At 43.9% G+C, this 144,179-nt stretch overlaps 6 protein-coding genes across 16 annotated transcripts in view; 4 read left to right on the top strand and 2 right to left on the bottom strand.

Moving 5' to 3' along the window:
* Positions 1 to 7,466: 7,466 nt before the first annotated feature.
* Positions 7,467 to 50,393, top strand: LOC106571563 (MAX gene-associated protein-like). Of its 5 annotated transcripts, none has more exons than XM_014144753.2 (15): positions 7,468 to 7,629; positions 9,481 to 10,805; positions 21,591 to 22,383; positions 22,548 to 22,626; positions 24,697 to 25,282; positions 25,492 to 25,717; positions 25,783 to 26,011; positions 26,190 to 26,371; positions 26,627 to 26,788; positions 40,223 to 40,262; positions 48,484 to 48,725; positions 48,935 to 49,168; positions 49,382 to 49,655; positions 49,826 to 50,164; positions 50,278 to 50,393. In XM_014144753.2, the coding sequence occupies exons 2-15, from the start codon at positions 9,556 to 9,558 to the stop codon at positions 50,382 to 50,384; spliced, it is 4,743 nt and encodes a 1,580-aa protein (XP_014000228.2). In that variant the 5' UTR covers positions 7,468 to 7,629; positions 9,481 to 9,555; the 3' UTR covers positions 50,385 to 50,393. The 5 variants fall into 5 exon arrangements, with proteins under 5 accessions (XP_045551823.1, XP_014000228.2, XP_045551822.1 ...); XM_045695866.1 differs by having other exon boundaries at positions 21,615 to 22,383; XM_014144752.2 differs by lacking the exon at positions 7,468 to 7,629 and adding an exon at positions 7,672 to 7,978.
* LOC106571565 (uncharacterized) lies at positions 50,387 to 61,765 on the top strand. Its single transcript, XM_014144757.2, has 8 exons — positions 50,387 to 51,206; positions 51,359 to 51,453; positions 51,610 to 51,649; positions 51,845 to 52,027; positions 54,441 to 54,552; positions 54,780 to 54,923; positions 58,247 to 58,369; positions 58,622 to 61,765. Exons 1-8 carry the CDS (start codon positions 50,562 to 50,564, stop codon positions 60,184 to 60,186), a joined length of 2,907 nt encoding a protein of 968 aa, XP_014000232.2. The 5' UTR covers positions 50,387 to 50,561; the 3' UTR covers positions 60,187 to 61,765.
* A 932-nt stretch (positions 61,766 to 62,697) lies between these two features.
* Positions 62,698 to 110,780, top strand: LOC106571562 (mitogen-activated protein kinase-binding protein 1). 3 transcript variants are annotated; one of them, XM_045695869.1, is made up of 32 exons: positions 62,698 to 63,188; positions 74,262 to 74,353; positions 76,431 to 76,493; positions 76,630 to 76,687; positions 77,553 to 77,723; positions 78,345 to 78,482; positions 78,703 to 78,885; positions 79,439 to 79,599; positions 79,843 to 80,032; positions 80,200 to 80,328; positions 80,486 to 80,670; positions 80,808 to 81,025; positions 81,215 to 81,285; positions 85,141 to 85,338; positions 85,862 to 85,973; positions 86,095 to 86,158; positions 86,238 to 86,348; positions 86,647 to 86,685; positions 88,004 to 88,158; positions 88,253 to 88,287; positions 95,453 to 95,665; positions 98,143 to 98,288; positions 98,440 to 98,579; positions 98,730 to 98,930; positions 99,030 to 99,105; positions 99,570 to 99,716; positions 99,874 to 100,049; positions 100,863 to 101,033; positions 101,228 to 101,336; positions 101,530 to 101,789; positions 102,085 to 102,170; positions 109,645 to 110,780. In XM_045695869.1, exons 1-32 carry the CDS (start codon positions 63,102 to 63,104, stop codon positions 109,900 to 109,902), a joined length of 4,443 nt encoding a protein of 1,480 aa, XP_045551825.1. In that variant the 5' UTR covers positions 62,698 to 63,101; the 3' UTR covers positions 109,903 to 110,780. The 3 variants fall into 3 exon arrangements, with proteins under 3 accessions (XP_045551825.1, XP_014000223.2, XP_045551824.1); XM_014144748.2 differs by having other exon boundaries at positions 62,702 to 63,188; positions 100,353 to 101,033; XM_045695868.1 differs by having other exon boundaries at positions 62,702 to 63,188; positions 100,353 to 101,033; positions 101,530 to 101,615.
* A 1-nt stretch (position 110,781) lies between these two features.
* Positions 110,782 to 115,943, bottom strand: LOC106571560 (galectin-3). 4 transcript variants are annotated; one of them, XM_014144742.2, is made up of 6 exons: positions 115,858 to 115,943; positions 114,272 to 114,282; positions 113,373 to 114,008; positions 113,031 to 113,119; positions 112,565 to 112,736; positions 110,782 to 111,662 (listed from the first exon to the last, which is right to left on the bottom strand). In XM_014144742.2, the coding sequence occupies exons 2-6, from the start codon at positions 114,275 to 114,277 to the stop codon at positions 111,504 to 111,506; spliced, it is 1,062 nt and encodes a 353-aa protein (XP_014000217.1). In that variant the 5' UTR covers positions 114,278 to 114,282; positions 115,858 to 115,943; the 3' UTR covers positions 110,782 to 111,503. The 4 variants fall into 4 exon arrangements, with proteins under 4 accessions (XP_014000217.1, XP_014000216.1, XP_045551826.1 ...); XM_014144741.2 differs by having other exon boundaries at positions 113,373 to 114,056; XM_045695870.1 differs by having other exon boundaries at positions 114,272 to 114,361; positions 115,858 to 115,935.
* An 8,982-nt stretch (positions 115,944 to 124,925) lies between these two features.
* Positions 124,926 to 129,608, bottom strand: LOC106571561 (galectin-3). 2 transcript variants are annotated; one of them, XM_014144745.2, is made up of 6 exons: positions 129,521 to 129,608; positions 127,948 to 127,958; positions 127,001 to 127,567; positions 126,752 to 126,840; positions 126,313 to 126,484; positions 124,926 to 126,167 (listed from the first exon to the last, which is right to left on the bottom strand). In XM_014144745.2, exons 2-6 carry the CDS (start codon positions 127,951 to 127,953, stop codon positions 126,009 to 126,011), a joined length of 993 nt encoding a protein of 330 aa, XP_014000220.1. In that variant the 5' UTR covers positions 127,954 to 127,958; positions 129,521 to 129,608; the 3' UTR covers positions 124,926 to 126,008. The 2 variants fall into 2 exon arrangements, with proteins under 2 accessions (XP_014000220.1, XP_014000221.1); XM_014144746.2 differs by having other exon boundaries at positions 127,001 to 127,519; positions 129,521 to 129,600.
* A 14,552-nt stretch (positions 129,609 to 144,160) lies between these two features.
* The window catches only part of LOC106571559 (serine/threonine-protein kinase PAK 5), a 129,040-nt gene continuing 129,021 nt past the window's right edge, over positions 144,161 to 144,179 (top strand). Inside the window, exon 1 of the mRNA XM_014144737.2 lies at positions 144,161 to 144,179. This exon is cut by the window's right edge and continues 767 nt beyond it. The gene's annotated coding sequence lies outside the window, so the exon portion shown is untranslated.

Below are 144,179 nucleotides of genomic sequence, written 5' to 3' on the forward strand. Positions count from 1 at the left end.
TTTGTGCAATGTCAATTTAAAAGTTGTACTGGTCAGAACATGTTTTATATACGGCAGTTGTAGAGTGGAAAAAATGACTGGCTGCGATTAAAACAGTTTCTACCAGTCATAGGTTCAAACACTCCTGCAAGGCTTGGTTAATGATGAGATAACCTTCTAGTGTTAACAACCCTCAATGTTTTTTAAAAATAAACAATTCTGCGCTAGTGGACTTATTTGCTAGGTGTGTATATTTGCTTTTTTTGATACCGTGTATGTAAATATTTGAACTTTATCTATGGTTGAATGTATGGCACAGATTGCCCATGACACTTGACTTTTCCCTAAAGCCCTTGCCTACCAATAGAGGACCACAATGGAAACAAGTCTCTTGAGTTTTTTGTTTATGTATCCTCAACAACTTTGGTATCTGTTGCCTGGTGTAACATTTTATGTATTTTCGAAATTGTCAAATAAAATCATAATGGGAACTATCAACCATGGTGTGTTGGGAGTGCTGTATGTGTATGGAATAGGAAATATGATATACTTCTCTAAAGCATTTTCAGAAGTATTTGGGAAATGGATCCTTTACATTTATTTTGGAGGAAACAAGGGTAAAGCTGTTTGTAAGAAGATACTACTTAAACATTTTTATAGTTTGAAACAAAATTCAATCAAGAGCACACTAAAAGGAACAACTGACCATAACTGTAGTATATAGACATTTATTTGAAAAAGGATTCACTGAATGAAGGAAATGTAGTACTTGGTATTAATAACATTTATTAAAAGATATATAATTTGACATGCAGGTTGTTACATTCTAAGCAGTTTTCAACTGGTACTGAATTGCAATACTTCAAATAAAGAAAGAAGAATACTTTGGATGAATTTATCTGTCCAAGCAGGAGTTTGGTTCTAAAACAATATGTGCAGAAAGGGGACATTAAGACATAAGCATTTTACCTGACTGGCTTTTCAACGACAACTTGAAATGTGGCATACACGTTTTGTGCTCTTGTAGGAAGCAGTAACTCCCCATTGCTGACATATAGTTATCTATAACTGGGCTTATAACTCGTTAACTAACAAAGAATATCAACAAATGTGCACACACGTGGCTCTGTGCTCTGATCTGAAAAGCGCATTCACTCGCAGGTGATTGAAAGCCCCCGCCAATAGAATTCTAGCTCAACTTGTCCATCCTCTTTGACATCGAGCTGAAGGAACTGTTTGGGGTGGCTGTCGCCGCCATGCAAATTTTGCAAGAAGGAAGGCAAAGCTTCTGCCTGCCCAGTAGAGCTGGGAACCTTGGCAACCCGGTCTACCCCTCCATGAGCCAAGGCTTCTCTGCTGGGAGAGGGCTACACTCTGGCTCCAGGGTTAAAATATAACTTTGTTCTATTTGTGACGCTTGGTGCGCTGGAAGTCCCGCCTTTCCCATCTCCTCATTGGTTTTTAGGAGCATGTACCCACGTGGGTGATTGAAAGATGAACTGATGTCAATACTCCAGTCCAGTTGGTGGTAGTAATGCACCTTAAAGTTGGTTGCCTAAAGTCCAAAGAAGAAGAAGAAGCCTGAAGGAGGAGAGATTACTAGAAACTAAGTCGGTTTATCCTTTAATCTGTGGATTAATTATCGGACTAGAGCACCTTGTGCATTTCAGGTAAAATAATAACCCTATGTTTATATCCCAGGACAAATTAGCTAGCAACAGCAAGCTAGCTAGCTACGTTTCCATAAATGTTGAATGCTTTTCGACCTGTCCCCAAATTAATATAATTAGTTCAGAGTTCGTTTTGATGTTTCAACCTGTGTGTCCTGATCGTGATGGAGCACGCGGACACACACCCGCTCCCAGTCTAGTCAGCATGTAACAGTAACCTAATGTAGCAGGCATAAAAGAAACGCCTGAAATTAGATCTACATACTGGACTTGACAAGAAGAAAAAAAAACTGTCGGGGGAGGTTCTCTTCTGCACTGTTCAACCAGTCCAGTAAATGTAGAGGAGGAGTTAAAATGCAAATTGTCCGAACAGACCTGCAAGGAAGGTGGATCTTTTAATAAATGCTAGTGGACGATAAAAAATGTTTGCTCATTAATCTAAACAGTCTTAATAATGATGATCCACACTTCTTCGAAAATATGCATATATCTATTGCGCTTGCAAGTCACAAATTGTCCTATTAATATGGTGGTAGATTATAACACGTTTTTAAGTGCTTCAATGAACCGTAAAGGATATCAAACTACAAACTATCACCCTCATATACTTAAGGAGACCATGACTATCATGGGCACATTAGAACTAGTGGATATATGGAGGCTTAAAAAGCCTGACCTAGTGAGATATAGTCGTCTTGACTATTTTCTTGTGTCCTTTTTCTGGCACCAAAAGTTTTAAAATGTCAGGTTGGTGGGTGTAGCTGGTGTATAAAGTCAGGCGCAGGAGAGCAGAGATGAGTGAAACAATGCACTTTACTCGACAGCACAAAGTAAACAATTTACAAAGTGCAAAAAGAACGGTTGCCACAAAGCATGGGTGATAAACAGCACCCAATACAAACCAGCCGGAACATACCGACCTGAACAAATAACAATCACACACAAAAACATGGGGGAAACAGAGGGTTAAATACATGACCAGTAATTGGGAAATGAAAACCAGGTGTGTGGGAAAATGAGACAAAACAAATGGAAAATGACAAATGGATCGGCGATGGCTAGAAAACCGGTGACGTCGACCGCCGAACACCACCCAAACAAGGAGAGGCATCAACTTCGGCCGAAGTCTTGACATAAAAAGTGTTGACAGGGGAGAGAACGCGATCGGACCACCATCTAATTGGCATCCACATAACTCTTACAGAATGTCCACGTGGGCGGGGATATTGGAAATTTAATCAAAGCCTACTGGATGACAATCCGTTCTTAACCAAGACAAAATAATTTATAACTGACTTTTCCTGCATAACACTGCAGATCCCCTTATTGTATGGGACAGCTTCAAATGTGCCTTCAGAGGCCATGCAATTCACTACTCATCTTTAAAACATAAACAATTTAGGTCAAAATAGATTAGACTAACAAAGGAAATGGAGGAACTACCATTACAAGAGGATGGCAATAAAAACTGTGCTATAGAGGCACAGAATAAGTGAAGAGGAAAAACATAAAAATGCTACCAAAAATAATTTACAGAAATTGGTTACAAATGATGGAGTCATCCATGATTCACTGATTGATATCTTGAAATAAGAAGCAAAATAAGTTAAGCATATGTTCTCTTTTCAGTTTCCTCCATCTTCAGTGAATGATATTAACTGTAAGGACTTAATAATAGCGTAAAAGTGTACAGAAGGATTTGAGTGAAGGCCAAATTGCAGAGGAGGAACTTATTGATGCTATTCAATCTTTTCAGTCTGGAAAAACTCCAGGGCTTGATGGCATACCAGTAGAGTTATACCAAATATTTTTTTGATGTACTAAACAATCCACTATTAGGATGTTTTAACTACTCCTATACAAATGGTAGACTATCAGATACCAAATAAGAAGATCTGATTTCACTATTACTGAAACAGGAACCCAGTGGCAAGTATAAAGATCCAGTCCACTTAAAAAACTGGAGGCCCCTTACACTTCAATGTTGTGATGCAAAATATCCTGTGAAAATGCATAGCACATAGAATTAAAAAGGTTTTACCAGATATTATTCATCCTGATGAGACAGGTTTTTCACATGGATGATACATTGGAGATAATATAAGACAATTACTTGAAACAATAGAACACTATGAAACATTAAAGAAAACAGGCGTGGTCTTCATAGCAGATTTTGAAAAGGCCTTTGATAAAGTACAACTAGAATGTATATATAAATGCCTGGACTATTTTAATTTTGGTGAATCTCTTATACAATGGGTTGAAGTTATGTTTAGCAATCCCAGTAATGTTTACTTCTCAGAAAGTATTGACTGTCCAGAGGAGTTAAACAAGTTTGTACACTGTCTCCATATCTATTTGTTATGGCCATTGAAATGTTAGCTATTAAAATCAGATCCAACAATAACATCAAGGGGTTAGTAATCCAAGACTTAAAAATAAAAGTGTCAAGGTATGGCAATGTTTTCTCTTAAATCCTCAATCTGGATCCCTTCACAATCTCAATGGAGATCTAGATAATTACTCAAGCCTCTCTGGACTAAAACCTAATTAAGTGTAGCATATAACATATTAGATCATTAAAATACACTTTTACATTTATATTACCCTGTAGTTTACCAATAAAATGGTCTGATGATGAAGTAGACATGCACTACAGGCCAAAAGGTTTGGAACATCAACTCATTCAAGGGTTTTTTCTTTATTTGTACTATTTTCTACATTGCAGAATAATAGTGAAGACATCACAACTATTAAATAACACATATGGAATCATGTAGTAACCAAAAAAGTGTTAAACAAATCCACATTTATTTTATATTTGAGATTCTTCAAATAACCACCCTTTGCTTTGATGACAGCTTTGCACACTCTTGGCATTCTCTCAACCAGCTTCATGAGGTAGTTACCTGGAATGCATTTCAATTAACAGGTGTGCCTTGTTAAAAGTTAATTTGTGGAATTTCTTTCCTTCTTAATGCGTTTGAGCCAATCAGTGTTGTAACAAGGTAGGGGTAAAAGACCAAGTCCATATTATGGCAAGAACAGCTGAAATAAGCAAAGAGAAACAACATTTACATTTTAGTCATTTAGCAGACGCTCTTATCCAGAGCAACTTGCAGTAGAGTGCATACATTTTTACATACTGGACCCCCGTGGGAATCGAACCCACAACCCTGGCGTTGCAAGTGCCATGCTCTACAAACTGAGCTACAGTGGGACGCTACTTTTGGGAGGCGCATAGCGATATGGTACAGAGCTCAATTTGGCCTCTGTGTCCTTCCATAAACTGCGAAATTGCGTCACACCCTCAATACAGAGTCTATTACTACACTTTCAGATCAAGCATAAATGGGCTTTTACGGAAATGCCCAAGAACAGAAAGCCTACCGACACACGAAATGATATAACGAGTAACTATTGGTATTCGGAACATTTGCAAAATATCCCACAATAATCCTAAAAGTGTTTGCTAACTATTTGTTTTATTAGGATAACGGGATGTAAATGATTTGCAGCAGCATTTTGTCTGTAAGTCCATGCGAGGTGTTCTAGACAAAATAAAACTGTTGTTGCGGCCCTCACACACAGCTTGTCGAAGACGGCAATAGGCTGCAATACTCAGCTGGCCCTGGAGTCCTGTATCTGGTCTCCTTGTAGTTCACCCCTCCCTCCCACTGTGGTGGGCTGAGTCAGCAGTCATGTTGTTGATGTTATTCAAGTGCGAAAAATTTGAACAATGGCGCATATAATAGTAGTCTATACAGGCAATTTACAGTTGTCCATTTATGGTATGCAGTAAGTGAGAAATTGAACACGGCCTACTGATATAAAAATACTAGGCCCACGTGCTATTGCTGTTCACAACCAGACACCATAATGTGACATAGAGAATGATAGAGATTTCATCTTTATATATGTTTAACACATATGACTGGGAAAAATACATTTGAACGGCACTCCAACTGGTATTAACTAGTGGGAAATGTTTCTATTATCTTTGAGCTCTGACTTTTCCCATATGGTGAGCTCTGACTTCACCTACTAACGAAATTACTTCCATAACAGCATTTTCGGCAGTTACATGCAACTACAATTTAAAAAAAAAGCAATCTATTCATAATGATTTTCAACACTATAAGTGGTTTACAAGCCTGATAGCTATACTTTTAGTTTGTTGACACAACTTGTTGGCAATTAGCCAACGAGTTCAAAGCACGTGAATATATCCAACTGGTATTTACAAGTTCACAACTGGTAAATTCCCACCTCCCACTTGGAGCGCAAGAATGATAGACTAGTTTACCACCAGTCGGAGGGCCGTTAAAATAGATTTTCCCCAGTCGTATGTGGTAAACAGAGAATGAAAGCGATATCTTTATATATGTTCCATTATGGTGTTTGTTAGCACACGGGCAGCACCATTGAGTGCATCTCCATTTTGAAGTAGTTTTTCCTTCTACTACTTCCATGAGTTGGCAAATAAACTGAAAGGGTGCATATTGCCAACTAGAGTGTGTAGTTTGAACAGGTATGATGCCAAAGATGGCGATTTACTGACACCTACAGTTATGGAATGTTTGCTCAATGGTTTAATTCATTGGCTGATCCCTCCTGATGACCCAGATGGAATCATGTGATCCTTCCCCAATAGGAAGTCCCACCCAGTTGACTACTTTAAAATGGAGAAGACCTCAATGTCTATGCCAAAATAGGTTTTATCCATCTAGAGCACTCTATCTAACTCTATGGCGGCAAATTCCCCCTTTGTTATGAACTCGGCAAAAGTTACAATTTTAGGCTATAATTGTTGCTAACAGTTTGGCTGGTTTATAATGTAACATTTTGCACTCTGAGCTTTTATATTTCTCAACAGTAGCCTGGATGGTCAATATTGACTTTTAAGAATCATTTTTAAAGTGTATAATTTATTTCACACACAGCCTACTGTAACATTGTATTAGGCTACATGTCTTACTTTCTGACTACAATGTAACAACTTGCACACTTTGACATAGGGAAATTATAGGTAGGGCTATAATGTAACAACTTGCACACTTTGACATAGGGAAATTATAGGTAGGGCTATAAGCTCCTGTCCCAGAGGATAAATAAGCTCCTATTATTCAGTGTATTGATGGCATCTGGTTTATGGTAAGGCCTTGCATATTATGCCTAGTAAATATCTAACTTTTCACAACCTTTATTTAACTAGGCAAATCAGTTAAGAACAAATTCTTATTTATAATGACAGCCTAAGGACAGTGGGTTAACTGCCTTGTTCAGGGGCAGAATGCGACATGTTTACCTTGTCAGCTCGGGGATGCGATCTAGCAACCTTTACGTTACTGGCCCAACACTCAAACCACTAGGTTACCTACCAGCCGCCCCATTAATTCTGTTGACAGACAAACAGACCGTCAGCAGACAGACTGACATAAGACAGACAGACTCTCGTCAGACAGACATTCAGAAACATATTATACAGACAGACAGGTAGACCTAAGACAAACCGACTATCGTCATACAGACCAAATATGAGACAGACAGGCAAACAGATGTCCAACAGACACACACACAGCAGTAATATAGGCGAAATATTTCTTTTTCCCCAATGAAGGTGTTCAAAACCGAGCTGCTGCGCGTTTTTTATCTCGCATTATCAGGTGGACTAAAGATTGAGTCGGTAGTCTTTCATGCCTTTGTGTGGCCGTTGCACCTTAGAAACAGCCCGCTAAACCTCTGGAGGGAGCCTGCAAAACACATACAAACCGAACCCAAGTGGTGTGTGTGTGTGTGTGTGCTGTCATGGTGACTCTTACGTCACCCCGAGCACGGATGTGTGTGTGTGCCTCCGTGGAGTGAGCATTTAAATATAATAGATATTCGAAAGGAGTGAGAGGTAGCCAAGAAGTGGAAGGACATGCACACGATTTGAAGAGAGTCACAACACTGTCCGATTCCTACACGATTCACAAAGGTAGAGTCAATTTGTGTATTTGTTGGTTGTTGCACAGACTTGTCCGAGGCCACGAATGGGGCTCGAGGTGGCAGATATCCACGGGATGGACTCCCGCTTTCCCTCGCGCTGGCGTGGTAAATCACGCGCCATTGCGGGTTGATGTTGTGCACGCGCCTTGGTCGACTGTGTGCACGGTCCGATGCTACGTTGCGTGGCTTCGGCGGCCTCCCATTTGTGAATTAATGTGCATACTCGAAGATTATTTCGAGGCGTTTTGTTTCGATGACCGCAGGCAACAGTTGGAGTTTGCGCTGTAATAGTTGCTCTCCAAACAGCGCAACACACACTAACGTTACGGTTGTGAAAGGTAGGCGTCAGTGAAGGGGCAACTTTTTAACTTGCTGGCTAAATACATGGAGGCCTACAACGTGGCTTGGTGAGGACAGGACGAAGGGTGGTGTCAAACTACTTTTAAGGGCTACTCGACTGGCCTGTGTTTTTTAAAGAAATAGTTCATTTAAAGCTCATGGAAAACAATGGTTTGTTTGATAAGTGAGAAGAAATATGATTTGGAATAACCATATTTTATTAACAAACATTAGTGATACAGCCTCCAGTATCCTACGCACATCTATACCTGAACGGACCATTTGCATTGTTTCTGAACTGAAATTGACAAGGACACTCCAGTAGGAAATGTAATTAATGGCATTTTAGCCAATAGCCTACATTTTGATTAATCAAAATGTGAATTTGAATTGTCCTTTTGGCTAGGTTACTAGCAGGGTTGGGTTTGTTACTTTCTAAATGTAATCCGTTGGTAGCTAGTTACCTATCCAAAACTGTAATCTGTAATTTTTGGATTACCCAATCTCAGTAATGTAATCTGATTACTTTCACATTGGAAAAAGGCATTAGAAGACAAAAAGGATCCATCAAATGCATTTGGTGTGTCGTCATAGTGGTCTCTGACATGTGGTCAGACTCTTTAAACGTGTGCCTTTTTTCAATGCTGAATTGAATGTCATTGAGAAAACAAAGGTGTCAGTGTATTGGCAAAATCCTTTCTGAATTTAAAAGTAATCCAAGAAGTAATCTAGTTTTTCAAAAGTATCTGTAATCTGATTACCAACAAAAATATTGTAATGTAACTGGATAATTTTTTTGTAATCAGATTGCATGTAACAGGTTACTCCCCAACCCTGATTACCAGTGCATACAATTATTAAACATTTAGCCTAATAATTTTTATATTGTTTTGTAACTATTTTGTAACTATTTTGTAGACTGATGTAGGCTTAGCCTGTAGGCTTAGCCTGTAGGCTAGTAGACTAATTCATCAATTTAGATTCTCACCAGAGGGTCTTGCATTAATTGTGCAGGTGAGTGGCTAGTCTCTGGTTTAGGAGCTGACGGAGCAAGTTACCAAATGAAGAGGGCATAGTGAGCAAATTCTCCCGCTACACTTGAAGGACACATTGCATGAATACAATGCCCTTGTTCAATCAAATTCCCAAACACTAGAAGCTGATAAACAACAGGAAATGCATGTAAAGTGTGTTGTAAGCCAAATTAGTCTAATCTTTTCGGATAGGCCTACAGTTTTTGGATAACCCTACACTTCTTCACTCTATAGCAGACAGTGGATATGACATGTCCGTCACAAATATGAAAACAATGCATTTTTTTTTATTCAATCTCATCATGTTCCAGCACATTATTTCTTACATACAATTTGGACAGCTAAATGTTATTTTTTGATGCCATAATAATTCATGTAGACATCCTGACATGTTAGTTAGTTCTCTATTATCTGGTCACTGACATGAGCCATTATTCTAACATAACAACATATTTGGATTCTTCCAGGATGTCAACTGAAAATAACCATAGTTCAACTTTATGTGCTTTAAACGAAAATAAGAATATAATACAACATTTACTATGGAGGACCCTACTGTAATGGAGGAGTGGGTAGAGGACTTGGCTATTACCACATCAATTTCATCTGACAGCGTCACCAGTAAGCCAAACCTGGCCAACAAGGATGGGGTGGAGGACCAATCTGTAACCATGACAGGCAAGGATGCGAGCTTAACCAGCGTAACCATGGCTTCATCCACCGATGCCATAACAAACACTGAAGTCAACCTAGCTATGGCATCATCCACACAGAGTGAAGCTAACTTAGGCATAGCTTTATCCACTGACGCCATTACAAACAAAGAAGCGAGTAGAACTATAGCCTTACCCATGTATAGTAAGGCAAACACTGATGCTAAGGCAGCCATCCCACCCATAGCATCAGCATCTCCATCATCAGCTGCCACCATGACAAACAGTGATGCCAAACTAGCCCTCCCCTCACCATTTTCATCACCCGCTGCCAATGGCCCAGCCCCCGGAGGCCTGCAGCCCGAGGAGGGAGGCCCCTCAGCGGTGAGGTCATGTGGCGGTGTGGGGGTCACTCTGGAGAACAGCAATGTCTGGAAGGAGTTCCATCGCTGTGGAACCGAGATGATCCTGACGAAGCAGGGCCAGCGCATGTTCCCCTACTGCCGCTACCACCTGACGGGTCTGGAACCAACACGCCGTTATGCTCTAGTCCTGTCAATCACCCCCATCGACACATACCGCCATCGCTGGAACCTGGAGTGGGAACCCAGTGGTCCTGGAGAACCACACACCCAGGCCTCAAGCAGAGTCTTCCCCCACCAGGACTCGTCAGCCCTGGGGAAGGTCTGGATGGCCAGCCTGGTCTCCTTCTATAAACTCAAACTCACTAACCACTGCCTGGACCAGGAGGGGCATGTGATGTTGCACTCCATGCACCGCTACAGGCCCAGTTTACACGTGATCCCCATCGCAGAGGGAGAAGACCTTGGCTTTGACCCTAAACTGCTCTACCTCCAGCTCTTCAGTCCGAAGGTCATGACCTTCACGTTCCCGCAGACAGAGTTCTATGCTGTGACGTCATACCAGAACACCATGATCACCCAGCTGAAGATAGACTATAATCCCTTTGCTAAGGGCTTCAGGGAGGACAGCGGCAGCCGGCGCCTCACCAAGCCCAGGCCAGAGCAGTCTCAGGCGGGGAAGGAAGATACCTGCTCCCCTGGTCTGAGCTCCGCTAGGCCCGATGGTCGTGAGGGGACTGAGCAGATTGTGACTGTGAGTGGCGTGGCTGATCTCAGGTTAGTGAATCTTTTTGTTATCACGTTGTACTGTAATTCAGCTGTTCCATTTCAGTCGGTCAAGTCGGTACGACACAGCAATGGGGAGTTCGCGCACTAGCGCCCTCTACTGAAGAACATTAGAATCCCATCTGACAAGGCCAGTGAACACCATGCTTCACCGGAAGCCTCGCCATCCACAAGTTATTCTTATGGCTGTTTAGCCTCGGTAACTGGTTGTAAGTAAGATGACTAGCACGAACGAGTCAACTAAGGCTTTTAAGCTGGGTTGGAATTCACAACCTTGCCCACAGTCATGAGGTTTCACCATGTCTTGGAATGATATTCATAAGTGTTGTCGTGTATGTCTCAGCTGGGTGCATGCTCTGGCTGCCCTGGATCGAACCAACTCGTGCGACCAAATCAAACTTTATTTGTCACATGCGCCAAATACAACAAGTGTAGACCTTCCCGTAAAATGCTTACTTACAAGCCCTTAACCAACAGAGCAGTTCAAGAAGAGTTAAGAACATATTTACCAAATAAACTAAAGTAAAAAGTCATAAAAAAGTAATACAATAAAATAACAATAACAAGGCTATAAACAGGGGGTACAAGTACTAAGTCAGTGTGCGGGGGTATAGGTTAGTTGAGGTAATTTGTACATGTCGGTAGGGGTGAAGTGACTATGCATAGATAATAAACAGAGAGTAGCAGCAGTGTACAAAGCAAATAGGGGGGTGTCAATGTAAATAGTCCGGTGAGTGCTACGGGGCGATAATCCTTTAGGCAGGTTACTTTCGCTTCCTTGGGCACAGGGACTATGGTGGTCTGCTTGAAACATGTAGATATTACAGACTCGGTCAGGGAGAGGTTGAAAATGTCAGTGAAGACACTTGCCAGTTGGTCCGCCTATGCTTCGAGTACACGTCCTGCTAATCCATCTGGTTCCACGGTTTTGTGAATGTTGATCTGTTTAAAGGTCTTGCTCACATCGGCTACTGAGAGCATTATCACACAGTCATCTAGAAAAGCTGGTGCTCTCGTGCATGCTTCAGTGTTGCTTGCTTCGAAGTCAGCATAAAAGGCATTTAGCTTGTCTGGTAGGCTCGTGTCACTGGGCAGCTCGTGTCTGGGTTTCCCATTGTAGTCCGTAATAGTTTAAGTGCTGCCACATCTGACGAGCGTCAGAGCCGGTGTAGTAGGATTCAATCTTAATCCTGTATTGATGCTTTGCTTGATTGATGGTTCGTCTGAGGGCATAAGGGGAATTTTTACAAGTGTCCGGATTAGTGTCCCACTCCTTGAAAGCGGCAGCTCTAGCATTTAGCTCGATGCGGATGTTTCCTGTAATCCATGGCTTCTGGTAGAGATATGTACGTACGGTTACTGTGGGGACGACGTTGTCGATGCACTTATTGATGAAGACGATGACTGAGGTGGTATACTCCCCGATGCCGTTGGATGAACCCCGGAACATATTCCAGTCTGTGCTAGCCCACAGACCACTGTCGCTGGCTGTGTACAGGCTCTCAAGAGAATACCCTTCCTTAGAAGGCTTAGTAGAATTGTAGTTGACTTTCCTCCCCTGGGTGCCTGTATCTCGGTGGAGTCTGAGTTGCAGGATACGAGTGTGGATCTGGGCTCTTGGTCGGATCACGTGGAGCCATCATCCCAGCATGGCGATATACACTGAGTATACCTAACATTAGGAACACCTTCCTAATATTTTTGCCCTCAGAACAGCCTCAATTCACAGCATGGACTCTACAAGGTGTCAAACGTTCCACAGGGATATTGGCCCATGTTGACTCCAATGCTTCCCACAGTTGTGTCAAGTTGGATGGATGTCCTTTGGGTGGTGGACCATTCTCACGGGAAACTGCTGAGCGTGAAAAACCTGTCAGCGTTGCAGTTCTTGACACAATCTGTTGTTACTGGCACCTACTATCATACCCCATTCAAAGGCACTTAAATATTTTGTCTTGCCCATTCACCCTCTGAATGGCACACCTACACAATCCATGTCTCAATGGTTTCAAGGCTTGAAAATCCTTCTTTAACCTGTCTCCTCCCTTCATCTACACTGATTGAAGTGGATTTAACAAGTGACATCAATAAGGGATAATAGCTTTCACATGGTCAGTCTATGTCATGGAAAGAGCAGTTGTTCTTAATGTTTTGTATAATCAAAGCGAGCTGATCTCTCGGTCTCCTTCGGTGTTACACAGGACTCACATTCGGGTGACGACATGGTGTCTCTGGACAGTTTTCCAGATTTCTTTCTGAGATCGAGATGGAGGGCTTGGCTTCGGGGCAGCAGGACAATCCCTGGCTTCTAGTGCGCTGTTTATTGATCTATGCCGTCGAGCAGCTGCGCGCTTGTCAGTGGAGTGGGGGCGCAGCTTGACAAGGTGTACCTTCTCTTACGGCAGTGGTCACTATCTGGTAGATCGCGATTGACTGGTCGATCTCCAAGGCATTCCTAGCCATTAGCCAAACATTTCTGTAAAAAGCTCAATGATAAAGGTGTGCGGTCCTATTATTATTCAATATTTTAGTCTCACGCTGTTGGCGGTAGGAGCACACGATTTCAGCTACCCTGATTTCAGCTAACTGTTCCCATTTTCAACCATTTTGTGTGTCTGAAGGTACAAACTCTGCCTTCCCGGCGGGCCCAGAGAGCAGCAGCCCCTGCGCACCTAGCGAGATGAGAGAATTTTGCTGTGACAACAATACCCCCAAGTGGCATGGCCAACCCAGAGTGGACTGGGCTTCAGGCAAATGTCGGCACTTAAACGCATTGTTTCTACACCAAGTTCCACAGTCTTCACAGGTGTCAAGAGTGTTGTGTCCTCTACGTGAGCTTACAGTCAAGACACTCAGTTCTCGAAAGTGGTGGAAATAATAACCAAATTCTCCCAGTCCACCTTCAGATAGCACTTTACGGGAGACTCACTGTCTGTGTCGACCAATGATGCGCATGCGCAGTGTCGCCCTGGATTATGCAAACAGTGACGTTGGGGTAAAGGCTACAATTCGTTGTGCGTCCCCCATGTTTTTACGACATCATTACATCGACTGTTCCGGAGGCCTCAGCGCCCGTTTTGAGAGAGCAGATTTCTTCCCTTCTCCAGAACAAGGCAATATGAGTGGTTCCTATGTCAGAGGCCCAGTATTGTTGGTACAGACGGTATTTCCTGGTTCCAAAACGGGACGGGACTTTGTATCCCATTTTTAGACCTGTGTGCCCTGAACAAGCACCTCAGGGTCTACAAATACAGAATGCTCACAAACAGCTGGTTGTTACAGTCAGTGCGCCAGGGCGATTGGTTCACCTCCATCGACCTGAAGAATGCCTCCGTTAATGTGGCCATATATCCCCCTCACAGAAAGTTCCCAAGGTTCCATTTCGAGGCTGTAGCCTATGAGTTTCGGGCTTTCCATCTGGCCTTGCACTTTCACCAAAGTTGTGGAGGTGGGTTTGGCACGTATGTGGTGTCTGGGGTTCAGGATATTGGACTACTTGGATGATTGGCTAGTGGTAGCAGAGTCGAGGGAGCAGGTGGTGTTACACACCCATGCTGGTTTCCCATTGTCAGTCTCTGGGTTTCATAGTGAGTCAAGAGAACAGCTGTTTCACTCCATTTCAGCGCATTCCGTTTCTGGGTCTCGAGTTCCACTCGGTCGAGATTCGTGCGTTCATGTCCCCGCAGAGGGAGGCTGGTTTCTGGATTTGCTTGGCTCAATTTCATTTTGGTCACACAGTGCGTTTTTGCCAGTGCCTGCGCCTTTTAGGGATAATGGCTTCTATGATAGCTGTGGTTCCCCTCTGGCTGTTGCTGATGCGACCTTTCCAGCCGTGGGTGCACTGAAAAAAAATGGTGCTTTGAATTTACTTAATTTAAATGTATACTTTGGTTCCACATGAATGAAACATGTTAGATAAACACCATTCTTTTCTTTTTCAGTTTACTTATTTTCTTTTTGTCCAGCAAATATAATTTGTTAAAGTAAAAATGCATTGTAATGGAATAGAATCAATCTAACATGATTTGGTATAGCTAATTTTATTTGAGTTAAATGTGTAGCTTCAAATGGATTTGATCATGTTCCCTAAACCTGATCACTACTTAATAATTAACATTCTTTTATCGGTGATATTACTCATAATTATGTAGATCTTTGCCCATAATTTATATTATGGACAAGGTTCTACATAATTATTAATGTAAGCACAAGATGAAATGCTGCTATTTTCTACCTTAGTGTTTTTATTCTCACAAATGAATAGAGAAATATGCTAAAGGTGTACATGCTAAAGATGTGTAACAAAGGAGCAAAAGACCATTTGCATCAGTGACAAAGAAGGCAAAAGGCATGTTTAAAAAATTACTGTATTACTTTGGAATGACAAATGTCCATTTACTGACATTCAGTGTTCAATGAATTGCACAGGTCTAAATCACAGTAATGTAGGATATAGATATATATATCTATATCTATATCTATATCTCTGTATAAAAAAGGAGTTGTCCTAACAATGATTGGTCACACTCTCTAATGCATTTTGTTACAAAATGAGGCAGTTATTTTTCATAAGGAGTAACAGACAAAGAATGAGGTAGGTATGTGTACATATTGGTGCATGTTAATTCTATTGACTAAAAGTCACTACAAAGTGAAACTGAACTTTTTCCATAAGCAGCAAAGAAAATGAAGGGCATCTACTCAAAACACTGTACAAAATCACGATAGCGCCATCTTTGGACATGCTCATTCTGTTTTGAGTTTTTGTGAGCAATCTAACAAGTTCAACATAAGTCAAACATACAATGTGAAACACACCACAAAACGGCTCACTGAAACAGCCTGTTTTTTAAATGCAACAGTTTTGTTAGAAGGTTTTCCACATTCAGTTCCATAAAAACCTTCTGAAAGACTTGTAGCGGAGCTCAGTTTTGTAACTGAGGTTCATGGCATACATGAGGCCGAACAGCATTGCAACAGCAAATTCTGCGTTGGCCAGATTCTGCAGCACTTTGACGCCTTCAAGGATAATCCCAGTGTCCTCTGATTCCTCACTCACATGGTCTTTGATAATGTAGATCCCCACAGTAGTGTCCTCAATGGCTGCCTTGGTGGACTCTTCATCCATGCCCTTAACAAGACAAAGGCAAAACTGGTCAGTCATACAAAATGAATCATTCATCAATGAAGTGTTTATAGTTAGGGACTCTAGATTGCAAAAAGTATAGCTTATGAAGCACAAGAGCATGATACAGACAGAAATAAATCAAGAATGGAGTCCTTTTAAGTGTCAACTAAATCAAGAACTGCTGGCAATATTTGAAACCCGCATTTTACAAGGCTCTGCTATCCAGGGGGCCCCCGCTCTGGGGAGTGGAGTCTGCACCCCTGGGTGGTCTCCCAGATATGGGAAAAGTTGGGCAGGGTCGATGTAGATCTTTTACACATTGTGAGAATGCACATTGTTGGCTGTTGTTTTCGATATGGGACCTGAGTGCTCCATTAGGAACTGATGCTCTCGCGAACCAGTGGGGACCCTTCTTTATGCATTTTCCCCTGTGGACCTCCAGCGTGGGCTGAATCAGGGTGCGATGGGAGGGCTTGTCGTTGATCCTTGTGGCTTGTTGTTGGATGACCTTGGTTTGCAGAGATCATTCATTTAGGTCCAGTCTGATGGCAAGTGGTTTGTTTACCTCTGAACGTTATTTCTACAATACAGTAGGCAAGGGCACCCTCCACAAGAAGGTTGTATGGTTACAAGTGGTGGGCATTCGAGCATTGTTGCCAAAATATAAGGATTGTTCCTTTTCAGAGCTCTCTGGTGGACAGTCTTGCTTTTTGAGCAAGGCTGTTCATTCTTCACCCTTAAGGTGTATATGGCAGCTATTTCAGCGTGTGATGTGGGAAGTGAGCTGTGCGTTTTTTAAAAGGTGTGCACCGTCTCAGGCTGGAGGGTTTACGCATGGTTAGTTTCAATGTCTCTGCATGTTGTCCATACTGTAGGGCTATCTTCTTGGTCTTTGCCATGTAACAGAGTTCTATCAGTAGCCTTGTTTGTATTATCCCTATGTTAGCCTTCTGTCCTCCACACACACACACACACACACACACACACACACACACACACATTCTTAGCCTATTTCGCCCATTTAGGGTTTGGATGTGTTGTGTGAGCCCTCTTTAAATCAATGTAGTGTGTGGATCCAAAAGTCCTGTCCTACAAGTCGCCCTGCTCGTGGCTTTGGCCTCGGCTAAACACATTGGACCTCTCTAAGGGTTATCCGTTCACCCCTCCTGTATGAATTTCACCCTTGGCGACTCTAAGGTCTCTTTGCGTCCTAATGCGGCCTTCGCCCCTAAGGTCATGACTAGGGTTGCACATTTTGGGGTATATTCAGAGGTGGGAATTAACGGGAATATATGGGAATTAACGGGAATATATGGGAATTAACGGGAAGATATGGGAATTAATGAAAATATATGCAAATGAATATTAATACCATTTAAATGTAGATGTTTTTTTGCATTGGATATATTTACCATATCATATGGAGACAAACAAACCTTTTACCTTACCATAAGTAGACATAATTGCAAATGATGAAATCCTTCCAATAGAAAAAAATGTAGTTACGAATTGAACTTTAATGAAATTAGTTGACTATTCACATGGAATGATTTCAGTGAACAACAAAAGAAAAGGAATATTGAATGATACCCAATGATCCATTGCATCTCCCAAAAACGTTTTCAACATACATCTGTAAAATGATAGTCTACAAACTAAAGCTTTGGTTGTCTTCCTCTCAGGCTTCCATGTCTTCTCCCTGGACCTCCTCAATGTCCACCTCTTGAACATCAGACTCTGAGGCCTCATCTTCACTGTCACTTTCCAACCTTGTTGAGGATGGCTCGAATTTGCCCGGATGGCCAGCAGTATTTCAACCCTTGTATTGGTCAGCCTGTTGTGTGGTGTGTGTGTGTGTGTGTGTGTGTTCCCAAACATGGACCAGTTGTGCTCTGAGGTGGCTGATGTTGGTGGGATTTGGAGGATGATGGAGGCAACAGGGGAAAGAGCCTCAGATCCACAAAGTCCCTTCCACCAGGTGGCTGATGAGATATGTTGGCACGACTGCCATATTACATCTCCATCCCAAAGCCCTTGCTTGGAAGTGTACTTCGCCAGACTGCCAAGAACCTTTCCCTCATCCAGGCCAAGGTGACGAGACACAGTAGTGATTACACCATAGGCCTTGTTGATCTCTGAACCAGACAGGATGCTCTTGCCAGCATACTTGGGGTCCAACATGTACGCTGCGGCATGTATGAGCTTCAGACAGAAGTCTTCACGCTTTTTGATGTATTTCAGAACTGCAGTTTCCTCTGCTTGGAGCAACAGTGAAGTGGGCAGAGCAGTACGGATTTCTTCTCTTACATCTGCAAGCAGAGTCTGAACATCAGACAGGATGCCATGGCTACTGCTATCGGTTTCAGGCTGCTTACCACTCTCTCCCAAAATACAGTGGGGGAAAAAAGTATTTGATCCCCTGCTGATTTTGTACGTTTGCCCACTTACAAAGAAATGATCAGTCTATAATTTTAATGGTAGGTTTATATGAACAGTGAGAGACAGAATAACAACAAAAAAATCCAGAAAAACGCATGTCAAAAAAGTATTTGTCCCCTCTGCAAAACATGACTTAGTACTTGGTGGCAAAACCCTTGTTGGCAATCAGAGGTCAGACGTTTCTTGTAGTTAGCCACCAGGTTTGCACACATCTCAGGAGGGATTTTGTCCCACTCCTCTTTGCAGATCTTCTCCAAGTCATTAAGGTTTCGAGGCTGACGTTTGGCAACTCGAACCTTCAGCTCCCTCCACAGATTTTCTATGGGATTAAGGTCTGGAGACTGGCTAGGCCACTCCAGGACCTTAATGTGCTTCTTCTTGAGCTACTCCTTTGTTGCATTGGCCGTCGTATGTTTTGGGTCATTGTCATGCTGGAATACCCATCCACGACCCATTTTCAATGCCCTGGCTGAGGGAAGGAGGTTCTCACCCAAGATTTGACAGTACATGGCGGTGTCAAACGATGTGGTGAAGTTGTCCTGTCCCCTTAGCAGAAAAACACCCCCAAAGCATAATGTTTCCACCTCCATGTTTGACGGTGGAGATGGTGTTCTTGGGGTCATAGGCAGCATTCCTCCTCCTCCAAACACGGCGAGTTGAGTTGATGCCAAAGAGCTCCATTTTGGTCTCATCTGACCACAACACTTTCACCAGTTGTCCTCTGAATCATTCAGATATTCATTGGCAAACTTCAGACGGGCATGTATATGTATTCTTGAGCAGGGGGACCTTCCGGGTGCTGCAGGATTTCAGTCCTTCACGGCGTAGTGTGTTACCAATTGTTTTCTCTGTGACTATGGTCCCAGCTGCCTTGAGATCATTGAAAAGATCCTCCCGTGTAGTTCTGGGCTGATTCCTCACCATTCTCATGATCATTGCAACCCCACGAGGTGAGATCTTGCATGGAGCCCCAGGCCGAAGGATATTGACAGTTCTTTTGTGTTTCTTCCATTTGCGAATAATCACACCAAATGTTGTCACCTTCTCACCAAGATGCTTGGCGATGGTCTTGTAGCCCATTCCAGCCTTGTGTAGGTCTACAATCTTGTCCCTGACATCCTTGGAGAGTGCTTTGGTCTTGGCCATGGTGGAGAGTTTGGAATCTGATTGATTGATTGCTTCTGTGGACAGGTGTCTTTTTTACAGGTAACAAGCTGCGGTTAGGAGCGCTCCCTTTAAGAGTGTGCTCCTAATCTCAGCTCGTTACCTGTATAAAAGACACCTGGGAGCCATACATCATTCTGATTGAGAGGGGGTCAAATACTTATTTCCCTCATAAAAATGCAAATCAATTTATAACATTTTTGACATGTGTTTTTCTGGATATTTTTGTTGTTATTCTGTCTCTCACTGTTCAAATAAACCTACCATTATAATTATAGACTGATCCTTTCTTTATCAGTGGGCAAGCATACAAAATCAGCAGGGGATCAAATACTTTTTCCCCCCACTGTACATCATCCAGGAGGATCCTCTTAATGGGGCTGTCCATATCGGCAGACTGTGATATGGCCATTTCTTGGAGAGACTCCTTCCCCTCCAGGAGACTGTCAAACATGATGACACCACCCCAATGGGTGTTGCTGGGCAGCTTCAATGTGGCGCTCTTATTCTTCTCACTTTGCTTGGTGAGGTAGATTGCTGCTATAACTTGATAATCCTTCACATATCTAACCATTTCCTTGGCTCTCTTGTAGAGTGTATCCATTGTTTTCAATGCCATGATGTCCTTGAGGAGCAGATTTAATGCATGAGCAGCACAGCCAATGGGTGTGATGTGAGGGTAGGACTCCTCCACTTTAGACCAAGCAGCCTTCATGTTTGCAGCATTGTCTGTCACCAGTGTGAATACCTTCTGAATACCTCAGACTACTATTTACTAGTTAACAAAAAAGCATGTATGTCATATAAAATATATTCACCTCACCCAGTATTGCAATCAAAACTTACCAGAAAGCATGTAGTCCTTGGCTCAGACAGTGTAGTAGTGTGGGTTCAATAGCATCTCATTAGCGTGCAAGATCTTGAGAATCAGCTGTACATGTGATGGAAGAATGCACTGTGCATGCAGAGGGTTGCAATTCCATTGAATTGGGGATAGTTTAACCAAAATATGCCACAAGACCTAGAATTGCCTTATGTGTATCCCACATAATGAATTTAAGCTAAATGAATTTAAACAAAATTCCCCAATATTTACAAATAAGTTTCCGCCGCTTTGCAACCATTGTCATGACTATCCTACAGGTCTCTAGCTTACATTCCCTGTGTCTTTGAGCGGACCAGGGGTGTCCGTTTGTGTGACCAACTTTTTGTCTGGTTTGCAAATCTTGCTCGTGGTAGAGTGCTTTCCAAGCAGCATCTTTCCCACTGGATTGTGGAGGCAATTTCTCTGGCATATGACAGCAAAAGGCAGGAATTACCTAATGATCTATGTGCTCACTCCACCAGGGGTCTGGCTGCATCTTGGGCATTGTTTTAAAGGGTTGCCTGTGCTGTGTCGAGTTGGCATCACCACACACTTTTTTTGTGAAGTTTTATCGCTTGGATGTCACTGCCCACAGTGTGCTTATGGCTAGGCCAGGAGAAGGTCATTAGGCAGCGCGCAGATTGCGCAGTACCTGGGACCGCAGGTTTTCCTGTCAGGTTGGTGGTCTGCCATGGGCCATTTTATTTGGTGTCTGCTGGGGTTCGCTTGGGGTGTGATTTCATGTCCCCGTAGCTGTGTTGTACCGAGTTGACCGACTAAAAGGAAACATAAAGTTATGACTATAACTACAGTTCCCTGAAGGAGGAAAATGAGGTACAACACCTGTTTGGCCCGCTCTGCCCAGTTCTGGGCTCGGTGAAGAGCGGTACTGAATTTAAGAAATGAATCCGTGCATGGGGTTTATCACCTGTGGAAGGTGGGGCTTCCGGTGAGGCACTGTGTTCATTGGCCTTGTCAGATGGGATTCTAATGTTCTTCAGTAGAGGGAACTAGCACGCGAACTCCCCACAGCTGTGTTGTACCTCGTTTTCCTCCTTTAGGGAACAGTAGTTATAGTAATAACTGTATGTTTTCCTTGATGTGTGTTCACTGAATGTTATTCATTTTGACATACATTTTTGATACACCGATCCAATTGTATTTATTTGTTCATATTTAGACCAAATCGCTCATTGTGTTGTAGCATGAAGAAAGATTATCTCTCTACTATTCACCCTGTGGAGGCTGAAGTCTCAGGAAAGCTGAGGAGAGTTGCCCCTGGTACAGCCCCTCCAGCAGACTCCAATGCCAGCCAGACTGATGTGTCTGCCAGTGAGGAGGGGATAGATCTTGACGATAGTGATGGTGACCACGTCTTCCACAGACGGTACCTCCAAGCCCAGCTAGCCCTGCCTTCAGGAGCCTCCAGGCCTGGGGAGAGACAGGGGGCTGGGGAGGAGAGACAAGGTGGGGCTGGGACGGACCCCTTCATACAGGCCAGCCTGACTGCTAACCCTCATAATGCTACACAGTATGCTGTGTTACACACCAACAGCTGTTCAAAGCCTTCAGAACCTTCCACTGTAGAACCAATGAAGTCTGAGGTTCCGTCCTCAAAGAAGGTTACGTTTGTAGAACCCACCATGACCTCGCCCATTTTGGTTCCCGAACCTCAAGAGGGCAAGGCTGCCAGCTTAACCCCTAAAACATCCAAATTACAGAAGATCGCTCCCAAACCTTTCCCCCCTACCCCCTCACCTGCAACCCCCACCGCCTCACCCTTTGCCATCCCAAAGCCATGGAAGAAGGGGCGGAAATCAGGGGGCAATCGTTGGGGCAATGCAGGAAGAGTCACTAAGGGGACTAATGTGGCGATGGCGGCTGTCACGTTAACAAGCAGCCCGGTAACTGTCGCTATGCAGCCGCAACTGGACGACGTGGAGGGTCTACTTTTTGTGTCCTTTACTTCCAAGGTAAAACACAACACTCGTGCTCTGAGAGTTATGGGGGGAAAAAAGAGTTTCAGACAACTGTTCATTTAGATCCCCTGAGTCGAAAATATAAGTGGGAAACTTTGTGTATATTTGCTGAAGGTGCAGATGGTATTGAACATGTAATCTCTTCCTCTGTGTCACAGGAAGCTCTTGGTGTCCGTGTGGAGGATATGCCACCCAGTAACACGTCACCAGTCATGCAGGAACACCCAGAGAGAACTGGTGAGGCTGCAAAGAAGTTCTGTTCTACTGTACACACTCTGAAAGGGGCTTGTCATTCTCTAGCAGCGTATTTGGCAACAAGACGCCTGGAGACACACAAAATAGAACATCAACGCCAACTGTCTTTTTCACTGATTGCCATTCACAATGCAGTATGATATGGGATGTCAACACAAGACTTACTTGCTTTCACTGGGTTATTATTCATTCTCATTTGAGTACAGCCACTATTAGCAGGCCCAGGGATTTTGTCATAGTTGCCAACAAGGGAACGTATTAATAGACATAACATTTCTCAATTAGGGAATAATACTAACGCCTAGCCAAGTAGTAAATGAATTACACTTGAAAGTAGGGCTGGGCGATATAGCCAAAATATCATATATGGTGTTTTTCAAATGTTGGACAGTATTTGACGGTATTTTATGTTTTTGATTAATAAAAGTTCTACATGTGCTTTATGACTAGTACGTGACCCTACGGTGGCCACACATACATTCTAAATGATTTCAATGGGTCTTTCTCCATTCTGATTGTTTTATACTGTTCAACTTCAACCTAAAATCATTTCCTGCATTTCCTGCACTCATTTGAGATCATTTCCACACTGCCACGATATGGGCAAAAATACTAGGCCTTATTTTTAACCAAATGTTGCAATTGCGATTTAGATCAAAACACTTGGGTGAACTTTTGGAATCATGGAAAATAGAATGTTTATTCTAATTCTATATTTAAAATATAAATAATAGTGGGCATGTTGAATACAGTGTTTGACATGACAACGAATGAAAATGCCATGGACGAGTTACTGTGACAGGGTCGGAACCAAAGTGATGTTCAGTGTTTCCTAGGGGACCCTATAATCTTTGGCTACATTAAATCTTTATTCATGTAGCCAACATATTCATGCTTCGCCTATTCCTCTTTGATTTAGAAGATACTGTTGCACAAACAACATGCCTCCACCAGCACTGGTATCAGGCTGTATTAGCTAGCTACGTTTGCTCTGACTCAGTTCTTTTATTAGCTAGTTAGCTAGCCAGCTATCTAGCGATTAGAATTAGTGGCTAACACGATTTAGCTTAACTTGCTAAGAAAAAACAAACTAGCTCAAATCAAATGTTATTAGTCACATGCGCCCGAATACAACAGGTGTAGACCTTACAGTGAAATGCTTACTTACAAGCCCCTAACCAACAGTGCAGTTTCAGAAAATACGGATAAGAATAATAAATAAAAGTAACATGTAAACAAAGAGGAACAGTAAAAAATCATAATGTAAACAGGGGGGTGCCGGTACAGAGTCAATGTGTGGGGGCACTGGTTAGTTGAGGTAGTATGTACATGTAGGTAGAGTTAATTAAAGTGACTATGCATAGATAACAACAGAGATTGGCTGTGGTGTGGAGGGGGGGGGGGACAATGCAAATAGTCTGGTTAGCCATTTGACTAGATGTCCAGGAGTCTTATGGCTTGGGGGTAGAAGCTGTTTAGAAGCCTCTGTTTGAGATGTAAGAAACAGAAGCTAATATTGTAGTTATAGAACGCTTGTGGATTTATATTAAAATCAAAGTGGAAACAACATTGTTGTCATCAACATTGTTGCATGTGCTGCATTGACCATGCGGACTGATCGAAAGTATCTCCCTCCACAGCTATTACTGTGGTAGAATGGGGGAGTGTTAATGGCTGAGGTTATTGTTTGGTCCAATAACAACCCCCAAGCCCCAACCTCGTCAGTGCTTGCAGATCTGAAGGGACTGGATAGTTGCAATATACTTAGTCTCCAAACCCTAAAGAGGTAGTGGCTAGGCGAAGGGTCTAGTTGTTGATTTAGAATTGGGCCTGTATCTCTTCTCTAATGGCCTTGTCTCCTCCAAACACTAAGGGGGTAGAGGCTAGGTGAAGGGTCTAGTTGTTGATTTAGAATTGGGCCTGTATCTCTTCTCTAATGGCCTTGTCTCCTCCAAACACTAAGGGGGTAGAGGCTAGGTGAAGGGTCTAGTTGTTGATTTGAAATCGGGCCCATGTCTCTCTCTCTAATGACCTTGTCGCCTCTCTGTGCAGATGGAAGCAGGTCCTTTGTCTCCAGGACAGGGAAGACCAGTGACCTGACCAAAATCAAGGGCTGGAGGGACAAGTTCATCAGGACCAGAGTGTCCTCTCAGAACCACAACCCCAACCGCTCTGCCTTCTGCAGCGACATGCTCGACCAGTACCTGGAGAGAGAGGCCCAGCGAATCAGAGCCTGCACCGACGTCTTCTCCCACAACCCCCTGGGCTCCGTGGCCTATCAGCTACCTGTGACCAGCACCAGCTACGTGCGGACCCAGGACAGCATTTTGAAGATGCGCCACCCTCCGCCTCAGCCACCTGCCTTCTGTAGACCCTGCCCCCTCTCCCGGAAACCTCTTCTGTACTCTGCTCTAAAGAAGCCCCCTCCACCTATCACCGACCACGTGACCCCTCCTAAAGCAGCCAAGCCCAAACCAAAACATGCACCACCACAAGGCAAACAGCACCATATAACACCAGCGCAGGGCAGAGGCAGATTCGCCTCTGTACTACGGCCCGTTCAGGTCTCCAACAGTAACAAAACAACTGCTGCTGAAGCTACAGCTGAGGTGAAAGTCACCAGCCCTAATGCACAAAGGTAAGGGCATGCTACTACAGACACGTTATACCCATGCCAAGTCATACAGTATAGACATCTATATATATTTTATGATGAATATGAACTGAGTCTGACATTTTTCATGTGCTGTAGATATTTGTGTTTGGGATTGAGCATGTCTCCTTTTTTTTTTTTACCCTACAATGGACAATAAAGCTTTTTATTATACATTATCCTTGTATCAATAGGTCACTTCCAGGTAAGGGCGCAGTGAGGAGGGACACCAGCCCAGGAGGAAGCCTCTCCAGCGGGTTGAGTGGCCTTTCTAAGAACCAGCTCAGACTGCTTGGCCTCTCTAAGATCCAGCTGAAAATGATGGAGATGGAGGATGCCACCTTCTACCAGGGACGCGACAGAACACACATCACTACTGAGAGGGTGGAGACGGCCCTGATGGCCCTGCTCACTGCACAGGTAGGTCTGACACACACAAACACACATACACACCGTCTGATGGTCTCTCTGTCTGTACCCTTCAGGGTCTTCCTAAGATTAGAGCCCCCAAGGCCAGCCCAGTGGACGGTCCAGAGTGTGGTTCTGACTTCTGCAGGCTGGGGTGTGTGTGTTCCAGCCTGGCCCGGGTGTCCAGGGGTCCACTCCACTGCTACAGGCCAGACTGTATGTTGGGCTGCACCTGCTTCAAATGCAAGATTACCAAACAGACCACAGCAGCAGATAATCACCAGAACCAGATGCTTCCTGTTTACAGTAAGTTTAAATCCAGGGTGACTGGATTTGGGGACTTGTGAGAGGGCGCCAAAGGCAAATGACTGTCTCAGAATGTACAACAATGTTGCATTCTATTCTCTTATTGACCAAATGAATGAAACATTGCACATCAACTTGAACAAGCTAATGAACGTTTCCTCCTTCTCTCCCTGTCCAGCTATGTCTAAGGTGGACCATGAGGTCCAGCCCAATCAAGGCATCCGCATCTTTACCCTGTGGGACCTCACCTCAGGGGTGGACCCCGAGCCCCTCTTCATCCCCAAAACTGCTGCCAACATACCCATCAAGCCTCTAACCAGGATCTACCACCTTGATTACATCCCTCGTCTCACCCCTAAGGTAAATGCCACTGTCACAGTATGCTCACAAATGGCACCCTTTTCCCTTTATAGTGCACTACTTTTGACCAAAGCCATATGGGCCCTGAACAAAAGTAGTGCACTATATAGGAAACAGGGTAAAATTTGGGATACAGCCAATAGTGTCAAACTACCACCCTGAAAAGTCACAGGACTGGAGCAAATGGTGAAAATGTTGATTTCAGAAAAGATGTATATGAAAAAGATATGACGGATTGTATGTGTCTGTCTGCAGCTGCGAGAGGAGGACAAGGACCCAGTCCACAAGTACGTTGAGAGTGTGATGACGTGTGCCCGCGTCAGAGAGTTCAACACCAAACCCCCTCCCCAGATGCTGCCGCCACAGGTGCACCTATTCAACGACAGTAACGGTTTCATCATCCCCAGCAGCGGAAAGGTAAGTCTGAACACGCATGCACACACTAAATAGTTATTGTCGGAATAGATGCGTCAACTTTTTATAGACCGTTTAACCCACTAAGGTCGACGTCTTCGCCCCCCCCACGGAAATCGAATTAGCATAATAAAACAATCCCCATAAAAATCTGTCAGTTTAAACTATAGATATCTTGTTTTCTTTGCATTGGATGTGTCTTAATCCACTGCATTCGCCTATGTCACACTTCTGCATCTGCAGTGAAAGGTGACAGAGCTAGAGCAGTGTTTATCAGGCCATGAGATATCCCGAAAATCGGTCTTCGAAACAAAAATCTTCTGTTGCGTTTGAAGGATTTGGCCTACAAACTATTATGACCCCTCTACGGAAAGATGAGACTCTCGTGAACACGATGGTGTTCTCCGTTTTGCTCCACACGTGTCTTGGGACTCGTCTGAAGTTGGTACAGCCGATCTGCCAACTTCTGTCTGTAGCGTCCGAACAGTTTGGCCTATACACTAATATGACCTCTCTGTGGAAAAGTGAGACTCTCACGAACATGTACAAGTTTTGCACGAGGACGCCCACAGGCCTCACAACACTCGTCTGAAGTAGAGGTCGGCCGATTATGATTTTTCAACGCCGATACCGATTATTGGAGGACCAAAGACCCGATACCGATTAATCGGCCGATTCTTAATTTTTTTAAATGTTTTATTTATTTGTAATAATGACAATTACAACAATACTGAATGAACACTTATTTTAACTTAATATAATACATCAATAAAATCAATTTAGCCTCAAATAAATAATGAAACATGTTCAATTTGGTTTAAATAATGCAAAACAAGGAGAAGAAAGAGAATTGTTGGAGAAGAAAGTAAAAGTGCAATATGTGCCATGTAAGAAAGCTAACGTTTAAGTTCCTTGCTCAGAACATGGGAACATATGAAAGCTGGTGGTTCCTTTTAACATGAGTCTTCAATATTCCCAGGTAAGAAGTTTTAGGTTGTAGTTATTATAGGAATTATAGGACTATTTCTCTCTATACGATTTGTATTTCATATACCTTTGACTATTGGATGTTCTTATAGGCACTTTAGTATTGCCAGTGTAACAGTATAGCTTCCGTCCCTCTCCTCGCTCCTACCTGGGCTCGAACCAGGAACACATTGACAACAGCCACCCTCGAAGCAGCGTTACCCATGCAGAGCAAGGGGAACAACTACTCCAAGTCTCAGAGCGAGTGACGTTTGAAACGCTATTAGCGCGCACCCCGCTAACTAGCTAGCCATTTGACATCGGTTACACCAGCCTCATCTTGGGTGTTGATAGGCTTGAAGGGGTGCGTATAATTTGTGGAACGTTCCAACAGGAATCTGTTCCAAAAAATGTAAAGTAAAAGGTTGCCAACCAACAACACATACAAAGTAGCAACGCATACAAACCTAGCTAACTAGCTGCCGAATAGGCATCAACTCACCACGTAGCTTATTCTTAATGTTTGTCCATAGGCAAACAGAGTGAGGACAGACATTTTTCGGAATAAACATGAGGAGTGAAAAACACAATGAAATAGACCACTCCCTACCAGGTATCTTATTCTGCCGCTTTACAACTTTGTATGCGTTGTTTTTTGGCAACCTTGTTATTTACGAAGTTTTTGGAATATATTCCTGTTGGAACGTTCCACAAATTATACCCACCCGGGTTGAAGTCATAAACAGCGCAATGCTTGAAGCACAGCGAAGGGCTGCTGGCAAAACGCACGAAAGTGCTGTTTGAATGAATGCTTACGAGCCTGCTGGTGCCTACCACTGCTCGGACTGCTCTATCAAATCATATACTTAATTATAATATAATAAACACAGAAATACGAGCCTTAGGTCATTAATATGGTCGAATCCGGAAACTATCATCTCGAAAACAAAACGTTTTTCCTTTCAGTGAAATACTGAACCGTTCCGTATTTTATCTAACGGGTGGCATCCCTAAGTCTAAATATTCCTGTTACATTGCACAACCTTCAATGTTATGTCATAATTACATAAAACTCTGGCAAATTAGTTCGCAACGAGCCAGGCGGCCCCAAATGTTGCATATACCCTGACTCTGCGTGCAATGAACATTTGAGATGTGACACAATTTCATGTTAGTAGGCAATATTAACTAAATATGCAGGTTTAAAAATATATACTTGTGTATTGATTTTAAAGAAAGGCGTTGATGTTTATGGTTAGGTACATTGGTGCAACGACAGTGCTTTTTTCGCAAATGCGCTTGTTAAATCAACACCCGTTTGTCAAAGTAGGCTGTGATTCAATGAGAAATTAACAGGCACCGCATCGATTATATGCAACGCAGGACACGTTAGATAAACTAGTAATATCATCAACCATGTGTAGTTAACTAGTGATTATGTTAAGATTGATAGTTTTTTAGAAGATAAGTTTAATGCTAGCTAGCAACTTACCTTGGCTTCTTGCTGCCCTCGCGTAACAGGTAGTCAGCCTGCCATGCAGGCTCCTCGTGGAGTGCAATGTAAGGCAGGTGGTTAGAGCGTTGGACTAGTAACCAAAGGTTACAAAAACGAATCCCCCCTGAACAAGGCAGTTAACCCCCGTTCCTAGGCCATCATTGAAAATAAGAATGTGTTCCTAATCTGACTTGCCTAGTTAAATAAAGGTGTAAAAAAAAAAAAAAAATCGGCAAATCGGTGGCCAAAAATACCGATTACCGATTGTTACGAAAACTTCAAATCAACCCTAATTAATCGGCCATTCCGATTAATCGGTCGACCTCTAGTCTGAAGGTCACCCGGTGCCAGCAATTTTTTTTAATGGAAGTACAGTACCAGTCAAAAGTTTGGACACACCTACTCACTCAAGGGTTTTTCTTTATTTTTACTATTTTCTACATTTTAGAGTAATAGGGAAGACATCAAAACTATGAAATAACACATATGGAATTACGTAATAACCAAAGTGTTAAACAAATCAATATTAAATCAGCAAACAAAGAAACATCCCTTTTTCAGGACCCTGTCTTTCAAAGATAATTCGTAAAAATCCAAATAACTTAACAGATCTTCATTGTAAAGGGTTTAAACACTGTTTCCCATGCTTGTTCAATGAACCATAAACAATAATGAACATGCACCTGTGGAACGGTCGTTAAGACACTATCAGCTTACAGACGGTAGTCAATTAAGGTCACAGTTATAAAAACTTCGGACACTAAAGAGGCCTTTCTATTGTTCTTATTTTTCAGCGTAAATAACCAACGGACACTAGAGAAGCTTTAACCAAGTTTAATTCTTCCCATAGGTTCTATACAGCTGTAATCAGACAGCAAAACATTTCTCACATCACAGTTATATACCTCCTACTGAAGACACTCCCTCTCTCCAATCCTTAGTTTATGGTCTAACAGGAAAAGAGTAACAAGATCCCAAACCCTTATTACTCCCTTCAGGTGACCTGTCCTCAGCTCCTGACCTCAACCCCTCCATCTAATCCACAGATGTCCATCTGTCTCCCCTGTATCAACACGGTGCTCTGCTCCCTTCCCCCAGCACATTCCAACACATTCCACAGCTATCTGTCCTTCAACAGAGAACCCTTAACTTTCTCCTTTGATTCTATCTATCATTTATTTAATATCTCAATGTTCAAAATGTCGAACCCAACACTACTGACTGTGAAAAACACAAAAAGAAAGATGCCCAGGGTCCCTACTCATCTGCGTGAACGTGCCTTAGGCATGCTGCAAGGAGGCATGAGGACTGCAGATGTGACCAGGGCAATAAATTGCAATGTCCATACTGTGAGACGCCTAAGGCAGCGCTACAGGGAGACAGGATGGACAGCTGATTGTCCTCGCAATGGCAGAGCACGTGTAACAACAGCTGCACAGGATCGGTACATCCGAAACATCACAAGTGCAGGACAGGTACAGGATGGCAACAAAAACTGCCCGGGTTCCACCAGGAACGCACAATCCCTCCATCAGTGCTCAGACTGTCCGCAATAGGCTGAGAGAGGCTGGACTGAGGGATTGTAGGCCTGTTGTAAGGCAGGTCCTCACCAGACATCACTGGCAACGACGTCGCCTATGGGCACAAACCCACCGTCGCTGGACCAGACAGGACTGGCAAAAAGTGCTCTTCACTGACGAGTCGCGGTTTTGTCTCACCAAGGGTGATGGTCGGATTCACGTTTATCGTCGAAGGAATGAGCGTTACACCGAGGCCTGTACTCTGGAGCGGGTTCGATTTGGAGGTGGAGGTGTCAGGGTCTGGGGCGGTGTCACAGCATCATTGGACTGAGCTTGTTGTCATTGCAGGCAATCTCAACGCTGTGCGTTACAGGGAAGATATCCTCCCCCCTCATGTGGTACCCTTCCTGCAGGCTCATCCTGACATGACCCTCCAGCATGACAATGCCACCAGCCATACTGCTCGTTCTGTGCGTGATTTCCTGCAAGACAGGAATGTCAGTGTTCTGCCATGGCCAGCGAAGAGCCCGGACCTCATGTCTAGGACCTGTTGGATCGGAGGGTGAGGGCTAGGGCCATTCCCCCCAGAAATGTCCGGGAACTTGCAGGTGCCTTGGTGGAAGAGTGGGGTAACATCTCACAGCGAGAACTGGCAAATCTGGTGCAGTCCATGAGGAGGAGATGCACTGCAGTACTTAACCCCTGTGCGGCCTCGGACGGACATCCAGCAAAAAATCATATCGCCATTAGCATAACAACATTTAATTAAAAAAAAATTCAATTTTTTTTTCAAATTATATCATTTTATAGATACAACTCTCCTGAATCGAACCACGTTGTCAGATTTCAAAAAGGCTTTACAGCAAAAGCAAAACATTAGATTATGTTAGGAGTATATCGTAAAAGTAGCCACATAGCCATTTTCCGACCAACCACATGCATCACAAATAACCAAAAAACAGCTAAATGCAGCACTAACCTTTGACAATCTTCATCAGATGACACACCTAGGACATCATGTTACACAATACATGCATTCTTTTGTTCGATAAAGTTCATATTTATATATAAAAACAGCATTTTACATCGGTGCGTAACGTTGACTAACTATTTTCCCTCAAATGCATCCGATGAAACAGAGCTACAATTTACTAAATTACTATTCGAAAACATTTTTAAAATGTAATATTGTCATTCTAAGATTTATAGATGAATATCTCTTGAAAGCACCTGTAATGCCAGATTTAAAATTAACTTTACTGGGTAATCATACTTTGCGATGAAAGGGGATGCGATACTCTGAAAAATAGGCTAACGTTACAGGTCAGCGCCATCTTGGAACAATCGCATATCACATCTAGTCTTGTATACTATTGTCAATAATCCCTTACCTTTGGTTGTCTTCATCAGAAAGCACTTCCAGGGATCCCAGGTCCACAACAAATGTATTTTCGTTCGAAAAAATGACTCCTTTATGTTCCAAGAGCTTGTTCTTGTTAGCGCGTCTGAAGGCTGATCCAAATGCTTCGTCGGCCACGGGACAGCCATTTCGAGAAAATGCATTTTTTTCCCATTTAGGTTCGTTCAAACATGTCAAACATTGTATAACATAAATCTTCAGGGCGTTTTTCAACAAGAGAGCCAATAAGAATCGAGGGGGACGATTGCATTGTGTTTCAAAACGTTTCGAAAGGGGAGGGTAACCAGGGGCGCCGGCGTGATAATGGTGATGGCCCTCTCCGTGTGACCACGTTCCACAGCGTCTCATTCATTCAGTTTTAACAGTAGAAGGCTCAAACCACTTTGTGAAGACTGGGGACATCTAGTGGAAGCAATAGGAAGTGCTCAATGAACCATAGCTCACGGTGTGATTAATAGGCAACGTGATGAAGTTGAGTTCGCAATTCAGAATTCCACTTCCTGTTTCCATCTGTCTCGGGGTTTTGACTGCCATATGAGTTCTGTTATACTCACAGACACCATTCAAACAGTTTTAGAAACTTTAGGGTGTTTTCTATCCACAAGTATTAATTATATGCATATCCTAGCTTCTGAGTTTGAGTAGGAGGCCGTTTAAAATGGGCACGAATTTTTTTTCAAAAATCGCTTTAGCGCCCCCTATCCTAGGGGAACGCCAAGAGGTTAATGCAGCTGGTGGCCTCACCAGATACTGACTGACTTACTTTTGATTTTGACCCCCCCTTTGTTCAGGGACACATTATTCTATTTCTGTTAGTCACATGTCTGTGGAACTTGTTCAGTTTATGTCTCAGTTGTTGAATCTTGTTATGTTCATACAAACATTTACACGTTTTAAGTTTGCTGAAAATAAACGCAGTTGACAGCGAGAGGACGTTTCTTTTTTTGCTGAGTTTATTTTAGATTTTAGGTTCTTCAAAGTAGCCACCTTTTGCCTTGATGACTGCTTTCCACACTCTTTGCATTCTTTCAACCAGCTTCACCTGGAATGCTTTTCCAAAAGTCTTGAAGGAGTTCCCACATATGCTGTGCACTTGTTGGCTGCTTTTCCTTCACTCTGCGGTCCAACTCATCCCAAACCATCTCAATTGGGTTGAGGTCGGATGATTGTGGGGGCCAGGTCATCTAATACAGCACTCCATCACTCTTCTTCTTGGTCTAATAGTCCTTACACAGCCTGGAGGTGTGTTGGGTCATTGTCCTGTTGAAAAACAAATGATAGTCCAACTAAGCGCAAACTAGATGGGATGGTGTATTGCTGCAGAATGCTGTCGTAGCGATGCTGGTTAAGTGTGCCTTGAATTCTAAATAATTCACAGACCGTGTCACCAGCAAAGCACCGCCAAACCATCACACCGCTTTCTTCATGCTTCATGGTGGGAACCACACATGTGGAGATCATCCGTTCACCTACTCTGCGTCTCACAAAAACAGGGCGGTTGGAACCAAAAATCTCAAATTTGGACTCATCAGACCAAAGGACAGATTTCCACCGGTGTAATGTCAATTCTTTCTGTTTCTTGCCCCAAACAAGTCTCTTCTTCTTATTGGTGTCCTTTCAGTAGTGGTTTCTTTGCAGAAATTTTACAATGAAGGCCTGATACACACACAGTCTCCTCTGAACAGTTGATGTTGAGATGTGTCTGTTACTTGAACTCTGAAGCATTTATTTTGGTTGCAATTTCTGAGGCTGGTAACTCTAATGAACTTATACTCTGCAGCAGAGGTAACTCTGGGTCTTCCTTTCCTGTGGCGGTCCTCATGAGAGCCAGTTTCATCATAGCCCTTGATGGTTTTTGCGACTGCACTTGAAGAAACTTGCAAAGTTTTTGAATTTTTTTGGATTGACTGACCTTAATGTCTTAAAGTAATGATGGACTGTTGTTTGTCTTTGCTTATTTGATCTGTTCTTGCCATAATATGGACATGGTCTTTTACCAAATAGGGCTATCTTCTGTATACCACCCCTACCTTGTCACAACACAACTGATTGGCTCAAACGCATTAAGAAGGAAAGAAATTCCAGAAATTAACTTTTCACAATGCACACCTGTTAATTAAAATGCATTCCACGTGATTACCTCATGAAGCTGGTTGAGAAAATTCCAAGAGTGCAAAGCTGTTATCAAGTCAAAGGGTGGCTACTTTGAAGAACCTTAAATATAAAATATATTTTGATTTGTGTAACACTTTTTTGGTTACTACATGATTCCATATGTGTTTTTTCATAGTTTTGATGTCTTCCCTATTATTCTACAATGTACAAAATGGTAAGAATAAAGAAAAATGTTTGACCGGTACTGTATATATTTAGGGTTTAGTGCCAGAAATAAGGGGTTAAATAAATGTTGCCTGATCTTTCTTATACAGTATCTTTCAGATATAGGACAGACACTTAAGAACAAACTCCCCTTTTATGTAAAAAATGATTTTCTGTTCTATATAGTGAATCTGTTATTCAATGCTTTTGTATGGGCTAAAAGCAGTAAGGCCAAATACATTTTTTCATTAGTCGCTCATGGATTAAGGTGTTCATCTAGCCACTGGGGCAGACAAACATTTTACAATGTCTTTTAAAGAGGAGGACAAAGCGAATCTCAAGGTTACTTTCGTAACCACGGTTCTCTTATAATATGAGTGCAATATGTCATGGTGGGATTCGCTCGGAATCGCTAAGTCTCGTATCCCTGTAATGCTTACAGAAGTTCTTATGTCAAGTTTTATTGAAGTGTTGTGATTTCAGGTACACCTGGCACATCTAAAGTTTTTATTTTGGGGTGTTGCTATAGTGGTTCCCAAACTTTTTATAATCCCGTACCCCTTCAAACATTCAACCTCCAGCTGCATACCCCCTCAAGCACCAGGGTCACCGCACTCTGAAATGTGTGTTTTTGCCATCATTGTAAGCCTGCCACACACACTATACAATAGATTTATTAAACATAAGAATGAGTGTGAGTTTTTGTCACAACCTGGCTCATGGGAAGTGACAAATAGCTCTTATAGGACCAGGGCACAAATAATAATAATCAATACTTTTGCTCTTTATTTAACCATCTTACATATAAAACCTTATTTGTTCTTTGAAAATGGTGAATAACTCACCACATGTTAATGAGAAGGGTGTGCTGAAAGGATGCACATAACTCTGCAATGTTGGGTTGTATTGGATAGAGTCTCAGTCTTAAATCATTTTCCACACAAAGTCGGTGCCTGTATTTAGTTTTCATGTTAGTGAGGGCTGAGAATCCACTCTCACATAGGTTGTGGTTGCAAAGGACATCCGTGTCTTAACAGGGCGATTTACCAAGGCAGGATACTCTGAGCGCAGCCCAATCCAGAAATCTGGCAGTGACTTCAGAAGCGCTTCTTGCAATTTCGATGAGGCTTTCTTGTTCAGATAGCATTAAGTGGACTGGAGGCAGGGCGTGAAAGGGATAACGAATCCAGTTGTTTGTGTCATCTATTTCGGGAAAGTACCTGCGTAATTGCGCACCAAACTCACTCAGGTTTTTCGTTATATCACATTTGACATTGTCCGTAAGCTTGAGTTCATTTGTACACAAAAAAATCATACAATGATGGAAAGACCTGCGTGTTGTCCTTTAATGCAGACAGAGAAGAGCTCCAACTTATTAATCATAGCCTCAATTTTGTCCCGCACATTGAATATAGTTGCTGAGAGTCCCTATAATCCTAGATTCAGATCATTCAGGCGAGGGGGAAAAAATCACCTAGATAGGCCAGTCGTGTGAAAACCTTGTCATCATGCAAGCCATCAGACAAGTGAATATTATGGTCAGTAAAGAAAACTTTAAGCTCGTCTCTCAATTCAAAAACAATTGTCAATACTTTGCCCCTTGATAACCAGCGCACTTCGGTATGTTGTAAACGCGTGACATGGTCGCTGCCCATATCGTTGCATAGTGCAGAAAATATACGAGAGTTATGGGACCTTTGTCACGAGACTTTTCAATCCCAATGATAATAACTAACAGTCAATAAGCTTTGACCAATCCCCGAGGTTTGTAAGACCCTGGGTTTAATATAATTAGGCAAATACTCAACTTATGCAAAAGGTCTGTAAAGTTTATTCACGAGAACGTTCTAAAGTCAAAATACAAAGAACATGTCATTTTATAACTCACTCCCTCCCTGCTTACGCACATACCTACACACAAACAGTAGATAGCCTACGCACATACATACACACGAGCAGTAGGGGGGATGTATCCTTCCCCATAGTTCTCACCACAGTTTATCACTACCAAGCTGGCAGTTCAATTCCCCCGAGATTAGAGGGACCTTTGATGGGACTCCCTTTCCTGCCATAAGTTTCTCGGAGTTCTAGCCAGGTCAGGTTATACACAGTTTAATTGTTCTCTGTATTTTCTTAGTCACACACACATTTCTACTTGTCTCGACCAAACCTTATTAGACTGAAGTTTATCATTCTAATTCATTATACATGTTACAGAATCTTATAATTACTAATAGTTACGTTTGTCTAATTATTCATTATATATATATTACATAATGTCATAATTACGTTTCAGGGTGGAATTGTTTAGTCATTACCTTTAAACATATAAATTCCCTTATCAACCTTGCTTTAACAAAGTTAACAATTTTCACTGTAGTGTCCAAAACGTCTTTCAAGCTGTCAGGCAGTCCCTTGGCAGCAAGAGCCTCTCGGTGGATGCTGCAGTGTACCCAAGTGGCGTCGGGAGCAACTGCTTGCACGCGCGTTACCAGTCCACTGTGTCTCCCTGTCATGGCTATTGCGTCATCAGTACAGATACCAACATCAGCAGCAGCTACGTTTGGCTGCATACGGACCGCTAGTGTAATTCCCGAGAGAGAGTAGTAGCAGAGTAATGTGATTGGATGTTAATTATTTGTCTGGGCTACCTTTATTTGACATTGTGTTGTTATTTCGCTGAACACTAGATGGTTTAATTTTATTTTTGGCTACTCAGGCAAGAAAAAAAACTCACCCAAATGTATAGCCCCATTTGGAAAATATAAATGGACTGTTTGATTTTTAAAAATTTTTTTTTTTTTTTATATACATTACCGTTCACAAGTTTGGGGTCACTTAGAAATGTCCTTGTTTTTGAAAGAAAAGCACATTTTTGGTCCATTTTTAAAATAACATCAAATTGATCAGAAATATAGTGTAGACATTGTTAATGTTGTAAATGACTATTGTAGCTGGAAACGGCTGATTTTTAATGGAATATCTACATAGGTGTACAGAGGCTCATTATCAGAAACCATCACCCCAGTGTTCCAATTGCACGTTGTGTTAGCCTTTTAAAATGATAAACTTGGATTAGCTAATTGATCATTAGAAAACCAATTTGCAATTATGTTAGCACAGCTGAAAACTGTTGTTCTGATTAAAGAAGCAATAAAACTGGCCTTCTTTAGACTAGCTGAGTATCTGGAGCATCAGCATTTGTGGGTTCGATTACAGGTTCAAAATGGCCAGAAACAAAGAACTTTCTTCTGAAACTTGTCAGTCTATTCTTGTTCTGAGAAATGACAGCTATTCCATGCGAGAAATTACCAAGAAACTGAAGATCTCGTACAACACTGTGTACTACCCCTTCACAGAACAGCGCAAACTAGCGCTAACCAGAATAGAAAGAGTGGGAGGCCCCGTTTCACAACTGAGCAAGAGGACAAGTACATTAGAGTGTCTAGTTTGAGAAACAGACGCCTCACAAGTCCTCAACTGGCAGCTTCATTAAATAGTACCCGCAAACACCAGTCTCAACGTCAACAGTGAAGAGGCAACTCTGGGATGCTGGCCTTCTAGGCAGAGGTCCAGTGTCTGTGTTCTTTTGCCCATCTTAGTCTTTTCTTTTCATTAGCCAGTCTGAGATATGGCTTTTCTTTGCCAATCTGCCTAGAAGGCCAGCATCCCGGAGTCGCCTCTTCACTGTTGACGTTGAGACTGGTGTTTGAAACTGGTGTTATGACCTACTTGTTGTGTGTATGTACTGACATGTATGTGTAACTGATAGATGCGCGCACACACACCCAAACACACTAAATGTTAATGTTTTTAAATGTATGTTAATCGTAAAGTCTTTTGTCTGTAATGTATTTTTCGTTATCTGTCGGATTCCGATAAAACTAGCAGTCGCCATTGGTGTCGGCTAATGGGGATCCTAATAAATCAAATTCAAATCTCGTAAGAACCAATGACGAGCATCTGTTGGAAGCAGACAATTCAAGTGGTGAATGAGGTGAGCCTCATCACCTTCTAAGGAGGCACTTGCCCGCCCTATGGTCTTTTTCGAGCATGCCTCTCTTTCTTGCGAGCAGGGAAATGCGGCGCAATCTCTCATATTTTCAGAGAACCAGGGTTTTGAAAGTAACCTTGAGTTCTCTTTTTCTAATACCCATTTTCAATATCTAACAGTGGGATATGGCCAATTCCCATATCGCAGACGTGCTCTCTGAAGCCAGAGAAGTGCCAACATAAGCAACCCTCAGAGGCTCCGATACTGAGAAAGTATTCGTCAATGAAGGTGCAGAGATAACCATTTGGGGAAAAACCTCATAACAGAATGAGGGAAGGCCCAATACGTGGTGTCTCAAATCTCTAAGAAGAGATGTCCTTAAACAGTGCCCAAAAGGTAGCCATTCCTCTGGTGGAGTGGGACCTCAGGCCCCTGCGAAGGCTGCCAGCTTTGCTATTCTATTATACACTGAGTGTACAAAAGATTAAGGACACCTTCCAAATATTGAGATGCATTCCCCATTTGCCCTCAGAATAGCCTCAATTCGTCAGGGCATGGACTCTACAAGGTGTTGAAATCGTTCCACAGGGATGCTGGCCAATGTTGACTCCAATGCTTCCCACAGTTGTATTAAGCTGGCTGGATGTCCTTTGGGTAGTGGACCATTCTTGATACACACAGGAAATTGTTGAGTGAAAAACCCAGCAGCGTTGCAGTTCTTGACACAAACCGGGCAGCCTGGCACCTACTACCATACCCCGTTCAAAGGTACTTAAATATTTTGTCTTGCCCATTCACACTCTCTCTGCATGGCACACATGTACAATCCATGTCTCAATTGTCTCAAGGGTTAAACATCCTTTTTAACCTGTCCTTAAATGTTTTGTACACTCCTTGTAATTCAATATAATAGCCTCCACTGACAAGATCATCGTTGAGGAGAGAGGGGCCTAACCTTGCAGGTGGGAGTCCAGGGAGCGAAGAGCTGGTTGCTTTGCCTAAATCTCTCTTTCTATCTAAGTAGTTACTGGACATAAACGGTGGAGATGTTCTTCCTCCGTGGAAGTGAAGGCGACGGGTGAAAAGCCAAAGGCTCTAAGGTGAGACTGCTTATGCTACCGTCTGGGCAAGTAGGGAATTCGTTCCGAGTTAGCTACTGTAGCAATCCTTATGCTACCGTATGTGCAGGTAGAAATGCTAGTGTGTGGTTAGCTTGCTTTTCAGCAAGCTTGCCAAGTTAATTTATGCTTTGCGGCGTGGGTTAACCCAGTCTCGATATCTAGCCGTGAAGCTAGGTAACGCGGGTAGAAAATTAATTCTACTCGAAGCTGAAACTTTCCTTTTGGTCAGTTGGTCAGTACAAAGGACGAGCTGAAAATCCTGCGTTCAATGGCGTAAGCACGGCACACCTGAGAACACTTAAGCAGGAAGACAGGGATCAAGTTGTCCTGAGGAGAGCTTCCAGAGAGTAGTTCTCTTTGCAAAGGAGAGGTGAGAATGACCAGAGGGTGGGCGAGTGGCTCCTTTATAAGGAGGTGAGAGGCTCACCTCGTTCACCACTCAACCCGTTTGTCTCCAACATTGGTTCTTCCGAGACAGTGATTCAGAGCGAATCCCATCGTGAGATATCGAAACAAGTATTTGGAAGATAACTATTCTGGTCATTTATAGGAGTTAGTCCCTCTCATTAATGTATAACTTATTGATTTTCCTGTCTTTGCAGAAAAAGATTGCTGCCATCCTCTCACCTCAAAGTAAACCAGGTAAGCGGGTACCTGAAACCAGAGTGCGAATTACGGGGGAGCCAGGAAGAGCTAAGCTCCCCTGAGTAAGACATGAGCTCCTTTAAAGGCAACAAATGTAAAACTTTGAGATGCGCACTGACATCAAGACACATTCATCTCATCGGAGAAAGCATCTGAGTGCGCAAAACAGAGTCCCTCAGTATGTGCAGCCAATGTATCTGATGATGTCTGGACAAAAATAATATAACATGTCATACTCTTTTCGGACAGACAGCAAATTGAAGGAAAATGGTTAAAGGGTAACTCAACCCCAATTTTAGCCTTTGCCCAACCCCATCAAATAAAAAATAAATACATTCAGGTGAAAAGTCATGGGTGGGGGGGAATTGCTCATAAGTATTCATTTTGGGGTGTGTAAACGTAGTTGTACCTGATCCCAAAATGTTCTCACTAAAGCATACTTACCAGAAATACATTGGCACACTCTGATAACAAAATTATGTGCATTGCGAAACAAATAAGGCTCTGGACAGTTAGCTCAGTGGTAAGGTGTGGAGTTCCTGACATCTATTGCCACTTGTGGTGTAAATTTAAATTGGAATCCCCATGGGGCGCAGAAAAAAATCTTTAATGTGGACTCACATTTATTTCAGTATTGTGTTGGGAAGAAAAGTTCAATCATCACCTTAAATGAAGATTAGGGGCTCAATCCAACCTGCACTGCACGATTTACTAAGTAGCTCTTTTTCCAATGATCAAATAAACTCCGATTGGTCTTCAGTACTGTATAAAAACCATCAACTACTACCAGGGTGACCGCTCTCACAGGTATGCTTTCACTTTTCAGAATTAGAAGGATGAATATTGTAAAGAAAGGATTTGGAGAGAAAAAAAGACATCTGCCCCATGTGGGATTAGAACTAGCAGCTACTGAACTCTAAGCCTGCTGAACTGTTTTAGCGGTTGGGAAGAAAATACATGTTGACATGACCACCATATTCATCCATTTCTTGTTACGATGGATGTAGTTACGAATATAAACCGTATAATTGTTACGATGAGCCAAGTAGGGGAACCCAAGAGCAGACTCGGAAGAGGAAGCTGGGATGAATGCACAACAAGGTTTATTGATCAGAGAAATGGGGAGTGCAGAACCGGGGTAGCTCAGATGACTTGCAATAACCAGGAGTGTAGAGTGAGGTTGGAGTTGGCTGAGGGGAACAGGTCCTGAGGGGAATCCAAGGTAATGGTGGTGAGTGATATCCAGAGCAAGGTGGTTGGTAGTGAGATGTGGAACAGGAGCCAGAGAGAGCGGTAACTGCAAGGAGAGGTGTAAAAATGGTGAAAGGCAGGAAAACGAGCAAAGCAGAGCAACAGGCTCTTGAGAATAGACAAAAGGCTAGACTGATACTGACTGAGCAGAGATTACGATCTGGCAGAGTGGAGGTGGCAGAAAAGAGTATATGTAGAGGTCTTGATTTATGGGACGATTTGCAGCTGGTAGGGATCTGCTCTGACTCCAGCACACCTGTCTCCAACCACACCAAGAGAGAGATAATACAGGAGGAGAACTGCAAGTTAGGACGACACCAGATGGACACAGGGGGCGTAGTGGGAGCAGATGTGACAGTACCCCCCCCCCCTCTACGGACGCCGCCTGGCGCACGACCCGGCTTGTCTGGGTGGGAGGTGTAAAAATCCTGTAAGAGGGAGGGATCCAGAATGTGACGGGCCACCCAGCTACGATCCTCAGGCCCGTTATCCTTCCCAGTCCACCAGATACTGCCACCCGCGGCCCCGACGGTGCACATCCAAGAGTCGCCAGACCGTATAGGCAGGATGGTTGTCGATAAGACGAGGGGGTGGAGGAGCAGCTGCAGGAGGGGACAAGGGACTGGAGCAGACTGGTTTGATTAATGATACATGGAACGTGGGGTGAATTTTGAGAGAGTCAAGGAGTTTTAGATGAACAGCAGAGGGGTTTATGACATGATCAATTTCAAAGGGGCCAATGAATTGGGGAGCTAGTTTTTTCGAAACCACTTTCAGAGGCAAGTCCTTCGAAGAAAGCCATACCCTTTGGCCTGGGGTGTAGAGTGGAGCTGCAGCTCGACGACGGTTAGCCTTGGATTGGGTCCTAGCGGAGGTACGAAGAAGGGCAGCCCGGCCCCTCCTCCAGGTGCGACGACAACGGCGCATGTGGTCCTGAATTGAGGGCACCACTACTTCAACCTCTAGGGCAGGGAACAAGGGAGGTTGATAACCCAGAGCACACTCAAAGGGAGACATACCTGATGAGGCGTTGATGAGGGTTTTGTGGGCATACTCCACCCAGGATAGCTGGGCACTTCAGGAGGAAGTGTTAGCTGAAGTAACACAGCGTATAGCAGTTTCCAACTCCTGGTTAGCCCGCTCGGTCTGACCATTGGTCTGGGGGTGATATCCAGACAAAAGGCTGACCTTAATACCCAGAGCTGTGCAGAAGGCTCTCCATACCTGGGATGTGAACTGGGGTCCTCTGTCAGAAACAATGTCACTGGGGATTCCATGCAGCTGCAAAACATGGGATACCAGCAGGTCCGCAGTCTCCCTGGAGGACAGAAGCTTGGAGAGGGGAATGAAGTGAGCCGCTTTAGAAAATCGGTCAATAATAGTGAGGATGACTGACTTACCATTTGATGGGGGAAGCCCAGTGACAAAGTCCAAAGCTATGTGTGACCAGGGGCGACTAGGTATGGGAAGAGGACGAAGCAGACCAGATGTAGGTTTGGTGGAGTTTTTTTCCCAGGCACAGACTGAGCAGGATGATATGAATTCCCGAGTGTCTCTCTCCATGGTGGGCCACCAAAATCGCTGACTCAGGAAGGCGACTGTCCGGTTCATGCCAGGGTGACAGGTGAGGTGAGTAGAATGGGCCCATTGAAGATCAGAACAAACTGAATCTGGCACAAGAGCCTTACATGGGCCATTTCTAGGTTCAGCTGAGCCTGACGAACACGAAACTCAATTTCCCAGGAGACAGCAGCAACGATGCTGGAGGATGGCCTTATGGTCTCCGGCTCGGAACTCTTGTTGTCTGCGGTGAACTGACGAGAGAGGGCATCAGGCTTGGTATTCTTAGATCCAGGGCGATAAGTGAGTGTGAAGTTGAACCTTCCAAAAAACAATGCCCACCTGGCTTGCCGAGAGTTGAGACGGTTGGCGGTCTGGATGTAGGCTAGAATTTTATGATCCGTCCACACAATGAAGGGAAGTGCTGAACCCTCTAACCAGTGACGCCACTCCTCAAGAGCCAGCTTAACCACCAAGAGTTCCCAGTTGCCTACGTCAATTTCTCTGCAGGTGAGAGCTTGCGGGAGAAGGCACAAGGATGGAGCTTCTGATCCGCAGGAGAACGTTGAGACTGAACTGCACCTACCCCGGTGTCGGAAGCGTCCACCTTCGAGGACAAATTGGAGTTCTGGGTCTGACTGGGTAAGGATTGGAGCAGAAGTGAAGCGGTGCTTGAGTTCCCGGAATGTTGCCTCGGGGAACCAATGGAATGGAGGTTGAGGTGAGAGGAGCTGCCAAACGACTGTAGTCACGGATGAATCGTCTATAAAAATTGGCAAACCCCAGAAAACGTTGTAACTGCTTCAGATTCGCAGGCACAGGCCACTCTGTGACTGCCCTAACCTTGGCAGGGTCCATTCGTAGCTGTCCTTGAGCAATAATGGAACCCAAGAAGGACACAGAGGAAACGTGTCTCACATTTCTCAGCCTTGACAAATAGATTATTCTCCAATAGCCTTTGGAGAACTTGGTGGACATGTTGCTTGTGAGCCTCAATGTCCTTCGAAAGAATAAGAATGTCATCCACATAGACAAAAACAAAACACCCAATGACATCCCTCAGGACATCATTCACCAGGCCCTGAAAAACAGCTCCGGCGTTAGTGAGGCCAAAAGGCATAACTAGGTACTCAAAATGTCCAAGTGGTGTGTAGAACGCCGTTTTCCACTCGTCTCCCTCTCTGCGGGCAAGGTGGTAGGCATTCCGGAGGTCCAGTTTAGTAAATACTGTGGCAGCATGGAGGGGGCAAAAGCAGAACTGATAAGTGGCAAGGGATACTTATTCCTGACGGTGATACTATTCAACCCACGGAAGTCTATGCATGGCCTCAGTGACCCGTCCTTCTTGATAAAGAAGAATCCAGCTCCCACCGGAGAAGAAGGCCTGACGTGTCCAACAGCCAGGGAGTCCTGGATGTATTCCTCCATGGCTTCTTGCTCGGGGCGAGAGAGGTTATACAACCTGCTACTAGGGAGAGGAGCTCCAGGCTGAAGCTCGATAGCACAGTCGTAAGGCCGATGAGGCGGCAGAGATGGGGTGTGGTGCTTGCTGAATACAGGAGCTAGACCGTGATATTCTGGAGGAACAGAAGACAGGTCTGGGGATTCTGGAATGGACTGGGGTGCTGACAAGGCAGGAGGAAGGGCAGAATGTAGACAATTCGAATGGCAAAATGTACTCCAAGTCATGACCCTTCCGGTAGACCAGTCAATCTGTGGGTTGTGTAGCTTTAACCTGTTAGGGCTAGGGGGCAGTATTGACACGGCTGGATAAAAAAAACGTACCCGATTTAATCTGGGTACTACTCCTGCCCAGTAACTAGAATATGCATATAATTATTGGCTTTGGATAGGAAACACTCCAACGTTTCTAAAACTGTTTGAATGGTGTCTGTGAGTATAACAGAACTCAAATGGCAGGTCAAAACCTGAGAGATTCCTTTACAGGAAGTGGCCTGTCTGACCATTTATTGTCTTTCTTTGACATCTCATTCCATTACAAAGGATCTCTGCGGTAACGTGACACTTCCCACGGCTCCAATTGGCTCTCAGAGCCCGGGAAAAACCTGAATGTCGTCATTCCAGCCCCAGGCTGAAACACATTATCGCCTTTCTCAAGTGGCCGATCAAGGGACTGTGGGCTTAGGCGCGTGCACTGGCCGCCCCCGTCTTTGTGATTTTTCCTCTGTTTACCGAAAAGGAGATTCCCGGTCGGAATATTATCGCTATTTTTATTTTGTGAACGTTTATCGTGAGTAATTTAGTAAATTGTTAGTAAATTCCCCGGAAGTTTGCCGGGGGTATGCTAGTTCTGAACGTCACATGCTAATGTAAAAAGCTGTTTTTTGATATAAATATGAACTTGATTGAACAAAACATGCATGTATTGTATAACATAATGTCCTAGGTGTGTCATCTGATGAAGACCATCAAAGGTTAGTGCTGCATTTAGCTGTCTTCTGGGTTTTTGTGACATTATATGCTAGCTTGAAAAATGGGTGTCTGATTATTTCTGGCTGGGTACTCTGCTGACATAATCTAATGTTTTGCTTTCGTTGTAAAGCTTTTTTGAAATCGGACAGTGTGGTTAGATTAACGAGAGTCTTGTCTTTAAATGGCTGTAAAATAGTCATATGTTTGAGAAATTGAAGTAATAGGATTTTTAAGGCATTTGAAAATCGCGCCACAGGATTCAACTGGCTGTTACGTAGGTGGGATGAATTCGTCCCGCCTGCCCTAGAGAGGTTAACCATGGATGGCCCAGAACCAGAGCTGAGTGAGAACAGTCGATGATATGGAAACCGATCTTTTCCTGGTGATTACCAGAGAGACGCAGGATAACAGGAACAGTTCTCTCCAAAACACGGAAGAGTAGCTTTCCATTGAGAGCGTTGGCCTCCAGAGGTGAATCAAGCATGACAGTGTCCAGGCCTAACTGCTTAACAACCCCTCGGTCCAGAAAACTCTCATCTCCGCCTGAATCGATGAGAGCAGACAGAGGAAAAGCCTGCTCTGCCACACAAGGTTGGCCTCAAGCAGGGGTCTGGGAGATGATGGGCAGGCAATTTGGCTCAACAGTATTTCCCCCACTACTGCTGAGCCCACTCTTTTGCTGGACGCAGGGTACAAGTGGAGACCAGGTGACCAACCTGGCCACAATACAGACAGCTCCTAGTACTGATACGCCGCTGCCTCTCCTCTGGAGATAGACGAGTCCGGCCGAGCTGCATGGGTTCAGGATTGGGACCTGCCTGGTGATGTGATGCAGTCGGAGAAATTGAGCAAGGCACAGAAGCAGACATTATGGGACATGCAACCCTACCTCCCCAACGCTCACGGAGACAGTTGTCAATGCGGATAGTGAAAGAAATTAGTTTGTCAAGTCCATCAGGCTCCTCTCTAGATACAAATTCGTCCTTGAGGGTCTCAGTGAGTGAGTTCCGGAATGCTCCCTGAAGGGCCTCGTCATTCCAGCCGCTCTCTGCGGCGAGGGTGTGGAACTCACATGCCATCTCAGCCACACTCTGAGAACCCTGGCGAAGGGACAGAAGTCGTTTAGCAGCATTCTTTCCACAGATTGGGTGGTCAAAGACCTTCCTCATCTCATCTGTGAATCCACTGTAGGAGAAGCAGATAGTTGACTGTCTCTCCAAAACCGCAGTGGCCCAGGAGAGCGCTGCTCCCCGAAGGCAGCCAATCAAAAAAAAACATTTTGGCGCATTCACTAGCATAAGAGTAGGGCTGTTGCTCAAACACTAGTGAACATTGTACAAGAAAGGCTCTGCAAAGCGCAAGATTCGTCCCGTGTGTTATTTATTCAAGGTACTCTTCACTCTTTTGTTTGGGTTTCAACCCTGTGTTTTTGTTACGTGTTCGTTTGGTCTTCGTCCCCTTGCCTTTACACGGCACGCCGTAATTTGGGCTGAATAAAAAACCCTATTAAGCATTCCTGTGTCTGTCTCCCGATCCTTCATGCCAACGTGACACCTACATGTTTTTTTGTCTTTGTAAAAGCACAGATGGGTATGAAATAACCAGTAAAACATTGAATTTGGTCATGTGGAAATGTGCCTTACTGCCTTTTGAATTTTGTGTAACGTCAGTAGTCAGGTCAAGGATGCAAAATATTTTGGCACACTCCACTTACCAAGACCATTGGCTTCTTCCTTGCTGAGCGTCCTTTCAGGTTATGTCGATATAGGACTCGTTTTACTGTGGATATAGTTACTTTTGTACCTGTTACCTCCAGCATCTTCACAAGGTCCTTTGCTGTTCTTTTGGGATTGATTTGCACTTTTCGCACCAAAGTATGTTCAGCTCTAGGAGACCGAATGCATCTCCTTTCTGAGCGGTATGACGGCTGCGTGGTCCCATGGTGTTTATACTTGCGTGCTATTATTTGTACAGATGAACATGGTACCTTCAGGCATTTGGAAATTGCTCCCAAGGATGAACCAGACTTGTGGAGGTGTACAATTCTTTTGCGGAGGTCTTGGCTGATTTTTATTTTTATTTTCCCATGATGTCAAGCAAAGAGGCACTGAGTTTGAAGGTAGGCCTTGAAATACATCCACAGGTACACCTCAAATGATGTCAATTAGCCCATCAAAAGCTTCTAAAGCCATGACATAATTTTCTGGAATTGTCTAAGCTGTTTAAAGGCAGTCAACTTCATGTGTGTAAAGTTCTGACCCACTGGAATTGTGATGCAGTGAATTATAGGTAAAATAATCTGTCTGTAAACAATTGTTTGAAAAATTACTTATGTCATGCACAAAGTAGATGTCCTAACCGACTTGCCAAAACTATAGTTTGTTAACAAGAAATTTGTGGATTGGTTGAAAAACAAGTTTTAACGACGCCAACCTAAGTGTATGTAAACTTCCGACTTCAAATGTATCTTGGTTGTAAAATTGAGAGCTGAGCAAGCCTTCTGGTACAGGGGCGGGCAGACACTTTCATTCATCATTCATTACTGTTTGACCCAACAACAACAAAAAATAGGACGTTTTTGAGTGGGGTGACCATATGGAATGTGCTGCTCGCACTGATGCGACCAATGAAACATTAAACTTGCGCAGCCAAGTCAAAGGGTCACAAAATGTTACAAAATGTTCGCAGTCTGGAGCCCTGGGCTTAATGACAATCACTGAATGATATTACGCTTGTTCTTTACATTCATCAAATGGCACATGCACAGTGCACTGGATGCTGGAATTATTTTGGATTGGACGAACGTGCGCAGCCGCAGGTAGCCTACTTTTTGACCACTTGCATCCAATAGAGGCTCCCCGAGAGGCACAGTATAATTCACACTGCCCGAAACCCTTTCTGCCAGGCGTGCCAGCATACAATGTTACATTCTGGTTGACTCCTAACCCTCAACCTGTGACCTCTGACCCTGTAGTTGTACCAAGGAAGAGTCCTCCCACCCAGGCCAAGAAGCCTAAAGGTCCTCCTGAGCCCACCATAGAGCTGGAGATCCAGTCAGAGTGTAACTGGGACCAGCATCGGAAACTGGTCCTGGGGGTTCTGTGTCGACGCATGACCCAGAACCGTCTGTCCGAACCCTTCAACATCGGCCGCTACCACGTCCACCTCCTCTCCAACACACACACATGCAAGGCCGAGGGCAACATCACATTCAAGGTAGGTGGATAATATCCATTAGAATAAAGTGTTTTAGAAACATGTAGTTTCTGTTTCTGTCTTAAAGAAGCAATTACTTGGACCAACTCATGCTGCCATACAGATAATGTTCAAAAATGCATAACTCCATCACTACATAGAATCTCAATCAGTGACGATTCAATGCTCATAAGTGTTTGATTTATCATCATCCACTTCCTTACTTCAAGGTGTGCATCAGTAAGGCTAAAGACAACAATACTGATTATATTGACGAATCCGATAGTGGAGTCACAGATGACAATGATGAAGATGAGAAGGAGGAAGAGGGCATCCCTAAGCCAGAGCCTGAGAAGCCGGAGATGCAAGTCGCCGTGACTCGCTTTCTAACTGGAGTGTTGCCAGCAGGCAGACTGAGAGCCAGGAAGAAACAACGAGCCTGCCCTGCTGTAGGACTCATCCAGGTGGGCTTATTATGTTCACTTTACCTTGATTTTAGTCTTGTAGCTAGACATAAAAAATAAATAATAATGACCTAGCATAAAGTGTAGTTTGTAGTGGTTTTATTGTCATTGAGGACCTCCAAATTGTAATTTAAACATTTTGGCTATGTTTTGTGAAAAGCTCAATCCTCCACATTTCTTTATGTTTGTTTATCTTTCTTTATTCCTCCCCAGGTGAACGGTAAATCATACTCCCAGGCCCGGCTGCTGCTGGGGCAGATGGGAGCTCTGCACCCAACCAATCGACTGGCTGCGTTCGTCACCGGAAGGTTGCGCTCTGTAGCAAAGGCCCCTCGGAAGGCCCCTCAAATGCCTCTCTCCTGCTCACCCAGGTTGAAGAAAACACCTGTGGGCGCTGGGGGCTTAAAGACAGCAGGCACTGCTGTTACTCCTTTAGGCGGTAGTAGGGTTACATCTATGGCCCAGAAAGTATTCCAGACAGCAGCAGGTAAGAGGGAATAGAGGCTTGAGGTAGACGTTTTAACCTTACTTCAACACTTGTAAATGTTTTATTGTGTTAAATATGATGTAATTAGACAGTTGAGTAACCGAAGCCTGATTGTTCAAGGACGGCTAAAGTTCTTTATGTATTCTCTCATAAAAGTTATCTTTCTTCAGGGAAGAACAAGCTTCCTCCCTACAAACCACCATGGTCCCTAGGTATCACCAAATCTAAAGGAAAAACCTCCACTAGTCAAACCACCACCACCACAGACCCTAAAGACCCAGCCGGCTCTCACCTGCTGCTGATCCCCATGGCCCCTCCTCCTGCCCCAGACACCTCCCCAGGCTCTCGTCCTGGTGTGGTGCCCCCTGCAGGGAAGAAGATGCTACTACAGACAGTCGCTTCCTCCCAGGGCTGTAAAACATATCATCAGACCAACGGACAGCTGATAAAACCGGTACCTCTGAATCAGATATGTCACATAAAGGCCAAGAATAAAAAAAAGACCCCTGGTGAGTTCATGTATTCATGCATGTGTATACACACACACACACACACACACACACACACACACACACGCGCACACAGCCTCAACGCCCTCTGATATCTTGTGTTGTCCCCACAGGTTCTGCTATCAAGCCGTCTACCCCCAAAACACTCCCCCCTCCCCCTCATCTCACCTCCATCCACCCCCATAGCAGCCCCTCTCCCCACTCCCCCCTCATAAAATGAATCACAAACCAATCGGGTGCCTTCACCCCATCCCAGACCTCATCATCTTCTTCCCCCGTCTCTCTGACCATCTCCTCCTCCCTGAAGACCCCCAGCTTCCTGGGCCAGTCCTACTCCTTCAGGATCTGTTCACCTATTGCAGGGGACCAGGGCACAAGGGCCCCAAGCCAGGGCACCATGGAAGGCCCAGACGGAGTGGCCCTGCCTGGGGGCTTCACCCTTATCCAGCTCCCTAAACCTGGAGGTACTGGTGGTTCTCCCCGGCTATCCAAACTAATCAGAACCACAGCCGTGGGTGAAGCGGTAGCAGCCAGAACTTCGCAGCAAGGAGGTTCTCATCTGGAGACCAAATCTTCCTCTGGACCTGCAGGTGGAAAGACCCAGAAGAACCAGAAAGGAACCTCTTCTCCATCACCTCTAGCCTTGATGGAAGTTAAAACAGAGACTGTGCAATCTGAAAAACTCTCTTACACCCCAGAGTTAAATACCAATACACCTGACTCCAGATTAGCTCTATCCCAGAAGAAACAGAGTCTGACTCAGTCAAAGGGCCTTAAATCTGACCTTAGATCAGCCAAAGTCAACTACTCTAGTCCCACAGAGCCCAATGAGCTGACCTGTGATGTGGGGGAGAGGGGTGATGTGGGGGAGGGCTCGCGACCGTGGAGCCCAGAATCATGTCAGAAAGACACAAAGTTCAGTCAGTTTATGACTCTGAGAATGCATGAGAACGGGCATCCTGATTTTAATGTTGAGGACTCTGATACGGATCCGGGCGACTCGTCGGATGACTCGGATTCCGACAGTGATGAATATGCCGAGGTAAGAGAGCATCATTTTTTTATGCTTTGATTGAAGTCATTTTTTTTTATTCTATGTTTATTTTGAAAACTTGTTTGCTGCAGTTGCACTTGAACGAGTTCTGGTGTAGTGTTGTGTAAAGCCAGAGTGTGTTGTGTTCTCTCTCACCCCAGGAAGAAGAGGAGGAAGCGGGTGACATTGAGACAGTGGAGGAGAGGAGACTGGGCGTCACCGTCACTCAGATGAGGACCGCTGTCAAACACACACAGTAAGACTGGAGTGTGTTTGTGTGCGTGCGTGGGCGCGTGTGTGTTTGGCTATTTACATTTAGCAGTATGATTTGCGTGAGACTGTCTCAAGGAAGGTGTGGTTCAAGTTAAGTTTATTACATGTTTGTTTGAAATAAAATAAAAATTCTCCACAGACAAAACAGTCAGGATGGTGAAACGGCACCAAAGGAAATGGTAAGGCTTCTCCCATCTGTCCATTATAACTGCAGAGCCATCTTGTTTTGTAGTAATCTTAGGCCCTCTTTTTCGGAGATGTCTTGTCTACTCATTCATAGCTGTCATGTATGGCAAACAAAATTGCTTTAGAGGTCTCGGAATACCCAATAGAATGCTCAATGGCCCTTAACCTTTGGCCCCTGTGCCATGCAGCGTCAGAGGGAAAAGAGAGAGGAGCAGGGGTCTGGGTCTGGCGAGGGAAGGGGTCGTATGAACCGTACCCTGTCGGAGAGGTTGCGTCGCGGCGAGCATCAGAAACTCTTCACCAGACTCAAACAGGTGCTGTTCATGGAAAAACTGGACCCCAAGGTCTCGAAGCTTCACCTCCTTTCACAAGTAAGGGACAGTCTGTTATGTGGCTGTGTAACTGGCCGTTTGTTTTGGTTCATTTTATCCTATTCTGTACTGTTGTAGACACATACAGTCGGAAGTTTACATACACCTTAGCCAAATACATTTAAACTCAGTTTTTCACAATTCCTGACATTTATTCATTGTAAAAATTCCCTGTCTTAGGTCAGTTAGGATCACCACTTTATTTTAAGAATGTGAAATGTCAGAATAATAGTGGAGAGAATTATTTCTTTCAGCTTTTATTTCTTTCATCACATTCCCAGTGGGTCAGAAGTTTACATACCGTAATTTTCGGACTATAAGCCGCTACTTTTTTCCCACGCTTTGAACCTTGCGGCTTAAACAATGACGCGGCTAATATATGGATTTTTCCCGCTTTCAAAAAAAAATAAACACATTCTGTGACGTGCTCAGTTTTTTGGCGGCATGAAGCTTTCATTAGACCAATGAAATTGCCGAACGGGTTAAGGTCAAACAACTTTTTTGTTTACTGTTTAGATTAAATCGAGCGCGCTCAAACTTCCCATCATTCTGATTACGGTAGTAATTTTGTCACCCTCATGGCAAAGACACGGAGAAATGCATATGATGCAGCTTTCAAGTTGTAGGCGATTGATCTGGCTGTTGGAAAAGGAAATAGAGCTTCTGCACGGGAGCTTGGTCTGGAGCAATGACTTTCTTGGTAGGCTACTGTTTACTGCTAATTTTTTTATTTTTTGTTACAAGCCGTGTTTCGTTAAAGCCTATTTATTTTTGTTACAAGCCGTGTTTCGTTAAAGCCTGTGTAAAGTTCATTTGTTTCAATGTACCGGTTGGCACCTGCGGCTTATAGACATGTGCGGCTTATTTATGTTCAAAATAATATATTTTTTTTTAATTCAGTGGGTGCGGCTTATATTCAGGTGTGCTTAATAGTCCGGAAATTACGGTACACTCAATTAGTATTTGGTAGTATTGCCTTTAAATTGTTTAACTTGCATCAAACGTTTTGGTTAGCCTTCCACAAGCTTCCCACAATAAGTTGGGTTTATTTTGGCTCATTCCTCCTGACAGAGCTGGTGTAACTGAGTCAGGTTTGTAGGCCTCCTTGCTCGCACACGCTTTTTCAGTTCTGTCCACAAATTTTCTATAGGATTGAGGTCAGGGCTTTGTGATGGCCACTCCAGTACCTTGACTTTGTTGTCCTTAAGCCAACTTTGGAAGTATGCTTGGGGTCAATGTCCATTTGGAAGACCCATTTGCCACCAAGATTTAGCTTCCTGACTGATGTCTTGAGATGTTGCTTCAATATGTCCACATCATTTTCCATCCTCATGATGCCATCTATTTTGTGAAGTGCACCAGTCCCTCCTGCAGCAAAGCACCCCCACAACATTATGCTGCCAACCCCGTGCTTCACGGTTGGGATGGTGTTCTTCGGCTTTTTCCTCTAACATAATGATGGTCATTATGGCCAAACAGTTATATTTTTGTTTCATCAGACCAGAGAACATTTCTCCAAAAAGTACAATCTTTGTCCCCATGTGCAGTTGCAAACCGTAGTCTGGCTTTTTTATGGCGGTTTTGGAGCAGTGACTTCTTCCTTGCTGAGCGGCCTTTCAGGTTATGTCGATATAGGACTCGTTTTACTGTGGATATAGATACTTTTGTATCGGTTTCCTCCAGTATCTTCACATGGTCCTTTGCTGTTGTTCTTGGATTGATTTGCACTTTTAGCACCAAAGTACGTTCATCTCTAGGAGACAGAACGTGTCTCCTTTCTGAGCGGTATGACGGCTGTGTCGTTCCATGCGGTTTATACTTGCCTACTATTGTTTGTACAGATGAATGTGGTAACTTCAGGTGTTTGTAAATTGCTCCCAACGATGAACCAGACTTGTGGAGGTCTACACTTGGCTGATTTCTTTTGATTTTCCCATGATGTCAAGCAAAGAGGCACTGAGTTTGAAGGTAGGCCTTGAAATACATCTACAGGTAGAACTCCAATTGACTCAAATGATGTCAATTAGCCTAACGGAAGCTTCTAAAGCCATGACATCATTTTCTGGAATTGTCCAAGCTGTTTAAAGGCACAGTCAACTTAGTGTATGTAAACTTTTGACCCACTGGAATTATGATACAGTGAAATAATCTGTCTGTAAACAATTGTTGGAAAAATTACTTGTGTCATGCACAAAGTAGATGTCCTAATCAACTTGCCAAAACTATAGTTTGTTAACTAGAAATATGTGGAGTGGTTGAAAAACAAGTTTTAATGACTCCAACCTGAGTGTATGTAAACTTCTGACTTCAACTGTACTTTTTCATGGTTGAATTGTGACCTCTGATCTTCCCATTGGTTTGCAGTTTGATAATTATCGAATACACAAGATATTTAAACTCTGTCTTCCATCAGGCTCTGAAGGAGATTCGTACCCTGTCAGTGGACTCTGAGTCTCTGGAGGAGAAGAAAAGGATGCTGACTGAGATCCAGTCTGTCTATGTCAAGGAGATGACATACATTTCTGGTACGTCTGACTGAAATTACTCACTCACTCACGGGATCTACTTGAATATTATGTTGTTTCAGACTCCTTATTTTCAAAGATGGTTTTTAAAGCAAAAACAGTGGTGTGTGTGAACTCTCACAATGGTTAAGAAAAGCCCGAAAAGAGGAGAGAACTAAGATACTAGCGGCATTCCATCCTAAGAACCAAGACATGTTGTTATAAACCCATATCTCCTTCCATCGTAGGGAAGCCAGAGGAGCTGGTCAAGGCCAAGCTGAAGGAGATCTGGGAGAAGAAGAGAGCTCTGGCTGCCCAGAGAAGAGCAGATGTGCCCTCTACCTGCCAGCTCTCATCACCCGCCTCCACCCCTAGTCCCAACACCCTGACAGGTAATAATAACCTGTTTCCTATATGTCTGACAACAGGAGGAATGGCACTAAGCTGGATCAATGTATTAGCCAACATTCAGATAAAGCTACGTTACTGGTCAAAAGTTTGGACACACTTACTCATTACAGGGTTTTTCTTTATTTTTACATTGTAAAATAATAGTGAAGATGTCAAAATTATGAAATAACACATATGGAATTATGTAGTAATCAAAAAAGTGTTAAACAAATCAAAATATATTTTATATTTAAGATTCTTCAAAGAAGCCACCCTTTGTCTTGATGACAGCTTTGCACACTCTTGGCATTCTCTCAACCAGCTTCATGAGGTAGACACCTGGAATGCATTTCAATTAACAGGTGTGCCTTAAAAGTTAATTTGTAGAATTTCTTTCCTTCTTAATGCGTTTGAGCCAATCAGTTGTGTTGTGACAAGGTAGGGGTGGTATATAGAAGATAGCCCTATTTGGTAATTGACCAAGTCCATATCATGGCAAGAACAGCTGAAATAAGCAAAGAGAAATGACAGTCCATCATTACTTTAAGACATGAAGGTAGGTCAATCTGGACAATTTCAAGAACTTTCAAAGTTTCTTCAAGTGCAGTCGCAAAAAGCATCAAGCGCTATGATGAAACTGGCTCTCATGAGGACCGCCACAGGAAAGGAAGACCCAGAGTTACATCTGCTACAGATGATAAGTTCATTAGACTTACCAGCCTCAGAAATTGCAGCCCAAATAAATGCTTCACAGAATTCAAGTAACAGACACATCTCAACATCAACTGTTCAGAGGAGACTGCATGAACCATGCGTTCATGGTCGAATTGCTGCAAAGAAACCACTATTAAAGGACACCAATAAGAAGAAGAGACTTGCTTGGGCCAAGAAACATGAACAATGGACATTAGGCCGGTGGAAATCTGTCCTTTGGTCTGATGAGTCCAAATTTGAGATTTTTGGTTCCAACCGCTGTGTCTTTGTGAGACGCAGAGTAGGTGAACGGATGATCTTCGCATGTGTGGTTCCCACCGTGAAGCACGGAGGAAGAGGTGTGATGGTTTGGGGGTGCTTTGCTGGTGACACTGTCTGGGATTTATTTAGAATTCATGGCACACTTAACCAGCATGGCTACCACAGCATTCTGCAGCAATATGCCATCCCATCTGGTTTGCGCTTCTTGGGACTATCATTTGTTTTTCAACAGGACAATGACTCAACACACCTCCAGGCTGTGTAAGGGCTATTTAACCAAGAAGGAGAGTGATGGAGTGCTGCATCAGATGAATATAAAATCATTTACATTTTTTAACACTTTTTTTTTTAGTTACTACATGATTCCATGTGTTATTTCATAGTTTTGATGACTTCACTGTTATTCTACAATGTAGAAAATAGTAAAAATAAAGGATAACCTTTGAATGAGTAGGTGTGTCCGAACTTTTGACTGGTACTGTAACTTTTTACATATTTTAACACTAATCAGTCATAGCAGTTCACCACTGTCATCTATTTCTTGTTACGATGGATGTAGCTACGAATATAAATGTATAATCCTCATAGCCTACATGTTGTTTGGTCTTCGTAAAAGCACAGATGTGGATGAAAGGGTAAATGAAAACGTTGAGCGGAAATGTGCCTTACTACCTTTTGAATTTTTTGTAACGTCAGTAGTCTAGTCAAGGAAGCATCATGCTAAGTATTTTGGCACACTCCACTTACCAAGACCATTGCCAAATTAGGCCCGCTGTCACCTGCTTTTATGGTAAGCCTTGAGGTGGTACCACCCAGCACATCTAGAAGGGAGTGTATTTCATACTGAACCCTTCCCTTGAGATGACGTAGAGGTGCCTCTACATCACGATTTCAATGGTAGAGTTCAATGACTAGCGGCAAAAAGAGCTAGATTTACTACTAAATTACCAAAATATATCACTTTTTTGCATTCGTCAAAATTAAGAGCAGAATTGACATGTTTCACTTTAACTAAACCTAAAACATATTTTTTTTCATGAAAGTTACTTCTTTGTTCAAATTTTGGGGGAATCATGGCTTCCTTTTGGCATCCATGAATACACCACTGTAGTAGGCCCAGGGCTCCAGAATAACATTTTCCCCTGGTGGCGCTGGTGCAACAACATTTTTAGTTGTTGGCACCAGCCAATGATTTGGTTGCACCCAAAAAAATATGTGCCGACAAGCGATAGGAAAAGAAAGTAATCTTAGTCATTCATAGTGCTTTATGAAAAAGTGTAATCGACTACTGAGATGGTATTGAAGAAATCCCTTGTTTCATCATCTTTTCATGTTGCGATTCAAAATATTTTAATGTCCAACCTAAACCAGTGATTGTCATGCATTTTGGGTTGACAATTAGGCTATTGTTATATTTAACTGTAAAAATCTGGCTCCAGAATGTATGTTTGTTTATTTAATAGAGATGAATTTTCCAGCATCTTAATGTGCACTAATATCATAGGCTAATTCATCACCTGAGTAAGTGGAAATCTCAAAACACATTAGCTAAATGGCTATCTCTTAATATAATACCCACTGCTAGTAGCCATGTATTAATCTAACAGTAAATTGTTTATGTCCCCAAAAAGTTGCAGTTCTAGCCTACCGCCCAATTTTACATTTATATTTTAGTCACTTAGCAGACACTCTTATCCAGAGCCACTTACATTAGTGATTGCATACAGTTTCCATGAAGCCAATGACCAATGCACATTTAACATGCTCCGTATCGCAAAGCCGTATCGGATATCTCGGTTATAAAATAATTGCTATTGAGCTGAAAATTGAGAGCTGAAAAATACAAATTATACCTACAGAAAGCTGATAACCTCCTTTCTTCGACTGTGATAACAGGAAAGCTGTGTTTTACCCGCAATATGATTTTAAAATGTTATACAATCAGAACACTTTCTCCTGGAGCATTATTTTTCCCATGAAAGGAGAGAGAGTGGCTCACTCGACACCGTAGAAGGCCCCCAGTGAAACAGGTGCTGGGGTGGGCAGACACACTTTCATTACAGGAATCATGAGGTTATAACGTACTTTACTGTTTGACTAAATCATGGTTTTAGCCTCCTAAGTTAGGTAACCATGTAGAATGTGCTGCTCGCACTGATGCGACCAATGAAACATTTAACTTGCGGAGCCAAGTCAAAGGGTCGCTAATCACCTGTTTCTCACTTCCTCTTCCAATGTCTGAAGAGAGTATGGGCACTAAGCAGGATCATAGAGTTAGCCAGACAACTTTCATAAACCATTTAAATATAGCTCTTATTTATTCATGTATTTCTATCTGTGTGTATCCCAGTGTCCCAGTTGTCTCGGGCTAGCTCTCTGGATCAGGCAGGGGCAGCTAGGGGCTCTGTGAAACCAGTGGCTGCTGTTCTACGCACCAAAAGCGGCAAGATCATACTTCCTGCTTCCATACCAGGTGAGCGCATACAGGAACAGGATACCCACATTTGGTCTCTCACTCTTGTCTAGAAGGTAATGTAAGTTCTAGATCTAAAAAATGAAATATAAACAATGCTGAATTGGAAGAGCGTGATAACTGTGTTTTAAAGTCCATTGGCACACTATATGTGTAAAATGTGGCAAGGGTTATGATCGTTAGACTGTCACTCTGTCTAGAATATGTTGTAAGTCTGTCATTCTAACTATGGTGTATTTCCTTTATCCACAGCAGGAGGAGCGGTCTACACAATGAAGGTTATGAAGAAACCAACAGTCACCTCCCTCTCCACCACCACCAACGCCACCTCAGCTGCCAAGGAGGCTGTGGAGAAGGAGAGCGCTGAGGAAAAGGAGTGTACACCCCGGATTATCCACCCCTCTCAGCCCCTCTCGCAGACCCCTAGCCCACAGTGCTCTGCGTCTGCCACTGACCCTAAGAAGAAGGACCAGGGTAGAGTGTCTGGGGAGGCTGAGCAGTTCTCAGACAGCCCAGCAGAGGTGAGGCCAGAGGTAGGTAAGGAGGAACCACAGGCCCCTGTCTGTAATGGATCCATGGAAGAAGAGACTTCCATAGAGAAGGACAACATATCAACTCCTACAGAGAAGAAGTCCCTTAACAGAAAACCTACTAATCAAGTTTTTATTGATATGAAGTATCCCCTCGTGGACAGCGCGCCCCTAAACAGTGCCATCTGGAGGCCATTGGAGAAACCGCAGGCGGTGGGTGAGCGTGATCCAGGACGCTGGGGCTTGTCTCTGACCAAGGGAGAGGCAGCCGTACTGGTGAAGGCTCTCTCTGAACACGAGGGCATAGTAGTGGGGCGGAATGGAAAGGATAGTATGGTCACACCGACGCGCAAGGATAACCTGGTCCAACACAATGGAAAGAAGAGCTCTGTGACACTGAAGGGCAAGGATAACCTGGTCCAACACAATGGAAAGAAGAGCTCTGTGACACTGATGGGCAAGGATAACCTGGTCCAACACAATGGAAAGAAGAGCTCTGTGACACTGAAGGGCAAGGATAACCTGGTCCAACACAATGGAAAGAAGAGCTCTGTGACACTGAAGGGCAAGGGTAGCTCAGTCACACAGAAAAGAAAGGATAGCTCAGAACTACAAAAAGAACAGGATAGCACAACGTCTCAGAAAGAAACTAATAGCTTGGTCCCACAAAAGGAAAATTATAGCTTGATCACTCCGACAGCAAAGGACGGCTTGGTGACATCAAAGGAAAATGATTGCTTGCTGACACAGAACGGAGGGGGAGGCTTGGCAGATGGCTTGGAGGCTCCAACTGTGAAGAGAACACGACGACCGCCACGCTTGGACATTAAATCCCCACCAACTGAACATATCACTACTACCCCTGTGGCAACGACTGAGGGTAGCCCAGCCAACGTTACACAAGCCACGGGTAGTACCCGTACCCCAGTGTCTCGACCTGGGGGTATTCTTGTTACTAACACTGGGGATGGTGAAAACCAACTAACCCCACAGGAACCTACGAGGCAGGGTAGGACTCCTAAAGTAGGATGGGTTGGGGTTACTACTAGTCCTGTGGTGATTACTGGGCCTGGAGGTAGCTCTGCCAAAGTGACTCCAGCTGCGGGTAGCCCTGTGAAGAGAGCTGCCAGTAGCCCTGCCACTCGGGGTAGGCCTCCTAAAGTACTGAAAGCTGGAGATAGCCCTAGCCTGGCCCCTGGAACTCGGGCTGGGTTAAGCCCTGTGGTGAAGACTGATGGCAGGGCAGCTGGACAACCCGAGCTACAGTTAATAGCTCTGCAGCAATGACTAAAGGAAGCCCGGGTAAAACACCACAGGCTGTGGGTCGGCCTGGAACACGGCCTGTGACCTGCTCTGTTGGTGGGAAGAGGACGATGAGGTCTGACAAGGCCTAGTGGAGCTGAGACTAAGGCTGCATTTCCACACTACCTCCATTGGTGCATCTCAATACAGTGTGGCTCAGTTGGTAGAGCATGGCGCTTGCAAAGCCAGGGTTGTGGGTTTGATTCCCGCGGGGGACCAGTACGAAAATGTATGCACTCACTACTGTAAGTCGCTTTGGATAAGGGTGTCTGCTAAATGACTAAAATGTAGAAATGTACAGTAGTTGTCTACCTCGTTTCCTCTCCCTTCACTCCAATGATGATGCATTTCAGCCTAGTTCCAACCAGAGGAACAAGGGAATCATACTCAACACGTCACGTCAACAGATGTCATTTACTTACTGTCTTTAAAGGCTGCACTCAGGTCCAGAAATCCCATTGAGACCGCCACATGTGCCTGTTCACAAATCCAAAGGACCCTGGACAGTTATGTTTGTGTGAGTTAACCCTGTCTCAGCTTTAGTACTCATCTGCCTGCCTACTTGTGAAAACACAACAAAGCAGACAATGATTTACACCTACAGGACAGTCAGTTTTCAGAACATCTCTAGTCATTGAGCGAAACGTTAAATGAATGAACTGTATTACATGTATTGAAGGTTTGGCTGCTGTTTGAGTAGTTGTACATGGGACATTAGCCCCATGTTGGGGTGAATGTGGGATGTCCTACTTTTTTGGTGAAGTCAATAGTTATTATGTTGTAGAAAGTTGATTACTTGTGCTATTTAATAATCAAACCCCTGTAATTGTTGAAGATAAGTTCAAGGGAAGGTCTGTACAAAAATAATGAACATGTATGACCACAAAACAGGTCAATTACTTTCTGGTCCATTTTTGAAGTTACCAATAGGCCCTAATCTTTGCAGCTGAAAATCATTGATTTCAGATACAACATTCATGTGTTTGTTCATGTCAAAAAAACACTGTAAATGTTATTTCTATGCCACTGTAAAGACTATGTATTATAGCTGCGATTTGTTGTGTCCAGTCCTTTTAAATACACTCTTAATTTCATTACCAGGCTTTTAGGAGTTCTCATAATTAGTACTTTTAAGTCTTTAGCAAATAGAATCTCTACTATTTATTTTATTATTTCTACACAGTCACAACCATGTTAAATATTTTAATGTGCCTTATGAATTGCTTCCCTGTCTGTTTTACAATAGTACTCCTCGTTCAATGATTCTCATGTCTGATTTTTGACGAACTTATGCATAACATGTCAACATTTTTGTTATGACATTTGACATTTGTTTCAATTTTGTGTGTCAAAAACAATCACGATTAAAGCCTAGTGTGTGTGTGTGTGTGTGTGTGTGTGTGTGTGTGTATATACAAATACTCTTTCTAAATGTTTGTCTGACTTGAGTGTTGAATAATGCTCCTCAATGCATTTTTTTGTAAAGAATTGACTGCTATGTCAGTCACTGAGATGTGCTGGCAAGATACTGTGGCCTTGAAAATGAATTAAACCGTATACATTTCTTTGGTGTGGCAGTTGTAACCTGCACGAAATGCCATGGGGTGGTAGAATAGTATTGAATGTGGAATAATAAAATAGAACAAGAATTAAACAATTTGTAAATATCAGAATTTGACTAGTAATTATAGACATGAATTATTGCAGCGTTCTAATGGTCTACTTATGACCCAGCTTAAATGTATATTTTATCTGGGTTTAACACCTTCACGTCTCTATTACACTGGCGGATACGGGGTAATGATTGCATTTATAGGGCTAGTAGAGTGCAGATGTAGGCTAACTATCTGAGCTACTAATTCCAATATCATGTATTTGATAAATAACAAACTTTTTTTTTCTCTCTGTGCTAATTTAACAAAAGAATGTGCCACGAGAAGTAGGGATGAATGACTGACACACACACACACACACACAGACTGATCTAGGATCTGCATATTCTGCTGCCATCCCCACAGCCCATTGGTAGGCAGGGGAACAAAACTGATCTTAGATCTACGTCTATATGGACGTCCTACTGCACTAGAGCAGGGGTTCCAACCTTTTTCACTCGGCCCCCCTTCCAGCATTGGGGAACCCCCAGGGGGGGTGTTCCCCATCTAGTTCTTTGGGCACAAGCACTGTTCGTGACACAAACTGTTCACACCCCTCTTGTTGGTGTAGAGAATTTATCAGGTTTAAAGCTTATTTCCTGCAATTCTACACATGTCATGGGTTGCAAAGAACATTTTGCTGTTTTAAAGCTAATTTTCTAACGTGTATTCATGTGATATTTGAGTGACCAAAAAATGACTATGGGCTAAAAAAAAAACGAAATAAAGAAACTTTAGCTGACATGGGCTAGTTGATCTGGACATTTCTGACAAGTTATAAATAGCTCTATGCAATTAATACCATGACAAGAGGAACTGATGATACACCAACCAATTTCGAAATTGCACCTTGTGCATTCTACTATTACAACTTTCAAGAGTAAGATTAAAGCCAGACTGAGTTCCTTAAAAACAATGTCAATCGAAACGTTTTTTTTTCGCTGACCCCTTGCGCCCTAGGGTTCGCGCCCCACAGTTTGTGAACCACTGCACTAGAGGAGATGACTAGTTTAGTCGCTAAACATGAGCTAAGCCGACTACAGTACACCCGTCACCGGAGTTTAACGCTGCTCTAACCTACTCAAGAGATTAAAGTTGTACACAAGCCTATGCCCCTAAAGTTTACTCAGCTGCAAAAAAATATTAGTTGGGGATGCAAGCGCGTTTGTATCCTAAAGAAGGATTTCACGGTTCAAACATCGCATAACTTTTAACGTAAGACATTTATCGGGATATTTTACCATCAAGATGACAGTAGACGGGCACGGGTCAACAATAAAAAGTCGGATAAAGAACATGCTGCGGAAGAATCGGAAGGAAAACCTTGCCGACAAGGTGAGTGACTGCCGTTTTGCTTTTCATAGATTTTTTTTTATGCCCGAATGATAGGTTAACTAGAGTAATTTATAGTGTCATTGCATGCAAATTATATTTCTATTTGTGTCAGTTAGGGAAAATAATTAAACATGTTGCTTTATTGTGGGTATATCACTCAAGAAATGCCTTAGATTAAAATGTTCAAATGTAAGACTTCATATTCCCAATAAAATGGTCATAGGTCTGTAAACACCTGAGAAACTGGTAAAAAAAAAAAGTATATTTTGACTTTTCCAATGCATGAGGTTGAGTCAGTGGATCCATCTAATCAGGTTATTGTTGAGAAAATCAAGTACAGAACAGCGTGCAAACTAATCAATCAGCTTCCTCTCACGTTGTATTGATGATAGACACAATTCAGTGTCAGAAAATGCCAGGGAGGTATTTGTTTAGCTCTCTGTCCAGACCAATAGTTCAGTGTCTTTCAGTTTGAGGTCGATATATCCCAACTAGCACATTTGGTTCCTTGGAAGTTGTGGGAACTTGTTTTTAGTTTGACATTGTTTGTGGAAACGAAGCCACACATTTCCTAACCAGTAAAACGGAACTTACATTTTTTGACTTTCTGAGAACATTTATTTTTAGTTTGCAGGGAGGTTCTGAAAATGTTTTACTCTGGTTCCTTAATGGTTTACCTGGAAGGTTGTATTACCGATTGTTTTTATTTTTTGTGACCCAGCATCAATGAGATTTGCGGCTATAATTGTATGTGTTCTGTCCATGGAATTAGTCCACAGCGCCACCAGGATGGAGCTAGCATGCCATGTTTTTTTAACTCATACAAACCTGATCATCTATTCAAACAGACCACATTTCAAAGGAAACGAGCGCCAGAGCTGTTGCCAGAGAATTTAATGTTTATTTCTCTACCAACGTTTTTAAATAATTTTTCAGTACGTCCAATAGGCCTCACAACCGCAGACCACGTGTATGGTGTCGTTTGGAAGAGTGGTTTGCTGATGTCAACGTTGTGAACTGAGTGCCCCATGGTGGCGTTATGGTATGGGCAGGCATAAGCTACGGAAAAGGAACACAATTGTGTATTATCAATGGCAATTTGAATGCACAGAGATACCGTGATGAGATCCTGAGGCCCATTCATCTGCCGCTATCTCCTCATGTTTCAGCATGATAATGCACGGCCCAATGTCGCAAGGATCTGTACACAATTCCTGGAAGTTGAGAATGTCCCAGTTCTCCCATGGCCTGCATACTCACTAGACATGTCACCCGTTGAGCACGTTTGGGATGCTCTGGATTGACGTGTACGACAGCGTGTTCCAGTTCTCGACAATATCCAGCAACTTCACACAGCCATTGAAGAGGAGAGGGACAACGTTACACAGGCCATAATCAACAGTGTGATCAACTCTATGCGAAGGAGATGTCGCGCTGCATGAGGCAAATGGTGGTCACACCAGATACTGACTGGTTTTCTGATCCACACCCCTACCAACAGATGTATATCTGTGAAATCCATAGGTTAGGGCCTAATGAATTTATTTCAATTGACTGATTTCCTTATATGAACTGTAATTCAGTTAAATCTTAAAAATGGTCATGTTGCGTTTTATAATTTTGTTCAGTATACATATTCTATCCATATACTGTCCATATTGCCTATACATCCCATCACATTAACACTATATATACAAAAGTATGTGGACACGCCTTGAAAATAGTGGATTCAGCCATTTCAGCTACACCCCTTGCTGACAGGTGTATAAAATTGAGCACACAGCCATGAAAACTCCATAGATTAACATTGGCAGTATAATGGCCTTACTGAAGAGCTCAGTGACTTTCAACGTGGCACCGTCATAGAATGCCACCTTTCCAACAAGTCAGTTCATCAAATTTCTTCCCTGCTAGAGCTGCCCCAGAAATCTCTAAGTGATGTTATTGTGAAGTGGAAATGTCTAGGAACAAACAATGGCTCAGCCGCAAAGTGGTAGGCCACACAAGCTCACAGAATGGGACCACTGAGTGCTGAAAAAATTATTTGTCCTCGGTTGCAGAACTCACTACCGAGTTCCAAACTGCCTCAGGAAGCAATGTCAGCACAATAACTGTTCTGCGGGAGCTTCATGAAATGGGTTTCCATAGTGGAGCAGCCGCACACAAGTCTAAGATCACCATGCGCAATCCAAAGCATCAGCTGGAGTGGTGTAAAGCTCGCCGATATTGGACTCTGGAGCAGTGAAACGCGTTCTCTGGAGTGATGAATCACGCTTCACCATCTGGCAGTCCGATGGATGAATCTGGGTTTAGCAGATGCCAGGAGAACGCTACCTGCCCCAATGCATAGTGCCAACTGTAAAGTTTGGTGGGAGAGGAATAATGGTCTGGTGCTGTTTTTCATGGCTCGGCTAGGCCCCTTAGTTCCATTGAAGGGAAATCTTAACGCTACAGCATACAATGACATTCTGAACGATTCTGTGCTTCCAACTTTGTGGCAACAGTTTGGGAAAGGCCCTTTCCTGTTTCAGCATGACAATGCCCCCGTGCGCAAAGCGAGGTCCAAACAGAAATGGTTTGTCGATATCAGTGTGAAAGAACGTGACTGGCCTGCACAGAGCCCGGACCTCCACCCCATTGAAAACCGTTGGGATGAATTGGAACACCAACTGCAAGCCAGGCCTATTTGCCTAACATCAGTGCCCAACCTCATTAATGCTCTTGTGGCTGAATGGAAGCAAGTCCCCGCAACAATGTTCCAACATTTAGTGGAAAGCCTTCCCAGAAGAGTGGAGGCTGTTATAGGAGCAAAGGGGACCAACTCCATATTACTGCCCATGTTTTTGGACTGAGATGTTTCATGAGAAGGTGTCCACATACCTTTGGTCATGTAGTGTGTGTGTGTGTGTGTGTGTGTGTATGTGTATATATATATATATATATATAGTACCAGTCAAAAGTTTGGACACACCTACTCATTCAAGGGTTTTTCTTTATTTTGACTATTTTCTACATTGTAGAATAATAGTGAACACATCAAAACTATGAAATAACACATGGAATCATGTGGTAACCAAAAAAGTGTTAAACAAATCAAAATATATTTTAGATTCTTCATAGTAGCCACCCTTTGACTTGATTACAGCTTTGCACACTCTTGGAATTCTCTCAACCAGCTCCATGATGTAGTCACCTGAATGCATTTCAATTAACAGGTGTGTCTTGTGAAAAGTTAATTTGTAGAATTTCTTTCCTTCTTAATGCGTTTGAGCCAATCAGTTGTGTTGTGACAAGGTAGGGGTGGCATACAGAAGATAGCCCTATTTGGTAATTGACCAAGTCCATATTGCTGCAAGAACAGCTCAAATAAGCAAAGAGAAACGACAGTCCATTACTTTAAGACATGAAGGTCAGTCAATCCAGACAATTTCGAAACTTTGTTAGTTTCTTCAAGTGCAGTCGCAAAAACCATCAAGGGCTATGATGAAACTGGCTCTCATGAGGACTGCCACAGGAAAGGAAGACCCAGAGTTACCTCTGCTGCAGAGGAGAAGTTTATAAGAGTTACCAGCCTCAGAAATTGCAATCCAAATAAATGCTTCAGAGTTCAAGTAACAGACACATCTCAACTTCAACTCTTCAGAGGAGACTGCATGAATCTTGACTGCGTGAATGGTCAGATTGCTGCAAAGAAACCAATACTAAAGGACAACAATAATAAGAAGAGACTTCCTTGGGCCAAGAAACATGAGCAATGGACATTAGACCGGTGGAAATCTGTCCTTTGGTCTGATGAGTCCAAATTTGAGATTTTTGGTACAACCACCTTGTCTTTGAGACGCAGAGTAGGTGAACGGATGTTCTCCGCATGTGTGGTTCCCACCGTGAAGCATGGAGGAGGAGGTGTGATGGTGTGATTTGCTGGTGACACGTTAAAGCCTTATTCCAAAATTGACCCCAAAAAATCCCCTCAATCTACACACAATACCCCATAATGACAAAGCAAAAACATTTTTTTTAGACATTTTTGCTAATTTATATAAAGAAAAAATTTAAAACTTTGCACATTTACATCATTACAGCCTTGTGTCTTCTTGGGTATGACGCTACAAGCTTGGCACACCTGTATTTGGGGAGTTTCTCCCATTCTTCTCTGCCGATCCTCTCAAGCTCTGTCAGGTTGGATGGGGAGCATCGCTGTACAGCTATTTTCAGGTCTCTCCAGAGATGTTCGATCGGGTTCAAGTCCGTGCTCTGGCTGAGCCACTCAAGAACATTCAGAGACTTGTCCCGAAACCACTCCTGCATTGTCTTGGCTGTGTGCTTAGGGCCATTGTCTTGTTGGAAGGTAAACCTTTGCCCCAGTCTGAGGTCCTGAGCGTTCTGGAGAAGGTTTTCATCAGGATCTCTCTGTACTTTGCCTAGTTTCTTTCCCTCGATCCTGACTAGTCTCCCAGTCTTTGCCGCTGACAAACATCCCCACAGCATGATGCTGCCACCACCATGCTTCACCGTAGGACGGTGCCAGGTTTCCTCCAGATGTGATGCGTGGCATTCAGGCCAAAGAGTTTAATCTTGGTTTCATCAGACCAGAGAATCTTGTTTCTCATGGTCTGAGAGTCCTTTAGGTGCCTTTTGGCAAACTCCAAGTGGGCTGCCATATGCATTTTAGTGAGGAGTGGCTTCCATCTCGCCACTCTACCATAAAGGCCTGATTGGTCAAGTGCTGCAGAGATGATTTTCCTTCTTGATAGGTTCTCCCATCTCCACAGAGGAAGTCTGGAGCTCTGTCAGAGTGAACATTGGATTCTTCCCTGACCAAGACCGTTCTATACCGATTGCTCAGTTTGGCCCGGCGGCCAGCTCTAGGAAGAGTTTTGGTGTTTCTAAACTTCTTCAATTTAGGAATGAGCGAGGCCACTGTGTTCTTGGGAACTTTCAATGCTGCAGAAATGTTTTGGTACCCTTCCTCAGATCTGTGCCTCGACACAATCCTGTCTTGGAGCTCTACGGACAATTCCTTCGACCTCATGGCTTGGTTTTTGCTCTGACATCCACTGTCAACTGGGGGACCTCATATAGACAGGTGTGTGCCTTTCCAAATCATTTCAAATCAATTGAATTGACCACAGGTGGACTCCAATCAAGTTGTAGAAACATCCCAAGGATGGTCAATGGAAACAGGATTCACCTGAGCTCAATTTTGAGTGTCATAGCAAAGGGTCTGAATACTTACGTAAATAAAGTATTTCTGTTTTTTATTTTTAATAAATTAGCAAAAAAATCAAAACCTGTTTTCGCTTTGTCATTATGGGGTCTTGTGTGTAGATTGAGGGAAAAAATGTAATGTAGAAAGAAACACCAGGGGGAGACTCGTCGAGTTCTGGTGACAGACGTAGTCAAATGAAATGTTATTAGTCACATACACATGGTTAGCAGATGTTATTGTGAGTGTAGCGAAATGCTTGTGCTTCTATTTCTGACAGTGCAGCAATATCAACAAGTCATCTAATGTCATAAAGTTGACTATTCATTAATGTGAAGACTGTTATATTATCAAATCAATTCTCTGTGTAATTATTCCATGATTTAAACTAATCATGGAATTGTAATTAACTTGATGTCGGGGCAACACAGGAAAATGTTGTTTAAAGAGTTACAATTTCCCGAATTTAACTCTCTTCAGATATTTTCAATATCTTATCGATTACAGTCACTTATTAATGTATTACCTCAGTCATATTCTGAATGTCGTGAACCCTTGCATAAATGATGAATCAGTGATATACAAATTGGCTTAATTATTTATTTACTAACTCACTAAATAATAATCACACAGAATTACATAAACACACACAGGATAGGTAACACATTGGTTACTCACATGATACACTGAAAAGTCCCTAGTGGACTAAACCGATATCACGGCTTGGTTGACAAAGGAAATGGGTGGGGACACATAAGAAAGAGCGGAAGAACAGAATGGGCCCACTACAGTACATACATACAGTTGAATACGTTCATCGTAAATATGGATATTTAGCAACCTAACAACCACTCCTTTGGATTTTAGAAATGCAATGTACATATTTACGCTTGTTTGTCGTTGCTGTCTCTCCATTGAAAACACTCGATCAGTCAGAGTCTCTGGTTGTTTAAGTCTAGTCGCCATGTCCTTTGAGCTCTGTTATATATGGATACGTCAGGCGTACTAATGGTCATTGCATAGGGAAATGTTCTTGAGATGGATCTTTCAGAGTACCATTGTTCTTAGTTGATCTGTTAGAATAGATGCTTCCGCAGTTGTCGGTATCCTCGTCCTAGACTTACACACATTTCCAGCTGCAGACTGGTAAAGTGGCGTCTAGGATTTGCTCCTTCTGTAGCAATCTATTGGTCTCTCTTGTTGATTATTCAGGTCACAGCTAGAACCACTTCACACACCGGCAGCAACCCGGCATGTTTTGGTCTAAATGTACATTTCGGCAGAAGTTGGTTTTATACTGGAGTAGAGAAGAGGCTGACTGATCATAAATTACTATGAAAAACTATTCTCATTTAGAAGACTAAAATCACATTGTCTTCCCAAAAGTATTCTTATAATTAATCATTTATTTTACACAACATTTGGATGCAAACCCCATAATTGAGAAGTGTCTACAATCAAATGATAATGTGGTCACCAAATGAAACAAATTTGACATGGTCATTCCTTGATTTCCCACTGACCATTCGAACTGTCCAGATTTACAGAGATACTGTTTCATCATTCAACCTTTTGATGTTAAAGTTTGGCCAAGTCTCTCTCTGTGTCCCAAAGTCACACATTCCAATCCCAATACTACAGACCCAGAAGCAGAGTATTTATGACCGTCATAAAACTGTGTAGAGAGAGAGCGAGACATAGGGCCACTTCAAGACACTAACAATTCCACAACAACTACCTAATACACACAAATCTAAGTAAAGGGATGGAATGAGAATATGTACATTATAAATATATGGATGAGCAATGACCGAGCGGCATAGGCAAGATACAATAGATGGTATAAAATAAAGTATATACTTATGGGATGAGTAATGCAAGATATGTAAACTTCATTAATAAAGTGACTAGTGATCCATTTGTTTGTGGCCAATGATTTGAAGTCTGTATGTAGGTGTATGTGTTAGTGATGGCTGTTTAACAGTCTGATGGCCTTGAGAGAGAAACAATTTTTCAGTGTCTCTGTCCCAGCTTTGATGCACCTGTACTGAACTTGCCTTCTGGATGGTAGTGGGGTGAACAGGCAATGGCTTGGGTGGTTGTTGTCTTTGATTATCTTTTTGGCCTTCCTGTGACATCAGATGCTGTAGGTGTCCTGGAGGGCAGGTAGTTTGCCCCAGGTGATGCTTTGTGCAGACCGCACCACCCTCTGGAGAGCCCTGCTGTTGTGGGCGGTGCAGTTGCCTTACCAGGCAATGATACAGCCCGACAAATGCTCTCAATTGTGCATCTGTAAAAGTTTGAGGGTTTTAGGTGACAAGCCAACAGGCGCTGTTGTGCCTTCTTTACCACACTGTCTGTGTGGGTGGACCATTTCAGCTTGTCCGTGATGTGTACGCCGAGGAACTTCAAGCTTTCCAGCTTCTCCACTGCTGTCCCGTCGATGTGGAGAGGGGAGTGAGTCATGATGGAGAATGCGGGCAATCTGACAACGTGGTCAGACCAGGGTTGACGTTTACGCAGTATCAGCATCGACAAGTTGATAGCTCAGTTCGTATGGGCCCAACAAGACATTCAGGAATGAACGCTGGAAGAACAGCATGTACAGAATGTCCGCCTGCTTGAGGAAGTCAAGAAGCTGCGAGGAGAAACGCAGACCGACTCGCATCCAAATCCGTTTTTACTCAAGCTAACGGAGGATGACGACATTGAGACCTACAGTTGAAGTCGGAAGTTTACATACACTTAGGTTGGAGTCATTAAAACTCGTTTTTCAACCACTCCACAAATTTCTTGTTGGCAAACTATAATTTCGGCAAGTCGGTTAGGACATCTACTTTGTGCATGACAGAAGTAATTTTTCCAACAATTGTTTACAGACAGATTATTTCACTTATAATTCACTGTATCACAATTCCAGTGGGTCAGAAGTTTACATACTAAGTTGACTGTGCCTTTTAAACAGCTTGGAAAATTCCAGAAAATGGTGTCATGGCTTTAGAAGCTTCTGATAGGCTAATTGACATCATTTGAGTCAATTGGAGGTCTACCTGTGGATGTATTTCAAGGCCTACCTTCAAACTCAGTGCCTCTTTGCTTGACATCATGGGGAAATCAAAAGAATCAGCCAAGACCTCAGAAAATAAATTGTAGACCTCCACAAGTCTGGTTCATCCTTGGGAGCAATTTCCAAACGCCTGAAGGTACCACGTTCATCTGTACAAATGGTATGCAAGCATAAACACCATGGGACCACGCAGCCGTCATACCGCTCAGGAAGGAGATGCGTTCTGTCTCCTAGAGATGAACGTACTTTGGTGCGAAAAGTGCAAATCAATCCCAGAACAACAGCAAAGGACCTTGTGAAGATTGAAAAAATAAAAGTTGTGGCAAAATGGCTTAAGGACAACAGTCAAGGTATTGGAGTGGCCATCACAAAGCCCTGACATCAATCCTATAGAAAATGTGTGGGCAGAGCTGAAAAAGTGTGTGCGAGCAAGTAGGCCTACAAACCTGACTCAGTTACATCAGCTCTGTCAGGAGGATTGGGCCAAAATTCACCCAACTTATTGTGGGAAGCTTGTGGAAGGCTACCCTAAACGTTTGACCCAAGTTAAACAATTTGAAGGCAATGCTACCAAATACTAATTGAGTGCATGTAAACTTCTGACGCACTGGGAGTGTGATGAAAGAAATAAAAGCTGAAATCAATCATTCTCTCTACTGTTATCCTGACATTTCACATTCTTAAAATAAAGTGGTGATCCTAACTGACCTAAAACAGGGAATTTTTACTAGGATTAAATGTCAGGAATTGTGAAAAACTGAGTTTAAATGTATGTAAACTTCGGACTTCAACTGTAGAACAAGATGGAAGCCTGTAGGAACATTATGCTGAAGTACTGAAATTCCCACAGAAGAACGTTGTTTCTTAATGTTCTCTAAACTACACTGCTCAAAAAAATAAAGGGAACACTAAAATAACACAACCTAGATCTGAATGAATGAAATAATCTTATTAAATACTTTTTTTCTTTACATAGTTGAATGTGCTGACAACAAAATCGCACAAAAATAATCAATGGAAATCCAATTTATCAACCCATGGAGGTCTGGATTTGGAGTCACACTCAAAATTAAAGTGGAAAACCACACTACAGGCTGATCCAACTTTGATGTAATGTCCTTAAAACAAGTCAAAATGAGGCTCAGTAGTGTGTGTGGCCTCCACGTGCCTGTATGACCTCCCTACAACGCCTGGGCATGCTCCTGATGAGGTGGCGGATGGTCTCCTGAGGGATCTCCTCACAGACCAGGACTAAAGCATCCGCCAACTCCTGGACAGTCTGTGGTGCAACGTGGCGTTGGTGGATGGAGCGAGACATGATGTCCCAGATGTGCTCAATTGGATTCAGGTCTGGGGAACGGGCGGGCCAGTCCATAGCATCAATGCCTTCCTCTTGCAGGAACTGCTGACACACTCCAGCCACATGAGGTCTAGCATTGTCTTACATTAGGAGGAACCCAGGGCCAACCGCACCAGCATATGGTCTCACAAGGGGTCTGAGGATCTCATCTCGGTACCTAATGGCAGTCAGGCTACCTCTGGCGAGCACATGGAGGGCTGTGCGGCCCCCCAAAGAAATGCCACCCCACACCATGACTAACCCACCGCCAAACCGGTCATGCTGGAGGATGTTGCAGGCAGCAGAACGTTCTCCACGGCGTCTCCAGACTCTGTCACGTCTGTCACATGTGCTCAGTGTGAACCTGCTTTCATCTGTGAAGCGCACAGGGCGCCAGTGGCGAATTTGCCAATCTTGGTGTTCTCTGGCAAATGCCAAACGTCCTGCACGGTGTTGGGCTGTAAGCACAACCCCCATCTGTGGACGTCGAGCCCTCATACCACCCTCATGGAGTCTGTTTCTGACCGTTTGAGCAGACACATGCACATTTGTGGCCTGCTGGAGGTCATTTTGCAGGGCTCTGGCAGTGCTCCTCCTGCTCCTCCTTGCACAAAGGTGGAGGTAGCGGTCCTGCTGCTGGGTTGTTGCCCTCCTACGGCCTCTTCCACGTCTCCTGATGTACTGGCCTGTCTCCTGGTAGCGCCTCCATGCTCTGGACACTACGCTGACAGACACAGCAAACCTTCTTGCCACAGCTCGCATTGATGTGCCATCCTGGATGAGCTGCACTACCTGAGCCACTTGTGTGGGTTGTAGACTCCGTCTCATGCTACCACTAGAGTGAAAGCACCGCCAGCATTCAAAAGTGACCAAAACATCAGCCAGGAAGCATAGGAACTGAGAAGTGGTCTGTGGTCCCCACCTGCAGAACCACTCCTTTATTGGGGGTGTCTTGCTAATTGCCTATAATTTCCACCTGTTGTCTATTCCATTTGCACAACAGCATGTGAAATTTATTGTCAATCAGTGTTGCTTCCTAAGTGGACAGTTTGATTTCACAGAAGTGTGATTGACTTGGAGTTACATTGTGTTGTTTAAGTGTTCCCTTTATTTTTTTGAGCAGTATATTTCAGAACATCCCCAATGTCAAACCAAGTTGGTGAACGTTTCTAGAACATTACAAAAATTGAAATTAAATGTAAACATGTTTGAACTTTTAGGAAATGTTATGTTAAAGTAATGAAATACCAAGAAAATGTCAACGAGGGGCTATGCGTTCTATGGAAAATAATGAACAACGTTGCATTATTTTCCAGAGAACGCATAGAGCCCCAAGTTGATTATCCCTTCTATAAAATCCTCTCAGATCTCCACTAATGCATAGTGATTGCGGGCTAGGGACTAGGGCAGGATTTGGGATTGGCTTGTTAAAACTCTAGAATTGTCTGTCTCCCTCTGTAGGTGACTTTGGAGAGGGTCCTGGGAATCACAGCCTCTGGCAACAGTGGTCTGGCCTGTGACCCCCACTCTGGTCTTGTGGCCTATCCTGCTGGGTGAGTCTAGGGGGAGAGAAAGAGAGGTGTGTGTGTGTGTGTGTGTGTGTGTGCATGCCATACCTGGGTTCAAATACTATTTCAAATGTCTCAATTATTTTCACATACAATATATCTGAATACTTAATTCGAATGTATTTGAAAAGACAAGTAGTAATGTATTTGAAAATACTAAAATACACTGCCATTAATTTAACTCAGGTATTTTTACTGAACAAAAATATAAATGCAACATGTATAGTTTTGGTCCCATGTTTCATGAGCTGAAATAAAAGATCCCAGAAATGTTCCATATGCACAAAAAGCTTATTTCGCTCAAATTTTGGGCACAAATTTGTTTACATCTCTGGTAGTGAGCATTTCTCCTTTGCCAAGATGATCCATCCACCTGACAGGTTGGCATATCAAGAAGCTGATTTAAACAGCATGATCATTACACAGGTGCACCTTGTGCTGGGGACAATAAAATTACACTAAAATGTGCAGTTTTGTTACACAACACAATGCCACAGATGTCTCAAGTTTTGAGGGAGCGTGCAATTGGCATGCCGACTGCAGGACTGTCCACCAGAGCTGGACAGTCTGCACACACAACCCTGATTGGCGAATAGGATCATCTAGACTCTATGCAAATAAAATATCATTGGTCAGAATAATCAGAACAGATTGTGATGTCATGCTGTGGGCCAAAAACAGGCTGAAATTACAGGTTTTTTAAAAAGCTCTTACACCTAAAGGGCATTATCATAATTTTCACAACTTCAGTGTGTTATTTCAACCTCATTGTGTCAAAATATAATTACAAAATAATTAAAATCACTTTTTGGACTACACTGCCCCTTTTAAAGCTCATCAAGATTGCTCTGTACTACTCTACTCTCATCCCAGGACTCATTCCCTATGTGGTGCTTTAACTGTGCTGTACGCAGAGTTGCTGTTCCATCATGCAGACTATGTAAGGTCCTTGTTCAACATTAGCAGTGCTGAATACGTCCAAGCTAAGATGGGATGGGGCTAGAGGGATGAACGAATGGAGTATTTAGTGGACGATCAGCATTTCTCAGAGTTGCTGCTGACTCTGTCTGCCTGTAAGCAGAAACAGTAAACAGAAGCAGAAATGCCGTAAGTAGGCCATGCTTCCTAAAAGCCTCTGTCATAACCTTATTAATCAGGCCAATGTCTGGAACAACAAGAGAATTAGGTCCTTGGACTAGCTCTGCGCCAAGGACTGTGTGTGTGTGCCATTGTTCATACCTTTTGCCAATCCTCCTCAGCTCCTCTATTTTAAACTCCTGGCACACTTAATAGGCCAGGGACGTGGTTCACACATAGCTGTTTCACAAAGCTGCCAGGGTGTCCTGTCATAATTTACACCCCCACATTCTCTGTGACCAGGAAGTGATGATAGCAGGAAGTGATAGGCACACATTATGACAGGGACTCGGGTATCTGATTTGAATGGCAGGCAGGTAGAAGCTCAGAGGTTCACACGATTATCAGGCAGGCTTAGAGATTCTGTTTAGGATCAGTGGAAGCTTTACAGTAGTAACACTGCTTTACATATTATATATTCAGGATTAAGAGAAGCGTTGTTGCTGAACACAGAACAAACAGCCCTCCGAAAGCCTGTTAGGTAACTAACACCCCTGTTGGGTTGCTACTGTTACATACGGTGCCTTCAGAAAGTGTTCATACACCTTGACTTGTTCCACATTTTGTTGTGTTGCAGCCTGAATAAAAAATGTATGAAATAGATTTTTTTCCCACATCTATCTTCTCACAATACCCCATAATGACAAAGTGAAAACATATTTTTAGAAATGGTTGCAAATTTCTTGGAAAATGAAATACAGAAATATGTTATTTACATAAGTATTCACGGTGAATGCCATATTCCTCTCTGCCTTATTGGAAATGCAAATTGCCCTTATATCATGTAATTATTATTCTGCAGCCACATATTACTCAGCTGCCGACAAAGTGCATAAGACGATGGTCGACTTTAATGAGAGGATACAGTGTAATTACAGTAGTAATTCCTGATGTGTAACCCTGGTGTGTTTCTCCTGCTCTGTAGCTGTGTGGTGGTCCTGCTGAACCCCAAGAAGAACAGACAGCACCACATCCTGAATACATCCAGGTGAGACATTACTCACTCACACTACCAACCCCTAATCGCCATCCTCCTCATGACCTGATCATCCTCTACCCATCTCCTGAACACCCACTGATACATGCATGACTGTACCCACAGAATACTCCTCTCTTTTTAACAGGAAAACTATCACAGCTCTGTCCTTCTCTCCAGATGGCAAATACTTGGTCACAGGAGAGGTGAGTGAGTTTTCTTTCTTTGATTTTAATCCTCAAAAGCTGGTTAGTGGGTTTGATTGAATATCTGTGTTGTTGTGCCGTAGGTGTGGTAATGTTCGAGCTCCAGATTAGCTCATGTGGCTCGACGTTGATGTGACGCCTAATCCCAGCTAGCCAATCAGAGCCAAAATAAATCCCTCTCGCTGTAAATAGGTGATCACTTCAGAGTTGCCATAGCAGCAGGGGTCAAAGTACCAAGTACCATGCTCATAGGACTGCTGTTGGTTACACACACAACCACACACCCACCCCTCTCTGGGTAGAAGTTACCCTTATGTAGAGATCTAGGATCAGTTTAGCCTTCCCAATGCTAACCTTAACCATTAGGGTGGGGGAATAGATTATTATTGGTTATTGAGGAAGGTATCTCAATTGAATCCTTCCTACATTTCCTTTTCTTTTGGGTCATGGTTAAAGACTATAATATCACTGATAGACTCTGTCATTATATTGATTTGAGTTCCTTGCTATGGAAGCAATGATGACTCTGTTACAGAAGCAGAACAATCAGTAGTATAAAAACTAGCGGTAAAAATGTGGATATCTCTGAGAGGACGATCTGATAACACACAAACACACAGAGGAGCTGATCCACAGACAGTGTTTTTCATAGAGTCCCTGTATCCTCAGCTGACCATGTCCTGAACTCTGACCTGGGCACAGTCACATTCAAGTAACAACCTTTTGACCTTTTTGATAGTGTGTGAAATGGTTCAGACTGAGTGGATTGTGGCTGACACAGTATGTGTAATCTCACTGTGACTATCTCTCTCTCCCCCTTCTCTCCATCTATCTTCCCTTCTCTCGTTCTCGCACTCCCTCCCAGTCGGGTCACCTGCCTGCGGTGCGTGTTTGGGAGGTGTGTGAGTTTCGGCAGGTGGCAGAGCTGCAGGAACATAAGTATGGCGTATCCTGTGTGGCCTTCTCTCCCAACAGTAAATACATCGTCAGCGTGGGTTACCAGCATGACATGATGGTCCACGTCTGGGCATGGAAGGTACGCCAGCAGCCTCTGGCCAATAGGCATCTTACTTAAGTTGCCCAATGCACCTTTCTGTCAACAAATGAAATTCTCATCTGCCCTCTGTGACCTTTCTATGAGCAAATATTGTCTGCCCTTCTGCTATAGCCACTGCCCCAGAGACAGCAACATCAATATTATCTGCCCTTCAGCTATAGCCACTGCTCCAGAGACGGCAACATCAATATTATCTGCCCTTCAGCTATAGCCACTGCTCCAGAGACGGCAACATCAATATTATCTGCCCTTCAGCTATAGCCACTGCTCCAGAGACAGCAACATCAATATTATCTGCCCTTCAGCTATAGCCACTGCTCCAGAGACAGCAACATCAATATTATCTGCCCTTCAGCTATAGCCACTGCTCCAGAGACAGCAACATCAATATTATCTGCCCTTCAGCTATAGCCACTGCTCCAGAGACAGCAACATCAATATTATCTGCCCTTCAGCTATAGCCACTGCTCCAGAGACAGCAACATCCATATTATCTGCCCAGAGACAGCAACATCCATATTATGCTTGTGTAACTGCCACAGGGTCTATACTTCTATAGTTACTGCCCTCATACATGTTGTGTTTTTGTTGTGGTTGCAGAAGAACACAGTAGTTGCTGCTAACAAGGTTTCCAGTAAGGTGACAGCAGTGTCCTTCTCTGAGGACAGCTCCTACTTTGTGACAGCAGGGAACAGACACGTCAAGTTCTGGTACCTGGACCACTCCAAATCTATCAAGGTACTTCCGTCTCTGTTTCTTGGGTTTCTGTGCAGGCTAATGCTACTGATTGTGAGCAGAATAACAGAACGGCCAACTCTTCTGACTCATTGCATTTTACATAACTAACTAACTGCATTTCTCTCTACAGGCCAGTACACCAGTCCCTCTGCCGGGGCCCTCTCGGCTCCTAATACTAAGTCTAATACTAATAACACTAGTGTTTCTGTTGTCTGTGCAGGCCAGTACACCTGTCCCTCTGCTGGGGCGCTCTGGGCTCCTGGGGGAGCTGCGGAACAACTTCTTTTGTGATGTGGCGTGTGGGCGGGGCTCTCAGGCCGAAAGCACCTTCTGTATCACCTCCTCCGGTCTGCTCTGTGAGTTCAACCCCAAGAGGATGCTGGACAAGTGGGTGGACTTACGGGTGAGTCACTGACAGATGGATGGGCATATGGGTGAGTCACTGACAAATGGGTGGGCCTATGGGTGAGTGACTGACATAGGAGTGTGAAGGTGCCTTTGGACTGTTAACAGATGGCCTCGTGCTAGGAAATGTCCGGCATGTGTCTGTGGAGGGAAAGGAGTTCATGTCTGTCTTTGGTATGGACTCTGTCCAACTGAAGGCTCTATTGAGGTCTGTGTGTCCCCTGTGTCCTGCCAGCAGTAAGGGGATCACAGGGAGATTAGGGTTAAGGACAGGGACGAGGACAGGATGTGTTTGAGATACTTTCAATGGGAACACCTTTGTCCATCCAGGAGTGAGGCCAGGAAATTGAGCTTAGATATGTAACCTAGATCATTACTGACTGGATCCTTGACACTAGATTTTCTCTGTTGCATAACTTCCTGTCCTCTGTAGACCATGCGTAGCAATGTCAATCTCTGTGTCTGAGAAGCACCTCCAAGTCACTCTTTAATGTTATCGATTGATTGATTGGTAGACTGACTGGTTAATTGATTTCTTCCTGTCCCCGTAGACCAGTGTGGCCAGGTCTCTGTGTGTGTCAGAGGAGCTGATCTTCTGTGGCTGTGCTGATGGGATGGTGCGAGCCTTCAGCCCTGCTGACCTGGGGTTCATCTGTACCCTGCCAAGACCACACCACCTTGGCACTGACGTGTCCAGCATCACACAGGCCAGGTGTGACACACACACACACACCTCTGGGTAGAAGTTACCCTTAGGTATAGATCTAGGATCAGCTTACCCTTCCTAATGCTAACCTTAACTATTAAGGTGGGGGAATACGAAACTAACCTTAGATCAGTTTCTAGGGGCATCTTCACAACCTTGTTTTACAACCAATATTAGGAGCTGAAGCAGGTTACTCCTGGTACACCATGCATTAACATAAGTCACACATTACTTATTTTCTCCCATCAGCCACCTGTTCTCCAACAAGATGTCCGCCCGCTACCCTGACTCTGTGGCGGTGACCTATGACCCGGTCAGTCATTGGTTGAGCTGTGTGTATAACGACCACAGCCTGTATGTGTGGGATGTCAGGGACCTCCACAGGGTAGGCAAGGTGCATTCTGCCCTCTACCACGCTGCCTGTGTCTGGGACCTACAGGTAAAATGTCAAGATATCAGAGTAATATTTGAGGGCTGTAGAGATGATTAAGTGTCTCTGTAGTTGAGGCTATATGGAAGTACTTCAGTACGATGCAGAGTGAGTGTTCCTTTACAATACCATCGCATCCTTCTCCATGTGTTCTTCCTCCCCTCTCTGTTCTCCAGATGGTCCCAGAGGTCCCAGAGTCTGGCCTGTCTTCTGGAGAGTTCCTCAGCTGTTCAGCAGACAACACTGTCAGACTGTGGAGTACAGAGAGGCAGGGACACACACATCCGCAGAATGTTCTCAGTAAGGTATGTGTCCAATACTTAACAGTGTACTGTAGTAGATACCGACCCACCTCTGCATGTAAAAAGCTGTGTTGTGTTGACCCCTGTTAACACTCTTGCTGTATTGGCTCCTGGGAGTCTTCTTTCTCCCTCACTTTTCATCCACCTCTCTACCCCTCAGGACTTGTTGAAGGTGATCTATATGGATGAAAACACCACCGCCCTGGTGGAAACAGAGGGAAGTCTGTCTGTTAGCACAGAGAAGACAGATGGACAGACAGCAGAGACCAGGACAGGCATTAGGACCATCTGTGTCAGCCCCGATGGGAAACACCTGGCGTCTGGAGACCGCAACGGGATGCTGAGGTATGGAACGGGAAGAGAATGCAATGGGGATGGGATAGGAATGTCTGTGCAGGGTGTGTGTTTGATGTGTGTTTGATGTGTGTTTGATGTGTGTTTGATGTGCCTTTGATGTGCGTTTGTGTGCGTGTGTTCTGCAGGGTTCATGACCTCAGCAGTATGACAGAGATTCAGAAGGTGGAGGCCCATGACTCAGAGATCCTGTGTCTGGAATACTCTAAACCAGAGACAGGTCTGAAGCTGTTAGCCACCGCTAGCCGCGACCGTCTGATCCACGTCCTGGATGCGGAGAAAGACTACGGCCTAGTCCAGACCCTGGACGAACACTCTTCATCCATCACCGCTGTCCGATTCGCTGGTGAGCGACCTGTAACCTCCCGGCATCAGAGAGAAAGGCGTCATCGTGACGTCAACATATGTAGAACAGATACAGTCTATGTAGTAAGGTTTGACAGTAGGAGATGGGTACTGTATGGAAGATCTTTGTCATGGTCAAAGCTCTGGGGTTGTTTTCATGGCTAGGGTTACTTTGCCTCTCCTCCCTCAGCCAATGACAACAAGGTGAGGATGATCAGCTGTGGAGCAGACAAGAGCATCTACTTCCGTACGGCTCACAGGGTAAGGCACTCAACACTCAGTCAGGGTACACAGGGTAAGGAACACGTTAGGGTGTCACGTTGCAATTACAGAAGTCCAAAATTTGAGTTGTTGTAAATGCAACGTTTTGTAACTAACTGGGTTCTCAGTATCTCAACATTTACATAAGAGACAACAGTCATCATCATCCACTCTTCATACGTTCCTCCTTCCCTTTCAAATGTCCCTATTAGGATAATGGTTAGAGGAATGGGACTACTGTTAAGTTCTGGAACATGAGTCCATCGCAGGGACAGGGTTCCACTTCCAGACCCAAAAATGTCTTGTTAACTTCCTGCTAGCATCTTAACCAGTGTAAATAGACATTATTTGAGTGGCAGTTTAGGAAACAAACACTGACATGCATCTCTCTTTCTCTCTCAATCTGATCTTCTCTGGCAGTGCTCTCTGTTCCATCTATTATCATGCTCTTTGTTTTTACCAAGTGGCTGCCTGTCGGTATTTAACTTCGAGAAATTGCACACGGCCCCCATCTGGTTTTTCAGAGTTTTAAAAGCATCTGTTACCGTCTATAAGGGAATGTAGCTCTGCTTGTATATGAACTGCAGACACTGAGCATAGAGAGTAGAATACCTTAAGATGATGTTAACATTATTGTTCAAGAGTAAGCTAGATAACTCCAACAGAGGTTGTTGTTGTTCTCTCCCCCCTCAGACAGACGGAGGTATAGAGGTTTGTTCTCTCCCCCCTCAGACAGACGGAGGTACAGAGGTTTGTTCTCTCCCCCCTCAGACAGACGGAGGTACAGAGGTTTGTTCTCTCCCCCCTCAGACAGACGGAGGTACAGAGGTTTGTTCTCTCCCCCCCCAGACAGACGGAGGTACAGAGGTTTGTTCTCTCCCCCCTCAGACAGACGGAGGTACAGAGGTTTGTTCTCTCCCCCCTCAGACAGACGGAGGTACAAAGGTTGTTGTTGTTCTCTCCCCCCTCAGACAGACGGAGGTACAGAGGTTTGTTCTCTCCCCCCTCAGACAGACGGAGGTACAGAGGTTTGTTCTCTCCCCCCTCAGACAGACGGAGGTACAGAGGTTTGTTCTCTCCCCCCTCAGACAGACGGAGGTACAGAGGTTTGTTCTCTCCCCCCTCAGACAGACGGAGGTACAGAGGTTTGTTCTCTCCCCCCTCAGACAGACGGAGGTACAGAGGTGTGTTGTTCTCTCCCCCCTCAGACAGACGGAGGTATAGAGGTGTTGTTTTCTCTCCCCCCTCCGACAGACGGAGGTACAGAGGTTTGTTCTCTCCCCCCTCAGACAGACGGAGGTACAGAGGTTGTTGTTGTTCTCTCCCCCCTCAGACAGACGGAGGTACAGAGGTTTGTTCTCTCCCCCCTCAGACAGACGGAGGTACAGAGGTTTGTTCTCTCCCCCCTCAGACAGACGGAGGTACAGAGGTTTGTTCTCTCCCCCCTCAGACAGACGGAGGTACAGAGGTTGTTGTTGTTCTCTCCCCCCTCAGACAGACGGAGGTACAGAGGTTTGTTCTCTCCCCCCTCAGACAGACGGAGGTACAGAGGTTTGTTCTCTCCCCCCTCAGACAGACGGAGGTATAGAGGTTTGTTCTCTCCCCCCTCAGACAGACGGAGGTACAGAGGTTGTTGTTGTTCTCTCCCCCCTCAGACAGACGGAGGTACAGAGGTTGTTGTTGTTCTCTCCCCCCTCAGACAGACGGAGGTACAGAGGTTTGTTCTCTCCCCCCTCAGACAGACGGAGGTACAGAGGTTTGTTCTCTCCCCCCTCAGACAGACGGAGGTAAAGATGTTGTTGTTGTTCTCTCCCCCCTCAGACAGACGGAGGTACAGAGGTTGTTGTTGTTCTCTCCCCCCTCAGACAGACGGAGGTACAGAGGTTGTTGTTCTCTCCCCCCTCAGACAGACGGAGGTACAGAGGTGTGTTGTTCTCTCCCCCCTCAGACAGACGGAGGTAAAGAGGTTGTTGTTGTTCTCTCCCCCCTCAGACAGACGGAGGTACAGAGGTTTGTTCTCTCCCCCCTCAGACAGACGGAGGTACAGAGGTTTGTTCTCTCCCCCCTCAGACAGACGGAGGTACAGAGGTTTGTTCTCTCCCCCCTCAGACAGACGGAGGTAAAGATGTTGTTGTTGTTCTCTCCCCCCTCAGACAGACGGAGGTAAAGATGTTGTTGTTGTTCTCTCCCCCCAGACAGCCGGAGGTACAGAGGTTGTTGTTGTTCTCTCCCCCCCAGACAGCCGGAGGTACAGAGGTTGTTGTTGTTCTCTCCCCCCAGACAGCCGGAGGTAAAGATGTTGTTGTTGTTCTCTCCCCCCCAGACAGCCGGAGGTACAGAGGTTTGTTCTCTCCCCCCTCAGACAGACGGAGGTAAAGATGTTGTTGTTGTTCTCTCCCCCCCAGACAGCCGGAGGTATAGAGGTTTGTTCTCTCCCCCCTCAGACAGAAGGAAGTACAGAGGTTGTTGTTGTTCTCTCCCCCCTCAGACAGACGGAGGTACAGAGGTTTGTTCTCTCCCCCCTCAGACAGACGGAGGTACAGAGGTTTGTTCTCTCCCCCCTCAGACAGACGGAGGTACAGAGGTTGTTGTTGTTCTCTCCCCCCCTCAGACAGACGGAGGTACAGAGGTTTGTTCTCTCCCCCCTCAGACAGACGGAGGTATAGAGGTTTGTTCTCTCCCCCTCAGACAGACGGAGGTATAGAGGTTTGTTCTCTCCCCCCTCAGACAGACGGAGGTACAGAGGTTGTTGTTCTCTCCCCCCTCAGACAGACGGAGGTACAGAGGTTGTTGTTCTCTCCCCCCTCAGACAGACGGAGGTACAGAGGTTTGTTCTCTCCCCCCTCAGACAGACGGAGGTATAGAGGTTGTTGTTCTCTCCCCCCTCAGACAGACGGAGGTACAGAGGTTGTTGTTGTTCTCTCCCCCCTCAGACAGACGGAGGTACAGAGGTTGTTGTTGTTCTCTCCCCCCTCAGACAGACGGAGGTACAGAGGTGTGTTGTTCTCTCCCCCCTCAGACAGACGGAGGTACAGAGGGTGTTGTTCTCTCCCCCCCTCAGACAGACGGAGGTATAGAGGTTGTTGTTGTTCTCTCCCCCCTCAGACAGACGGAGGTACAGAGGTTGTTGTTGTTCTCTCCCCCCTCAGACAGACGGAGGTACAGAGGTTGTTGTTGTTCTCTCCCCCCTCAGACAGACGGAGGTACAGAGGTTTGTTCTCTCCCCCCCTCAGACAGACGGAGGTATAGAGGTGTTGTTCTCTCCCCCCTCAGACAGACGGAGGTAAAGATGTTGTTGTTGTTCTCTCCCCCCTCAGACAGACGGAGGTACAGAGGTTGTTGTTGTTCTCTCCCCCCTCAGACAGCCGGAGGTACAGAGGTTGTTTGTTCTCTCCCCCTCAGACAGACGGAGGTACAGAGGTTTGTTGTTCTCCCCCTCAGACAGACGGAGGTAAAGATGTTGTTGTTGTTCTCTCCCCCCCCAGACAGACGGAGGTACAGATGGTTTGTTCTCTCCCCCTCAGACAGACGGAGGTACAGATGTTGTTGTTGTTCTCTCCCCCCAGACAGCCGGAGGTACAGAGGTTGTTGTTCTCTCCCCCCAGACAGACGGAGGTACAGATGTTGTGTTGTTCTCTCCCCCCCAGACAGACGGAGGTAAAGATGTTGTTGTTGTTCTCTCCCCCCTCAGACAGACGGAGGTAAAGATGTTGTTGTTGTTCTCTCCCCCCCAGACAGCCGGAGGTACAGAGGTTTGTTCTCTCCCCCCTCAGACAGCCGGAGGTACAGAGGTTTGTTCTCTCCCCCCTCAGACAGACGGAGGTAAAGATGTTGTTGTTGTTCTCTCCCCCCCAGACAGCCGGAGGTACAGAGTTCAGGCGTTCTCACCACGTGGTGAGAAAGACCACTCTGTATGACATGGATGTCGAGCCCAGCTGTAAGTACGCTGCTGTGGGCTGCCAGGACCGATGCATCAGGATCTTCAACATCAGCAATGGGAAACAGAAGACATTCTACAAGGGTTCACAGACTGAGGATGGCAGCCTGCTTAAGGTTTAGTATCATTCAACTCTAAAACTCTGTCAAAAACAGATTAAAAAAATGTGTTGCCACTCCCCAAAGAAGGTCTTTATGAAGCTTGTGATAGATACGACGTTTCAACTAGAGATGGGCACTGATATGGCATCATATCTGTATCGATGTCATTTTGGTTTGACTAAATAACATTGCAACTGTGTGGACTTCACTTCCACGGATTTGTGACATTCAGACAACTTGCTTGCCCATTGGGCCAGGTCACAGGTGTGAATGTTCTGTGGGCTTAACCTACCAACCCAGTTTGAGTACAATGGGAAGTCTGTTGATGGCCCATCAGCAGGCAGTTAGCTATGCTAATTTGAGAGCCGGTGAGATGATTTTGTGCCTGCAGAAAGTCACGTATGCTCTTACATTGTAATTTAAAGCAAGGATAAACCGATATCACGATATGCCTGGCTCATATCGATATCGTTTGAATTGTCGATATTGGTGCCCACCACTAGTTTCAACCTGTTTTGTTGTGTTTTTCCCCATGCAGGTGCAGACTGATCCGTCTGGTCAGTACGTTGCTACCAGCTGCTCTGATAAGAACATCAGCATCTTTGACTTCCGCTCTGGAGTGTGTGTGGCTACCATGTTTGGACACTCTGGTAACAGACCATGACATACTGTACACACACACACACACACACACACACACACACACACACACACACAGAGAGTATCAAAACAACCTACCAGCCAGCTGATTCATTCTTTTCCTGTTCTCAGAGATAGTGACTGGGATAAAGTTCACCAACGACTGTAAACATCTGATCTCTGTGTCTGGGGACAGGTATGACCCCTGCCCTGGTGTGTGTGTGAGTCTGTCTGTTTGTGTCTGTGTCTGTCTGATGGCCTGTTGTCTATTCCAGCTGTATCTTCGTGTGGCGTCTGGCTCCAGAGCTGACCATGAGTATGAGAGAACGTCTTTCCCAACTCAGACGAACCTCCCCCACACCACCCTGCTCCACCGCCACACTCAGGTAAAGGATTGGATGGGTATAAGCAGTAGGGTAACAGTTTCCACAAGAAACCAAGGAGTATGGGCTAGAGGACTGGACAGACATTTCACAGTCTCCTAGGGCTGGGTGGTATACCATATCTGACTATATACCAGTATTGCTGCACGGACCGATTTGGGTTTTACCTTCTAAGACTGTATTTCAATGTTTGGTTTGTTAAATGGGATACGCTACCATGCCACGTGTAGAGTCCGTTATTATAGTTTAGTCCGCTACTTGAGTCGTCTCTCTCCCTCTCTCCATTCCGCTTTCCTCACAGACTAAGCCCCGCTCCCTGTCACTCAAGGAGCCACCGCAGGTAATTCATCTTCACTCTCCTCTCGTCAGGTTACATTTATTTTTGTACTTGATGCCACTCTTCCTCACCACACTGCTTCCCTCTACACTCAGCTCCTTTCCTTCTCCCTCGCTGTCCATTTCCACATCTCCACGCTCTTTCCGCTTCTTTATCCAGTGTAGTAGCAAACTGTTCAAATTGTTATTGTATCTTGAATTTGACGCCATGTCACCTCCGCATGAATATGTTAGCTACATGAAACTGCTAAGAGAAAACATTTAACGTTGCTGTAACGAGTGCTCTGAGAGTCGGGATGCAAGTACAGGGAGTGAGTGTTATGAGGCGCTGGTGCGCTTGACGATGGTGACAGGTGTGCGGGATAATCAGCAGCCTGATGACCTAGAGGCCGGAGAGGGAGTATACGTGACAGTACCCCCTCCCCGACGAGTGGCTCCAGCCGCAGGATGCCGACGAAGGAGATGAACGGACTGGTCACCCCCGCTAAGGCGCGGGAACCTGTCACGCTGGGTGAGGCGCGAGAACCTGTCGAGCTGGCTGGGGCATGGGAACCTGACAGACCGGCTGAGGCAGGGGGAGCCTGACGAGCACATGGGAGCCTGGCGATCTGGCGGAGGCATGAGAGCCTGACTAGCTGGCGGAGGCAGGGGAGCCTGGCCTGTAGTGGCTCCCGGACCCGACGTTATTTACACAAAAAACAAAACACTCCCTGATGCTTACCTAGAGGCCGGAGATGGCGTATACGTGACAGTTGCTAAAAGATTAGGAAGCACTGGCCAACACTTTGGTTCCTACCCTGTCACAATAACTCCGCCCTGGCTTTTTTTATTTGTTGTCATGTCAAATAAAACTGTACTCAAAGTGCCCACTATTATATTCTATCTATAGAATTAGAATAGTCATTATATTCCCATGATTCCAACAGCTCACCCAAGTGTTTTGATCTAAATCGCAAGTCAAATCGTAATTGCAATATTTGGTCAAAAAATAAGGCCTATATGTTTTGTCCATATCATGCAGCCCTACGTGGAAGGGTGGAAATGATCTCAAATGAGTGCAGGAAATGCATACATTGATGAAAATGCTAAAAGAATGTTGACTGAATCAGAATGAAGAATGCGCCATTAACATTTCTTGAAATTTCTTAATGTATGTGTTGCCATACTAGTGTCACACACTACTCATGAAGCACATTTTTTACTTTTGTTATTCAAAAACATCAAATACCGTCATACCATCCCAAAATATTAAAATATAATGATATTATATTTTGGCCATATCGCCCAATCCTACTGTCTCGTTGTTGTTGTGTGTGGTATAGCCGTGAGGTGTACAGTGCACCGGATCTTGGTCTGATGTCATCAGAGAGTGACCGTGAGGTGGAGGAGCCAGAGGAGAGGGACGATCCCTGTGACCTGGAACAGATCACAGTAAACAGTAACACCTCCTCAGGGAGTAGCCATGACGACGACGCAGGTACAGAACAGAGTCGTCACATCTGGATGTAACATTTGGGCAACTTCTACCTATAGTGGCTCTACATTAAATACTGCATTCTTGTCTATTATAGGTGCCTCGGATGAAGGACAGGACTGGGAATCTAAGGTTTGTTGAACTGTTGTAGTTACACACACACACGGAGGTTGCTCCATTCTGCCCTCTGCTGGTCATGCTACTCTCTTTCCTACACTCCCTACATATTTATTTGGACAGTGACACTAATTTCCTTATTTTGGCTCTATACTCCAGCATTTGAGATCAATTGTTTTATAATTCAAATTGAGGCAACAGTCCAGAATGTAATTTTATTTGAGCACACTTTCATACATAGTGTTTTTATTTCTAAACTATAAAACAAATATGTTCCTACCCAGCTAGCACATAATGTTCTGAGAACCATATGTTTCTTAGAGCTTGGTGAGCGCGTGGTTGAACTATGGTTATTTTTCATACAACCTTCCCACAACTTTCTGGGAATGGTGCAGGGTAGTTCCTTGGCTTTGGAACATTCTCAGCACATTTAAGGAACTTGACAAAAAACATAATTTTCTTGGTATGTCATTACTTTAACCTGTTTAGGATAGGGGGCAGTATTGACACGGCTGGATAAAAAACGTACCCGATTTAATCTGGTTACCACTCCTACCCAGTAACTAGAATATGCATATACTTATTACATATGGATAGAAAACACCCTAAAGTTTCTAAAACTGTTTGAATGGTGTCTGTGAGTATAACAGAACTCATTTGGCAGGCAAAAACATGACAAGGTTTCAGGCAGGAAGTGGCCTGTCTGACAAGGTGTCGTTCTTCTTGTCTCTGTTTATTGAAGAGTGAGGATCTTAGCTGTCCCGTGACACTTCCTACGGCTGCCATAGGGTCTCAGAAGGCGGCAAAAAGCTGAATCGTGGCTTTGCAGGCTCTGGCTGAAACAAAGTAGCGCGTTTGGGTAGTGGCTGGTTACAGTACTGTGAGACTCAGGCGCGTGCCCGCGTCGACCGAAAGCTTTGTTTACTTTCCTCAGTTTAGCTAAATGGACATTCCCGGTCGGAATATTATCGCTTTTTACGAGAAAAATGGCATAAAAATGGATTTTAAACAGCGGTTGACATGCCTCGAAGTACGGTAATGGAATATTTAGATTTTTTTGTCACGAATTGCGCCATGCGCGCGACCCTGATTTACCATTTCAGATAGTGTCTGGGACGCACGAACACAACGCCGCTATTCGGATATAACGATGGATTATTTTGGACCAAACCAACATTTGTTATTGAAGTAGCAGTCCTGGGAGTGCATTCTGACGAAGACAACAAAAGGTAATCAAACTTTTATAATAGTAAATATGATTATGGTGAGTGCTAAACTTGCCGGGTGTCTAAATAGCTAGCCCGTGATGCCTGGGCTATGTACTTAGAATATTGCAAAATGTGCTTTCACCAAAAAGCTATTTTAAAATCGGACATATCGAGTGCATAGAGGTCTGTATCTATAATTCTTAAAATAATTGTTATGCTTTTTGTGAACGTTTATCGTGAGTAATTTAGTAAAATGTTAGCGAAGCCTGTGGCGCGATTTTGAAAACCTTAAAAATCCTATTACTTCAGTTTCTCAAACATATGACTATTTTACAGCATTTTAAAGACAAGACTCTCGTTAATCTAACCACACTGTCCGATTTCAAAAAGGCTTTACAACGAAAACAAAACATTAGATTATGTCAGCAGAGTACCCAGCCAGAAATAATCAGACACCCATTTTTCAAGCTAGCATATAATGTCACATAAACCCAGAAGACAGCTAAATGCAGCACTAACCTTTGATCTTCATCAGATGACAATCCTAGGACATTATGTTATACAATACATGCATGTTTTGTTCAATCAAGTTCATATTTATATCAAAAAACAGCTTTTTACATTAGCATGTGACGTTCAGAACTAGCATACCCCCGCAAACTTCCGGGGAATTTACTAACAATTTACTAAATTACTCACGATAAACGTTCACAAAAAACATAACAATTATTTTAAGAATTATAGATACAGAACTCCTTTGTGCAATCGAGGTGTCCGATTTTAAAATAGCTTTTCGGTGAAAGCACATTTTGCAATATTCTCAGTAGATAGCCCAGCCATCACGACTAGCCATTTGGACACCGACCAAGTTTAGCCCTGACCAAAGTCAGATTTACTATTACAAAAGTTTGATTACCTTTGTTGTCTTCGTCAGAATGCACTCCCAGGACTGCTACTTCAATAACAAATGTTGGTTTGGTCCAAAATAATCCATCGTTATATCCAAATAGCGGCGTTTTGTTTGTGCGTTCCAGACACTATCCGAAATGGTAAATCTGGGTTACGAGCATGGCGCAATTCGTGACAAAAAATTCAAAATATTCCATTACCGTACTTCGAAGCATGTCAACCGCTGTTTAAAATCCATTTTTATGCCATTTTTCTCGTAAAAAAGCGATAATATTCCGACCGGGAATCTCCGTTTAGGTAAACAGAGGAAAGAAAACAAAGCTTTCGGTCGACGCGGGCACGAGCCTGAGTCTCACAGTACTGTAACCAGCCACTACCCAAACGCGCTACTTTTTTTCAGCCAGAGCCTGCAAAGCCACGATTCAGCTTTTTGCCGCCTTCTGAGAGCCTATGGCAGCCGTAGGAAGTGTCACGTAACAGCAGAGATCCTTTGTAATGGATAGAGATGGCAAAGAAGGCCAAGAAATGGTCAGACAGGGTACTTCCTGTACAGAATCTTCTCAGGTTTTGACCTGCCATTTGAGTTCTGTTATACTCACAGACACCATTCAAACAGTTTTAGAAACTTTGGAGTGTTTTCTATCCAAAGCCAATAATTATATGCATATTCTAGTTACTGGGCAGGAGTAGTAACCAGATTAAATCGGGTACGTTTTTTATCCAGCCGTGTCAATACTGCCCCCTAGCCCTAACAGGTTAAGCTGTTTTCTAGTGACATTTATTTGGATACATCCATAACAATGAGCTAATGAGGCGTGATTTCACCTGGCATAGAAAATGTGCTCAGTCATCAGGACATTGGTTCAGAGGAGCTAGCCAATAACACAGCTAACATAATCACTTCAAACGGAATCTGGAAAGACCGCAAACTACAGTAGCTGCACTTTGTTTAGTTTTACCTTTTTTCAATTGACATTTCTTTGTATATATATCCATAAATTATGCAAGCTGATTCATGAGTTCGACTGGCTGAGAAACGCTCCCTGCCTGTCTCTCGTACCGACTCGTTCATTACTATGGGACAGCTCAAGATCGAATTTCAATATTGAAACAATATTGCAAATGTTGGAGAGACAGACAGCAAGGTTTATACAAATCTCTGTGTGCTAATGTCTAGATGCTTTTTATAGTGGAGATCAAGTTTATAACTTGCCTGGCTGGGCTGATGAGACAGTGGATTGCGCAGTCAGATGGAACAGTGTAAATAGGCATTTTAACATCATAGATTTAGCTGGTGGTAACTTGTGTAATAGACACTGGCTAGAATGCAGTTTTAACCAATCAGCATTCAGGATTAGACCCACCCGTTGTGTAAAAACATATACATTCCGTTCTCAGCATCAACAAAACACTCCCTATCCTCTATCTTGTTAAGTATGTGCAGGTGTTTTGGCCACGCCCACTAATTGGCCACACCTGATCTTAATAAGGGCTTGTTTCCTTTTAAATGGGGTTTGAATAGATGATCAGCTTTGTATGAGTTCAAAAAACATGGCATGCTAGCTCCATCCTGGTGGTGCAGTGGACTAATTTTATGGATAGAGAACAGAAGATTATAGGTTTGAATTTGACTAATGCAGTGTCACATAACATAATTTTTTATGGATGATTAAGGAATATAATTTCCATGTGTTTGGAGTTTAAAAAAATGTTAGCCCAAAACAAGCTAACAATGTTATTAAAAATCTTATTGAAACATTCAGTGGAAGTTTTGAGGAAGTTATTCATAAACCTCCAAATAACCTATAATTTCTGTTCTCAGAGTGTTAATAAAACCTCCCAGGAAAACTTCTAAGGAACCATAGTACATTTTTCTTTACTTCCAACTCAGAATGTTTAAAAAACGTTCAGTTTCACCGATCAGGAAACTTAATTCCCAGAACTAATGAAAAACCAAAAACGTACGTTCCCACAAATTCCAACGAACCAAATGTGTTAGCTGGGTAGTCCCCCCATTTGAAGGTGTCATGAATATTTGGAAAAATTCACTTGTCGTGTATTACATTTAGTCAACATTGAGTATTTGGTCCCATATTCCTAGCACACAATGACTACATCAAGCTTGTGACTCTACAAACTTGTTGGATGCATTTTCAGTTTGTTTTGGTTGTGTTTTGGATTATGTTGTGCCCAATAGAAATGAATGGTAAATAATGTATTGTGTCATTTTGGAGTTACATAGTAAATAAAAAATAAAAACTTCTACATTAATTGAATGTGAACGCTTCCATGATTACGGATAATCATCAATGAATCGTGAATAATGATGAGTGAGAAAGTTACAGAGGTATAAATATCATACCCCCCCAAAAAATGCTAACCTCGACTGTTATTGGTAATGATGAGACGTTAGCATATTTTGGGGGCATGATCTTTGTGCATCTGTAATCTTTCGCAATCATCATTATTCACGATTCATTCATGATTATCTGTAATTATGGTAGCATCCACATGAATGTTGAAGTGTTCTATTCTTATTTACAATAAGGTTATTTCAAAATGACACAATACATTATTTACCATTCGTTTCTGTTGGGCACAACATAATCAAAACACAACCAAAACAAACTGCATCCAATAAGTTTGTAGAGTCACAAGCATCATGTAGTTACAGTTGAAGTCGGAAGTTTACATACAACTTAGCAAAATACATTTAAACTCAGTTTTTCAGAATTCCTGACATTTAATCCTAGTAAAGATTCCCTGTCTTAAGTCAGTTAGGATCACCACTTTATTTTAAGAATGTGAAATGTCAGAATAATAGTAGAGTGATTTATTTCAGCTTTTATTTATTTCATCACATTCCCAGTGAGTGAGAAGTTCACATACACTCAATTAGTATTTGGGAGCATTGCCTTAAACAATTTAAACTTGGGTCAAATGTTTCGGGTAGCCTTCCACAAGCTTCTCACAATAAGTTGTCAATTTGTCCCATTCCTCCTGACAGAGCTGGTGTAACTGAGTCAGGTTTATAGGCCTCCTTGCTTGCTTTTTCAGTTCTGCCCACAAATTTGCTATAGGATTGAGGTCAGGGCTTTGTGATGGCCACTCCAATACCTTGACTTTGTTGTCCTTAAGCCATTTTGCCGCAACTTTGGAAGTATGCTTGGGGTCATTGTCCATTTGGAAGACCCACTTGCGACCAAGCTTTAACTTCCTGACTGATGTCTTGAGATGTTGCTTCAATATATCCACATGATTTTCCATCCTCATGATGCCATCTATTTTGTGAAGTGCACCAGTCCCTCCTGCAGCAAGCACCCCACAACATGATGCTGCTACCCCCATGCTTCACTGTTGGAATGGTGTTATTCGCCTTGCAAGCCTCCCCCTTTTTCCTCCAAACATAACGATGGTCATTATGGCCAAACAGTTCTATTTTTGTTTCATCAGACCAGAAGACATTTTTTTAAAGTACGGTATTTTTCCCCATATGCAGTTGCATACCATAGTCTGGCTTTTTTATGCCGGTTTTGGAGCAGTGGCTTCTTCCTTGCTGAGTGGCCTTTCAGGTTATGTCGATATAGGACTCGTTTTACTGTGGATATAGATACTTTTGTACCTGTTTCCTCCAGCATCTTCACAAGGTCCTTTGCCATATTTCTGGGATTGATTTGCACTTTTCGCACCAAAGTACATTCATCTCTAGGAGACAGAATGCGTCTCCTTCCTGAGCGGTATGACGGCTGCGTGGTCGCATGGTGTTTATACTTGCGTACTGTTTCTTTTATTTTGATTTCTGTCACGAGAATTTTGCTATCTCAATGGTTGAACTCAACTTTCACTCATGCTTTGTCTATTTCCCAGAGGTCGTAAATCTCCGGTTAATAAAGAATTAAACTAAGTCTCAGATTCTGCAATGGATCAATACTTTATTCAGAGAGTGCTCTGACTTCAAAAGGAGAACACACACACACACAAATGAACTCACATCAGTAGAAACTCCACCTCTCTTTAGGTGGGCTGTATTTTTCCAAAGTTCACATACATTGTTTATCACACTTCTGCAACATGTTTCATCATCTTCTGCAAGCCTAGCCATTTCTAACAGTTTTTCTCCTCCCTAGGGTGGGGAGGCCTCTTTCCAGTTATTAGTTTCAACGTTATCACAAGTCGACAGTTCAGTTGTCCTTGAATGTCTCAACTATACCCAGCTCATATTGTGAAATATTAACACAATGGCCTAGTCACACACATTATTGAATTATGACTCTTAACACATTTCATACAATTATATGGTTTCAGGGTGGAATACTTTAGTCATTATCTTAAACATACAAATTATTCTATCATTTTCCAATGATGTCAAGCAAAGAGGCACTGAGTTTGAAGGTAGGCCTTGAAATACATCCACAGGTACACCTCCAATTGACTCAAATGATGTCAATTATCCTATCAGAAGCTTCTAAAGCCATGACACCATTTTCTGGAATTTTCCAAGCTGTTTAAAGGCAGTCAACTTAGTGTATGTAAACGTCTGACCCCCTGGAATTGTGATACAGTGAATTATAAGTGAAATAATCTGTCTGTAAACAATTGTTAGAAAAATTACTTGTATCATGCACAAAGTAGATGTCCTAACCCACTTGCCAAAACCATAGTTTGTTAACAAGAAATTTGTGGAGTGGTTGAAAACCTAGTTTTAATGACTCCAACCTAAGTGTATGTAAACTTCCAACTTCAACTGTGTGTGTGCTTGGATTATGGGACCAAATACTAAACTTTTGACATTTTATTTTTGTTCAAATACTTATGACAACTTCAAATGGTGGGACTAGATGCATAAAGTGCATTCATTTCTAAACGGTAAAATGGATATGTATGAATATACCCTCAAAGAAATCTGATCTAGAATCCAAAATGCTGGAGTACAGAGCCAAATTCAACATTCAGTGACAGCTTCACTGACCAAATAAATACATAGTGGAGTGTACCTTCCTTCCTTCCTTCCGCTCGCTCGCTCTCTCTTTCTGTCTTCCACCTCCCTCCACTCTCCTCTCCAGGCCCTAGACAGCCCTCTGGCCCCTGAGCCCTCCAGTCGGCCCCGGCGTCGCTGGTCCTGTCGTATGGGTTCTCTGGAACTCATGGTCAAGTCTATGCTGGACCTGAGACAGCTAGAGGCCTTCTCCATCACCGGCTCCTCTCACAAGAAAGGCCCTGCCTCCCGTCTCAAAGCGAGCGACGCAGGGAGCACCTCCAGCCTGCAAGGGGCCTCGGTAAGTAGAGAGGGGGAGAGACTGGGAGAGAGTGAGATGGGGGGGGGGAGAAAGAGAGCGAGGGGGTTATAGTGGTTATCTGTAGCAGGGATGGGCAACTGGCACGCCACAACTGGCAGACCCTCTGATGGACTCATTCCAGGTTTTGAACTTACTGTTGCGAGTTAGAATAGTAAAATAAACAAGGTGCAATTTTGAAATTTGGTCATGCATCAGCAGTTTTTCTCTTGTTGTTAGTCACTGATAGTCAATTAGCCCATGTCAGCAAAAGTTAGTTTCATGGCCAGCTATTTTTTTATCATGGTCTGATTTTGTTATGCAGTCTCACTCAGATTTACATTTACGTAATTTAGCAGACGCTCTTATCCAGAGCATAGAAAGTACATTTTTCCTTGATAACGTAGCAGTCAGTACAGTCAGAGCTGGGGGGGGGGGGTGTAAATGCTGGTAAATGTTTATTTTTGTTTATTTTTCTTTGGGGGGGGGGTGCTGTTTGAAGAGGTAGAGTTTTTGATGTTTTCAGAAGATGGGCAGGGACTCTGCTGTCCTAGCTTCAAGGGTAAGCTGGTTCCACCATTGGGGTGCCAGGATAGAGAAGAGTTTGGAGGTGGCCAAGAGTGGGAGGGCCAAGAGACCTGAGGTGGCAGAATGAGTGCTTGGGTTGGGGTGTAGGGTTTGAGCATAGCCAACAGCGAGTTGCGGTAGTCCAGACGGGAGATGACAAGTGCCTGGATTAGGACCTGTGCCGCTTCCTGTGTGAGGTAGGGTCATACTCTACGGATGTTATAGAGCATGAACCTGCAGGAGTGGATCACTGCTTTGATGTTTTCAGAAGACGACAGGGTGTTGTCCAGGGTCACACCAGGGTTCTTTGCACTCTGGGAGGGGGACACTGTGGAGTTGTCAACCATGATGGAGAGGTCTTTGAGCAGGCCATCCTCCCCCAGGAGGAAGAGCAGTTCCGTCTTGTCGAGGTTTAGCTTGAGGTGGTGGGTCTCCATCCAAGTTGAGATATTTGCCAGGCACGCAGAGATGCATGTTGCCACCTGGGTGTCATAAGGGGGAAGGAGAAAAGTAGTTGAGTGTCATCCACATAGCAATGATAGGAGGGACCATGTCAGGATATGCCTTGGTGAATCGAGACAAGAGGAGAGGGCCTAGAACTGAGCCCGGGGGGACACCAGTAGTGAGAGTACCTGGTGCAGACACAGATCCTCTCCACATCACCTGGTAGGAGCGACCTGCCAGGTAGGATGCAATCCAAGTGTGTGCGGAGCCTGAGACGCCCAGCCCTGAGAGGGTGGAGAGGATCTGATGGTTCACGGTGTCAAAGGCAGCGACTAGATCTAGGAGGATGAGGAGAGAGAGTCAGTTTTGGCAGTGTGGAGAGCCTACGTGACACAGAGAAGAGCAGTCTCGGTTGAGTGACCGGTCTTGAAGCCTTACTGGTTAGGGTCAAGAAGATCGTTCTGAGAGAGACAACGATGAAGTTGATCAGAGACAGAACCCTCAAGTGTTTTGGAAAGACAAGAAAGAAGGTATACAGGTCTATGGTTTTTGACGTTAAATGTGTTGGTTTCTTGAGGAGGGGAGTAACTCGGGCCATTTTGAAGTCAGAGGTGATGCAGCCAGTGGTCAGGGATGAGTTGATGAGGGAAGTGAAGAATGGGAGAAGGTCTCCAGAGATGGTCTGGAGAACGGAGTAGGGAATGGGTTCGAGCCTGCAGGTTGTTGGGCAGCCAGACCTCACAAGTCGACTGGATAGAGAGGGGAGAAAGAGGTCCAGCCTTAGGGTAGTTCTCTGTGTGAGACCAGTGGACTCAATAGGCTTAGTGAATGAGTAGTGGATATCTTCAACCTTTTTTTCAGTGTGGTTAACAAAGTCTTCCACAGAGAGGGAGGGGGTGGAAGATTAAGGAGGGAGGAGAAGGTGGAAAAGAGTTAGAAGCAGACGCTTGACATTTAAAGTGGCTTTAGCAGGGGATACAAAGGAAGAGAAGGTAGAGAGGAGGGAGTAAAAGGATGATAGGTCCTCCGGAAGTTTAGTTTTCCTCCATTTTTGCTCAGATATCATATTAAAAACTGCAAACATTTCTCTCCACCCTATGGTAAAATGTGTAGAATTGCAGGAAGTTAGCTGTAAAACAGCTCGTTTTCCTCTCCACCCCATGGCAAAATGAGTAGAATTTCAGTAAATTAGTTAGACATTTTTTAAATCTTCTCTCCGCCCCATGGCAAAATGTGTAGAATATCTGTCAAGAGTGGGGCCACTAAAATGTTTTGCTCGCAATGTGGGGGTTGGGGGGGTATGGACGTGGGTAGGCAGGCAGATATTTGGTTGCCCCCCACCCCCATCAAAGTTGCCCATCCCTGACCGATAGCTAATAGATTAGTAAAAGATTATAGACAGCTACGTAGATGGACTTGAATTTGGTTTTCTCCAACCCTAATTCTCCTCTGTTCTGTGGTATAAGCAGGACTTGGAGGAGCGGGTTAAGAGACGTCACTATGCTGCCTGGCTGACCCCTAACCCCAACCCTGACTCTGACCTGGGCTCCCAGGGGTCTGATGGACGTGTGCTGTACCCCGAGGGTAGCGATTACGCTGCCAGACGACGGGGCAGGTACACTATGTTTAGACACACACACACACACCACTTCGACCTTCAATTTTTCCTTTCATGTTTCTCTTTATCTATCAACTTTCTGTCTCTCTCTTCTTTTTGTCTTCTCACTGTTCATTCCTTCTTTCTCCCCTATCCCCCCCTCTCTCAGTGATTACCTGGTGAAGGAGTCGCCCTGCAGCCTGAGTAGGGGGAACCGTGGGCCGGAGTGCCAGGACAGCCAGAGCCCAGACAGTGCCTGTTCTGTGGGCTATGGGAGTAGAGAGCTTACTCCTGACCCGGATCATGGTGGTAAGAATACATACATAACATAACATAACATAACATAACATAACATAACATAACATAACATAACATAACATAACATAACATAACATAACATAACATAACATAACATAACATAACATAACATAACATACATCCTTTGACTTCTCCTCCCAGACTCTGAGGGCACAGCAGAGCCTCTAAGCTCAGATGAGGACAGTTCTGACCTGGAGGAGGAGGAAGAGGAGGAGGAGAGGAAGATGGAAGTGTCTAGTATGGATGAGGCGATGAGGAAAGTCTCTGACCCTCTAGAAGACAGTCACCATCAGGCCTTCCTCAGACACCACTTTGAAACACTGGCTGAGCCCAGCAATATGGGTAAGAGAGGACACATTCCAACTTTGCACATGAAGGTGACATTCCACCCATAAACTGTTGTACAGGTACACATTACAATGATTTGACTGTAATTATCAGCCTCCCCAGAAGAGCGCAGCAGAGCTCCCAGCATCAGTATGTCAGCGCGATTCCTGGCCAGAGGCTCCTACAACAGGTAATAGAGCTCGCTAGCTTGTAGTCATAAAAAAAAAACTAAATGAGTTAGCATTTTCTACCTCTGGTTCGTTGGCCATTCCTATGGGGTAAATGAATGGGGAAAGAATGGGGTTTTGGGATAAAAGGCGAAAATGAGGTCTGCGTTGATTTTATACGGTAATATCAGTCAGTCAACATCACCTTCATGAATTAGGAAACCTTTAAGTGCTTGTTTTGATTCCATAAATGCTTCTAAATGCTCAAAAAGGTATATTAACTGATTTAGATCATAGAACAAAAATCTCCTAAGTCTGTGATCCCTACCAGGGATCCTAAAGACTTTTACACACATGCATATGGAAGCCCATTTATACTTTCACATGTACGCAACACCAACAAAACTTTTTTTTAATTGTCTAGAGTTGCTTTCACCCTGTCTAGTACAGGACTGTACACTGTAACCAGGTGATGTCCTCTCTGCAGGAGAACCCCTCTGTTTTCCAATGCCCATGAGAGGGAGCAGGGGCCCTTGGTGTCCAAAGTGAGGCCACTGATGGAGGGGGGCCAGGGGAAGGGCCACGAAGACGGGGAGAGGCCCATGACCCCTGCGAGAGGGCAGGAGGGGACAAAGTGAGTAGCTTTAGAGAGGGGGGGACTAAGTCATTTGTGAGAAATATTTGCAAGTAAAAATATTATTTTATCATATATTTGTGAAAAATGTGATTTGATTGATTGATTGATTGATTGATTGATTGATTGATTGATGAAGCTTCCCTCCCTGTGTCAGACTGGAGGTGTGTGCTCCAGAAAGGGGCACCGTGCTGCGTTCCCATCCCCAGAAGAAGAGGCCTCTTGGGGCTCATCTGTGGAGGATGTCAAGCCCTCTGGCCAGAGCTCCAACCCTGCTGGACAGAGCAGCTGGACTACAGAAGACCCAGTCTGTACAGAACCTGGCCACAGAGGGTGAGTTGCTCAGTGCCACTGATGTTCAGTACAGCACACAGTACAGCACATACATTATAATACTGTACATATTAATAATCTAACCTCAGAGGGGGAGTACAGCACAAGCCACATGATCTCAAAACAAGTTTGATGGCTTGTCAGTAAACACCTGTCTACCTATATACATGTGACATTTAAAAAAATAGTTTACATTACATTGGTTGTCTAATTGACAGTAAGCAGCATTCTTTTTTTTCTTCTATCCTCTCTACTGTCTCATGACCCTTCCCATGACCCTGGACCTGCCCCCACCCCCCATAGTCCCCCGCTCCCTAAACCCCTCCAGTGGTAGAGGAGAGATGTGCCCTCGCCCCCAGCACCTCCCCTTCGATACACACCCTTCCAAAGCCCACTTCTGCCTCCCTTCTCCCTCCTCTACCTCTCCTCCCCCCCCCCTTGTCTCCTGCCTGCCCTCGGAAATCCCCAAGCTCAGATCCCCCTGCGACTACATGAGTCCCACCACCAGCTCCATGGCCAAGACCAGCCACTCTGCATCCCTGGCAGAGGGCTTCCATCTGGGCTTACTGTCCTGCCATGCTTCCCTAACACCACAAGGCCTGGAGGATGGTAGTGGAGGGAGTAGAAACACACCTAACAGCCCCAAGAGCAGGAAGCCTTTTTGTGGGCTACTGGAGGCTGAACCACCCCGCCTCACTTCCTCCTCTCCTTGTTTCCCCTCTTCCCACTCTCTCTGTTCCCGCTCCTCTTCTCTCTCTTCCCCTTCTCCCTGTCCTCTCCCTGGCCCCTCCCCTTCTCCTCCATGTGCGACAGTCTCGCCCAATCCCAGCTTGGCGTTGCCCCTGAGCACCCAGCCCTCCCGCATTCCCCTGCCCAGCAAACAGTCACTCAGCCCTCGGTGCAGCCTCTGCCCGGAGACCAAACCTCAACCTGATTGGACTGTTTCCCCGACGAGAGACCTTGCCCTCGGGAAACAACACCAAAGTAAGCCAGAATTATTTTTGTAAAGTTTCAAGGTTATTAGAGGACATCATTACAATGCAAGTATGAAATTAGATATTTTTTACATATTGTATTGATTATGTTATAGATACTGAAAAGTGTTGATTAAAGGAATGTTTAGTAAATTTAATGTAAGGCATTGATACTAATCAACCTGGGGCTGTCTGTCTTTGCAGCCTTCGGTAAACGCCTCTCCCTGACTACGGCCCAGATGCAAGGGCTTCTGGGTAACGTCCAGCTGGTGTCCGTCTCACCTACCTCACTTCCTATAAAGCACTCAGAGAGGTAAACTGTAGTCTATTTACTTAGGATACACTCAAATGGCACCCGTTTCTTCATAGTGCAGTATGTTTGGCTAGAAAACAAAGTATTAAAATATTTGGTGACTAAGGTGTCGTTTGAGACGGAGCCCCCTAATACAACAATACATTCCAAACACTCAAAGTTTCCTCGTGAAACCTTTCCTTTCCATTCTCAGTGCTCCAAATTTGGAGGAGGCGGTGTGCAGAGAGCCCCTTCTAGTGTCGGTCCAGGCCAACGCCTTGACCTCTGACCCCCAGCCAGGTCTGAATCAACGCAGACGCTCCTCTATCATCCTCACCGCCACTCTTCCTCTCCATCACTCCATCTCTCTACCTCCGCTTCATCCTTCTCTTCATCAAAAGTGTCTGTGCGCTTTCTGGCCTGTTTGTCCATCTATTTCTGTCCCTTCCTACTGTCAACACTGCTGCCTGAATGGTGAGTCAGCTTAATGCCTTCAGCTTTCAAACCTTCCTTTTGCCTATTTGTATGTGCTGTTTGTCTCGAATTTACTAACTCACATTTTTCACAGACTAAAAGCATATACCAATGCATCCATAACATGTTACCTTTTGGGTGTGTTGTATTAGCTCTGTACCTACCCATTATGTGTGTGTGTGTGTGTGTGGGTGTGTGTGTGTGTGTGTTGTACTGTAGCATGTTTTTGTTTGTGTTTACTACTCTCAGCCCCTCAATGATTATGAGACACCAGAATGTATGTTTTCTACCACAGATCCCGCTGTCACTGTGGAAATCTGTAGACAGGCTATAGCAGAGCTGCACAACAGTGTGAGGAGAGCCACCCAGCTCTATACTACGGTCAGTCTGGTGTGTGTGTTTGGTTTTACTATCCTTGTAGGGACCAGAAGTCCTCACAAGGAAAATTCAAACAAGTGGGGACTTTTATCCGGTCCCCACCAGGATAAACGCTATTTTAGACTTAGGGGTTAGGGTTACAATTAGGGCTAGGGTTACAATTAAGGTTAGGTAAGGGTTATATTTAGGGTTAGGGTTAAGTTCAGGGTTGGGTTATGGGTTAGGGAAAATGGGATTTTGAATAGGAATCAATTGTTTGGTCCCCACAAGGATTGTAAAACAAATGTGTGTCCAGATCCGTGTCCCGGAAGAATGGCGCCGGAGGAGATGGCTGCTGTTTTACAGGCTCCTAACCAATTGTGCTACTGTGTGTGTTTATTGTGTACATAATGTTTCTGCCACCATTTCTTATGACCGAAAAGAGCTTCTGGGTATCAGAACAGCGATTACTCACCTCAAACTGGACAAAGATATTTTCATTAACGAGTCGGACACGAAGGATTTACTCCAGATTCCCGACCAGGCCCAAATCCCCGTCATTCACAGGAAGAGAAGACGGCGATACAGGGGACGCAGTTCTGGGTGCCTTGTGAGAATTTGTCGGCGAGTGGGTAACCCACCTCTTCCATCCGTCCTATTGGCCAACATGAAATCATTGGAGAATAAACTGGATGAGCTCCCTTCAAGACTATCCTACGAACGGGACATTAAAAACTGTAATATCTTACGTTTCACTGAGTCGTGGCTGAACGACAACATGGATAATATACAACTGGCTGGGTTTTCTGTGCATCGGTAAGATAGAACAGCTGCCTCCGGTAAGACAAGGGGCGGCGGTCTGTGTCTATTTGTAAATAACAGCTGGTGTGCGAAATCAAATATTAAGGACGTCTCAAGGTTTTGCTCGCCTGAGGTAGAGTATCTCATGATAAGCTGTAAACCACATTATTTACCAAGAGTTTTCATCTATATTTTTCGTAGCTATCTGTTTACCACCACAAACCGATGCTGGAACTAAGACCGCACTCAACGAGTTGTATAAAGCCATAAGCGATCAACAAAATGCTCATCCAGAGGCTGTACTTCTAGTGGCTTGGGACTTTAATGCAGGGAAACTTAAATCTGTTTTACCTCATTTCTACCAGCATGTTACATGTGCAACAAGAGGGGAAAAAAACTGTAGACCAGTGGTTCTCAACTGGTTTTGCTTGGGGACCCAAAATTGACAATGACAATTGAGTCGCTACCCAATATTATGGACTGTATGAATAGTTTCACAACCTTCAAAAGTTTTTTTTATAGGTGTAAGTTTTTAACCAGTTCAATAAAATATAATATGAATGTCAGAATTAATTAACATACTGAACAATAACTAATTGACCTGTTTGTTTATTTATTGTGTGTGCGTGTGTGTGTGGCTTGTCAGTGGGAAAATGGGGGGTGTTTCTTAAGTTTGATAAGTTTATTGAAGTCTGGGGTGATGGTTGACAGGCCAACTTCGAGGTCATGCTGGCTGTCCAGTTTATTTCTGCTTTTAGTTTTCAGCATGGCCATAGCAGCGAAGCCCCTTTCACACAGATAGGTAGTGCTGAACGGTAGCATGATTCTGATTGCATGACAGGCGAGAGCAGGACACTCTCCCACTAAGCTGCACCCAAACTTTGGCAGTGTCATTTCCAGGAAGCGCATGCTCAGTCTTTTGTAAAATGACAGCTCCACCAGCTGATCATCTTCGTTGCTTGGCAACGGGACGCTTCCCATATCCACTCGAAAGGGGTCCAGTATCCAGTCGTCTTGTCTTCTGTTCTCCTCCGGGAAGTAGTCGCAAAACTTTCCCGCAGCTTAACAAGATGCTGTTTAACAGGTTTTTTCAGTGTGTTGCCGTGCGCTTTGTTGATCAGATTCTGAATCTCAGAATCAGCATTGAGAAACATGTTAATCCTCCCTTTAGAAACATGATTTGCCCAAATGGTGAGCTTCATCTTGAAGGCATCCACTTTGTCCCTCTGTTCAAATCGATTGTGCCCCCGTCCCTTTCTTTGACACATTGTGCGAATTCAGATGATCAAACATATCCGGCAGGTAGGCAGCGGACCTATGCATGATAAAGCACCTGCTCGTGCTCGCTCCCCATATCCCTTTAGAAGGTCTGGAAACACCTGCTTTTCGTGGAACTCTTTTTGATATAGTTGACACACTTGATCACATCCTGGAGAGTGGCGTGGAGCTCAGGCACCATGTCCTTCGCTGCCAATGCCTCCTGTGTAGGAAGCAGGGGTTCCACGTCGCACTCGGTGCTCTCTCCAGGATCCGCTTTACTACTCCGGAGTGCTTTCCCTTCATAATAGCTGCCCCATCAGTGGTCACACCGACGCACCCATCCCAGGCCAGTCCCACGAAGCCCAGGTACATATCCATTGTGTTAAAGACAGACTCTGCAGTGGTAGTGGTGTGCAAATCAGCACTAAAAAGGAACTGCTCCTTGAAGTTATTATCCCAGACATGTCTGACATAGACCATTAGAATTGCATGGTTAGCCACCACACCTGTGGATTCATAAAGCTGCAGTGTGTAATGACCATTTGCACCGATGCGCTCTGATGTCTGGCGTTATGTCCTCAGATATGTCCTGGATTCTCCTCCTCACGGTGTCATTGGATAGGGGTGTGGTTTTAAGTTTGTTGGCGACTGACTCTCCCAAGATTTCAGTGCACGTATCATTCGCAGCAGGGAGTATGAGATCCTCTGCGCTGGTGTGGGCTTTTTTTGCACTTAGCAATACGCTGGGCCACAAGGTATGATGCGCGAAGTACCTTTTCTTGTACCTTGCATACGTTCTTCAATGAATCTCCATATATTGACATTTTTTTTTGTCTGCTGTCTTATCTTTGTGGCTTGGATGCTTGGTGTCCAGATGCCTTTTCATTTTGGAGGGTTTCATGCTCACATTAGCTAACAGCTCGTTGCATAGGACGCACAGCGGTCTAAATTCACCCTGCCTGTCTTCTATACAGTGGGGGGAAAAAGTATTTGATCCCCTGCTGATTTTGTACGTTTGCACACTGACAAAGAAAGGATCAGTCTATCATTTTAATGGTAGGTTTATTTGAACAGTGAGAGACAGAATAACAACAAAAATATCCAGAAAATCGCATGTCAAAAATGTTATAAATTGATTTGCATTTTTATGAGGGTAATAAGTATTTGACCCCCTCTCAATCAGAAAGATTTCTGGCTCCCAGGTGTCTTTTATACAGGTAATGAGCTGAGATTAGGAGCACACTCTTAAAGGGAGTGCTCCTAACCACAGCTTGTTACCTGTAAAAAAGACACCTGTCCACAGAAGCAGTCAATCAATCAGATTCCAAACTCTCCACCATGGCCAAGACCAAAGAGCTCTCCAAGGATGTCAGGGACAATATCGTAGACCTACACAAGGCCGGAATGGGCTACAAGACCATCGCCAATCAGCTTGGTGAGAAGGTGACAACATTTGGTGCGATTATTCGCAAATGGAAGAAACACAAAAGAACTGTCAATATCCCTCGGCCTGGGGTTCCATGCAAGATCTCACCTCGTGGAGTTGCAATGATCATGAGAACGGTGAGGAATCAGCCCAGATCTACATGGGAGGATATTGTCAATGATCTCAAGGCAGCTGGGACCATAGTCACCAAGAAAACAATTGGTAACACACTACGCCGTGAAGGACTGAAATCCTGCAGCGCCCGCAAGGTCCCCCTGCTCAAGAATACATATACATGCACATCTGAAGTTTGCCAATGAACATCTGAATGACTCGGAGGACAACTGGGTGAAAGTGTTGTGGTCAGATGAGACCAAAATGGAGCTCTTTGACATCAACTCAACTCGCTGTGTTTGGAGGAGGAGGAATGCTGCCTATGACCCCAAGAACACCATCTCCACCGTCAAACATGGAGGTGGAAACATTATGCTTTGGGGGTGTTTTTCTGCTAAGGGGACAGGACAACTTCACCGCATCAAATGGACGATGGACGGGGCCATGTACCGTCAAATCTTGGGTGAGAACCTCCTTCCCTCAGCCAGGGCATTGAAAATGGGTCGTGGATGGGTATTCCAGCATGACAATGACCCAAAACATACAGCCAAGGCAACAAAGGAGTGGCTCAAGAAGAAGCACATTAAGGTCCTGGAGTGGCCTAGCCAGTCTCCAGACCTTAATCCCATAGAAAATCTGTGGAGGGAGCTGAAGGTTCGATTTGCCAAACGTCAGCCTCGAAACTTTAATGCCTTGGAGAAGATCTGCAAAGAGATGTGTGCAAAACTGGTGGCCAACTACAAAAAACGTCTGACCTCTGTGATTGCCAACAAGGGTTTTGCCACCAAGTACTAAGTCATGTTTTGCAGAGGGGTCAAATACTTATTTCCCTCATTAAAATGCAAATAATTTTATAACATTTTTGACATGCGTTTTTCTGGATTTTTTGTTGTTGTTGTTCTGTCTCTCACTGTTCAAATAAACAAACCATTAAAATTATAGACTGATCATTTCTTTGTAAGTGGGCAAACGTACGAAATCAGCAGGGGATCAAATACTGTATATGTAAAACCCCATTTGAAGTCAGTGGTAGTATTTTCTCTTCTTGAAAGGGACCGGGTTGTCTGCCTGGTTGTTGACATTGGAAGCAGCAGTAGATGAAGAAAAAGCTGCACGTTTAAAAAAAACTTGTCCATGATTTTACTCCGACAGCTAGCCTACATGACATAAGTGACAGCTAACTATCCACATGTGCAATGCCTGCACATCTGCATTGTTAGCTGTCAACCAAGCTAGCTGTCCAAAAATATCTGTATTATCTGATTGGACGTGTCACATTTAAAACAAAACAATGTTGCAGAATGACATTTTTATTGTATCAGTGTGTGCGTGTGGGGTGAGAACATTATTGTATTGGTCAGTGAGTATGTTCAGCGTGAAAACCCTCTTGAGTCCGAACGTAGCTAGCCATTTCATTACTGCGGATGCGCTGCACGTGTAAAGTCAGCAACAATAAGCCATGCACTGCACGCACGCCTGTATATAGCGGTAACGTTGTGTAAAGTCAGTTGCGACTCCCCCCCCAGTTGAAAATCACTGCTCTAGACAACCTTTACTCCACACACAGAGACGCATACAGAGTTCTCCCACGCCCTCCATTCGCCAAGTCTGAACATAATTCTACGGCCTGATTCCTGCTTACAAGCAAAAACTAAAACAGGAAGTACCAGTGACTCGCTCAATACGGAAGGGGTCAGATGATGCAGATGCTAAGCTACAGGACTGTTTTGCTAGCACAGACTGGAAAATGTTCCGGGACTCATCCGATGGCATTGAGGAGTATACCACATCAGTCACCGGCTTCATCAATAAGTGCATTGATGACGTTGTCCCCACAGTGACCATACGTACATTCCCCAGGCAGAAGCAATGGATTACAGGCAACATCTGCACTGAGCTAAAGGGTTGAGCTACCGCTTTCAAGGAGCGGACTCTAACCCGGACGCTTATAAGAAATCCCGCTATGCAATCAGATGAACCATGAAACAGGCAAAGCATAAATACAGGACTACGATTGAATCCTACTACACCGGCTCCAACGCTCGTCGGATGTGGCAGGGCTTGCAAACTATTACGGACTACAAAGGGATGCCCAGCCACGAGCTGCGGAGTGACACAAGCCTACCAGACAAGCTAAATTAATTCTATGTGCGCTTCGAGGCAAGCAACACTGAAGCATGCATGGGAGCACCAGCTGTTCCGGACAACTGTGTGATCATGCTCGCCATAGCAGATGTGAGTAAGACCTTTAAACAGGTCAACATTCACAAGGCCGCAGGGCCAGACGGATTACCAGCACGTGTACTCCGAGCATTCGCTGACCATCTGGCAAGTGTCTTCCCTGACATTTTCAACCTGTCCCTGGCTGAGTCTGTAATGCCTACATGTTTCAAGCAGACCACCATAGTCCCTGTGCCCAAGAACACCAAGGTAACCTGCCTAAATGACTACCGACCTTTACGTCTGTAGCCTGAAGTGCTTTGAAAGGCTGGTCATGGCTCACATCAACACCATCATCCCAGAAACCCTAGACCCACTCCAATTTGCATACCGCCCCAACAGATCCACAGATGACGCAATCTCTATTGCACTCAACACTGCCCTTTCCCACCTGGACAAAAGGAACACTTACGTCAGAAGGCTGTTCATTTACTACAGCTCAGCATTCAACACCATATGCCCTCAAAGCTCATCACTAAGCTAAGGACTCTGGGGCTGAACACATCCCTCTGCAACTGGATCCTGGACTTCCTGACGGGCTGCCCCCAGGTGGTAAGGGTAGGGAACAACACATCTGCCATGCTGATCCTCAACGCGGGGGCCCCTTAGGGGTGCGTGCTTAGTCCCCTCCTGTACTCGTTCACCCATGACTGCGTGGCCTAGCACGACTCCAACACCCTCTTTTAAGTTTTCCGTCAACACAACGGTGGTAGGCCTGATCATCAACGACAATGAGAGCCTATATGGAGGAGGTCAATGACCAGAAAGTGTGGTGCCAGGACAACAACCTTTCCCTCAACATGATCAGGACAAAAGAGATGATTTGTATACAACAGGAAAAGGAGGGCCGAGCATTCCCCCATTCTCCAAATCACCAACAAACTAACATGGTCCAAACACACCAAGACAGTCGTGAAGAGGGCACAACTATTTCCCCTCAGGAGACTGAAAAGATTTGGCATGGGTCCTCAGATCCTCAAAACGTTCTACAGCTGCACCATCGAGAGCATCCTGACTGGTTGCATCACTGCCTGGTATGGCAACTGCTCGGCCTCCGAACTCAAGGCATTACAGAGGGTAGTGCGTACGGCCCAGTACATCACTGGGGCCAAGACTTCTGCCATCCAGGACCTCTATACCAGGCAGTGTCAGAGGAAGGCCCTAAAAATTGCCAAAGATGCCAGTCACCCTAGTCATAGACTGTTCTCTCTGCTACCGCACGGCAAGCGGTACCGGAGCGCCAAGTCTAGGTCCAAAAGGCTTCTTAACAGCTTCTACCCCCAAACCATAAGACTCCCGAACAGCTAATCAAATGGCTGCCCAGACTTTTTGCATTGTCCCCCGCCACCCCCTCTCTTAAGCTGCTGCTACTCTCTGGTTATCTATGCATAGTCACTTTACCCCTACCTACATGTACATATTACCTCGACTAACCTGTACCCACGCACATTGACTCGGGAACCGGTACCCCTTGTATATAGCCTCTTTATTGTTGCTTTTTTATTTTTGTACTTTTATTTAGTAAATATTTTTCTTAAAACTGCATTGTTGGTTAAGGGCTTGTAAGTAAGCATTTCACTGTAAAGTCTACACCTGTTGTATTCGGCGTGTGGGTGTGCATCTGTGTGTGTTTATACCTTGTGTATTTACAGTAAAGTATGTCATGTTTCTCTCCAGGTGCTGAGCAGTGGGTCAGAGGTTAATGCAGAGCAGCAGGAGATGGAGACGGTTCTGTTTGAGGCTCTGGGAACAGTGAAGACTGAACTAGACTCCCTCCCTCACCTTGTACATAGAAGTAAAGGGCTCAGGGGGGAGGTAGCAATGAGAGGGGAGGTAGGGGTCAAAGGTGAGGGGGACAGGACATTGGCTCTCCTGCAGCAGTATTCTGAGCTCTTACTAAAGTCAGTGGAGAAGAGACTGGACAACAAGATCTAAAAAGGATACATACACAGAAGATGCATACAAGCAGACATGTATATGAATTAAATGCATATTACACATATGAAAATACACACAGACAGGAATCGCTCGGTAATCAACAAATCATAAGGACAATGAGAACCAGACACTTCCTCATAGAAAGGTTAATAAAATTGCAAAAAGAAAACATTAAATAGAGTGACGATAGACAAATTGGTTAAGAATGAATTACATTTAAGATTCTCATGTGTACTTTTAAAAATGTCTTGTGTGTATTTCTTTTATATGACTCAGTATTATTGCAACGTTGAGGAAGAACTTGTAAGCAATTGTTTCACTGTACTTTTTACACCTGCTTTATCCTTGCACGTAACAAATAAACTCTGATTAGATTTTTATTTGATTTTGAATGGATGTAGGGATTAATGAAGGGAGTAATGATGATGGGAATGAATGAATGAAGGAAGGAAGGAAGGAAGGAAGGAAGGAAAATGAATGAATGCTGGGACTGCACTGTGGGCGAATGTCATGTCCTATCCACTGTTGAGGGGAGAAAATGACATGGGTTTTCCCTAAGAAAATAGTGGCCATAAATCCTTTATGCCTGTTTTATCCTTTTAACTGAATTCTCCAAAAAAATGTAGCTTGCACGGCAAGGGTAGACATGTTTACATTCACTGTAATTGTGCAATGGCACTGACTTTTCTCAATGATCATACTGTTTGTCTTACTCTACCTGTTTTTGAATCTATGCTTAATTTCCCCTGGTTTCATTGTGAGTGTTGTGTGTGTGTGAATGTGATTTTGTTTGTGTGCGTTGAGTTGATTGTCAAGCCTGTCTTGATATTGCAGTTGTATGAGAGGTCTGATACAATAAAATATTTAAAATGTAACTTCATTCAATTTAATGGTTTTATTTCATACAAATTTACATTTACATTTTAGTCATTTAGCAGGTGCTCTTATCCAGAGCGACTTACAGTAGTGAGTGCATACCTTTTCATACTTTTTTACCATACTGATCCCCCATGGGAATTGAACCCACAACCCTGGTGTTGCAAGCGCCATGCTCTACCAACTTATTTTCTTATTTACAGTGGCAAAAGTTAACCCAGCTGGTTGGATTCTAAAACGCTGAATCCTCTCCTATAGAGACGTTCTGTAACTACGGATATCTTTAGTCAGTTCAAAGTCATAAAGTATGTTGATTTACATTTTAGTCATTTAGCAGACGCTCTTATCCAGAGCGACTTACAGTAGTGAATACATGCATTTCATAATTTTTTTTTCTCCGTACTGGTCCCCCGTGGGAATCGAACCCACAACCCTGGCGTTGCAAACACCATGCTCTACCAACTGAGCCACACGGGACCGGGATTTATATAGACATTCAACAGAAAATAGTTATATGAAATATAAGAATTACAATTAAATGGCATTGTTGAATCCTTAGGCCTTTAACATTACACACATTTGCAGATGGAGTGTTTGTTAGTGGGAATTAATGTGGTTTAAGTGTACAGCTCATCATTGTAAAACAGGTGCAAAGACAAATGCAGATTGATGCCATGTTATGCATGTAGCCTATGCTGGGTGTTATATACTGTATATTGATGTCAAGGTATTGTGTCTACGTTGACGTAGGTGAGGATGACATCATGGAGGATGTTGATGCGATCGATCTGGTTGAGTTCTCTGACGCGGTGTTTGAACTCAAACAGCTGAGCTCCGTTCAAGGCCACCTTGAACTCCCCTGACGTAACCAGAATCTTCATCTGAAAGGAAAGACGAACACTCTTAAAGATGCGCTGTGCAGAAATCACTCCGTCAGTTCCTGGTTGCTAAAATTCGAATAGTTTGCCTAATTTCAGTTTGTGACAAAACAAGCAAGTATAGTGTAGAGAATCATTGTACGATCTTAACACAGGAGGCTGCTGAGAGGAGCACGGCTCATTATAATGGCTGGAATGGAACTAATGGAATGGTATCAAACACATGAAAACCATGTGTTTGATGCGTTCGATACCATTCCATTCACTCTGTTCCATTCATTACTATGAGCCGTTCTCCCCAATTCAGGTGCCACTGACCACCTCTGCATCTAAACCACGGTGAAATATCTTTTCAAAAAGCAAAAATATTGTATTTTTTTGAAGCTGCTATACAAAACCAAAGTAGGCCAAAATACAAAAAAAAATCAACTTTAGAACTAAAAGCATAGAAATAGTGCATAGATCTACCGCTTCTGAGACTTGCTTTCAATGAGAATGACAGATCTATAACACATTTGTATGTGAATTTGGTCGGGTTGCCCCAAAAGTGACATGTTGCAGCTTTAAACCAGATTGTCTTTGCAAAATAGCCTGGTTCGATAAAGATCCCTGAAAGGTACATCTGACTACCTCTCGGACACTCAACAGTACATAGACTCTGCATTCAACCAAAGCTTTCACCAGACAGTGCTTCAGAGAGAGGATATCCCACAGTGCTGATCTATAACCTACTTTAGTTACAGTACTTTATCCCTGTACTAACCTTAACTAGTAGAGATCAATAAAAACAACTAACCATCGTTCTACACTTAATAATGATAGTAAACACACTTTTCTATATTCCTTTTATTAGTCAGTACAGTAGGGGCTACAGTTGCACTGCTGTAATGAATATTCCCACTGACCTCGAAGGACTGTCCAGCCATGAAGGGGAAGCCTCCCTGTGTGTGCCTCTCCTCCTTCCCCCAGCGCTCTCCCACCTTGGTGTTCCTCACCACTGCCTGCTTGCCCCCCTCATTGAACCGAGGGTTGAGGTGGAAGGTGATGTCTTTACCTCGCAGGAAGTTGACTGTGAACCTGGAGGGGGATACAACCAAAAAAAAATTACCGAAAAGGATGTTTAATTGCTCAGATTGATAATAGGATAGGTCAAGACATTAGGCAGTGAAAACAAGCCACTGTCATCAGACGAAGGCAGCTGACATGCTCAGAACAATCAACTTTACGAAATGACACGCATGTTAACAGTTGTTCATGTAACATACAAGTGATGTGTAGAGCATCCAAGGCTTACACTGGGTCTCTCAGGGATCTTATTAATCCTAGTAAACAGCAAAGACCATAGTAGACTATGGTAGTTGATGAACTCACTGCTTAGCATTTGGTTTGACCCGGCCCATGATGGTGATCATCATCTTGTCGTAGATGCCTCTTTGTAGGTTCAGGTTGTAGGGCACGCTCTATACACCAACACAACACACTGACATTTAGGATATGGCTCTGACTTCACACCAACACAATTTATTGCACATTTCCTCCTTCCTTCCACATCCACTGTTGTGAAATTGTTAGATTACTTGTTAGATATTACCGCGTGGTCGGAACTAGAAGCACAAGCATTTCGCTACACTCGCATTAACATCTGTTAACCATGTGTATGTGACCAATAACATTTGATTTGGAAACCTCCTTCCCTCCCTCCTTGTCTCTCACCAGTCCAGCTGGTGTCGGATTCCACTGTGGAGCAGGTGTGAAGCCATCTGTGTCCTGACCAGGGCCTAATGGCCATCCAGACCCTGGGTTAATGCTTGGGCTAAGGCCTGGGACTGGCCACCCTGGGACACTAGGCTGACTGGGGCCCTGGGCCTGGGCTTGAATCAGAGCTGGGCCTTGAGGTTGAAAATGCTGGGGCATAGGCTGGGGTGCAGGCTGAGGCTGGAATTGGAGAGGCTGGGGATGGGGTCCAGGCCAGCATGGCTGGCAGGGATGGGCTGGGGCTGGTTGGGGTGGTTGTGGTTGGGGACCTGGCCAGTTTAGGGATGGAGCTGGGGCTGGTTGGGATGGTTGCGGACCAGGCCAGTTCCAGTTTTGGGTTGGAGCTGGGGCTGGTTGGGATGGCTGTTGCCCAGGCCAGCAGGGGGTGTTGGGCTGCCCAGGAAAACAGGGCATAGGCTGAGGTTGAGCCGGAGCTGGGGCTGGTTGGGATGGTTGTGGACCAGGCCAGCAGGGGGTGCTGGGCTGCCCAGGAAAGCAGGGCATGGCCTGGGGTTGGGTGGGCTGTTGGCCAGGCTGTGTCGACCAGACAAGACCCCCTGGTTGCTTCTGACTGGGCCAGATACCGTTGCTTCCCTGGGGGGTATAACCAGAGGACGGACAGCCACACAAAGCATCAGAGAGCTGGGGGGGGTCAAGATTAATACACACACACACCGTCAAAGATACACACATGCACACTGGCACCAACACTCATGCACACACTCCCATACATACAGACACACAGACACAGAGACTATTTCCACACAATATTTCAAGAATACTGAGACAGTTCCTTTCAGGGATAGTTCTCAGTCGTTAGTTGTCAGTGTAGAGGTTGGAGGAGGTGAGGTACTTACTTCCATAGTATCTGTAAGTAAAGAGAGAACAGCATCACTACGATTTTTTATCTTCATCAGAAACGGAAGCAGTGTTGCAGCCATGGTCCCCTAACAGCAGAAACAAAATCTCTCTAGCAAATCACCACTGTCAGATCATCGGGCATTCAGTTCAAGTTACCAACTGATAGCTCAGAAAAAAGTTTGGAGTTTGGAAACATTCCTTAGTGAATTCAAATTGGCTCACATCTCTGTATTATTGTAGACCAAGTCCCACACTACTCATAGACAGAGTATGAAGGTAGAAGGCCACCCTAAAGACCATTGTAATACTTGGAGGAAATGGACATAATATGGCATCTAATGCATAATAAAGCCCTTTGTAAGGAATGTGTATGGAACTGTGAATCTGTTGTCTGTAATCATTCTGCCACAGTCACACAAGTGACTGTCCTCTCCTCCTGCCACAGCAGATTCCACAGATAGCTACTCACCAATTACATCATAACCTGATTACCTGCCCTCAGACTAGTCTTGTATTTGCTGTGCATTGTCTTTGTCTTATAGACTATAACATGACCGCAAGTATGATATGGATGCGTAGTATAAGATAGGCTACCATCCCATAATAGGCCTCCAAACCATAACTGCAGTCATGCCCAAATAAGTTGATTACCTTTTCTCAGCAGCTACTATAAGAAGCAACAATTCAGTTTAACATATTTGCTTTGTATATTTCTTTGTCATTCAGAATGGGACATTCAAGCCGTAATGTCTTAGAGTTCTTAGTCATATATATATATTATTTTGCTCAGTAGCTACTTTTGAACATTCCATAGATCAGCACAAATATTTATTTACAATAATTAAAACATGTTTTCAAACAGCATGCTGAACATGTCTAATTTCTCTCATTGAAAATGTTGCACAATTCATTTTTCGATTCAGCCAGAATTGATGTTAGTTTCACTCTATATGCCAGGACTTTTCACACTGCAAAAGGTTGGTTTGACAAAGAAGAACTTTTGGACTGCAGCATAGCACACTCTAAAGTGGGATAACATCAACCTTTAGCCCAGGACTAAATTGGCTCGGCTGCAGAGCAGAGCAAGCACCAACTTTTGGGGAGGGCTAACCAAGGTCAGAGATCAGCCATAACTTAATTGGAATATTCCCTCACTAGCCTAGCGGTTAAGCACATTGGCCAGTAACTGAAAGGTCGCTGGTTCAAATCTCTGAGCCGTCAAGGTGGAAAAATCTGCCGTTCTGCCCTTGAGCAATGCAGTTAACCCCCAACATTAAATGCTCCCTGGGCGCTGATGACATGGATGTTGATTAAGGCAGCCCCCCGCACCTCTCTGATTCAGAGGGGTTGGGTTAAATATGGAAAACACATTATGGTTGAATGCATTCAGTTGTGCAACTGACTAGGTATCCCCTTTCCCCTTCGCTGTATCATGAAATATGATTCTGCACAGCTGGAGCTAAACTTTATTTAAAATTGCAACACAGTAAAAAAATAAAAACACGATAAGAGCTCTAAACCAATGGGACAATACAATCTCAAACTCAGTCTCTAGACATAAATGAATACAACGTTACGTTACCTGTTATTCACTGCGCTTCTCAGGTGTAACACTGTAGAACCAGATTGTTGCTGGGTTGTTGAGGTGACAGCTAGACAGCTACAGCAGGAATCCACACACACATATTTATGACCTCCTTTATACCTTCCCTTTTTCATTAGGCCACTCCCAACTCTCCTGGAAGAACCACGCCCGCGGGGAAAGATTCCCTGTCATAAAATCTCCCTTATCAAACTATGTTCTTCAATCTTACTAAAAGCAGATAACTAAACTCAGAAAAAAAAAGAAACGTCCCTTTTTCAGGACCCTGTCTTTTCAAAGATAATTTGTAAAAATCCAAATAACTTCACAGCTCTTCATTGTAAAGGGTTTAAACATTGTTTCCCATGCATGTTCAATGAACCATAGACAATTATTGACGATGCACCTGTGGAACGATCGTTAAGACACTAACAGCTTACAGATAGGCAATTAAGGTCACAGTTATGAAAACTTAGGACACAAGAGAGGCCTTTCTACTGACTCTGAAAAACACCAAAAGAAAGATGCCCAGGGTCCCTGCTCATCAGCGTGAACGTGCATTAGGCATGCTGCAAGGAGGCATGAGGACTGCAGATGTGGCCAGGGCAATAAATTACAATGTCCGTACCGTGAGATGCCTAAGACAGTGCTACAGGGAGACAGGACGGACAGGATCGGTACATCCGAACATCACACCTGCGGGACAGGTACAGGATGGCAACAACAACTGCCCGAGTTACACCAGGAATGTACAATCCCTCCATCAGTGCTCAGACTGTCCGCAATAGGCTGAGAGAGGCTGGACTGAGGGCTTGTAGGCCTGTTGTAAGGCAGGTCCTCACCAGACACCACCGGCAACGACGTCGCCTATGGGCACAAACCCACCGTCGCTGGACCAGACAGGACTGGAAAAAAGTGCTCTTCACTGACGAGTCGCGTTTTTTTCTCAGCAGGGGTGATGGTTGGATTCGCGTTTATCGTTGAAGGAATGAGCGTTACACCGAGGCCTGTAATCTGGAGCGGGATTGATTTGGAGGTGGAGGGTCCGTCATGGTCTGGGGCGGTGTGTCACAGCATCATCGGACTGAGCTTGTTGTCATTGCAGGCAATCTCAACGCTGTGCGTTACAGGGAAGACATCCTCCTCCCTCATGTGGTACCCTTCCTGCAGGCTCATCCTGACATGACCCTCCAGCATGACAATGCCACCAACCATACTGCTCATTCTGTGCGTGATTTCCTGCAAAACAGGAATGTCAGTGTTCTGCCATGGCCATCGAAGAGCCCAGGTCTCAATCCCATTGAGCACGTCTGGGACCTGATGGATCGAAGGGTGAGGGGTAGGGCCATTCTCCACAGAAATGTATAGTATACACTAATAATAGTGTTTAACATGATTTTTGTATGACTACCTCATCTCTGTAGCCCACACATACAACTATCTGTAAGATCCCTCAGTCGAGCAGGGAATTTCTAACACAGATTCAACCACAAAGACCAGGGAGGTTTTCCAATGCCTTGCAAAGAAGGGCACCTTTTGGCAGATGGGTAAAAATGTAAAAAGCAGGCGTTGAATATCCCATTTTTTAACTAGGCAATTCAGTAAAGAACAAATTCTTATTTACAATGACGGCCTACACCAGCCAAGCCCTCCCTTAACCCGGACGACACTGGGCCAATTGTGCGCCGCCCAATGGGACTCCCGGTCACAACCGGTTGTGATACAGCCCGGGATCAAACCAGGGTCTGATAGTGATGGCTCTAGCTCTGACATGCAGTGAATTATGACCACTGCTCCACCCTTTGAGCATGGTGAAGTTATGAATTACACTTTGGATGGCATATCAATACACCCAGTCACTTCAAAAATACAGGTGTCCTTAACTCAGTTGCCGGAGAGGAAGGAAACCGCTCAGTGATTTCACCTTGAGGCCAATGGGGACTTTAAAACAGTTAGAGAGTTTAATGGTTGTGATAGGAGAAAACTGAGGATGGATCAACAACATTGTAGTGACTACACAATACTAACCTAACTGACAGACTGAAAAGAAGGAAGCCTGTACAGAATAAAACATATTCCAAAACATGCATCCTGTTTGCAAAAAGGCACTAAAGTAAAACTGCAAAAAAACATGGAAATGAAATTAACTTTATTTCCTGAATACAAAGTGTTTGGGGCAAATCCATCACGACACATCACTGAGTACCACTATTCATATTTTCAAGCATGGTGGTGTCTGCATCATGTTATGTGTATGCTTGTCTTCGGCATGGACTTGAACGTTTTACTATAAAAAATAAATGGAATAGAGCTAAGCACAGGCGAAATCCTAAAGGAAAACCCAGTTCTGCTTTCCAACAGACACTGGGAGACAAATTCACCTTTCAACAGGACAATAATCTAAAACACAAGGCCAAATATACACGGGAGTTGCTTACCAAAACAACATTGGACGTTCCTGAGTGGCCTTGTAACAGTTTTGACTTAAATCGTCTAGAAAATATTTGTCAAGACTTGAAAATGGCATTCTAGCAATGATCAACAACCAACTTGACAGAGCTTGAAGAATTATTTAAAGAAGAATATGCAAATATTGAATAATCCAGGTGTGCAACGCTCTTACAGACTTACCTAGAAAGACTCACAGTTGTAATCGCTGTCAAAGGTGAATTTTTCTTACACTTTGACATTACAGAGTATTTTGTGTAGATCGTTGACCAAAAAAATGACAATTAAATCTATTTCATTCATACCACTTTGTAACACAACAAAATATGGAAAACGTAATGCGTGAATACTTTCTGACAGCACTGTATATATACACTCAATAACTGACAGGGGGCGCAGTTTCGAAGCAACCATGCCTCAATTTTGGCAGCCCCCCACCAATGAAAAAAATATTTGGGAAGCTATAAAAATGCATTTATTAATGTCTACATTTGTTTTTGCCATGTTTACGCTATTACAGACACCTAATGCATACTTTTAAATTATGTGAGCTAAACATATAAATAAATACAACAATTATATGTAAACATTTTCCTTAACCTGTTGGGGCTAGGGGGCAGTATTTTCACGGCTGGATAAAAAACATACCCGATTTAATCTGGTTACCACTCCTACCCAGTAACTAGAATATGCATATACTTATTATATATGGATAGAAAACACCCTAAAGTTTCTAAAACTGTTTGAATGGTGTCTGTGAGTATAACAGAACTCATTTGGCAGGCAAAACCCTGAGACATTTTCTGACAGGAAGTGGATACCTGATGTGTTGAATTACCTTTAAAGTATAGTTTTTTTTAAGTTCTCATGTAACTGTCCCCACTACAACAACAAAATAGGTTATATAAAAATGTCCCTATAATATCAAAAAAGCACTTCACTGTTGATGCTCTTAAATTGTCATGGGTGTGGCTGGAATGCAAAACCCCTTTTTCGAGAGAGAGAGAGAGAGAGAGAGAGAGAGAGAGAGAGAGAGAGAGAGAGAGAGAGAGAGAGAGAGAGAGAGAGAGAGAGAGAGAGAGAGAGAGAGAGAGAGAGAGAGAGAGAGAGAGAGAGAGAGAGAGAGAGAGAGAGAGAGAGAGAGAGAGAGAGAGAGAGAGAGAGAGAGAGAGAGAGAGAGAGAGAGAGAGAGAGAGAGAGAGAGAGAGAGCACAACACTGACACAATATTGAAATGTTGCCATAGAAACCAGGGAATTTTGTCTGTGTATGGTTATGTTGTATGTGTTTTATGTATACGTGTGTGTGTGTGTGTGCGCGCGTGTGCGCACGTGCGTGTGTGCGCAAGCAAGCGTGCGTGTGTGTGTGTGGGTGTTAGCAGTAACCAATTAATTAGCACAACAGTGCCCATTGTCGTGCATACCCCCGTTTCCAAACGCAACGAACAAAGGGACGGGTTCTGAGTCTGCTGTGGGTAACATGGTTGACTTCATTGCTCAGCAGCCAGTCATGAGACTGTGTCTCACAGACACTAACCAACTCCCTGACATGCCCTGACATGGTCTCTGTGCCAGGGACAGTAATGTCATTACAACAGACAGATACCTCCACTGTGTCAGAGCTGGGCTTGGTTCCCTGCGCAGATAGGGTGAAAAGTCTGTGTCATTACATTGAGTCTGTATCTCAACAGAAGAGGGCCCAGTCTAACAGTTTCCTGGTAACGGTGATGAACATAATCAACTCTGTTGATCCATCTCTCAACGTAAAAGTTATGTCATCGTTATTTCATTGTTATGACAGTGTTATGACAGTGTTAACCCTCCCATAGAAAAGCTATTCTTGGAGATGTTCATTTTAATACCTGAATGAAATCGATAGCTAAAAAATATAAACAATGTTTAATGATTTCTATAATCTCTCAGATTGAGTTTGGTTCCAGGTGTCAATCCTAATCCTTCTCTCCATCCATGATCAGATTATCTGTAGATATTGAAACCCCTTGAAGCACCTATAACATCTGACCACCTCTATGGGAATCTAGCATGGTAACAGCTTTTTGTGCTGTCTTGCTACTTGTATGTTGTCATGCCAAACAATGACCATAGGAGTTGGCAAGACATCGCAAGCAGATCTGGGATCAGGCTAATTGGAATCCCCTGCACCTAACTTCTGGCGACTAAGGGCTCTATTCAATCCACATCACAGAAGTTCAGCTTTACAGCGTGATTGAAGTTTAAAGGCAATGTTTCCGCTTCAGCGAGACTGCATTCACTTTAAACGCTGCGTATGTCGGCTCAGTCAGAAATTACCTTTACATTTCTGTAATCTGTAATAAGGCTGTGGTGACCGTATTAACGCCACACCGGCGGTCAAGAGTCATGAAGGCAGTCAAATTCCACGTGACCGTTTAGTCACGGTAATTAGGCTTCTCCAAGCTCTGATGCTGCTGATGGTCATTAGTAGCCTACCAAACTTGCTAACTGCCTGGTACTCAGAACTCTGTTGTCCCTCTAATCCAGGGGTGGGCAACTCCAGTCCTCGCGGGCCTGATCGGTGTCACACTTTTTCTCCATCCCTAGCAAACACAGCTGATTAATCAAATTGCATTCTAAACTGAAGATCATGATTAGGTGATTATTGGAGTCAGGTGTGTTAGCTGGGGCTGGGGAAAACTGTGACACCAATCAGGCAAATGTCTTCGAAAATCTAATCAAACACTTCATGAGAGACCAGTGCATAGATGACATGTATTTTTTCCGCTGCCCCTGTTCCGAGACAGGTGCATGATAATGGTCCATTCTAAATCAAAACAAATGTCACACATATATTATTTACTATATGTATTAAAGATTAAATCAAGAATAGTCTGATGGGTGACAATATTAGCCTATCACCTTTTTTTGTACAACTTTTTCTAATTATAGTCACACACCTCATGTAGCCTAGCCCATAGTCCTATATGTTTTGATAAGGTTTGTATCACAACTAAAGTGGCCAAATAACTTCTTAAAATTAAGCACATTAATCTGCTTTACAAGGGGTTTAGAGTCTAACTGGCATACATAAGCAGCGCGTGAGTTTCAAGTTTGGGGAAGATAATTTTCACCATAAAAAACGCACATTTATAATAAAAGCATTACATGCATAATTGCATTTGTGGTCACTTTTGATAATGGTGTTTTCTGCTAAAGGAACATTAGTGCTTATAGCCTACTACCATGTGCGTATTGCTGTGCTTATAATGTGAAGAAATAGCCCAATAGTTGATCAACATTTTACGCTAAACGTTCTGACCTGTTGCGTCAGCCACATTGGGTAAAACGTTTTTTTGATGCTAGTGGTTGTATTAATTTGGGATCTATTGCATCCCACAACTGTCCAAGACTATGTTTTGGAATATTAATTTATTGCACAGAATAGAATAGGTCGACTTTTGTACTATGCGGGATAGTAGATTGACATAGGCTAGTGCTTTTGCTGTTTTTTTGGCCTACTCATCTTGCTGGCTGATGAAAAGTCAATGTGGGCAGTTCTTCCAATATCTTCAATATTCATAGTTGCATCCCCAATGTGTCTGGCTTCACTTTTAACCTGTGAGAAAGACCCGATCACGTGATGGAGAGCCAGGTGGGTGAGAGGTGCTTAGGAGTGCGCAGCACTCAGGGAGAAGGGCTCAATGCAGCACTCCGGTCCAAGGGCACGACGGCCACTGGCCGCAAAAGGCATGGATTTTTTCAGGGGGCATTACAGCCACAAAAGGGATGTCGCCGTGAAATCCGAGGCATTATCAAGTGCTTGTCAAATTGTGAATGAGAGACTGATGAAGTGTGCACAGCCTGCGCAAAAAAACAAAGCAGAGCTCATGCCTTTCAAGCAACTTTTTTCAAATCATCATTAGAATCTCATCATGCAGCCTTACAATATATTAACAATCAAAATACATAGCCCAAAGTTTGTAGAACAACTAAAGTTACATTAATAACTCTAAATTAAGCATATAGGAGTACCTATTTCTTTGTTAACAGCATTGTCACAGAATAGCCGCATATGCGCATTCCCTCAAATTGTTTGGAGAAAATATTTATATTTTATTCAGCTTTGTTCAGTTGTATTCTTCATACTATGAAATCATTTAAAATAATGCCACATAATTCTAAGCATCTTGTCTGCTAAGTGAACTAATGTTGCCCACAACCATTTGGCATAGCCACATCAGGACCTAACATAAGAACAACTCAGAGTACTCTATTCTGTTCTTCTGAAATAGACTACATTTTCTTCATATCATGTTTCTTTAGACCTGTTTAAAATAAATAATAGATTTATAGTGAAGGTGTAGGCTATATTAGATGGATTTATTATACTTTTTAAAATGTAGATGTTCCAAAGGTCTGCATCAGTAGCTTGTAGGCTATGTGTGGAAGACATGAGATGCTAAATGTGTTTATGTTAATTAACGGCCAATTACCGTGAGACCAACAGTTATTTGCTTGACAATCACGGGCTGACGAAATTTCGTGCCCGTCACAGCCCTACTCTGTAACGCTAATATTTGTTTATCTAATCCAATCTTCTCCCTAATTCCTGTAGATCCTTATGGTGGAGAGTGGAAAGTCATGGTCAAACTAACTCACAGCTAAATTAGCGGTGTCCACGGTAACAACAGCAAAATAACAAATCCCTACCTCTGTTAGCTACCTGGGATGTATCCTTGATGGAAGCTTGGGAGGTGTGAGCATGGCCAATAAAGTGCTAGGGAAGGTTAATGCCAGGACTACGTTTTTGGCAAGAAAGTCCAAGCTGCTTGATTAGGACTCCATGAAAGTGCTAGCCACTGCCCTCATTCAATGCCATTTTGACTACGCTTGTACTTTCTGGTTTGGGGGCTTATCTAAGTTTATGAAAGGGAAGCTCCAGATAGCCCAGAATAAGCTGATCAGGGTAGTATTGAAGGTGAGTCCATGTACTCACATAGGCAGGAGCTGCTTTCCGGAACTAAACTGGCTGCCTGTTGAGGCTAGGGTGTCCCAGATTAGACTAGGTTTGGTTTACAGGAGTATTTATTATTCTGCCTGTTGAGGCTAGGCTGTCCCAGATTAGACTAGGTTTGGTTTACAGGAGTATTTATGATTCTGCCTGTTGAGGCTAGGCTGTCCCAGATTAGACTAGGTTTGGTTTACAGGAGTATTTATGATTCTGCCTGTTGAGGCTAGGCTGTCCCAAATTAGACTAGGTTTGGTTTACAGGAGTATTTATGGTTCTGCACCCTGATATCTAACTAATTACTGATTACATGTTAGGGATGCACACAATCACAGCACCAGATCAGGTGTTGCTGATGTGTGCTTATACAGGTTCAGGAGTAATGCTGGGAAAGGTACTTTCTTGTATACTGGAGAACTCAGAATGGAATGAGTATGCCCAGAATGAGTCTGCCCATAAAAACGACATCCTCTCTGGGCAGCTTTAAAAAATAAAGTGAAAGTATGTTTGATGTCTTCTGTGCCCATATGAATAACCCCTATGATGTAACTGCAATGATGAGATAGATGTTCTTCTAAGTGCCTAACCCTAACCCTAACTGGAAGTGCCAGTGTCGCACTTCCGCATCTGCGGTAAAAGGTGGCAGAGTTAGAGTGGTGTTTGTCAGACCATGAGACATCCCGAAAATAGTCTGTAGCATCCAAACTATCATGACCAGGAGAAACACTCACGAACACGATGGTGTTCTCTATGACCCCAATAAGTGTCAGGAGACTTGTTTGAAGTCAGTACTGTCGATGTGCCAACCTCTGTTTGGTAGCGTCCGAGCCGTTTGGTCTACCAACTAATGGGACCCCACTGTGGAAAGGGGATATTCTCACGAACACGATGATGTACTCCGTTTTTCTCTACATCCCCCACACGTTTCACGGGACTCGTCTGAAGGTAACCGGTACTGGTTTTAAAAAAACGAATGGAAGTATGAAGGTAGTTTTGTTCCTACCCAAAAAGGGGTTAAATATGTGTAAAAAAAAACGAGTTTAGAGTTTTTTTTATATCTCCTAGATTTAGGAAAGACACTTCAAAACCTTGTTTCTTATGATACATTTTTGACTGCCTTTTTTGTAATTTATGAATATGGGGTATTGGCCATAAATCACGTCCCCTCAGGCCTAATTGCTTAAGTAGACCATCCTTCTCTATGAAAAATAGTAAATGGTATGAGATGGTAATCATACATTTTATAGGATCAAATTCTAAAGCAGGAAGGTGTGAAAAACGACATTTGATAGTGTTTGGAATTGCTAACATGCTCCATGCTGTATATTGTAATGCTGATTTAAAATGTTTATAATACAGCATTAATTAAATCAAATCAAGTAGATCAAAAGTACTCAGAACCAAGCAGGTAGTTATGGTATTACAAACCATGCATAGATAGTAAGGCCTATTGTATACTGTCTGCAATACTATACTTGGCTGACAAAGCCCTCCTATAGTATGATTGAGCCTCTCTGCAAAAACAACATTGAGTAATATTGACAATAATTTCAAGTATGAAACAGAGAAGAGATGTTCAAAGTGAAAAAGTCACTGAAGTACCGTACAGTGTACAAAATAAGTTACTGAAATTGCTGATCAATTAAATGTCCTTTTTATGTATGGCCATATATTTCAAACAATGTACAACATTGTTCCAGAAATTTTGAAAAACTATATATTGCCAGCTGTATTTTATCGGGAAAATATTCAGCGTACACAAGTCTCAGAACTCTATGGCCTTTTTCAAAACAGTAAATGCATTTTGAAACGTAGTTGCCTTCTCAAAACATCAAATAAATCAAAAGAACATAACTGCCTGCATAAAGAGTAAAAAACATACATGGAAATCTCTAGAGTCAAGCTGACTAGAGGTATGCCTTGAACAAAATCCCACTTAATCATTTGATTAACGTCTTTGCGGTCACTAAACTATCAAAATTGGAAAATCAACTATCAAAAGGTGACAAATGATGGTAAATGACTCACCTTTTATGCATATGTCACCAATCATTTTCATACACATCAAATCAAATACTTGTTCATGATCAAAAAGGAAATGTGAAACGTGTACGTTGTGCTGGATTCTTTCCATGCAGGCCTATTCACTACGTAGGTCGGTCTGCTCTTACACTGTAGGTTTGGAGACTTTGCATTGGCAAGCAGAAAAATAATCCCCAACAGACATCAGGAAAAGGGAATTCGGTGGAAGAACACAACTGATATGAATGGACAGGCCTACACCAAAGCAAAGCTCTGCAATGGATGCTCACAATGAATGGAGATGATGAGTTTAAAAAGCATTTTAAAATAGACGGTCCCCCCATTGCTTAGCTCTTTCCTTATATTATGCATGATTTGGAACGGAGAGACGTTTACAATTCTGTGTGCTTATATTTGCTGATTGCTGGAAACAGTTAACTTTTCTCTTTTGATGAAAGCAATGTGTTACAGTGAAGAACATTCCAGAAGTTTTTTTTGTCCTAAGATCACGTATATTTGCACATGGACAGAGTTAGTGGGCATTAACGCAGTACTGTGTGTGCACCACAGAATGAGCACAGCTCATCATCGTCATCATCATCATAATCATCATCATGAAACAGGTGCAAATAATGAATTGTATGTATTTAGCACATGCTGGGTGTTATATGCTTTATAGTGATGTCATGGGTGTGGGCGTCATGGCATCGTGTCTATGTTGACGTAGGTGAGGATGACATCATGGAGGATGTTGATGCGATCGATCTGGTTGAGTTCTCTGATGCGGTGTTTGAACTCAAACAGCTGAGCTCCGTTCACAGCCACCTTATACTCCTCAAACGTAACCAGAATCTTCATCTGAAACACAGGCGGAGAAAGGGAGAGAGGAGTTAAATATAGTGTCATTTAGCCGCAGACATTATCGAAAGTGGAACTCAGTTGATTTGTTAGTCAGTACAGTACAGACTACAGGAGCACTGACTCCGTGGAAGTTCCCACTGACCTCGAAGGACTGTCCAGCCATGAAGGGGAAGCCTCCCTGTGTTTGCCTCTCCTCCTTCCCCCAGCACTCTCCCACCATGGTGTTCCTCACCACTGCCTGCTTGCCCCCGTCGTTGAACCGAGGGTTGAGGTGGAAGGCAATGTCATTACCTCGCAGGAAGTTGACTGTGAACCTGGAGGGGATATGATAAATGAAAACAGTTTTATTGATCAGATTGATAAAAAGATAGGCCAAGACATTAGACAGTGAAAACATGCCCCAGTCATCAGGTTGATAGGCCCACTCTTCCAGGACAGTCAACAGTACGGATTGACTTATTCCATCAGTTGTGTTCAAATAACATACTGGTAATGTGTACATCTAAGCGATTAGTCAGGGATCTTATTAATCCTAGTAAACAGCAAAGACCATAGTAGACTATGGTAGTTGATGAACTCACTGCTTAGCATTTGGTTTGACCCGGCCCATGATGGTGATCATCATCTTGTCGTAGATGCCTCTTTGTAGGTTCAGGTTGTAGGGCACGCTCTATACACCAACACAACACACTGACATTTAGGATATGGCTCTGACTTCACACCAACACAAAGTTTTTGCCAATTCCCTCCCTCCCTCCATCCCCCTCTCTCTCCTTCCCTCCACTAAAGCTACACTACAGCTTCTCTAGATCCTTCTTCTCGTCTCTCACCAGATGTCCAGCTGGCGTTGGAGTCCACTGTGGAGCAGGTGTAAAGCCACCTGGATTCTGACCAGGCCAACCAGACTGACCAGGGCTGAAAGGCCATCCAGACCCTGGGTTAACGCCTGGGATAAGGCCTTGGGTAACCGGCCACCTTGGGGCACTAGGCTGGCTGGGGACTTGGGAAGAAGCCGGGACTGAAGCTGTAGGTTGAAAAGGCTGTGGTGCAGGCTGAGGTTGGGGCTGCGGCTGGGGTTGGGGAGGCTGGGGCTGGAATTGGGGTGGCTGGGGTCCAGGCCAGCATGGCTGGCAGGGATGGGATGGGGCTGATTGGGGTGGTTGTGGTTGGGGACCAGGCCAGTTTTGGGCTGAAGCTGGGGCTGGTTGGGATGGTTGTGGCCCAGGCCAGCAGGGGGTGTTGGGTTGCCCAGGCCAGCAAGATGGGGGCTGGGTGGGCTGTTGGCCAGGCTGTGTCGGCCAGGCAGGACCCCCTGTTAGGTTCTGGCTGGGCCAGATGCTGTTGCTTCCCTGGGGGGTAGAACCAGAGGACGGACAGCCACACAGAGCATCAGAGAGCTGGTGGGACAAGAAGGGTACACACATACACAGTCAGAGACACACACACATGCAGACATGCACACATGCACGCTGAAACCCTCACGCATGCATACACACACACACACACACACACACACACACACACACACACACACACACACACACACACACACACACACACACACACACACACACACACACACATACACATACACATACACATACACATACACACACACACGCACACATACAGTGCGCACAGATATAGGCCTATTCAAGAAATATCTCAGAATAGTTGAATAACAACAGTTAAATTCTTCAAGAACACTGAGACAGTGAGAGCTGTGTTCTCAGTCGTTAGTTGTCAGTGTAGAGGTTGGAGGAGGTGAGGTACCTACTTCCATAGTATCTGTAAGTAAAGAAAGAACAGCATCACTACAATTTTTCCTCTCCATCACAAAGGGAAGCATCATTCAATTCAAATCAAATCAAAGTTTATTTATCACTGCGCCGAATACAATAGGTGTAGACCTTACAGTCAAATGCTTACTTACAGGCTCTAACCAACAGTGCAAAAAAGGTATTAAGTGAACAATAGGTAAGTAAAGAAATAAAAACAACAGTAAAAAGACAGTGAAAAATAACAGTAGTGAGGCTATATACAGGCACCGGTTAGTCGGGCTGATTGAGGTAGTATGTACATGTAGATAAGGCTATAATTGAACATAATCACTAGGAACTCACCACTGTCGGATAACCAGTCATTAAGTTCCAATAAAGTATTGATATGACAAAACTCCCACTTGAGATCTTACACATTTCCCCATTTTCAATCCTAATCAATAATTGACATTAAATAGGAGGGACAGCTATTCTATATATATATTACCACTAGATGGCCCCAGTCACCAGTCCCTGAAGTACCAACTGACAACAAAAATGTGCAGGCGTTTTGGAAACATTCCTTAGTAAATTCAAATAGGCTCATAAACTCATTGCCTCCGGTATATTGAAGACCAAGTCCCACACTACTCATACACTGAGTATGAAGTCAATTGTAACACTTGGAGCAAATCCTCATTTGACACATGATGCACCATAAAGTCCTCAGTAAAGAATGTATATGAAACAGTGGAAATGTTGTCTGTCATTTTTAATTTTCTATTTTTTTATTTAACCTTTATTTTACCAGGAAAGTCAGTTAAGAACAAATTCTTATTTACAATGACGGCCTACCCCGGCCAAACCCGGGCGACGCTGGGCCAATTGTGCGCCGCCCTATGGGACTCCCAATCACGGCCGGATGTGATGCAGCCTGGATTCGAACCAGGCACTGCAGTGACACCTCTTGCACTGAGATGCAGTGTCTTAGACTGTAATCATTCTGCACCAGTCACACAAGCCTGCTGTTATCCTACCCTCTTAGCACAGCAGATTCCACAGATAGCTACTCACCAATTACATCATAACCTGATTACCTGCCCTCAGACAAGTCTTGTATTTGCTGTGCATTGTCTTTGTCTTATAGACTAAAACATGACTGCAAGTATGATATGGATGCGTAGTATAAGATAGGCTTCCATCCCATAATAGGCCTCCAAACCATAACTGCAGTCATGCCCTAATAAGTTGATTACCTTTTCTCAGCAGCTACTATAAGAAGCAACAATTCAGTCTTTGGCTCTGTATATTTCTTCGTCAAGTTTAAATATAAACGTTATCACCAACGTTTTGGGGGGACAAGCCCATCACAGAGGTCAGCCATCACTTCTACTGTATGTCTCATCAAATAGGATTTCACACAGCTTGAGCTTGAATAAGTAAATCAAATCGAATAAACGTTCATTTAAAATTGCATCACACTTAATACTAAATCAATGAAATAAGGTAAGAGCTCCCTGGTCAGATGTCACCAATGGGACTAACCTGGATAAATAAAAAAAACAGATCAATTAGTCAAATCTTAGTTACCTGTTATTCACTGCACTCCTCAGATGTAACACTGTAGAACCAGATTGTTGCTGGGTTGTTGAGGTGACAGCTAGACAGCTACAGCAGGAATCCACACACACATATTTATGACCTCCTTTATACCTTCTCTTTTTCATTAGGCCACTCCTTCATTCCCAACTTTTCTGGGAGAAACACGCCCAGGTGGAAAGATTCCCGGTCACAACTTTCACCGTATCAAAATATGGCACACAATATAAAGAGTAGATCTATACATTTCTTTATTATGAAGTAGGCTGTCTTAACCCTGTGAAACCCCAGGTTTCATTGTACATTTCCATAGACTAAGATGTATCTCTTAGTAGCATTTGTTGTGTGTCCTGTCTTCTCTAAGATGTGGTGATTATGTATATACTCTCTTGACAAACAAACGTTCCAGAGCAAGATGTACTTTTGGAAGTGCTGTAAAAACAGATTAGCAAAAATGCTTGGGTCTCATGAAAATCCATCGGATGTAGGACATAAGGCACGACTGGTGACACGTTTTGGAAATGTGCTTTTGCTAAAAAATGTGGTGCTGCAGTGGACTGATGCACTTTTGTCGAACTGTTGGTTGATTAATAAATTGAAATTGACATAATTGAACTAATGATGGAGTGGCTGGAATGAAACAATCAACAGAGACACCAGAACACGACACAACATTTTTTGGAATTTCTTCTTAATGTGTTTGAGCCAGTCAGTTGTGCTGTGACAAGGTAGTGGTAGTATACAGAAGATAGCCCTATTTGGTAAAAGACCAAATCCATATTATGGCAAGAACAGCTCAAATAAGCGAAGAGAAACGACAGTCCATCATTACTTTAAGACATGAAGGTCAGTCATGTCTCTTCAAGTGCAGTCGCAAAAACCATCAAGCGCTATGATGAAAGTAGCTATCACGAGGACTAACACAGGAAAGGAATCTCACAAACACACTGATGGGCTCTGAGTCTGCTGTGGGTAACATGGTTGACTTCATTGCTCAGCAGCCAGTCATGAGACTATGGTCTCACAGACACTAACCAACTCCCTGATATACCCTGACATGGTCTCTGTGCCAGGGACAGTAATGTCATTACAACAGACAGATACCTCCACTGTGTTGCAAACCTGAGAGGAGCTTTAGAGTGAAGTCAGGCCTCTGGTTGGTTCCCTGTGCTGGTGGAAAGTATGTCTCACTGCATTGAGTCTGTGGCTGCATCCAAATTCCCTTTATAGTCCACTACTTTTGACCAGGGCCCATAGGGAATAGGGTGCCATTTGGGACACTCCCTGTATCTCAACAGAAGAGGGCCCAGTCTAACAGTTTCCTGGTAACGGTGATGAACATAATCAACTCTGTTGATGTAGCTCTCAAAGTAAAAGTTATGTCGTCGTTATGACAGTGTTATGACAGTGTTATGAAGCCCGTATGACATATTTTTAGAGTAAAGTGTAGCCTAACCCTCCCAGAGAGCAGTAAAGCTGGAGGAAATTGATAACTGAAGCATAAACAATGTCAAAGGAATTTTATAATCTCCCAGATTAATATTCGTCCCTGTTGTCAACCCTAATCCCTCTCTCCATCATGATCAGATTTTGATCCCTGTAATCGGTCTGTAGGTATGTAAAAATTCAGCCAGTATTAGAACTGGTCGTGCTGTCTTGACACTCGTATGTAGTCACACAAAACAATGACCATAGGCCTTGCCAAGACATCACAAACAGATCTGGAATCAGGCTAATGGAAATCCCCTGCACCTAACCTCTGGCAACTAAGATGTGTTTTTCCAATTACATTCCTAATTCCTGTAGGTAGTATGGTGCTGAGGTGGAGAGTCATGGTCAAACGAACTCTGTGATAAACAGATCAATGGTGTCCACGGTAACAACAACACAACAAACAAACATTCCCAACATGATACACTCACTGTGTCAGTTCTCTTTGATTAGACTAGCTGTAATTTGAGTTGAGAAATGTAGGACATTTAAATGGGGTATGAGTAGACAGACTGGGAATTGGAAGAGCCATGGACTTGGTCTATCTAGCTGTATTGTTTTTATTTCTACGGATCAACTCAACTCCTATGTATGCTGTTTTACCTGTGCTTTGATCAGTAAACAGAAGTCATTCTGTTATAGTTACTCTATTGACACTGCTATGCTAGCCCCTGGAATCCAGACTGACTGCACAGTGAGCCTGTGGCAAACTGGGTCAATACATTCAAGCATGGAATGGATAACTCACATCGCTTTGGCGATCTTCATGAATTAAGCAATAGCAATGTTTCTGCATGGAAAAGAGCTTGTAGTACATCCACTAAACCACTTGATGACACTGGCACATTCACAGCATGTACTGTAGTTGCGTTTTGGGTTTAAGTTGCCCTTAGGCACAGATCTAGGATCAGCTTACCCAGCTCACTCCTTGGTGTCACATTGCCCACATTACTGTCTATTTCCATGTACATTGGACTGATATGACTCACGACTCAGAGTCAGGATATCATTGGAACGTGTGGACAACCATTACACAGCTTGCCTTTCAGTGATTGGATAATACAGTAGAGCAAAGTTGAATACACTTCATGTCAACCTGCGTCTGGCAGGCTATGTTCCATCCTCTCAAGTGCAATCATCGGCCGCCAAGGCTCAACATGATAACATATAGACACACACACACACACGACACACACATCCAGCATGGCTGCGTGATCGCAAGAGAACACCCCGCAGGAGGACCTCAACTCGCCAGCTGTGACCCACAATGCTGTGCATTGTGTGGCTGAGGGTTGCAGGGCATTTGAGGGCCACAGGCATTGTGTGTGTGCGTATGTGTGTGTGCGTATGTGTGTGTGTGTTAAGTGGAGCATCTGATGATGCCATGATGACTCACTTTCCCATGAGCCCCTGGACTGGGACTCAAACTGTGAGCAGTGAAACTTGAAGTAAGACTTTGTACAATATAGAACCATCTGCTTCATCATAGTTACATTCTGGAGTCAGAAAAAGCTTCTGATGCCATAAACAGAAGGGTTGGGATGTCATAATGAGAAGGGATGTGATGTCATGATATCATAATGAGAAGGGATGTGATGTTATGATGAGAAGGGTTGCGATATCATAACGAGAAGAGTTGTGATGTCATGATGAGAAGGGTTACAGTGCATTCAAAAAGTATTCAGTATATGTTGATATGATACAGCCTTATTCTAAAATGGTGTCACGTGTGCTCCCTCGTTAGGGCGCAAACCTGTCACCAGCAATAGGCGTATAATGACATTCACCTGGACTCCATCACCTCCTTGTTTACCTGCCCTATATATGTCACTCCCTTTGGTTCCTTCCCCAGTCGTCATTGTTTCTGTTTCTGTTCCATGTCGGTGCGCTGTTTGTGTTACGTGTTGGTTTCATTTATTTATTAAATGTATTCACTCGTTACAAATGGATTCATTAAAATAATTTCTTCATCAATCTTCACAAAATACCCCATAATGACAAGGGTATTTAGAAATGTTTGCTAATTTATTAAAAACAGAAAACATTTCTGCATCGTTGAAGGTCCCCAAGAACACAGTGGCCTCCATCATTTTTAAATTGAAGAAGTTTGGAACCATCAACGCATCCTAGAGCTGGCCTCCAGTCCAAACTGAGCAATCGGTGGGGAAGTACCTTGTTCAGGGAGGTGACCAAGAACCCGATAGCCACTCTGACAGAGCTCCAGAGTTCCTCTGTGGAGATGGGAGAACCTTCCAGAAAGACAACCATCTCTGCAGCACTACACCAACCAGGCCTTTATGGTAGAGTGGCCAGATGGAAGCCACTCCTCAGTAAAAGGCAACTAAAGGACTCTCAGACCATGACAAACAAGATTCTCTTGTCTGATGAAACCAATATTGAAATATTTGGCCTGAATGCCAAGTGTCACATCTGGAGGAAACCTGGCATCATCCCGTAGGTGAAGCATGGTGTTCACAGCTTCTAGCTGTGGGGATGTTTTTCAGCGGCATGGATTGGGAGACTTGTCAGGATCGAGGGAAAAATGAACAGAACAAAGTACTGTCACGTCAGCCCGGAGCCTCCAGCGACGCTCCTCAGCCCGGAGCCTCCAGCGACGCTCCTCAGTCAGGAGCCTCCAGCGACGCTCCTCAGCCCGGAGACTCCAGCGACGCTCCTCAGCCCGGAGCCTCCAGTGACGCTCCTCAGCCTGGAGCCTCCAGCAACGCTCCTCAGCCCGGAGCCTCCAGCGACGCTCCTCAGTCAGGAGCCTCCAGCGACGCTCCTCAGCCCGGAGACTCCAGCGACGCTCCTCAGCCCGGAGCCTCCAGCGACACCCCTCAGCCAGAAGCCTCCAGCGACGCTCCCCAGCCCGGAGCCTCCAGTGACGCTCTTCAGCCCGGAGCCTCCAGCGACGCTCCTCAGCGACGCCTCTCAGCCCGGGGCCTCCAGCAACGCCTCTCAGCCCGGGGCCTCCAGCGACGCCTCTCAGCCCGCGGCCTCCAGCGACGCCTCTCAGCCCGGGGCCGCACAGCGACGCCTCTCAGCCCGGTGCCTCCAGCGACGCCTCTCAACCCGGGGCCTCCAGCGATGCCTCTCAGCCCAGAGTCTTCGGAACAGGAGCTACGCCCAGAGCCTGAGTCACCTCCATAGTGGGAGGATTGGCGAAGGGGGGGTGTAGCACAGGAACCGTTGTTGACGGTGGCCACCCTCCCTTCCCTCCCTTTAGGTTTGGGGTTGGTTTTGTGGGGTTTTTTGTTTTGGAGGTGCAGTCGGGGTCTGCACCTTTGGGGGGGGGGTACTGTCACGTCCTGACCAGTAAAGGGGTCATTTGTAATTGTAGTATGGTCAGGGCGTGGCAGGGGGTGTTTGTTTTGTGTGTTTTGGGCTTTTTTGGTTCTAGGGGATTTTGGTTCTAGTTTTCTATTTCTATGTTTATTTTTCTATGTGTGGCCAGGTATGGCTTCCAATCAGAGGCAGGTGTCTTTCGTTGTCTGTGATTGGAGGCCATACTTAGGCAGCCTGTTTTTCCCTGTGTTTTTGTGGGTGGTTGTTTTCTGTATAGCCGTGTGCCTTGCAGAACTGTTTAATGTGGGTTTGTTATTTTTGATTAAGTGTTCACTTTATTTAAATAATAAAAGAAGATGAGCAATTTACCCGCTGCGTTTTGGTCCCCCTTCATCGACAGCTGTGACAAGTACAGAGAGATCCTTGACGAAAACCTGCTTCAGAGTGCTCAGGACCTCAGACTGGGGCAAAGGTTTACCTTCCAACAGGACAACTACACTAAGCACACAGCCAAGACAAAGCAGGAGTGGCCTTGGGACAAGTCTCTGAGTGGCCCAGCCAGAGACCGGACTTGAACCCGATCGAACATCTCTGGAGAGACCTGAAAATAGCTGTGCAATCCCCATCCAACCTGACAGAGCTTGAGAGGATCTACAGAAAAAAATGGGAGAAACTCCCCAAATACAGGTGTGCCAAGCTTGTAGCATAATGCCAAAGAAGACTCGAGGCTGTAATCGCTGCCAATGGTGCTTTGACTTACCAAATCACAGCACAGATTGAATGGTACACTTCCTGCTTTTACTCCCTGCTTGTACTTCCTATGGGTACACTCAAAATGACTGCCAGTCCATCTATTATGCCATCATTGACCTGAATGGGGAGACCCGTTCTATAGTCTCAGTTGGTATTAGGTAGAACGTCGCAGCCCCTCTCACCTGCGGGGAAAACAACCGGTGGTTGCCTAGTTTATCCCCTTGGCTCACAACAAAAACATTTTTCAAACACAATTTTCTTGTTGTCTGCTTGTTTTAATTAATTAGAAAACTCCATTTAAGAAAAGTACACCATGTCTAAAGATTACTTTTCAACATTGCCTGCTCGCTAGCGTTCTCACTACTTAGAAAAATGTAACATTGTAGGGCTTCCCTCATGCCCTTTTTCATGACGGTGCTAGCAACCACATGAGTGAGTGCTAGCTAGCTACCAACCAGAACATGAAGCTAGCCAAGACCAAAAACAAACAAACGGACTATACAGCTACAACTAGTTACAAACTGACTACACTAAACAAGTTAAATGTCTTGCCTGTGATGAAATACATTTCACACACATAGATACCTGTTGCAAGACGGCACCAATAGACATGATCACCCTCTTCATGGCTCCTAAGCAACTTTGCAGTATATATATATATATATATATATAAATATATAAATAAAGGGAACACTGAAACAACACAATGTAACTCCAAGTCAATCACACTTCTGTGAAATCAAACTGTCCACTTAGGAAGCAACACTGATTGACAATAAATCTCACATGCTGTTGTGTAAATGGAATAGACAAAAGGTGGAAATTATAGGCAATTAGCAAGACACCCCCAATAAAGGAGTGGTTCTGCAGGTGGTAACCACAGACCACTTCTCAGTTCCTATGCTTCCTGGCTGACGTTTTGGTCACTTTTGAATGCTGGCGGTGCTTTCACTCTAGTGGTAGCATGAGACGGAGTCTACAACCCACACAAGTGGCTCAGGTAGTGCAGCTCATCCAGGATGGCACATCAATGCGAGCTGTGGCAAGAAGGTTTGCTGTGTCTGTCAGCATAGTGTCCAGAGCATGGAGGTGCTACCAGGAGACAGGCCAGTACATCAGGAGACGTGGAGGAGGCCGTAGGAGGGCAACAACCCAGCAGCAGGACCGCTACCTCCGCCTTTGTGCAAGGAGGAGCAGGAGAAGCACTGCCAGAGCCCTGCAAAATGACCTCCAGCAGGCCACAAATGTGCATGTGTCTGCTCAAACGGTCAGAAACAGACTCCATGAGGGTGGTATGAGGGCCCGACGTCCACAGGTGGGGGTTGTGCTTACAGCCCAACACCGTGCAGGACGTTTGGCATTTGCCAGAGAACACCAATATTGGCAAATTCGCCACTGGTGCCCTGTGCTCTTCACAGATGAAAGCAGGTTCACACTGAGCACATGTGACAGACGTGACAGTCTGGAGACGCCGTGGAGAACGTTCTGCTGCCTGCAACATCCTCCAGCATGACCGGTTTGGCGGTGGGTCAGTCATGGTGTGGGGTAGCATTTCTTTGGGGGCCGCACAGCCCTCCATGTGCTCGCCAGAGGTAGCCTGACTGCCATTAGGTACCGAGATGAGATCCTCAGACCCCTTGTGAGACCATATGCTGGTGCGGTTGGCCCTGGGTTCCTCCTAATGCAAGACAATGCTAGACCTCATGTGGCTGGAGTGTGTCAGCAGTTCCTGCAAGAGGAAGGCATTGATGCTATGGACTGGCCCGCCCGTTCCCCAGACCTGAATCCAATTGAGCACATCTGGGACATCATGTCTCGCTCCATCCACCAACGCCACGTTGCACCACAGACTGTCCAGGAGATGCTTTAGTCCTGGTCTAGGAGGAGATCCCTCAGGAGACCATCCGCTACTTCATCAGGAGCATGCCCAGGCGTTGAAGGGAGGTCATACAGGCACGTGGAGGCCACACACACTACTGAGCCTCATTTTGACTTGTTTTAAGGACATTACATCAAAGTTGGATCAGCCTCAAGTGTGGTTTTCCACTTTAGTTTTGAGTGTGACTCCAAATCCAGACCTCCATGGGTTGATAAATTGGATTTCCATTGATTATTTTTGTGTGATTTTGTTGTCAGCACATTCAACTATGTAAAGAAAAACAGTATTTAATAAGATTATTTCTTTCATTCAGATCTAGGATGTATTTTTTTAGTGTTCCCTTTATTTTTTTGAGCAGTGTATATATATATATATATATATATTTGTGATATTTCTGACATTATTAGCTCAGAACATCTTTGGCATTATTACATACAACCGGAAATAACTTTTGGATATTAGAGTGACTGTAACTCACCAGCATTTAGACCAGAAATACGACTTTCCTGAATTACTTGGACATTGGGTCCCCCCATTTTCCACTCTCCCATGGCGAATAGCCTGAAGCCACAGGGCTCTTCTTGCAGTCTCTATTTCCCTACGTGGGAGCATTGCGAACTTTAGGCTGGGATTTTTGACCTGGGTACATACAGTATACATTAATTGAACAACAAAGCAGCTTTTCAGCGTATTTAGTTATTTCTTCAAATCAACAATGAAGTTGGCCCTGTGGGGGTCAATGGGAAAGAATGTTTGCTCTCCCAAATTTGTGGGCGTGGTCGAGGGGAATTATTTCTTATGACGTGAATCTGGACTCGGAGTATGGATTCTATTACTATCAGTTGTTCTGATAGCAAAATGAAAAGGTTTCTGATGTCACAATGATAAGGTTTCTGATATCTTAATGATAAGGTTTCTGATGTCATAATGAGAAGGGTTCCCATGTCATAATGATAAGAGATCTCATGTCAATGAGAAAAGTGTCATTATCAGAACAGTTCTGATGTCACAATGAGAATGATGACACAAAGCCAGGCATGATGACCCATAGATGGTCGTAAGCTGTGACTGAGTGATATTGAGCTCAAGCAGCTGAAAGAGGAGAGGCTCTATTCCTGTCCTTCTCTGCCTCAGCACACATCACCAACCTCATCAGCCCCCAACCCCTCAAAGCCTCTCAAGCCACCATCGCTCCCTATCTCACCCCCTATTTCCCCCCAGCTCGCTATCCTTCTCACCCTCCTCAAGCCCCTGGCCAACCTGCTGGGTGTACCTGGAGGTAAGAAGACACAGCACGATCTCACGGTCTCACTTCAGTATTCAACGTTTGTCCAGGGTTGGATAAACGTCTATGGATGACGTGAAAGTACACTGTAACAAAAAACTCATTTATATGGTAATTTGGGGTATTGTCAACAGTAAAATACTATGAAACATTTTACTGCAGCATACTGTAAAGTATGGTGCATTGTGGCAAAAGTTTGTGGGCGTGGAAAGAATTGTGGTATTTTGAATGGCACTATAATTCCACCCTGCAGAATACAGTATCCGTATTGTATTTTTGGAGTACCAAAAACTTTTGACCACTAGAGGGTGGATGGTATTTTTGGTAGAGGCTCATTAACATATTTTGAGGTATGCCCTGTAAGAGGATATATTTGTTGCACCCGTGAGTGAGAATGCTGTACCTATTTATCTCCTATGTAGTAGTAGTGTGCCATCAATTTATAATATATTGGGGATAGATTTGAGTGGCAGCAAGTCTTGAACCTTAAATGGTTGAGTATTTGCCTGTCTGTTTTGCCCAGTAGTCACTGCTAATTTGGAAGCCTTTGTAAGGCCTCTAGAAGTGCAAGTGATTTAAAACACCAAATATTTATTGATATGCTGTAGTGTGTAAACACATTACCTAACAGCCAACCTGCTTGCACCAATCCCTTGTAAATACTGTAAAATACAAACATCACCCCTCAATGATTTTGATTCTTCCATCCATTCATTCATTCATTTATTCATCACGATTACGGTAGCATTAACTTTTTACAGTATAATACAATCAATTTTACGGTATTGTACTGTGCTTCATTACACAGTACTTTGCTTTGATACTGTATTTATATTACAGTAGTTGTACTACTATATGAAATAGAGAAATGTACTTGCCATGAACTGCATTTAAGCTAATGTCAAATTCACATCAACTCCTTGACAGTGTAGGCAAGGGTTAAGATTGGTAAAACAGAAAAGACTTGACGGTTAAGCACAAAAAAACTTGACTGTTAAGTTTAGGCATTAATTATGACTTGTTATGGTAAGGGTTAAGGTTTGGGATAAGGAGAAAATTAAACAAGTGCCTAGCACTGGGTTCAAACCTGCAATCCTTGGATCTGAAGCACATGGTTTAAGCACTTTGTCTATCCCCATCCACGATGTCCTAGCAAGCATTGAGCCTAATTTGAGCGTAATATGTGCTCACGTTGCCCCTAGTGGACGGTATTGAAGGCATCTCCCGATGTCTGATGCTCTATCTTATCATATCCCAATCCTATTCTTTCCTATCCTATCCCATAGTGTGAGGGTTTCATGTTTGTGGTGTAGAAACGTTGTTGTGTTGTGTTCTCGATGGTGGTGACCTTGTTATGGCCAGCCAGAGGATGGAGCGCCACAGCTCTGCGTGATCATGGGATATTGTTTAGCAGGGCAGAATAAAACAGCCTCCCCAAATATCAAGGCTCAGAACAATGTCCTTGGTCCATCTTGCCACTGTATGGTCTGTATGTGTGTGTGTGTGTGTGTGTGTGTGTGTGTGTGTGTGTGTGTGTGTGTGTGTGTGTGTGTGTGTGTGTGTGTGTGTGTGTGTGTGTGTGTGTGTGTGTGTGTGTGTGTGTGTGTGTGTGTGTGTGTGTGTGTGTGTGTGTGTGTGTGTTCAAGTGTTTAGCGTACCTAAATGGCCATTAAAGAGGACCTGTGACCTGTGATGTCAGCCATGACAGGGCTTAAAAAAAGGTAGCGTGAGGCTGTTAGGCAGAAGAGAGCATCCGGGGTCTGCCAGCTCCAAAGGGTTGTATGTTTGTGTATGTGTGTGTCTATACTGTGTGTGTCAACTCCAAAGCGGCTGCGGCGGCATTACGCCCTGATAAGCCCTGGGCCTTGTTCTAATACTCTTAAACTGCATACGCCCTCCTCAATTTCATTCTGCCTTCATCCTTCCTAGACGTAATCCCTCGACCCTCGTCAGACATGACTAGATTAGTGAAAGAAAATCATTGCAGTGAAAGCTAATCTGAAAACCTAAATCAATCAGTCAATCAATAAATCATTCAAATTGTAGCTGCATATACTCTTACTGCCATGAATGTGGGTCAGTTTTGCTTTTTTACTCCTAATGATTAGGGTTAGGATTAGGGGTGGGTAAATTGATCCTAAATCTGTGCCTACAACCCAGGCAGCTTCTGCCCAGAGCTCTCCCAGAGAGAGATGGTTTAACTTGGAGAGAGAGGGGATAGAAGGACTGTCTGCTGTTGCCATAGGGACGGGAAGCAAGCCATGCACACTGACCTGGGGATTTTAAGACCCCTTTGATGGACTCTGTTTCTTTTACTGACATGGAAAGAGTTATTTGAAGCGTGCTTGAAAAGTTTATGTTGGATTTAGTTGATGTGCATTAGCCTCTGATCCACTTACTGACACATAATGAATTATTTACATGGAAATGATCACGAGCTCAATCAGAGGATTTGATGACATTCCTCGTCTTTTTTCGACAAAGCATACTTTTTCTACATAAAGAGATGTTAAATGAGACTGTATATAATTCCACGCTTTTTTGCCAATTTCTGACTAAATTAAATATATTAATCCAAACTTTATTACAAGAAGTAATGTTGGATTCACCTGTCCAGTTTAGATATGTTGTCTGTACTTCATATGTGTGGCAGGCCCCCTGGTGGCCAGTGACAACGAAACAAGTGGTTTATTTAAAACCAAGCTCACAGATAAAGAAAATACAAGAAACCATCCATGGAGCTATATCAATTCACAAAAACAACCCATTGACCTATAATACTGTATTAGCTACCATTGAAATGTACTGTTCTTTCTCTCTTAAGCCTCTTTATTTACATATGTCCCTTTGAACGAATGGACAACTTTGAAACTAACTTCTATTGTTGAAAGGATCTGTATTGCCCTTCCAGGGATACAGTATATATAGTACCATTCAAAGGTTTGGACACACCTACACATTCATGGGTTTTTCTTTACTTTTACTATTTTATACATTGTAGAATAATAATGAAGACATCAAAACTATGAAATAACACATATGGAATCATGAAGTAACCAACAAAGTGTATTTTATATTTGAGATTCTTCAAAGTAGCCGCCCAGTATTGAAGGAGTTCCCACATATGCTGAGCACTTGTTGGCTGCTTTTCCTTCACTCTGCGGTCCAACTAATCCCAAACCATCTCAATTGGGTTGAGGTTGGGTGATTGTGGAGGCCAGGTCATCTAATACAGCACTCCATCACTCTCCTTCTTGGTCAAACAACCCTTACACAGCCTGGAGGTGTGTTGGGTCATTGTCCTGTTGAAAAACAAATGATAGTCCCACTAAGCGCCAACCAGATGGGATGGCGTATCGCTGCAGAATGCTGTGGTAGCCATGCTGGTTAAGTGTGCCTTGAACTGTAAATAAATCACTGACAGTGTCACCAGCAAAGCACCCCCACACCATCACACCTCCTCCTCCATGTTTCATGCTGGGAACCACACATGCAGAGATCATCTGTTCACCTACTCTGCATCTCACAAAGACATGGTGGTTGGAACCAAAAATCTCAGACCAAAGGACAGATTTACAGCGGTCTAATGTCCATTACTTGTGTTTCTTGGCCCAAGCAAGTATTCTTCTTATTGGTGTCCTTTAGTAGTGATTTCTTGGCAGCAATTCAACCATGAAGGCCTGATTCATGCAGTCTCCTATGAACAGTTGATGTTGAGATGTCTGTTACTTGAACTCTGTGAAGCATTTATTTGGGTTGCAATTTCTGAGGCTGGTAACTCTAATGAACTTATCATCTGCAGCAGAGGTAACTCTGGGTCTTCCTTTCCTGTGGCGGTCCTCATGAGAGGCAGTTTCATTATAGAGCTTGATGGTTTTTGTGACTGCACTTGAAGAAACTTTCAAAGTTCTTGAAATTTTCCGGATTGACTGACCTACATGCCTTAAAGTAATGATGGACTGTTGTTTCTCTTTGCTTATTTGAGCTGTTCTTGCCATAATATGGAATTGGTCTTTTACCAAATCTTCTGTATAGCAACCCTACCTTGTCACAACACAACTGATTGGCTCAAACGCATTAAGGAAAGAAATTCCACAAATGAACGTTTAACAAGGCACACCTGTTGAAATCCATTCCAGGTGACTACCTCATGAAGCTGGTTGAGAGAATGCCAGGAGTGTGCGACGCTGTCATCAAGGCAAAGGGTGGCTACTTTGAAGAATCTCAAATATAAAATATATTTTGATTTGTATAACACTTTTTTGGCTACTACATGATTCCATGTGTGTTATTTCATAGTTTTGATATCTTCACTATTATTCTGCAATGTAGAAAATAGTTAAAATAAAGAAAAACCCTTGAATGAGTGGGTGTGTCCAAACTTTTGACTGGTACTGTATGTTGAGAGAACATAATGGCCTCAGGCATGTTGCAATCACAATCTGGCACAGTTGATATAGTATTATATCAGCCACCTGTGCATTCTTATGTGTTCAACCTGAATGTCACCAACCACCAGTCATGTGTTATAGGCCTACGTGATTCCTGGTAGAAGTTACTGAAAGGCTCAGATCTTGGCATTACTTAATTAGATTGAAAAGAGTGTTCTTTGCAGTTCGCACACCATATGAAGTCCCAGGTGCATGGTGGGACAACCCCTCAATATTATCGAAATAAACTCCAGCACACTGGTAGGCCTATACTGTATGCTACACAGTGTAGGCCTTGTGGGCCTGTCTAACTTGTTTGTTTTTTTGCGCAAAATTATATTTATCTGGCTAATAATCGGGGCCTCGAGGGGAAAAAACAGACCAGTGTGAGGGCCTCAAGGAAAAAAATGGTCCAGGTTGACCGAAATGCCAGAGACGATTTCTGGTCCCAGTCCTCCCCTGCCAGTGTATTTGAGGTTATTTTACTAGCACTGTTTTACTTGCCATGTCTTCTGTTGTGGGGATTCCCTCTCCTCTCCCAGCCAATAGAAATTGTTCCCTCTGCAGCCATTTGAGGGTGATGCTGAAAAGCCATAACAAGTGTGCTAGCCACTGCCTGAAATAGGCCTGAGCTAGAGACAGGAAGGATGACGTGGTTGAGTGGTGGAGGGGTGGACACTGTACACGGACAGGGGCTCACATTCCCTGAGAGAGAGCTGTGGAGAGGAAGAGGAGGGATGGGGAGGAGAAGAGAGAAAGGAGGGAGAGTAGGAAAGGGAGGAAAGTGGGAGGATGATGCTGTCTCACACATGCGCACCTGCATGCACAAACGGAGAAAAAAATGTATGAAATGTATGCATTCACTACTGTAAGTCGCTCTGAATAAGAGCGTCTGCTAAAATGTAAATGTAAATGCAACCCCCCCCAGTCAAAGGCCTGAAGTGCCTCCAAAGTGAGTGGCCTACACTTGTCCCTTCAGACACTGGGACAGCCCAACACAGGCTGAGATCAATGTGGGGCCTGACACTGTCAACTAGCAGGGATGTCACACTTTACAGTAGCAGAGTGAACGTTGGAGGTCTTGTTCAGTTTACTAAGTCCCACAGTTAGAATATGATCAATATATATTATATATAGCCCAATTACCAGTCCAGTTCAGCAGTACCTATCTGGACTAATAATCAATCACTCAAACAGACCTCCAATGACAGACAACTGGCTAAAATTGAGTCCTAAAATCCCTCCACCTCACTGATATTATAATAACAAGTTCAGTTATAAACAGATTGTAATGTGACCACTGATGACGACTTTCAAAGTCCCTGTCATCATACTATCTTGACATAATAATTATTTCATCCAGTCCTGTTATTAATAAGCAAGGGTTATATCAGACCAATGTGCTGCATTGCTTTGTGCTCATCCTCAGAATTATAACAACTCGATGTAAAGCAAACTCCATGAACATCACTGGCGTTGCCCCAGTGATGCGTGCACGTTGCCAGCCGCGCCACATCAAAGCCAAAC

This window comes from Salmo salar, chromosome ssa15, assembly GCF_905237065.1.
Source record: "Salmo salar chromosome ssa15, Ssal_v3.1, whole genome shotgun sequence".
NCBI classification, from domain to species: Eukaryota; Metazoa; Chordata; class Actinopteri; order Salmoniformes; family Salmonidae; genus Salmo; species Salmo salar.

Coding starts and splice junctions, on each gene's coding strand:
- LOC106571563 (XM_014144753.2), top strand. CDS start 9,556: ATGGAGGACCCTACTGTAATGGAGGAGTGGGTAGAGGACTTGGCTATT. Junction 22,384..22,547: donor TTGTGTCCTTTACTTCCAAG/GTAAAACACAAC, acceptor TCTGTGTCACAG/GAAGCTCTTGGTGTCCGTGT. Junction 25,718..25,782: donor TGGCCCTGCTCACTGCACAG/GTAGGTCTGACA, acceptor TGTACCCTTCAG/GGTCTTCCTAAGATTAGAGC.
- LOC106571565 (XM_014144757.2), top strand. CDS start 50,562: ATGGAAGGCCCAGACGGAGTGGCCCTGCCTGGGGGCTTCACCCTTATC. Junction 51,454..51,609: donor ACCGCTGTCAAACACACACA/GTAAGACTGGAG, acceptor AATTCTCCACAG/ACAAAACAGTCAGGATGGTG. Junction 58,370..58,621: donor ACTTCCTGCTTCCATACCAG/GTGAGCGCATAC, acceptor CTTTATCCACAG/CAGGAGGAGCGGTCTACACA.
- LOC106571562 (XM_014144748.2), top strand. CDS start 63,102: ATGACAGTAGACGGGCACGGGTCAACAATAAAAAGTCGGATAAAGAAC. Junction 86,349..86,646: donor TGCTCCACCGCCACACTCAG/GTAAAGGATTGG, acceptor CTTTCCTCACAG/ACTAAGCCCCGCTCCCTGTC. Junction 95,666..98,142: donor CCAGCCTGCAAGGGGCCTCG/GTAAGTAGAGAG, acceptor TGGTATAAGCAG/GACTTGGAGGAGCGGGTTAA.
- LOC106571560 (XM_045695870.1), bottom strand. CDS start 114,355: ATGGCTGCAACACTGCTTCCGTTTCTGATGAAGATAAAAAATCGTAGT. Junction 112,737..113,030: donor GTCAAACCAAATGCTAAGCA/GTGAGTTCATCA, acceptor ATCCCCCTCCAG/GTTCACAGTCAACTTCCTGC. Junction 111,663..112,564: donor TGGCTGGACAGTCCTTCGAG/GTCAGTGGGAAT, acceptor CTTTCCTTTCAG/ATGAAGATTCTGGTTACGTC.
- LOC106571561 (XM_014144745.2), bottom strand. Junction 126,841..127,000: donor CAACGCCAGCTGGACATCTG/GTGAGAGACGAG, acceptor GTTGGTGTATAG/AGCGTGCCCTACAACCTGAA. Junction 126,485..126,751: donor GTCAAACCAAATGCTAAGCA/GTGAGTTCATCA, acceptor TATCCCCTCCAG/GTTCACAGTCAACTTCCTGC.